Here is a 110,540-nt window from a genome sequence, read left to right on the forward strand (position 1 = left end):
CATTCAACCTGTTCTCATAAGGCATGCTCCCCAATCCAGGCAACATCCTTGTAAATCTCCTCTGCATCCTTTCTATGGCTTCCACATCCTTCCTGTAGTGAGGTGACCGGAAATGAGCGCAGTACTCCCAGTGAGGTCTGACCAGGGTCCTATATAGCTGCAACATTACCTCTTGGCTCGTAAAATCAATTCCACGATTGATGAAGGCCAATACACCGTACGCCTTCTTAACCACAGAGTCAACCTGTGCAGCTGCTTTGAGCATCCTATGGACTTGGACCCCAAGATCCCTCTGATCCTCCACACTGCCAAGAGTCTTACCATTAATACTATATCCTGCCATCATATTTGACATAGTGGTTGTCATTACTTTGTCTGTTATGGTGGCATGGTTTTGTTATTGCTCCTTTGTTGCCAAAGTCAGCATTGGGATGTGGGTAGGGACAAGGAGTGTTTTGACAAAGGGAAATTTAGAAATCAAATAAGTCTGAGGTGATAAATGTGATTCCAATGAGACCAAAGTAAAGAATAGGATAAAGGCAGTAGAGAGAAAGGGTGATCAGTTTCGTGGAGTTAAGCACAAAAAGGATGAAAAAATGTTGGTCGAACTGTCCATAGGTCTCCGAACATCATTACTGATGTAGAGCATAGTATAAACCAGGAATTTAGAGGCATATATTACAATGATTTTGTAATAATTATAGCTGACTGTAATTTACATATATATTGGACTAGTCACATTTAACGTGGAAGATGCATTTTGGAGCGCCGATGCAATAGCTTTCAAGATCTGTGAGTTGAGTAACTGGTGAGGAAATGGATCTTTTGAGGTATGTTACTCTGCAATACCAAAGAATTAGTTGATAACATGGAAGGTAAGGGGCCTTTGGGGAAGAGTGATCATAATATGATAATATTTGTATTGAAGATGATTTGGTTCCATTTGATACCTGGATCTTAAATTTAAATTGGGAATTTACATAGAAAAAGTATGACTGCAAATGAGAAATTTCTTACAATTAAATATTGTTGCATAATCTTTTTAATATCACTATAAGTTCTAAAAACTGATTATATGGTTCAGTTATGGCTAATGACTAGTTTGAGATGTTATTAACTCGAAGGAAGAGATATTGCTGAAAGTAACAATGAGCCTGATAACTGGGAAAACATTAGAGCAAGAAATTAATACTAGAACATTGTAAAGGAATGCAGAAATATAATAAAATAATATTGAAAATAATATAAATGCTTTTGCAGCCCCCCTGGCAAGCCTCAGGGTCTCTCAGCTCGCTGTCATCTAGTGAAACAGCCCTCAGCCCCGCCAAACTTGGTAATAAAGTTTGTGTGAATGCTGTGTGATGTACCCCACCCCGCCTAAATAACAGACAATACACCACATACGATTAAATGAATTACAGTTTATAGATATTACTGGAATAATATAATTAATAGAGATAAAATATAAAAGGAAAATAAAAGGCGCCACACTTATCAAAGTTCAATCTCTTTGTGCACAAACAGTTGGAGCTCAGGACCCTCCTTCTTCACCCTGCGATCCCCTCGGACCACATCGACTGGCCGCCTGGGACCAACAACGGTGGTCGACCAGACGCTCCACACGAATCCATCTCCGTCTCCTCTCCTCGCCGAACGCCCTGGACCTCGGTCTCCTGATCGGGGTCCAACCCCGTTGGCTGACTCACAGCACCTTGTCTACCCTCACTCTCTCTCTTGCGCCTTCTCCCAAAAACCCGCTCATCACAATAACTTACAGACACCCAGAAAGAATAACATCTACTCCAGTTGGTTCGTTCATCCTCCTATCAGTAACATAATCCGAACAAACCGCTAGTGGGAGGACTTTCTCAGCAGTTAACATAACAACGAATCCATTTCAATTATAACATAAAAAGAGGCCATTTTAATTAACCTACACAGTAAAATAAAAGAAGAAACCCTTTACACTTTTATATGCAAACTGTGTAAAAACTCCTGATTTTATAATTGCATTAAAAGTAAAAAAAAAAATGGGTAAATGCTAATGTGACGCTCACTTACTGTGACACATGAAGTTATAACGAGAAGCCAGGAAATTTCCTGGAAATAATGGAGATCAACAAGTCTTGAGTGATGGGATGAAAGAGATTTGTATTTTTATTTCAGAAAGCTAAAATTCCAAAGTATTCAGAGATGCAGATGGTAAATATATTTGTTGTCATCCAAAATTCCCTTGATTCTGAAATAGTTTCTTCAAATTGCAAGGATGATGGGGATCTTCGGATGTTGCCTTCAGGCAGAGAATCCTGTAGATACTGCAGATAGTGGAAGAGGATGTGTATTGGCTAGACAGCCACTCTTGCATTCCTCTGCATTTGAATTGCTCTACCATACAATGACTCAGGATAATTAATATGTTAGTTAATAAATTACATAGAAAAATGTTTTGCAGTTTTACACACACCAAGTTATCTCAGTGAACCTGAAAGATGCACTGAAGTGTAAAAATAAATGAAGTCACGAAATTGAGGAATGTGGGCAGTGTGAAGACAGATGGGTCTTATATAGTCAGTTTGTAATAACTAACACTGTGGGCTGAAGGGCCTGTTCCTGTGCTTTACTATTCCATGAGGGTCTCCCAGCTCTCTGAGATGATGAGGTAACAAATGCTACTGCACATCGATCCGTATTTTCCAGTTACTGGGGCTCTCGGCCAAGCAGCTGGACCATTAACCCAACAGGGGAGATCTTAGAGAATTGGCAGATGGTCCAGAGGTGAGAGCAGGAATCAGTACTGCTCAGGAAGTTGCCATGGTCTGAAATTGACTGATTGAAAAGTTGGTGAAAGCAGAGTCAATAATTTGGCTAAATGTGTGAAGGAACAATTCCCAGTGGTACAGGAAAAGAGCAGGAGAACTGAACTAAAGTGATTTGACAAAAAAGAGATGTTACAAACACGATGGGCAAAATGGCCTCCATCTGTACAGTATCATTATATCATTCTATGATTCCATCAGGCATTGTGAATGAAGCTAAAAGTACAATGGGTTCAGGAGACCACTTGCTCTGCCTGTAAGATGTGAAGTGACTGGGGAAGAAAAAAAGACCCAGAGAGAGAAAGGGCCATTTGGCCCATCAGTGCAATTCCACTGGAGATTGACAAATTGCTTCCCGTATCAGGTTAGTGCAGGAATCTCCCTGAGCGGTCTCTGGAAAAGCATCAAGCATCAATTAGTCCATTATCTCCATGTAGCTCCATGTTCTTTCTGAGCAGAAATTCACTCCAACTCCTGTTGTACAGTCACCATAAATCAAATCAGATCAAATCAAGTCAAATCAACTGTAATTGTCAACCATACATGGATACAGCGAATGAGACAGTGTTCCTCTGTGGCCAAGGTGCAAGAACATACATGTGCATTCAAAATGATGAGAAAGATGAAAAAAGAGCATAGTCATGTCAGAAAACTAATTTTAAAGCAAGTTCCTGAGCAACAAGTCCCACAAATTGTTGGTTACTGGCAGTCCAGTTTATAATTCCGCCAATCCACCACTGGAGGACAGCACAGAAGGGAGAGACCACCCCCAAATGAGCTGAGATTCCACACTGCAATGCAAGCTCGAGGACTGAGGCCTAGTCCTATCTACAACCGAGGCAAAATTGTTGCCTTGCCACCTGTCTCACCATCAAACAAGGGAAGCCAGCCTGTGGTAATCAATGTCCAACAGGGTTTTAAAATCGCAGAAGAAACGTCCAAGACACTCACGATTTCACTGCAAACCACCTTCACGCCAACTGCAAGGCACCAACTCTAGTGCCTCCGAGTAGCACGCAGTACCACTGTCTCCACCCAGGTCAGCTCTTCCGAATCCAATCCACTTCTCCTGCGGCCCAATGGCCCAGCTCGCATCCTGTGGCCTGATGGCCTGATTCAACATCCCCAGCTCAGCAGCCCGAACTTGCATCTCCTGGCCTGATGGACCAATTCGACACTCCTGGCCCGACAGGACAACCCACCTTCTCTGAACTGCCAGCCGGCTGCTACTACACTCCAGCCAAATACTCTGACCAATGAGTAGTTCACTGATGCGAATGACCTGCTGCACAGGTAGTTACTGGAGTAAAGAATAGTATGACAATGTAGAGAAACACATTTAATAAGGAAAATGCACCTTCAGTTGTCAAGACACGGTTGCATGTGTAGGTGCTGCCATCTTACCAGAAGAAGCCTGTCCAATCTAAGTTGAACCTGAACCTTACAAATGGATTACAAACTTTCCAGAGTCAGAGACAGAGAAACACTTTCCTCCAAAGTGGGAGATGGAGAAAAAGCAGACTAGAGCAAATATATGAGTGAGTGAGGTGATCTGTGTAAATATTCTGTTGTTTTTGAAGAATTGAATATTACATCCTAATTGTTCATGTTGATAATGTTCATTGAGTTCCAATATCACATAGCACATCATGGGATCATAAATGCTTTCTGCAGCCTCCATTTCTCAGTGTCCTGTTACAGAGCAACATTCTACAGTCTCACTTGGAGCTCACATGTTGTTTCTGTGGTTTCCTGTTCATCTTATTGAAAACAAATCTAATTATCTAATCTTGTTCTTCTGTCAGTCAATGACTGGTAGGCAAGAAACATTTACGATGGTTGCCTTACATAATTGGGTTAAATTTCAATGGTTCTGGAAGCCTCCAAGATCTAAGATCTATGCATATGTAGGGATGCAAACCACTGGAAACCTAATTCATACAGAGAGCTGGGAGAGAGAGAGAGAGAGAGAGAGAGATGGGAATTAAGGCAGTATAGCCCTACCTTCATGACAAGCCTTGACATTAGAGATGTTTTGTTTACCTGTGTAAAACGCAGTAAGGTTTCACTGCTAATGTAATGGCTTCTCTGTAATGTTCCACTGCTGAGGTAATGGTTTCTCTACAACAGCAATGTTTGGGTAATGATTAGCGATAATGGGGCATGCTAGCCAAAGAGCAGGATGTTGTTCTTTCTTGTGTGTCTGGGAGCCAGGAATTCGCGGTACTTTGGCCGGGAAGAGATGAGGAGAGAAGCTGCGAGTGGAGAGAGTTGGTAGACCTCTGGACGGAGTGAACTTGGAGCGAGGGTCCGAAGGTCAGTGACGATCGGAGGAGGTCGTTGGTGGACGAACGGCCTTATCAATGAGCTCCAACATTGCGCAATAGACTTGTTTCGTTAGAATGGGCTCTTTTTCTTTTTTGTTTTCTTTACTAACCATATAGTCAAATCAAGAATTATAAAGCTCAATCGTTTCATCACATATTGTGTACTGTTTGTTATTTTGTGGTACTGATTTGTAAAAGGGGACACATCACACAGCATCCACCCAAACAAGATTTCTTAAGTTTGGCCGGGCCGGGTGCTATCATCCCCTATATTAAGCTGCTAGCCATAGTGAGAGTTAAACCTGTATTTCAGGTTTCAAGGAAGAAGCACAATGCTGGTGTAGGTTTCAGTGATGATGTGGCAGGTAAGCTCCGCTGATTCCAGGGGCTTTATAAGTATATTACTGTGAGGAATGAATGCACAGGAATTGTGTTGGGACTGTAGGATATGGGAATTTGTGGGCATTGGACTGGTCGGGGTGTCGTAGGAACTGTCTCTTGTTTGGGACATTCTGTTCTGAGCTACTGAGATGTAAGATGAGTCAGAGACTCTCTTACAGGTCAGGAGACAGAGATTTCTCCACAGTGACACTTTATAGGAAAACAAAGCTGCAGGAAGAGGAATACAGTACGTGATGTTCTTTCAGGAACCCAGGGGATACAGAGAAGAAGGTTCTACAGACACTGGTCCAATGTATTGGCTGCAGTGCCCTTGTACCCATGATGGTCAGGATGAAGGCATGAGGGCTGATATCCGCAGAGTGGCAATGGTTTCAGTGGGATGTGAGGCAGTTCTGGAATGGGGAGAGAAATAGATAGTTTGTGGTTGTGCTTGATTTGATAACTTAACTTAAGCACAAAATCTCTTCAGAATATGAAAATGTTGCAGGTGATAACATTTACTATGTAGATGTTCCAACTGGATCCAGTGCGATACTGTATCTCCTTTTGGGAATGAGACAGTGGAGTTGACGGAAGTGAGTGTAGGAGAGCACTTTGGATTGAGTGATCATGATTTAATCAGTTTCAAGATATTATGAAGAAGAATAGGACTGGTCCTTGGATGAATTTCTAAACTGAAGGAAGGTCAATTTTAATGGATCTGGCAGGAGTGGTTTGGGATTGATTGTTTTCCACCAAAGAGATGCTTGGCAAGTGGGGTCCTTATAAAGTGAAATATTTAAGTATACCTAATCTGTATGTTCCTGTGAAAAGGAAACACAGGCTCAGAGGTTTAGGGAATCTTGGTTAGCGTGGATCAACTATCAATGACAATTTTTTTGCTATTTGCATTTTTGTGTGATTTGCAGTGGTCCTCTGCTTCTTGCAAGATATCATAAAAACTTTTTATATCTTCTTCACTAATATCAGTGTTAAAGCATATACTACTATCATCGAAATGTTCATCAGTTGCCCTTGGAGTTTCACCAGCAGTTCTCTATCCAATAATGCTCAGTATCCCTTCAGGTTTTTTGCTTCTTTCAGGTGTTATCCCCACATCTTGTTTCTTTTTATCACCATCTGAATAAATCAGTTTGTATTCAACAGAATCCAAACATCCACTCCCTTTCCATCTTGTCTCATACACTACCATGACAAGCCCTTCAATTCTGGAATCATTTTCGTGAACCTGCTTTGAACCCTCTGCCATGCCAGCACATCCTTTCTTAGATAAGGGAGCCCAAAACTGTTCCAAATACTCCAAGTGAGGCCTCAGCAGTGCTTTATAAAGACTCAACATTTACATCCTTGCTTTTATATTCATGTCCTCTTGAAATGAATGTTAACCTCACACTTGCCTTCCTCACCACCTACTCAATGTTCAATCTAAGTTTCATGGAATCCTACACATGGATGCCCAAGTTCTTTTGCACCTCTGAGTTTTGAATTTTCTCTGCATTTAGAAAGTAGTCTCCACTTTTATTTCTTCTACCATACCATACACTTCCAACACCGTATTCCATCTGCCACTTCTTTGCCCATTCTCCTAAACTGTAAAGGTCATTCTGTAGACTCTCTACTTCCTCAAAATTACCTGCCCCTCCACCTATCTTTCTACTGTCCATAAACCTAGGCACAAAGGCTCCAGTGATAGGTCTGTCATTGTTCATTACCAACTGTACATTAATGATTTAAATGATAATGTGGTAAATTGGACCAGAAAGTTTGCAGATGATACCAAGATTGGGGAAGGGGAAGGAGACTTCAGTCAAGAAGGCACGTCCATAAAACGCTCCTTTGGTGGACATCTTCTGGATAGATCATGAAACAATATATTTCACTTCTTTTGTGTCTCTTATGTTTGTGTTTCATCTTGGATGTAATTCTGGAACTGTTGGAACTGTTAACAAATTTCACAACACATGCCGGTGATAATAGACCTGATTCTGTGATTTGCTGTTGGGAGATCATTTGGGTACTTATCATTCTTCAGTCTCTGAGAGAATTCCGGGAGAAAGTGGCAGCATGCATGGACTTCATGGTGGGCAGGTTACGGGACGGGGCGCAAGCTGATGTCTGACTCCATTTCACTGAGTAAAGCTTACATTGTGCATCGATTGAAGTGAGGAGAGAGATTGAAATATTGAGGCGAATGCAGAAGGTGGTCGCCAGCAGCCTGCTGTTTGGTCGCTGGGATCACTCTGACACTGGGGAGGGAAGAGCCTGCTGCTGTGCCTGGAGAATGTTCCCCAGATTTTCTGCATTTTGGATATGGACTTGGACTATAGATACTTTTCAGTCTCATAGTTTTTTATATTCACCCGATCTTTTCCATTTTTTTTTTGTGCGGGGAGGAAATTTGGGGGTTGATGTGTCTGTTCCATTTTTGTCTTTTTTTTTGTGCAAGAGGAGGGATTTTGGGGTTGATGTGCCTCTTCTGATTTTGTTTGTTTTTTGTGTGGGGAGAGGGGGATAGGGGGTTGATGATCTCCCTGCCTTTCTTTTCTTTCTGTGTTCATGGCTACCCGAAAAAGAAGAATTTCAAAGTTGTATACTTTGATTATAAATGAATCTTTGAATCTTTGAAGATCAGTGCGCAGTGGACAGTGAGGAAGGCAATCAAAGCTTGCAACATGATCTGAACCAGTTGGGAGTTTAGTGTGAAAAATGAAAGATGGAATGTAATACAGCCAAGTGTGAGGTGTTGTTCTTTGGGAGTTACAGGAACAGGTTAAAAAGGTTATTACTTCATTCCCTGGAGCACAGGAGAACGAGTAGAAATCGCATAGAGGAATACCAAATTATAAGGAAGCATAGATTGGGTGAGTTCGTGCAGGGTTTTTCCCCTGAGGGTGGATGAGACTAAAACTCGAGTTGGAAGTTTAGGGTGAAAGGTAAAATATTTATGGGGAATCAAGGGGTAACTACATCTCTCAGAGGATGGTACATGCGTGTGTAACCCTTGGCGGTGTTAGTCCAGGGGAAGATAGTCTCTGGCCCCGCCAAAGTTGTGAAATCTCGTTTGTGTGGATTCTGCATGATGTTACCCTGTTACAAATCAGTCCCACGAAATATCAGACAGTACACCATACGCAATTAAACGATTGAGATTTATAATTCTTAGTTTGACTATAGGGTTGGTAAAGAAAACAAAAGAGAAAGGGCCCATTTTAATGAAACCGTCTAACGTGCACGTTGGAGCTCATGGTTTTCCGTCCGTCACTTCTCCACCAATTTCCTCCGAGCGTCGTCTGCTCTCAGTCTCGTTCCAAGTCCACTCAGTCCTGCTGTCTATGACCTCTCCGTTCCAGTATCTTCTCTCTCCATCTTCCGACGAACAAAAGACCTCAAACAACTTGCTCTCAGGCACACAACAAGAAAAAAAACACTCCCTTCATTGGACAGCGGAATATTCCAAAGCCCCTGTTATCTGTAGTTATAACTCAAACACTGCTGCTACAGAACAACCATTACATTAGCAATGAAACCTTTCCCAGGACGTTACATGTGGAATGAGCTGTCAGCTGAAGTGGCAGGTATGATTCAATTGCAACATTTAACAGAAGTTTGGATTTGTATATAGATGAGATTGATATGGAGGTCTGTGGTTTAGATACAGGTCGATGGGACCAGGCAGAGAACCAGAATGATACAGAGCAGATGGACTGAAATTATTTCTCCACATCGCCCCATGAATCCTGTGAACAAATACTTGTGTCCATCCCTTTGGTTTTTGATCCTCTGCAGAGCCTGGTCTCCAGAGGTCTTGGATGTCCGTGTTCCACTACTTACTATCCTACCATTCTCCATGTATACCCTTGTCTCGTTTGCTCCCTATAAATGCATTATCACACATTCTCAGGATTGAATTCCACTTCCGCTTGTTGTGCCTACCTGACCAATCCACAGATATCATCCTATAACCTAATCACTGTTCTATACTGCCTACCAGACTGTCAGCTTAGATTCAACAGCAAACATCTTCATTGTCAAAGTCAAACAAAATTTCTTCTCAGTGTATATATCAGTCTATGATACCCTGAGATTCATTTTCTTGCAGGCATTTACTATAAATAAAAACACAACAGAGTTAATGAAAAATTATACATAAACAAAGTCTGATGAACAAAGTAAGTTGCAAAAGAAGAGAAATTGTGCAAAAGTATTGAGAACATGAATTGTAGAGACACTTACACACACACACACACACACACACACACACACACTTTCAACATCTGCAGATTGTGGAATAAGTTCAGAGCTGAGATGAGACACATTATCCGTGCCAGTTCAGGCTCCTGTTTCTCTTGCTCAATGGTAGAAGTAAGGAGAGAGCCTGACCTGGATAGTGGGGGGTCCTTGATAATGGATGCAGATTTCTTGTGGCAGCATTCCTTGTAAATGAGCTCAATTTTCAGGAGGGCTTTGCCTGTAATGGACTGGGCTGTAATCACCACTTTCTGTAGGTATCTTAATTCCTGGGAATTGGTATTTACATAACTAGTCATGATGAAATCGGTCAGTATACTCTCTTCTGCACATCTATAAAGGTTTGAAGTATTAGATGACATGCTTAATCTACGCAAAGTTCTAAGGTAGAGGTGCTGTTCTGTGACACACATCCTTCCAGTACCAACAAACATAGAAACATAGAAAAACTACAGCACAATACAGGTCCTTCGGCCCACAAAGCTGTGCCGAACATGTACTTACTTTAGAAATTACCTACGGTTACCCATAGCCCTCTATTTTTCTAAGCTCCATGTACCTATCCAGGAGTCTCTTAAAAGACCCTATTGTATCCGCCTTCCCCACCATCACCAGCAGCCCATTCCACAATGAAATACTCATCCCTCCGACATACACCCTGTCCATATCCCTCCATCCTCCATATATCCATGTACCTCTAATGTATTTGCCTCTATCACCATACCAGACAATACATTTCAGGCATCCACAACTCTGAGTATAAAACTTACCCCTCATGTTTCCTTTGAACCTACCCCTCACCTTCAGTGTATGAGCTCTGGTATTAGATTTATCAATCCTGGGATAGAGATACTCTACATTCACTCTATTGGTCGGTTGGTGGCGCAATGTCATCAGTGCCAGACTCCGGAGCAAAGGCTCCCAAGTTCGAATCCAAGTCAGGCCACCCCCCCGAGCACGCTTTCCATCCTGGCCGGGTTGAGCATTGAGCTAGCCACTCGGCCTCGTGAAAAAAAAAGGGTCGAGTCAGGAATGTTCGTACCGTTACCCGGTTAATCCGAAAGGAAACCAATCCTGACACCAAGCGCCAGAAAAGAATGGCTGACTGGTGCGACAGGCTAGAAAAAAAACTCTATCTATGCATCTCATAATCTCGTAAACCTCTATTACATCTCCCCTCAGCCTCCAGTGCTCCACAGAAAACAACCAAAGTTTATCCAGCATCCCATTTTAGCTCATGCCCTCTAAACCAGGCAGCATTCGGGTAAAACTCTTTTGCATCCTCCCTAAAGCCTCAATATACTTCCTATATTGGGGTGACTAGAACTGTACGCAATACCAGATGTGGCCTAACCAGAGTTTTATGAAGTTGCAACATAACTTCCTGACGTTTGAACTCAATTACTCGATTAAGCATTCCATAAGCCATCTTAACCACCTTGTCAACAAGTGTAGCCCAGATCTCTCTGCTCAGCAACCCTGCCCTTGACAGTGTACTGTCTCATTGCTTTTGTCCCACCAAGATGCAACACCTCACATTTATCTGGGTTAAACTGCCTCTTCCATTTTTCAACCCATATCTGCAATTAGTCTATATGGCGCTGTATTTTTTGCTCGTCTTCTACACTCTCCTCAACTCCACCAGTCTTGGTATCATCTGCAGCTTCTTTCAGACCATGTTAAGGAACTGAAGCAGGAAAATTGGATGATAATTCGTGAGGGTGAGAGGTTGATCAACAGGACACAGAGGAAAGTATTTATACCCAAGGTGCAGGATACAGATAACAGGGTGACTGTCAAGAGGGGGAAAGGAGATAAGCAGGCAGTGCAGAGTACCTCTGTCTGGTCCCCTCAACAACAGGTACATCGCTTTGGATACTGCTGGGTGGATGAATAGCAGAGGATAGTCACAGTGGTTCAGTCTCTGACACTGAATCTGGTTCTGCGGCTCAGGTGCGGGGAGAAGAAGAGTGCAGTAATGATGGGAATTCGATATTTAGAGGACCGGACAAGAGATTCTGTGGACGTGAAAGAGACATCCAGATGTTGCCTCCCAGTTGCCAGCATCAGGGATGTCTTGGATCAGGTCCAGAGCATTCTTAAGGGGAGGGTTACCAGCTGGAATCGTGCTACATATTGGTAAGAATGACATAGGTAGTAAAAGGGAAGAGGTCCTGAAGAGAGAACATAGTGAGTTAGATGGAAAGCTGAAAAGCAGGACCTCTAGGGTAGCAATCTCTGGATTTCTGCCAGGGTCACGTGCCAGTGAGCTGAGAAAAGGATAATTTGACTGATGAATGTGTGGCTGAGAAACTGGTGCAGGAGGCAATGTTTCAAATTTCTGGATCATTGGAATATCTTCCGCAGAAGATATGACCTATACAAAAAGAAAAGGTTGCACCTGAACCAAAGGGTAATGATATCCTTGCAGACAGGTTTGCTAGAGCTGCTGGAGAAGGTTTAAACAGATTTGTCAGGATGATAGAAACTGGAGTGATAAGGCTGAGAAATGGGGCAGTTGGTATACAAGTTGACGCAGTGTGTAGTGAGATTGTGAGGAAGGACAGGCAGATGATTGAGTAAAATCATCAGTCAGTGGGATGAGTTAATGTGTAACAGGGGGCCAAAATCAGTAAGAGTGATTAATACAGAACTGAATGCATTAAACTTGAATAAAGTAGATGATCTTCTAGCACAGACAGAGACTGGCAGGCATGACATTGTGGCCATCACCGAGTTGTGGCTGAAAGAAGATGATAATTGGAAGGTTAACATCCAAGAAAACACATTGTATCAAAACGACAGGCACATAGGCAGAGGGGATGGGGTGGTTGTGTTGGTAAAATACAAAATCAAATCCTTAGAAAGGGGTGACAAAGGATTGGAAGATGTAGAATCCTTGTGGGTAGAGTTAAGAAACTGCAAGGGTAGAAGCACTCTGATGGGCTTTGTATACAGGCCTCCAAACAAGATATGGGATACAAATTACAATGGGAGATAGAAGAGGCATGTAAAAGGGACAACGTTATGATAGCCATGGGGGGTGGTTTCAACAAGCAGGTAAATTGGGAAAATCAGGTTGGTATTGGATCGCATTTGCAGAACAGCTTGTAATTGAGCCCACTAGGGGAAAGGCATTTCTGTTTTGGGTGTTGTGAGGAACAGGATTTGATTCAGGCTGTAATGTGTGGACCTATTTGTTTTGGAGCAAAAATGACTCCCGTTAACACTATGTATGATGTGTTGTGTATGTATGCGCATTGTTTTCTCGCCCTCCCCCTCTGCCCCGCTCTCTCCCCCACTCTCTCCTCTTCACCCCTAAAATAACATGACGATGGCTTTAATCAGCTAAGTTGACAAATGAAGTGCTAATGAAGGCTGGGATTTGTATTTTAAGAGAGTTGAACTGTATTGTAATGTGAACAACATGGATGAGGAAAAGCAAGACCCCACGCTTCTTAGCTTGATGAGTGCTAGGACCTACATTCTCTGATGCAACTTAGTATCCCATAAGAAGCCAGCAAACAAGACGTTCGACAAAATTTAAACAATTTTACGAAATCACTTAAGCCCTAAACTGCTGGTAATAACTGAGAGATTTAGATTTTACAAAAGGAACCAGTCAAAGCATGAAAGCATTTCTGAACGCATTGCAGAACTGTGCATACTTTTCCAACGGAAACACAAGGAATCTGCAGATGCTTGAATTTCAAGCAACACTCATAAAAATTGATGGTGAACGCAGCAGGCCAGGTAGCATCTATAGGAAGAGGTACAGTCGATGTTTCGGGCCGAGACCCTTCGTCAGGACTAACTGAAAGAAGAGATAGTAAGAAATTTGAAAGTGGGAGGAGGAGGGGGAGATCCAAAATGATAGGAGAAGACAGGAGGGGGAAGGGATGGAGCTAAGAGCTGGAAAGTTGATTGACAAAAAGGATATGAGAGGATCATGGGACGGACAGGAGGCCTAGGGAGAAAGAAAGGGGGAGGGGGGAAGCCCAGAGGATGGACAAGGAGTATAGTGAGAGGGACAGATGGAGAAAAAGGAGAGAGAGAAAAAAAATTAATGATAATAAAAGATAAAAAATAATGATAAAAAAAATAACAGATGGGGTATGAAGGGGAGGTGGGGCATTAATGGAAATTATAGAAGTCAATGTTCATGCCATCAAGTTGGACGCTACCCAGACGGACTACAAGGTGTTGCTCCTCCAACCTGAGTGTGGCTTCATCTTTACAGTAGAGGAGGCCGTGGATAGACATATCAGAATGGAAATGGGACGTGGAATTAAAATGTGTGGCCACTGGGAGATCCTGCTTTCTCTGGCGGACAGAGCTTAGGTGTTCAGAGAAATGGTCTCCCAGCCTGTGTTGGGTCTCGCCAATATATAGAAGGCCGAATTGGGAGCACCGGATGCAGTATATCACCCCAGCCGACTCACAGGTGAAGTGTCGCCTCACCTGGAAGAACTGTCTGGGGCCCTGAATGGTGGTGAGGGAGGAAGTGTAAGGGCATGTGTAGCACTTGTTCTGCTTACAAGGATAAGTGCCGGGAGGGCAATCGGTGGGAAGGGATGGGTAGGGCAAGTGGACAAGGGAGTCGCGTAGGGAGCGATCCCTGTGGAAAGCAGAGGGAGGGGAGGGAAAGATGTGCTTAGTGGTGGGATCTCGTTGGAGGTGGCAGAAGTTACGGAGAATATTATTTTGGATCTGGAGGCTGGTGGGGTGGTAGGTGAGGACAAGGGGAACCCTATTCTTAGTGGGGTGGCGGTAGGATGGGGTGAGAGCAGATGTGCGTGAAATGCGAGAGATGCGTTTGAGAGCTGAGTTGATGGTGGAGGAAGGGAAGCCCCTATATTGTGTCTTTAAAGATGGACTTTTGGATACATTTTGGAAGCTTGTATGTGGCATGCATGGTCAAAACATGCAACAGTGGCAACTGTCAGAAAGAGACCTAACATTGGAACAGGCATTGACCATTGCAATATCATTAGAGACTGCAGCAAAGGATGCAGCAGAACTCCAGAAAATGAGATTAGAATGTGAAATCTTCAAAATGTCCCTGAATAGTGCGGAAGGCCAAAATATTATCAATGTTGCAATACTCCAAGGATGCAAATGACTGTTGGTTTAATGAAAAATGTTGCAGATAGTGTCACAGACAAGGCCATATAGGGTGTACAAGGCAGACAAAAGGCACAACCAAGTGACAATTTTCAAACTCAAAACTAAGCAAATGCATAAAGTGACAGAATGTGAAACAGAATCAGATAACAGAGTCTGACAGAGGTGAACTGTGATGCCTGGAACTGCATTTATTACTGAAGCAGATCACAAAGTCATGTGGATCACAATAGATGTGACTGATGTAGAACTGAAAATGGAGCTGGGTACGGGATCAGCTTCCCTGTCATTTCAGAGGCTGACTAGAGAAGACTGTTTTCTAGAGAAGATCTCAGTGATGGTAAAGACCTACACAGGTGAAAAAGTGTCTCCCAAAGGAAAATTGAAAGTGAATGTGACTTTTGGAGGCAAAACACAGCAGTTGGAGCTTTAGGTGTTGAAAAGTGGATGGCCAGCACCAGAGATTGTCATAGCTGCTTAATGCTAATGAATAGATGTTTGAGAATGATATTGATAAACTCAAAGACATGGCCAGAATTGAGCAGAATGAAGCAGCAACACCAAGATTCCATAAAGCCCGTCCAGTGCCTGACGCATTCCGTCCTAGTGTGAATGCTGAACTTCAGAGCTTGGAGCCACCTGGAATTCTCTCCGAGGTGGAATGGATGGATTAGGCCATGCCCATCATCCTGATGATCAAGAAAAAGAAGGCCAGAGTCAGTCACGCATGTGGGGATTTCAAAGTGAGTACCAACCTGCTGCAGCATACTGGGAGCAATTCAGAAGTTGCAGGACAGATACATCCCAAAGATGAAGAAGTATTCTAAAAGGAGGGTGAGGCAACTGTGGAAGTCAAAGACAGCAGAAAAGAAAATGAGAGAGCATATAACAGAGCAAAAATTTCTGGTAAATTAGAGGATTGGGAAGCTTTTAAAAATCAACAGAGTGCAACTGAAAAAAAGATAAGGAGAAAAAACATAAAATACAAAGGTAAGCTAGCCAATTATTTCAAAGAGGATACCAAAAGTCTTTTTTTTCAGATATATAAAGCATAAAAGAGAGTTGTTGCTATTACTATGGAGAAGGTTCTTGGGACACTGAAAGGTCTGAAGATAGGTAAGTCACTTCGACTAAATGAATTACACACCAGGATTCTGCAAGAGGTGGATGAAGAGATTGTACAGGCTTTAATAGTGATCTTTCAAGAATCACTCGATTCTGGAACGGTTCCAGAGGACTGGAAGACTGCAAAATTCACTCTACTCTTTAAGAAAAGAGGGAGGCAGAGAAAAGAATCTACCTGGATGCATATTGGCCATGTATGGCAACAGCTCTGTATGTGTCTGCAAGAAATTGCAGAGAGTTGTGTACACAGCTCAGTAGATCACAGAAACCAGCCTCCCCTCTGACTCCGTCTATACTACTTGCAGCCTCAGTAAAGAGTGAGCATAATCAAAGACCCCACCCATCCCACACATTCTCTCTTCTCTCCTCTCCTATTTGGCAGAAGATACAGAAGTCTGAAAGCACAGACCACCAGGCTCAAGGGCAGTTTCTGTCCCACTGTTATCAGGTTCCTGAATGAACAACCTGTATTCTTGACCTCACATCTACTTTGTTGTTTACTTTAACTTTATTGTTTACCAGCACTGCACTTTCTCTGTAACTTTTATACTTTATTCTGCATTATAACTGTTTTACGTTGTTCCTCCTCAATGCAGTGTGTAATGATTTGATGGATATGAACAGCAGTACAAGACAAACTTTTCAGTGTATCTTGATAAACCAATTCCAGTTACAGAGAAAGTTCAGTGCAGACAGGCCATAAGGTGCAAGGCTACAACAACGTAGATTGTGCTGTGTCTGTATCTCTAAATAACAGAATGCAGAATAACGTGAAATGGCTCCAGAGCAGATAAACAATACAGTGCAAGATCATAACAAGGTAGATTGTCAGCTCCAAATTCCATCATATTGTACTCAGGGAAATATTTGATAATATTATAATAGTGGAGTAGAAGCTGTCCTTGATTCTGGTGGGACATGTTTCAGGCTGGGTATCTTCTGCTCAATGGAAGAAAGAAGAAGAGAGAATGTGTGGGGTGGGTGGCTTTGATTATGCTGACTGCTTTACTGAAGCAGTGAAAAGTGTAGACAGACTCCATGGTGAGGAGGTGGTTTCCTTGATGTGCTGAGCTATGTCCACAACTCACAACAGAGAGAAGTGGACATATTGTCCTTACAATTGTAAGCATCTACATCAGGCACTGTTTCAGGAAAGCAGCATTTATCGTTGAAGATCCTCACCATCTGGGCCATGCCCTCTGCTCCTGATAAAGTCAAGCAGGAGATGTAAAAGTCTGAAGTACGACACCACCAGGTTCAGGAACGGTTACTGTCCTACAGCCATCAGAGTCTGGAACCGATCTGCACTACCCGAATACGACCTCAGCAATGGGACACTATGGACCATCGCTTGAACCACCATCGACCTGTTTCTAATTGTGATTGTTTCACTAATATCTTGTTTTACACATGCAATTTCTTCACTATCTTGTATAATTGAGGTTTGGTTTATTTCTAATTTATGCATGAGTTATGAATAATAAATGTTTTGTGTGTTGTCTGAATCTACATGCCTGTGATGCTGCTGCAAGGTTTTCATTTTATCTGTAATTCACTGTACTTAAGCATATATCAATAAACTTGACGTTGAGTAAGTATGTAAACCACAGTGTCATGTAGTTTACTGACTGACTTTAAAGAGCTGAATGTCAGTTCAGTAACTAAATAGGAACTACATGGTTTAGAGGGGTTTAATGTTGAGTTATTCCCACCGTCCCTCTCACTATCATTATCAGTTTAGTCAATTCCTCACCTCTCTGATGCCATCCCTCATCAGATTGATGAGACACTTGGACAAGGCTTGTGTTCTGTCAGATTATACTGTATCTAGACAAATGTCAAAGACCAAGAGTTGTTTGCAAAATTGACAAACAGTTGGTTGAGCTGAATTTTAAACAGACAACAGAGGATTTCATGCAATTGTGCAAAGGTATTTATGGGCCCATTTCATCTTCTGCAGCCTCATCACAGTGTTGTAAAATCTCATTCCCTGCAATTATTCCAGTAAATCTCCTTTGTGTCCTCCTCAGAACCAATATTTCACTTCCACGTGCGGTGGTCTGGACCCAACACACCAAGTGCGGACAAAGGGAGAGTTAATTTTGCGAAGTCTGGGCTGCCTTCTCCTCAGTTCAGCACTGAGTGCAGAGGTGGGGAGGGAGCAACAGTGGGACAGGAAAGCTGCTGGAAACTAGACTCACACAGGAACAAACACACAGCTCAGGATGCAATTCCCTTTATTATTGGCTGAGAAACTAAACGAGTACAGTCACCACAGGCAGTGGCAACGAAGAAATCAAGGCACTGAATCAACCACTGGAAATGATGAGTGGACGGTTCTGGAGTCTTCTAAATACAGTGAAGTTCGTAGGCACAAACAAAATTTATGCGTGTTTCACAGTTCTGATCATTCCAATGTTTCGCACCTTGAAGCAGAGAAGAAATCCAACATTGACCTGCTAATCTACAAGCATAATGTGCAGATGCCGAAAATCTGAAAGTAATTCTGGAAATACTCAGGAAGTCAGGCAGCATGTGGGGAGAGAGAAACAGGAAAGTCATGCATGGAAACATTATTTCTCTCTTCACAGATGCTGCCTGATCTGATGAGCATTTCCAGCATTTTCTGTTTTTTTGTTTAATCTTAATGTTTTCTCTTTTTCAGTCAGTGTCTGTAGGCCGTGAATATTTCCTGACCTTGATCCATGAGTTTGCCTTGTAAATAAAGGAAGTCACTTGTTATGGTCCATGTGCAGTCAGAGTGTGTGTTGCTGAAACCTGACACCTCACAATATTCACTGGGCATTTGGATTGTTCCAGTCTGAAGTGGCTGGGCTCATTCTGGGCTGGAACTCTTTGTGTGAACTGGACAACAATTCTGCCCCATCAGAGATAAACTGAACCCTCACCATTTCATGGACCTCCAAATGGGAGTAGAATGAGGAATCTCTGAAAAGTAGAAGATGAACATAATACTTCTGGCTTCAAATTCACTCAGAAAAGTTTTATATTTCCTTTACATTATGAGGAGGAAACCGGAGGCCCACAAGCCAGTCCTCATCAGGGGATCAGAGGTTGAGTTCTTTATATTCTTGGTGTTATCATTTCAAAGAATGTGCCCTGCAGGCCAGCAGATAAAATGCCATTACAAAGAAGGCATGGCAGCACCTCTACTTTCTTAGAAGATTGTGAGGATTCAGCATGTTATCTAAAATTTTGACAAACTTCTATAGGTTCATGATAGAAAGCATACTGACTGGTTGTCTGGAATGGAAACATCAGTGCCCTTGAATGAAAAAGCCTACGAAAGGTAGTGGATACAGCCCAGTCTATCACACATAATGCTCTCTCCACCACTGAGCACATTTATAAGGAGTGCTGTTGCAGGAAAACAGCTTCCATTATTAATGACCCCTGATATCCAGGTCATGCTCTCTACTTGCTTCTGCCATCAGGAAGGAGATACAGGTGCCTTAGGTCCGGCACTATCTTGAACAGTTATTACACCTCAACCATCAGGCTCCTGAACCTTCATTCACCCCAACACTGATTAGTTATTCAACCAACACACATCTAAGTTGCTGGTGAACGCAGCAGGCCAGGCAGCATCTCTAGGAAGAGATACAATCGACGTTTCGGGCCGAGACCCTTCGTCAGGACTAACTGAAGGAAGAGCTAGTAAGAGATTTGAAAGTGGGAGGGGGAGATCCAAAATGATAGGAGAAGACAGGAGGGGGAGGGATGGAGCCAAGAGCTGGATAGGTGATTAGCAAAAGGGATATGAGAGGATCATGGAACAGGAGCCCCAGGGAGAAAGAAAAGGGGGAGGGGGGGAAGCACAGAGGATGGGCAAGGGGTATAGTCAGAGGGACAGAGGGAGAAAAAGGAAAGAGAGAGAGAAAGAATGTGTGTATATAAATAAATAACGGATGGGGTACGAGGGGGAGGTGGGGTATTAGCGAAAGTTAGAAAAGTCAACGTTCATGCCATCAGGTTAGAGGCTACCCAGACAGAATATAAGCTGTTGTTCCTCCAACCTGAGTGTGGCTTCATCTTTACAGTAGAGGAGGCAGTGGATAGACATATCAGAATGGGAATGGGATGTGGAATTAAAATGTGTGGCCACTGGGAGATCCTGCTTTCTCTGGCGGACAGAGCGTAGGTGTTCAGCAAAGCGGTCTCCCAGTCTGCGTCAGGTCTCGCCAATATATAGAAGGCCACATCGGGAGCACCGGACGCAGTATATGACCCCAGCCGACTCACAGGTGAAGTGTCGCCTCACCTGGAAGGACTGTCTGGGGCCCTGAATGGTAGTGAGGGAGGAAGTGTAAGGGCATGTGTAGCACTTGTTCCGCTTACACGGATAAGTGCCAGGTGGGAGATCGGTGGGGAGGGATGGGGGGAACGAATGAACAAGGGAGTCGCGTAGGGAGTGATCCCTGTGGAAAGCGGGGCGGGGAGGGAAAGATGTGCTTAGTGGTGGGATCCCGTTGGAGGTGGCGGAAGTTACGGAGAATAGTATGTTGGACCCGGAGGCTGGTGGGTTGGAGGTGAGGACCAGGGGAACCTTATTCCAAGTGGGGTGGCGGGAGGATGGAGTGAAAGCAGATGTGCGTGAAATGGGGGAGATGCGTTTGAGTGCAGGGTTGATGGTGGAGGAAGGGAAGCCCCTTTCTTTAAAAAAGGAGGACATCTCCCTTGTCCTGGAATGAAAATATTACTTATTTACCTGCCATTATTATTTGGTTCTTTGTTTCTTTTGTATTTACACAATTCATTGTCTTTTGCACATTGGTTGTCTGTCTTTGTGTGTAATTTTTCATTGATTCTATTGGCTTTATTTGTATTTACTGTGAATGCCCACAAGCAAATGAATTTCAGGGTAGTTTATTGTGACATACATATATGTACTTTGACATTAAATTTACTTTGAACTTTGTACTTTGAGTTTCTTTATCTGCAGTGACACAAACCTGACATTACATCCCTTGTACATTGCTCCACCTGCAAGCTCACAGTGAGTTGAACCTAAGGGTTTTCATTGTGAAATTTTAACTCTGTTGTTCTCTCTATAGACGCTGCCTGGCCTGCTGAGTGTTTGTGAAATTGATGGTTTTGTCTCAGATTCCCAGCATTGTCTGTTTTTTTTTCATCTTCATACACTGACTGTTCCCCTGTCCCTGCATTACACCCCAGTAATCTCCTCTAACTGCTGGGCAATGAGTCCAGTTCAGCTGAGCATGGGGCTGGTTCATTCCTTCTGTGGTGACAGGCCTCTTCAATACTGTATCTGAAATGGACTTCAAAGAAAATAACATTTATCTCACTGTTACACTTACTTTTAGAAAGAAGGTGCACACAGTCTTCATTGTCTCCATTAATATTAGGTTCATTCTGCATCCAGTTTTGGTAACTGTACAAAGTTCCATCAATCCATGTGAAAATCCCTTCCTGTGGGATATAAATCAGTGGTTACGCCTGTGGGAATGCTGAGTAACCTGTCACTTACTGGTACAGGGAGGAGCTGGACCCGAGTCAGAGTGAGACCAGAGTACGAGCAGCCAGGACAAACGGGACAGTGAATGAGACTTCAAATGACGGACTGTCAGGGTGGGGGAAATCTCATGGAAGTAACAGAATCCTTGGAACAAAAGAAACCGGATCTGAGAGTAAAAGTCAGGGCAAAGGAATAATGACAACGCAGACAATGAGTCATTGAGCACAAATACACAGACTGATCTCATAAACAGCAGAGGAACAAATGACAGAAGAAGTTAAAATAACAGCACATGAATGGACACAGACTACAAAACCAAATGGGAATTGGAGATGGGGTGTTAACAGGGAGCTGAGAGACAATACGTTCACACAAAGGGTAGTGGTATGTGGAACTAGCTGCCAGAGGAAGTAGCTGAGGAAGGTACAATGGTATCTTTTAAGAAGAACTTGAACAGCTACAGGCATGGATGGAACTTTGAGGAAATTGGGACCAGCTGGGTGGGCACCATGGTTGACATGGTCTAGTTGTGCTGAAGAGCCTGAATCCTTGCAGTATTGTTCTCTAATCCTATAACTCTGTAATCCTGGTCTGACCAGACCACCTGTACTGTGAACTGTTCCATTTCACTGTTAAAAGAACTGAGAGGCATTGGAGCAGTGAACTGATCACAAAATGCAGAGGCAAGGAAAATCCAAAAGGCTGGGGCTTTTTCTCCACAAGAGAGAAGATTGAGGGGTGAGCAGCCAAGGGTCATCCTCACTGTGAAGGATTTATTGGGTGGGTGTGAAGAGGATATTTTCTCTAGTGTGTGAAACCAGGTTTACTGGTGACGAATGTAAAATAGTCACCAATAAATCAAAGAGAGAACAGATGTAAATCTTCTTGACTTGGGTTTGGTGGGCAGGTAGAGCTCCGGACCACAAATAAAGCAGAGAGCACAGATGCATTTAAGGCTACATCCACACTACGCCGGATAATTTTGAAAATGAAGCTTCTTCTCTTCGTTTTGACCCTCTGTCCTCACTAAAACGGCATTTTCATCCCCGGAAAACGGAGATGTTCAGAAACGGTCTCCAGGGTAAATAAATCTGAAAAAGCCTAATATCCATTGCAGTGTGGACATGGTGAACGGAACTTTTTAAAACCACTGTCATTATGTGCCAGAACAGCTGGCAGCAGCGTGGCATTTCATTGTTTTCTTCTTCTTATTATTATTATTACTTGATTATCGCCAAACAAATGATACTAGGGTGTACAATCATCACAGCAATATTAGATTCTGCGCTTTGCAGAACCTAACAATTTCAGAACAGACGGCAATGAGACTGAAGCCAGAGGAGTTAGATATGTACTCACCAAACACTTTGACCCATAGCTTACTGAATAAATAAGTATACTCACTTTGCCCTGTTTTCTGCCCTTGCTTGTATGAAGATAGTTTACCTATTTATGCAAGTACTTCTCTGAAAATAGATGTGTAACAGCCTAATGTAACATTGTGTGGAAATACAAGACAACACTGATGCAGACACATTTTATACATTTAACAAGGTGCTTTATTAATGTGACAGAGTTAGTCAGTTTTTCAATGTTCGTCATCAGCCGGGTCATACGGTCCGTGAACTCCCTGTCGGTTGCCTCCATACACTCCAGTATTTGTTTCTGATAAGTTTTAAATCCTCCTGCGCGAGAGCCAACAGCAATTCCTTTTAAGTTTCTCGACTCTATAACTGGACAAATGTGCACCAAGTATACCATTTCCTCTTTGCTTGTTTTCTGTGTGTCCTGCACGTGCCCAGTAGGAGGAGATTCGCCCAAATATCCATCTAATGTGGACAGAGATATTTTGAAAAACGCTTCGTGTGGATGCCTGTTGTTTTTACTCGAAGCCAGCTTTTTCAAAGTTATCTGGCGTAATGTGGACGTAGCCTCAGAGAGGGGCAGGTAGAGAAAGGAACAGATGAAAGTGTTGATGGGTTTGGATGAAGGGTGGGGGGAGGAGGCTCCTGAGGAGCAGCAACATTACCACAGAACCCGTGGGCCAAGTGTCCTGTTTCTGTACTCCACATGCAGGGGACACCCTCATTCCACAAACACTACAGATATCAGAATACACACCGGTGTAAAATTCCCAGGTTCAGGAATTAAAACAGTTATCAAAGTTCCAGCTCTTGAGATTCTGGATTCTGTCCCCATTGTGTGAGGTCATGGAATGGGAAAGGTTTAGTCTATCTCTGATGGGACAGGCATGTTGTCCAGCCTAGAATAAGCCCAGCCACTTCAGTCTGGAACAGTGATCCCCAGTCAATATTGTGAGGTGTCAGGTTCCAGCAACACACACTCTGACTGCACATGAACCACAACAGGAAGTGACTTCCTTTATTTACAAAGCAAATTCACGGATCATTGTCAGGGAAAATTCATGGCTCACAGACACGGACTGAAAATGATGACATGTTTAGACTGAACAGAAACTGCTGGAAACACTCAGGTTTAGTTAGCCAAGTATTTTATAACTTTGATAGTTAATTTTTCATTCAATTATGATTACAAGTTTCCCGGTGATTTAATGTTAAAGGATTCCTTGCATTCTTAGGTCTTCTTTTGGGATAAGGCAATTCATGTGATTTATTTCAATTTTATATCCCTGCAATCTCTGAATTCTCAAGTTCCATATTCAGTGGATAGAGGCATTGCTCTGCACACCTGCCTTGCCCATATTGGGAACAAAAATGCATTAGCTACGGGGAAAGGATTAACCAAAACCTGAACACAGAGAGAAATAGACAGAATGAAGGGAAATCTGAGAGGTGGGTTAATCAGATAACATACCATCACAGTAGAAGAACAGGATAAATAACACAGCAGATACATCAGTGGGGAGATCAGGGTTCTCACCGGGTACCCAGCACAACAGCACTGTCTGTCTATGTATTGTATTTCCAAATGCAGAGCATATGGCACTGATTCCATCAGCCTCCTGCCTGGGAGCACATCCTAACTCTAAAATGAGTTTCCAACATATAGAACAGTGAATCTCAGAATCACTCATTGCAGTAACTGCAGAGCCACAACTACAATTAATATTAGGATGTGAGAACCAGATTGTTGCGTCTGGGGTGGCCAAGGGGTTCCTGTGAATTGTGGAGATTCACTTGAGTCGGTGTAGAGGAATGTTTCTACTTGTGGAGAAAAGCAGGGGTTTTAAACACAAGAGAGTCACTGATCAATCCAGCAGATACCTGGTGAGAGACCCTTATCTCCAGTCTGTTTAAGATGTGACTCACGGGGATTGTTTAAGGAACAACAGAGATGCTCATGATGGAGAAAGGAAAGACACACAGATCATGTCAGATAAAGGAGGGAGAGAGGAGTCTCATGTGGAGATGAACAGGGACATAAACACATGGAATTTATTTCTTGACAGGATGCAGTGACACAGGCCAGAGCAGCATTTATTGTCCTTCCCTGATCATCCTCTGACCATTTCATAGGGCAGGGAAGAGTCAACACATTGATGGGTCTCTGGAGTCGCAGTGAGGCCAGACTGGGGAAGGATGGCAGATTCCTCACCCTGAAGAACAACAGTGAACCAGATGAGATTTTACAACAGTCTGGTAGTTCCATTGTCACCATTTCTTAGAGTAATGTTTTACTCTGGATTTATTGCATTTTACTTACTTGGATCCAAATTCCCCGGCTGCTGGGATGGGATTCAAACTCATGTCCCTGGATCATTAGGATACAACCAGTAACTTGACCATTATACTGTCGCATCCCTGTTACTCTGCAGGATGTCAAGTGTAATTCTTTCTGTGGTGGCAACGTAACACGTCATCATAAACCTTACCTGTGATCTGTCATTCAGGCCAATCCATGCCCTTGGCTTGCTTTCATCCACAGCACCGACCACGTCAGAAATGAAGTTGTTATGGATGCTTGAATTCACGGATGCCAGATGTCCAGAATGTGGGAGCTGATTACAGAACTCCTTTAAACAAAAGAAATAATTTTTTTGTTGCTGAGAACCACCATTATTCATTCTCCAAGACATCCCTCTGTAAATCATCCAGCCTGATGTTGGAAATCCAACAACTATGTTCACATGAAACAAAGTTCTTGTTCTTCAATCTCTTTGTTGTCAAACCCACACTGTGTTAACTCCCGGAAATGGAGTTTCCCCTAAAATCCAAATATTTCACCCATTGATCCAATTGATAGAAAGCAGAGCCCACGGCTGCAGTGAAACACACCCTGGAACACAGGGACCCATCACAGGCAATTCAACCAGAGGCTGTGCTGTGAGTTCATGGGAATGAACCAGCAGAGACCAATATTCACCAGGACTCCCACAGAAATCACTTATTCCAGGGACTTACCTCAGCTGCCATCCATGTCTTTTTGTCACTGAAAAACCGGTAACAGGAGTTTAAAAGAGGAAAATGAAACCAGTTTTCATCACAGGGTCCTCTATAGATTTCAAGGTCCCGCTGAATCCTCTTCAGAATAAAGGAATTGTTTGTCCCTTTCAGTCAAAGAGAATTAGAATTTAAATCAAGTACAATAACCAAAGTACCAGTTACAGTCACAGATTTTGCTGTTTCACAACACCAGACCTTGATGGTCAGAGTTCGAGGGGAGGAAGGAGCACCGGCTATAGCTGTGGCCCCTCTAGTGTTTAATACAGACCTAATGCGATCTCCCCCAGTCCACCTCTTGTAAAAGGGGAGAGGGACGAGTGGAGGAACTGCAGGCTGGTCGGCCTGACACAGGGAGTGGACAAGGTTTTGGGATCGTTCGTGAGGCAGAGGCAGAAATTAACAGAAGTTTCAGGGAGATAGTCATCCCTAAAAGTCAGGAGACAGGTAACTGGGTGACTGTCAGGAGAGGGAAGGGGAATAGGCAGAAAGAGCAGAGCACCCCTGTGGCCGTTCCAATCAACAATAAGTATACCGTTTTGGATATCGTTGGTGGGGACGACCTACCAGGGGGAAGTTGCAGTCATCGCGTCTGACACCGAGACTGGACCCACAGCTCAGAAGAGAAGGAGGGAAAAGAGGAGAGCAGTAGTGATAGAGGATTCGATAGTTAGGGTGATAGACTGGAGGTTCTATGGGAGAGATCGAGAATCCTGGATGGTCTGTTGCCTCCCTGGTGCCAGGGTCCGCGATATCTCAGACTGAGTTCTCAGTATTCTCAGGAAGGAGGGAGAGCAGACAGATGTTGTGGTCCATGTAGGGACCAATGAAGTGGATAGGAAGAAGGAGGAGGTCATGCAAAGAGAGTTTAGGGAGTAAGGTGCAAAGTTGAAGGGCAGGACCTCCAGGGTTGCAATCTCAGGATTGCTACCCGTGCCACGTGCTAGTGAGGCTAGAAATAGGAAGATAATGCAGCTAAATATGTGGCTAAGGATTTGGTGCATGAGGGAGGGCTTCATGTTTCTGGACAATTGGGCCTTGTTCCAGGGAAGATGGGACTTGTTCCAATGGTACGGGTTGCAGCTGAACTGGAGGGGGACTAACATCCTTGCGGGAAGGTTTGCTAGTGCTGCTCCAGGGGGTTTAAACTAGATTTGCGGGGCAAGGGGAACCAGAGTGTTAGAGCAGATAGTGAGGTGGAGGAGGATAAAGGTCATGCGAGAACTGCAAGTATAGTGCATGGAGTAAAGCCAGATCTAACGTATAAAGATGCTTTGAGGAAAGAGAAGCAGAATAAAGTGTGTAACGGTAATAAGGTAGAAGGGCTAAAGTGCGCGTACTTCAATGCAAGAAGCATCAGGAACAAAGGTGATGAACTGAGAACTTGGATACATACATGGAATTATGATCTAGTGGCCATTACAGAGACTTGGCAGGCACCAGGGCAGGAATGGATTCTCAATATTCCTGGATTTCAGTGCTATAAAAGGGATAGAGAGGGGGAAAAGGGGAGGAGGGGTGGCATTACTGGTCAAGGGTACTATTACAGCTACAGAAAGGGTGGGAAATGTAGCAGGATCCTCTTTTGAGTCAGTATGGGTAGAGGTCAGGAACAGGAAGGGAGCAGTCACTCTATTAGGGGTATTCTATAGGCCCCCTGGTAGTAGCAGAGATACTGAGGAGCAGATCGGGAGGCAGTTTTTGAAAAGGTGCAAAAATAACAGGGTTGTTATCATGGGTGACTTTAACTTCCAGAATATTGATTGGCACCTGATTAGTTCCAGTGGTCTAGACGGGGCAGAGTTTGTTACGTGTATCCAGGACAGATTGCTGTCACAATATGTTGTCAGGCCAACTAGGGGGAATGCCATAATAGATCTAGTATTAGGTAACGAACCAGGTCAGGTCACAGATCTCTCAGTGGGTGAGCATCTGGGGGACAGTGACCACTGCTCCCTGGCCTTTAATATTATCATGGAAAAGGATAGAATCAGGAAAATTTTTAATTTGGGAAGGGCAAATTATGAGGCAATAAGGCTAGAACTTGCGAGTGTGGATGGGGATGATGTTTTTGCAGGGAAATGTACTGTGGACATGTGGTCGATGTTTAGAGATCTCTTGCAGGATGTTAGGGATAAATTTGTCCCAGTGAGGAAGATAAAGAATGGCCAGGTGAAGGAACTATGGGTGACTAGTGAGGTGGAAAATCTAGTCAGGTGGAAAAAGGCAGCATACATGAGGTTTAGGAAGCAAAGATCAGATGGGTCTATCGAGGAATATAGGGTAGCAAGAAAGGAGCTTAAGAAGGGGCTGAGAAGGACAAGAGGGGACATGAGGAGGCCTTGGCGAGTAGGGTAAAGGAAAACCCCAAGGCATTCTTCAATTATGTGAAGAACAAAATGATGACAGGTGTGAAGTAGGACTGATTAGAGACAAAGGTGGGAAGATGTGCCTGGAGGCTGTGGAAGTGAGCAAGGTCCTCAGTAAATACTTCTCTTCAGTATTCACCAATGAGAGAGAACTTGATGACAGTGAGAACAACATGAGTGAGGTTGATGTTTTGGAGCATGTTGATATTAAGGGAGAGGAGGTGTTGGAGTTGTTAAAATACATTAGGACGGATAAGTCCCCAGGGCCTGACGGAATATTATCCAGGCTGCTCCACGTGGCAAGGGAAGAGGTTGCTGAGTATCTGGCTAGGACTTCAATGTCCTCATTGTCGACGGGAATTGTACCGGAGGATTGGAGGGAGGCAAATGTTGTTCCCTTGTTCAAAAAAAGTAGTAGGGATAGTCTGGGAAATTATAGACCAGTGAGCCTTACATCTGTGGTGGGAAAGCTGTTGAAAAAGATTCATAGAGATAAAATCTATGGGCATTTAGAGAATCATGGTCTGATCAGGGACAGTGAGCATGGCTTTGTGAAGGGCAGATCGTGTCTAACAAGCCTGATAGAGTTCTTCAAGGAGGTGACCAGGTATATAGATGAAAGTAGTGCAGTGGATGTGATCTACATGGATTTTAGTAAGGCATTTGACAAGGTTCCACATGATAGGCTTATTCAGAAAATCAGAAGGCATGGGATCCAGGGAAGTTTGGCCAGGTGGATTCAGAATTGGCTCGCCTGCAGATAGCAGAGAGTCGTGGTGGAGGGAGTACATTTGGATTGGAGGAATGTGACTAGTGGTGTCCCACAAGGATCTATTCTGGGACCTCTAATTTTCGTGATTTTTATTAACGACCTGGATGTGGGAGTAGAAGGGTGGGTTGGCAAGTTTGCAGACAACACAAAGGATGGTGGTGTTGTGGATAGTGTAGAGGATTGTCGAAGATTGCAGAGAGACGTTGATAGGATGCAGAAGTGGGCTGAGAAGTGGCAGATGGAGTTCAACCTGGAGAAGTCTGAGATGATACACTTTGGAAGGACAAACACCAAAGCAGAGTACAAAGTAAATGGCAGGATACTTGGTAGTGTGGAGGAGCAGAGGGATCTGGGGGTATATGTCCATAGATCCCTGAAAGTTGCCTCACATTTAGATAGGGTAGTTAAGAAAGCTTATGGGGTGTTAGCTTTCATAAGTCGAGGGATAGAGGTTAAGAGTGGTGATGTAATGATGCAGCTCTATAAAACTCTGGTTAGGCCACACTGGAGTATTGTGTCCAGTTCTGGTTGCCTCACTATAGGAAGGATGTGGAAGCATTGGAAAGGGTACAGAGATTTACCAGGATGCTGCCTGGTTTAGAGAGTATGGATTATGATCAGAGATTAAGGGAGCTAGGGCTTTACTCTTTGGAGAGAAGGAGGATGAGAGGAGACATGATAGAGGTGCACAAGATAAAAAGAGGAATAGATAGAGTGGATAGCCAGTGCCTCTTCCCCAGGGCACCACTGCTCAATACAAGAGGACATGGCTTTAAGGTAAGGGGTTTGAATTTCAAGGGGAATATTAGAGGAAGGTTTTTTTACCCAGAGAGTGGTTGGTGCGTGGAATACACTGCCTGAGTCAGCGGTGGAGGCAGATACACTAGTGAAGTTTAAGAGACTGCTCGGCAGGTATATGGAGGAATTTAAGGTGGCGGGTTATATGGGAGGCAGGGTTTAAGGGTCAGCACAACATTGTGGGTCGAAGAGCCTGTACTGTGCTGTACTATTCTATAAGTTCTATAAGAAATGTTCTGAGTGACAGCATAACTCGACATTTAGAGCAGTTTATGTAATCAAGGTCAGTCACACAGAGATGTGAAAGGAAGGTTGTATTTGATTAACGAATGAACAGGCAGTGTCCATGTGCTGTGCTGTTTACTGCATTCCCACTGGATTTTCAGAAACGCTGTCCAAAGTCCACATGACTGTACATTCAGGATAATGAAATCCTTGGGATCCAACTGAGAGTCAGATGTTGGGTTATAAATCAAAATACTGCAGATGCAGGAAATCAGAAATAAAATCAAAAACTGCTGGAGCTCAAAAGTGATGCAGAGAGAGGGCAAAGAGGGAGATCAGTCAGATTGTGGGCTGTGCAGGAGGGAACACAGCACAAGGCACTGGCTTGGTTTTATTGAGGGAGCAACTCACTGAGGGTGTGTGTCCAGGGAAGATGTGTGGAGATCTGAGACATGCAGGGTAAAGGCAGCCTCAGGACTGGTGACAATTGTGCATTGGTCTGTGTGTGAGCGTGTCATACTCGGGAGAGGTGCTCAGAGCAGGGAGACACAGGCTGCATCTCTCACCACACTCCCTGTTTACGAAGGTGAAATTTTGTAGAAGTTACAGAGCTGAATGAGCCTTGTGTGCACAACTCCTTCCTGTGGCTCCTTACCCTCCCCCTGTTCTTTACCTTACCTCACCCTGTAATCCCTAGTTGACTGGCTTGCAGGCTGCAGTAAATTGGCCCCAGTGTGGGAAGGTGCAGGGGAGTCAGAGTGGTCAGAGAGAGGATGGACTGTGGAGAGAGTGGAGGCTTTGTGGCCAGGTTTGTGGACAATGTGAAGATTGAAGAAGGAGCAGGGAGTGTTGAGCAAGCAGGGCATCCGCAGAAAGATTTAGACAAATTCGGAGAGTGGGTGAAGAAGCGGTAGATGGAATAGAGTGTAGTCACGGTGTATACTCATGCACTTTGAGAAAAGGAATCAAGGCGTAGATCATTTTCTATTCAAAAATCAGAGGTGCAAAGGGACTTGGGAGTCCTCATGCAGTATTCCCTTGAACAATAACTTACAGCTTGAGTCTATGGTCAGGAAGTAAATTGAATGTTAACATTTATTCTGATAGGACTAGAATAAAAGCCAAGGATGTAAGTCTGGGGCTTTATAAGGTATTATTCAGATTGTACTTCGAGTATTGTGAGCAGCTTTGACTCCTTGTCTTAGAAAGGAGGCCTCTATCTCACACTCCAATTCAATAACTCTGAGACAAAGTGTCAGACAAAAGACATTCCCTGCTGCTGCCATCCACAAATTCCCAGATTCTATCATCCACCCCACAGCCGTACACTCATTCTGATCAGCGGTTTATATCTGAAAACAATAGAAGCATCAGCCGAGCCTACCTTCACCGTCACTGTTGGCCAATGTGCTCAGCAACAGAAACTGCAGCAGCAGCATCTCCACAGTGGAGTTCCGTTCCTCCGGCTCGAAGCACAAAAGGTGCAAAATCAGAGCGAAGGTTTCCAAGGGATTCTGCTGCTGTCCCTCCTCTCTCTCTCTCACTGAGCTGACCAAAGATGTGTGTCTGATATATATACATATACGTGTATAGATCCCAGATTACGGTGACACTTGCAACCTGGAAATTTGATTCCTTCAGCTTTACCAATATCTATGCAAAACATTTGCTTTGAGGTGCAACTGATACATAGAGTAAAATCAGATGAAATGCAACTCATTAATTAAAAGGATTATTATAGCATCCCCTGGAGTGGAGTGGAAATCAGGGCAACACTTTGTGAGCTCCTTGTCAGTCAGGACATCGTGTGGGGTAACTGGCCACTGAGAAATGCTTCGTAACCTATTGGCCAGCCAGTGAGGAATATATAATACTGGGATCAATGAATATTATCAGTAAGAATATTGTGATGACTGTGTTTCTGGGGTGCAGATCCCAACTCCATTTCTGCAACACCCAACTTCCAGGTCTAAGAGTTGCTGCCCTTCCTCCAGTTTCTGTGTTTGATTGGACTGGTTCAGCAGCAGGAAACATACAATGAGCTCCACATATTCACAGGGTGTGTATTGCAATGCAGCAGAATTGATGCAGGAATCTGGAACACCGGGAGCACTGTGTCTTCCCATTTCTGCACAAACATTCCTTCACCGAGGAACCTTGTGAGAAAGATCTGGAAAATGAAGCTTAACATGTGAGCAGCATATGATGGCTCTGGGCCTGTGCTCACAAGAGTTTAGAAGTAGGAGGTGGGAATCTAATTGAATCCTACTGAATATTAAAGGCCTACATAGAGTGGATGTGGTGAGGATGCCTCTAATAGTGGGAGAGTCAAGAACGAGGACACAATAGAAGGAATTCCCTTCAGAACAGAAATGAGGGAAATTTGTTTAGTTTTGGGGTGGTGAGTTTATGGAATTCATTGCTACTGATAGCTGTGCAGACCAATCATTGAGGTATATTTAAAGGGGAGGATGATACATTCTTAAGTAGACCATAGACTATAAGACATAAGAGCAGAAATAGACCATCTGCCCATTAAGTGTGATCTGCCATTCAATCCTGGCTGATTCTTTTTTCCCTCCACCTCAACCCCAGTTCCCGGGCTTCTCCCCGTAACCTTTGATGCCATGTCCAATCAAGAACCTATCAATCTCTGCCTTAAATACACCCAACGACCTGGCCTCCACAGCTGTATGTGGCAACAAATTCCATAAATTCAGCAACCTTTGACGAAAGAAATTTCTCCGCATCTCTGTTTTGAAGGGGTGCCCCTCTATCCTGAGGCTGTGCTCTCTTGTCCTAGACTCTCCCATCATAAGAAACATCCTTTCCACATCTACTCTGTCTAGGCCTTTCAACATTCGGAAGGTTACAATGAGATTCCCCTCATCCTTTTGAATTCCAGCGAGTACAGAACCAGAGCCACCAAATGTTCCTCGTATGATAACCCTTTCATTCCTGAAATCATCCTTGTGAAACTCCTCTGGACCCTCTCCAATGTCAGTACATTTTTTCTAAGATGAGGGGAACAAAACTGTTCACAATACTCAAGGAGAGGCCTCGCCAGTGCCTTATAAAGCTTCAGCCTCACATCCTTGATCTTATATACTAGACCTCTTGAAATGAATGATAACGTGACATTTGCCTTCCTCACCATCTACTCAACCTCCAAGTTAACCTTCAGGGTGCTCTGCACAAGGACTCCTAAGTCCCTCTGCATCTCAGATTCCTGGATTTTCTCCCCGTTTTGAAAATAGTCCATACATTTATTTCTACTACCAAAATGCATGACCATGCTTTTTCCAACATTGTATTTCATTTGCCACTTTCTTGCCCATTCTCCTAATCTGTCTAAGCCCTTCTGCATCCTACCTGTTTCCTCAACACTACCAGAAAAGGATCCGTTAATTCCCACTCACTGCCTCTTACCAATCAGCCAATGCTCTAACAATGTTAGTAATTTTCCTGTCGTACCATGGGCTCTTAACCTGGTACACAGCCTCATATCTGGCACCTTGTCAAAGGCCTTCTGAAAGTCCAAATATACAACATCAACAGCATCCCCTTTATCTATCCCACATGTAATCTCCCCAAAGAATTCCAATAGGTACATCAGGCGGGATTTTCTCTGAAGATAACAATGTTGACTTTGTACTACCTTGACCTTTGTCACCAAGTAGTCTATCACCTCATGCTTAACAATTGATTCTAATATCTTCCCAACCACTGAGGTCAGGCTAACTGATCTATAATTTCCTTTCTGCTGCCTTTCTCCTTTCCTAAAGAGTGGAGTGACATTTGCAATTTTCCAGTCCTCTGGCACTATGCCAGAGTCCAATGATTTTTGAAAGATCATTTCTAATGCCACCATAATCTCTAACGCTACTGCTAGGATGCAGTTCATCTGGTCCGGGTGAATTATGTACCTGTAGGTACATAATTGCTATTTGAGCACCTTTTTTTTTTCTTTTTCAATCTTTTTATTAAATTTCAGATTAATGTACATAACAATACTAATGATGCAAAGAGATCGGTGTAACATTGAAAATGGTTAACATTTACAAACATAATTCGAGTAAAATATATCATTCAAGCCTCCCAATCTCTGAGTAATTGAACATGAAAAAGAGTTTATAAAGAACCCCCTAAACTAAAAAAAACAAAACAAAGACGGGGATGTCCTATTCCCTCAGATAAGAACATAATTTGTCATTAACTCCACTCCTCCATAAATAAATAAAAAATTATTTTTAAAAATGGGGTTCTGAAAGGGACAGCTTACCTCGTATGAAAATGTTGAATAAACGGTCTCCAGGTTTCTCCAAATTTAACTGAAGAATCAACCATACCACTCCTAATTTTTTCCAGGTTTAAACATAATATAGTTTGAGAAAACCATTGAAAAGTTGTAGGAGGATCAGAATCTTTCCATTTAAGTAAGATGGATCTTTTAGCTATTAATGTAACAAATGCAATCAAACAACAAGCTGAAAAGGGTAAATGACCAACATCCATCTCTGGTAATCCAAAAAATTGCAGTAATAGGGTGAGGTTTTAAATTAATATGCAAAACTGTTGAAATAATATCAAAAATATCTTTCCAATATTTATCTAAAAGAGGGCAAGACCAAAACATATGTGTCAGAGAGGTCACGTCAGAGTTACATCTGTCACACACAGGATTTATATGTCGGTAAAAATGAGCTAATTTATCCTCAGACATATGAGCCCTATGGACTATTTTAAATTGTATCAGTGTATGTCGAGCACACATTGAGGAAGTATTAACTAGTTGAAGAATTTTCTCCCATTTCTCTGTAGGTAAAGATACCTGAAGTTCTCTTTCCCATTCATTTTTTATCTTATCAGATGTACCTAGATGTATTTTCATAATTAAATCATACAAAACTGCTATTAAGGGCTTCTGATAGGGATTTAAACCTACATTTTTTTTCTGTTATATTAGTTGGATGAAATATTGGAAAGTTAGGTAAAATAACATTCAAAAAACTTCTAATCTGCAGATATCTGAAAAAATGTGAACTCGGCAACTTATATTTATTAGATAATTGTTCAAACAACCTGAAACAATTATCCATGGATAAATCACGAAAGCATGCTATTCCCCTTGTTTTCCATAAAGAAAAGGCTTGATCAATTCTAGGAGGTTGAAAGAAAAAATTAGGTATAATAAGACTAGAAAAAATAAATTCGTTCAATCCAAAAAATTTGCAAAATTGAAACCATATTTGTATTGTATGTTTAGTTATCGGATTAATTATTTGTTTATTCAGTTTGGTTAATGCAAAGGGGAGTGAAGCTCCTAAAATAGAAGCTAATGAGAAGCCCTGCACAGACTCACCCTCCAGGTTCACCCATCGTGGACAATGAGTTTCATCCCAATCTTGCGTCCAAAACATTAAATATCGGATATTAATTACCAAATAATAAAACCTAAAATTCGGCAATGCTAAACCATCATCCTTTTTTGATTTCTGTAGGTATTTCTTACTCAATCTAGGTTTTTTATTCTGCCATATATATGAAGACATTTTAGAATCAATAATATCAAAAAAGGATTTAGAGATAAAAATTGGTACCATTTGAAATAAATACAGAAATTTAGGTAAAACAGTCATTTTAATAACATTAATTCGACCAATCAATGATAAGGACAGTGGGGACCATTTAGTAAATAATTGTTTAACATGGTCAATTAAAATTACTAAAAAATATAAAGATCTATTTAAAGTTAACTTTTTACCTTTGACACCCTAATAAGTGAAATAATTTTTGGGATGAATACTGGAAAAGCACCAGGTTTGGATAGACTTACAGTAGAATTTTATAAATCTTCTTCAAATTTACTTTCACCATGGCTATGTAAAATTTTTAAGGATGCTTTACTTGTAGGTAAGTTACCACAATCCTTTTATGAAGCATCATTTCTTTAATTCCTAAAAAAGATAAAGACCTTACTGATAGTACATCATACAGACCTATACCTCTGTTGAATGTAGATTACAAAGTTTTTCTAAAATAATAGTAAATAGATTGGAAAAGGTACTGCCACAAATTATTTCTGATAATCAGACAGGATTTATTAAAAATCTTTTTTCGTATTTCAATGTTAGGAGGTTAATGAACATTGTATATACTCCTTCATCTAAAATTCTGGAATGTGTTATTTCTCTCGACGCCGAGAAGGCGTTTGACAGAGTTGAATGGAAATATATATTTAGTGTGCTTGAGAGATTCAATTTTAGCCCAAAATTTATTTCTTGGATTGAATTGATATATCATTCACCTTTGGCTTCTGTATATACCAATAATCAGAGATCCCCCTTTTTCAGGCTTTTCAGAGGTACTAGACAGGGTTGTCCGTTAAGTCCTTTGTTACTTGATATAGCTTTGGAACCCTTGGCGATTGCCTTTCATGATTCACCCAACATATTTGGAATTACTCGTGGGAATGAGATGCATAAGGTATCATTATATGTAGATGATTTTTTACTATATATCTCTAACCCTGAGCACCTTTTCTATTGTAATAGTAACTGCACCTACTTCTCTTCCTTCACACACTACAACATCAGGTATACTACCCGTGTCTTCCACAGTGAAGACTGATGCAAAATACTCATTTAGTTCATCAGCCGTCTTCTTGTCCCCCGTTATTATTTCTCCTGCCTCATTTTCTAGCAGTCCTATATCCACTCTCATTTCTCTTTTATTTTCAACATACTTGAAAAAACTTTTACTATCCTCTTTGATATTATTTGCTAGCTTGCTTTCATATTTCATCTTTTCCCTTCTAATGACTTTTTGTTGCTCTCTGTAGGTTTTAAAAACTTCTCAATCTTCTATCTTCCCACTAATTTTTGCTTTGTTGTATGTCCTTTCTTTTGCTTTTACAATAGCTTCGACTGCCCTTGTCAGCCATGGTTGTACTATTTTACCATTTGAGTATTTCTTCACTTTTGGAATACACATGTCCTGCACCTTCCTCATTTTTCCCAGAAACTCACACCATTGCTGCTCTGCTGTCATCCCTGCCAGCAGCTCCTTCCAATTTACTTTGGCCAACTCCTCTCTCATACCACTGTAATTTCCCTTACTCCACGGAAACACTGCTACATCAGACTTTACTTTCTCCTTCTCAAATTTCAAGTTGAATTAAATCAGAATCAGAATCAGGTTTTTTATCAGCGGCATGTGATGTGAAATTTGTTAACTTAGCAGCCGCAGTTCAATGCAATACATAATCTAGCAGAGAGAGAAAAAAAATAAAATAAAACATAATAATAAATGAACAAGTAAATCAATTACGTACATTGAATAGATTTAAAAGAATGTGCAAAAACAGAAATGCTGTATATTAAAAAAGTGAGGTAGTGTCCAAAGCCTCAATGTCCATTTAGGAATCAGATGGTAGGGAGGAAGAAGCTGTTCCTGAATCGCTGAGTGTGTGCCTTCAGGCTTCTGTATCTCCTACCTGATGGTAACAGTGAGAAAAGGGCATGCCCTGGGTGCTGGAGGTCCTTATTAATGGACGCTGCCTTTCTCAGACACCACTCCCTAAAGATGTACTGGGTACTTTGTAGGCTCGTGCCCAAGATGGAACTGACTAGATTTACAACCTTTCATCCCAGACAGTGATGCAGCTTGTGATCACTGGTTCTAAGGGTTCTTTTACCTTAAGCTCCCTAATCACCTCTGGTTCATTTCATAACACCCAATCTAGTATAGCTGAACCCTTAGTAGGCTCAACGATAAACTGCTCAAAAACCTATCTCTTCAGCATTCAAGAAACTCATTCTCTTGAGATCAATTATCAATCTGATTTTCCCAATCAACCTGCATGTTAAAATCTCCCATGACTACCATGACATTGACCTTTTGACTCGCCTTTTCTATTTCCTGTTGTAACCTGTGGTCCACCTCCCAGCCACTGTTGGGAGGCCTGTATATAACTCTAATCAACATCCTTTTACCCTTGCAGTTTCTTAACTCAACCCACAAGAATTCAAAATCTTCCGATCTTATGTCACATCTTTCAACTGATTTGATGCCATTCTTTAAAAGTAGAGCATCACCACCAATCCCTCTGCCTACCTTCCTATCCCTCCAATGTAACGATTAACCTTGGACATTCAGCTCCCAACTACAACCATCTTTTAGCCATGATTCACTGATGGCCACAACACTATACCTGTCAATCTGTAATATTGCAACAAGATCATCCACCTTATTCTTATTGATTTGATACTCAATCTGTTGGCTGCAATCACCTCCATCACCTGACAGTCTGACTGCACGCTCTCTTTACTTTTTTACCATCTGCCCTACTAGTAAAGGCATTAAAGGTTATTGGGAGAAGCAGGACAAAGTATAATAAATCAGAAATGATGGAATGAAGGAACATGCTAAATGGGCTGAATGGCCTAATTCTGCTCCTATGCCTTATGGTCTTAATACTTGGTCAATGCAGAGTTTAGACTGAAACACGAGGAGGTATCAGGAGCTCTACCTGTTCTGCTGACTCAACCTCCCACACTGTACGTGTGTGCAAAGCTGCACGTAGGTGACATGGGTTTACATTTCCGGCATTGCTTTACACTTTCTGAAAAATAGTTTTGCTTCATGTGTTCCTATCATTCAGAGATTTCAGCTGTCCATGGAGTTACCATAAGACCATAAGACATAGGAGCAGGGTTAGACCATCTGACCCATCGAACCTGCTCCGCCATTCAATCATGGCTGATACTTTTTTCCCGTCTCCTCCTCAACTCCATTTCGGGACCTTCTCCCCACAACCTTTGATGCCATGTGCAATCAAGAACCTATCAACCTCTGCCTGAAATAAACCAAATGAACTGGCCTCCACAGCTGTACGTTGCAACAAATTCCACAAATTCACCATGCTTGACTATGAAATTTCTTGGCATTTTTGTTTTGAACGGGCGCCCCTTTATCCTGAGGGTATGCCCTCTTGTTCTAGACTCTCCCACCATGGGATACGTCCTGTTTACATCTACACTGTCTAGACCATTTACTGGGTCTCTTTGATCTACTCAGGGGAAATGGTCCAGTTTAGGTTGCATTCACCATTTGACTTGAGGAAGGTTTCACTTCTAAACTTTATTCTAAAGAACTGTTTGCAATTTGTTCCATGGTTACCATTGGATTGATCTGTGGAATACACTCAGAAACACTGTGAGATAATACTGGCCTTGAGATTCCTCCTTGATGCAGGTTTCACTTACAATCTTAACTGAATTAGCAGAGTGAGGGACATGCCCGGCTGTGAGGAAACCTATGGTGGTAGACTACAAATGCCGGTAGGTTTTGCATCATCCACTGCGTCTCATGGATGCAGAGTGTTGATCTGCCAGATCTGTTCTCAGTCCATCCTACAGAGCAGAATTGTACCCCATAACACAACAGGGGTTGTCCTTGGTGTGAAGACAGGACTTTGCCTCTACAAGAACTGTGTGGTGGCCACCCCTGCTAACACTGCCATGGATGCACGTATCTGCCATTCGGTCGGGTGGTGAGGACAAAGTCACACAGAGTTCTCCCTGTGTTGGAGTTGTCACCACCTGCGATGGACACCACTGGCAGCTGTTTCCTTTACGTCTCAGGTCAGTCATCGGTGGTGTTTCTGGTCTATTGTTGGTAATGAACATTGAAGCCCCCAACCAGAGTACATTCCATTCCCTGGCTTCAATTAGTGCTTCTTTTGTCTTTTACAATCTCGTCAAACTTTGAGTGAGAAGAATATTTCATCATCAGGAGCAGATTTCCTTGTCCATGTTTCACCTGGTGCCTTGATATTTCACGGAGTTGGGAGTCAATGTTGCGGATTCCCGGCACTATTTCCTCTCACCCGTAAACTAGCAGGATTGGCCCGTGTTCATGCAGATATGATCCGGGAAGTCAAACAACTGCATCAACAAAGTGTCATCAACAACACAGAGGAACGATGGGAAATAAGCTCTGAACTTATCAAATACTAATATGCATAAAGCAACAGTATACAAATAATAATCTAACTGATAAGATTGTGTCTAGGGAAGTAACAAAATGTTATCACCATTGCACATCAAAAGGTTATGTAAATCAGTGATTGCTACATTTCCAGTGTAATTGAAGGATCAGCTGCAATAATCCTTTTAACTCAGGTGCTGCTTTTCATCTGAATTTACTGTATATTTCCCATTCAAAACATTGGTCTATTAAAGATATTTACTTGAACCTGTGAAAATGAGATACAAGACCAAAAGACCATGAGACAGAGGAACAGAATTAGACTAATTGACCCATTCAGTTTGTTCCATCATTCCATCATGTCTGATTTATTATCCCCCTCAACCTCTTTCTCCTGCATTTTCCCTGTAACCTTTAGCACTCTTACTGATCAAGAACCCATCACCGCTGTTTTAAATATACCCAATATCTTGTTCATTCCCTGTTATTGGTGTATGTTGTACATTGTGAGATGGTGCTAATTCCAGTGGGAGACTTCCTCCATGAAAAAGAGAGGAAGGAGACAGGAGGGCCAACAGGCATCTGCTGAAAGATCCTAACCCCTTCCTTCTCAGAGCATTTATTGGTATGAATTTCTCTGTGCTCTGCACTTGAAGGCCATCGATGAAGAAAAATCATTGGACTCTGGCATGGTGCCAGAGGACTGGAAAATTGCAAATGTCACTCCACTCTTTAAGAAAGGAGGAAGGCAGCAGAAAGGAAATTATAGACCAGTTAGCCTGATCTCAGTGGCTGGGAAGATTTTAGTGTCAATTGTTAAGAATGAGGTGATGGAGTACTTGGTGACACAGGACAAGATAGTAGAAAGTCAGCATGGTGTACTTCAGGGAAAATCCTGCCTGGCAAACACTTACACATGAGACTACTTCGCAAATTAAGAACCCATGGTATGACAGGAAAGTTACTAACATGGTTAGAGCATTGGCTGATAGGTTGGAGGTAGCGAGTGGGAATTGAAAGATCCTTTTCTGATTGGCTGCTAATGACTTGTGTTCCAGGGGTGTTGGTGTTGGGACCACTTCTTTTTATGCTGTATATAAGTGACTAAGATGATGGAATAGATCAGTTTGTTGCCAAGTTTGCAGAAGATAGAACAATTGGTGGAGGGACAAGTAGTACTGAGGAAACAGGTAGGATGCAGAAGGATTTAGACAGATTAGGAGTATGGGCGAGAAAGTTGCAAATGACATACAATGTTGGAAAATTCATGGTCATGCACTTTGGTAATAGAAATAAATGTGTGGCCTATTTTCATAAAACACAGAGAAAATCCAGGAATCTGAGATGCAGAGGGACTTGAGAGTCTTTGTGCAGATCACACTCAAATTTAACTTGCAGGTTGAGTCAGTGGTGAGGAAGGCAAGTACCATGTTAGCATTCATTTCAAGAACTGTAGAATACAAGAGCAAGGATGTGATGCTGAGGCTTTATAAGGTGCTGGTGAGGTCTTACCTTGAGAATTGTGAACAGTTTCGGGCTCCTCATTTTAGAAAAGATGTGCTGGCATTGGAGAGGGTCCAGAGGAGGTTTGCAAGGATGATTCCAAGAATGAAAGGTTTATCATACGTGGAACATTTGATGTCTCTGGTGATGGCGCTGGAATTCAGAAGGATGAGGGGGATTTCACTGAAGCCTTTCGAATGTTGAAAGTCCGAGACAGAGTAGATGTGGAAAGGCTGTTTCCCATGCTGGGAGAATTTTGAACAAGAGGGCACAGCCTCAGGATAGAGGGGCCCCCTTTCAAAACAGAAATGCCAAGAAATTTCATTAGCTAAAGGGTGATGAATTTGTGGAATTTGTTGCCACATGCAGCTGTGGAGGCCAGGTCATTGGGTTTATTTAAGGCACAGATTGATAAGTTCTTGACTGGACATGGCATCAAAGGTTACGAGGAAAGGCAGGGGACTGGTGTTGAGGAGGAGAAAAAAAGAATCAGCCATGATTGAATGGCGGATCAGACTCGATGGGCCAGATGGCACAATTCTGCTCCTGTGTCTTATGATCCTATGGTCACGCTCATGGTCATGTCATGACAGCAGGGGTATGGTAGGAGACTCCTCCAAATCTTCATGAGCCGGTTTTAGATGATCTACCAAAATACATTCAGGTTTATCCCTCTTATCTATGATAAGAGTGTTGTCTCTCTGTTTCCAAATGCAGAAATGGCTATTGTAAGGGGCCTAAGGGAACGTTGGTGTGCTCATGCAAGACAAAAACAAATGAGGCGGAATGTAGGTCAACTGTAACCCAGGAGTGTTGTACACCATGATGGGAGTTTGGAATAGGTGCAAAGGAATTGAATTTACTGAGGAGAATGAAACAATGTTGAGAGGCTGACAAGGCAGTCGCGACATTCGGAATAAGATTACTTGGCACTAGTAATACCAGCCTGTATACCTACTCAGCCACAGAGAACTGCAGGTCCACTTTTGGAGTTGTTTTGAGCCCCAGCAGGACCCACGGAATATGATCATGCCAACACTCATCCATTAGGGAAGCAGAGCAGTTTTTCAGGAGTGGTCAGAGGAAATATCAGATGGGGTGCCAAACCAAGCAATCCAAGTGCAATGAATGCCTGAGCCATGTCTGCCGACATCGCTGATGCTAGATGGATGACCACTGACCACTTGGTGGTACAGTCCACCATGGTATTTTGGCCATTACACATTTCAGAGATTTGTGGTTAACAAACGCTGTAAAATGGCAACCCTCTGGAAGAAAATTAAAATGGCAGACAGCCAGATAGAGACCACAAATGGGGGGACAGAGCTGCTGGATGAAGACAGCGAGCTGCTGCTACACACATCCGACTAACTGTTCATACACAGCATCCCCGAATTGTCCGATGCATCAGTTATAGGTGCATTGGGGAATTGAATTGAATTGACTTGATTCCTTACATCCTTCATATACATGATGAATAAAAATGCTTACATTACACCTCTGTCTAAATATGCAATGTGCAATTTATAGTAAAGTATAATAAATAATATGTACAACAGGACAGTCAATATAACATAGAACTACAGTTGTGTCAGAATGAATTAATCAGTCTGATAGCCTGGTGGAAGAAGCTGTCCCGGAGCCTGTTGGTCCTGGCTTTTATGCTGCCATACTGTTTCCAGGATGATAGCAGCTGGAACAGATTGAGGTTGGGGTGATTTGGGTCCCCAATGATCCTTTGGGCTCTTTTTACACACAGGTCTTTGTAAACATCCTGAATAGTGTGAAGTTCACATCTACAGGTGTGCAGGGCTGTCTACACCTGAAGGGCCCTGCGATTGAGGGAAGTACAGTTCCCATACCAGGCAGTGATACAGCCTGCCAGGATGCTCTCAATTGTTCCCCTGTGGGAGACCGCGCCTGTCTGCAAATGGAGTAGCAGCAATCTTGTGCTGCTCTTGGTTTTGTTTCTCTCCCCAGAGTTTAAGCTTCAAATTTAAAATTTTTATTTGCTGATTCTTGAGGGGGAGCAATATGTCTATGTCTATGAGGAGTGGGAAGAACTTGTCTGAACCTAGTGATAAAGGTAATGGGAAAGGAAAGATGCAAAAGGAAAGATCTGATGAAATGCCACCATGGGCTGAAGATACCGTTCAGACACTGAATGCAATTAAAAATCAGAATGGGTCAATTAAAGACCAACTGGAAAAGAATAGTAATGAAATGAAGTTATTGCTAGGAAAACTTAAAGATTTGGAAACTAATATTATTACACACAAAGAGGAATTGAAGATAACTAAGCAAAAATTGTTTGAAGCTACAACCCGTTTGGAAAGATATCAAAATAAGATTATAGACCTGGAAACTAGGTCTCGCTGAAGGAATATACGAATTGTTGGGCTGCAAAAAAGAGCTGAAGATGGAGAGTTAACTGCTTATTTTGGTAAGCTTTTTTATACTTTATTTCCTATCATAGTATCACAGCTGCTTACACACAGAAAGAGCACACAGAGCATTTACTTCAAAATTTAAAGATCCAAATAAACCAAGATATGTTTTAGTTTGATTTCATCTCTTTAAAATTAAAGATCAAGTAATGCAACAGGCAAGAAAACAGAGAGTTTTTAGATTTAAGGAATCTAAGCTCCGTTTTTATTAAAGGAACACACATCAAAGTTGCTGGTGAATGCAGCAGGCCAGGCAGCATCTCTAGGAAGAGGTACAGTCGACGTTTCAGGCTGGGACCCTTCGTCAGGACTAACTGAAGGAAAAGTTAGTAAGAGATTTGAAAGTGGGAGGGGGAGGGGGAGATCCAAAATGATAGGAGAAGACAGGAGGGGGAGGGATGGAGCCAAGAGCTGGACAGGTGATTGGCAAAGGGGATATGAGAGGACCATGTTTCCGTCTTTATTATGATTATCCGAAGGAGGTAATGGAACAAAGATCAAGATTTGCTCTGGTAATGAAACAGGCATATGATAAGAAATTGTTTCCTTCTTTGCATTACCCGACAAGAATTAAAGTTTTTCCTCCGAATTCTCCTCCTCGTATATTTTTTGATCCAAAAGCTGCAGCGGACTTTGTTCAAACTATACCTGCCGCCACTACCGACGCCGCTGCCGAATGAACTACCTGAAAGGTTGTTTGGTTATCTATATATCATTCGCATTTCGGAAAGAAGATTTATGAAGGTTACTTGGATATTCCATTAAGAGACTAATAAAAGAAGATAAGGAGATTTGTTCATTATTGCATATTATTGGTTTTCTTTTGGAAAGAAGATTTATGGATCAAGTATGACTGTTTAAATGATTACTCAGAATTCGACTGAGAAAAGAAGATAAAGGGATTTGTTTCTTTAACCTAATATCTGGTTTGATGTTCTTTTTTGCTGCTTTATTATGGTGTCTTATAACTGATTTAATGTTCAGGGATTTAATATTAAACTTAAAAATGGCGCTGTTTTTTCTTTTTAAGAGATAACATTATTTTGGTTCTTTCTTGTTTAATAGATGCCAGAATGTAAACACTTTCCTTGGTTGAGACTTTATTGTTTTTCTCACAAGATCACTCAGTTTTTTTACTAACAAGGGGGAGGGAAAGAAAATCCTTTAAAAAAATTTTCTCTACAGACAGAGCAGTCCCTGGCTTTGTGTTCCATCATAGGTTGCTTGCCTTTCCTTTCGGCTTTTGGGGAGGGGGTGGTGTTGGACTTTGGAGCTTTTTCCCCATTGGGTGGTTCCGGAGCATGCATGTTTTCTATGTGGTTGTATTCTTCATTGCTGCTATTTTTGGTCATCCCATATTGGTATGTGTTCTGCTCATATATTAAGTAGAATAAAATTATAATATGGTATTTAAATGAATTAATGTAATAAGTTGGAATGTACGTGGTTGGAATCATCCTATCAAACGAAAAAAGACTTTAAAAATTTTTGATTGATTCCAACCTGATATAGTTTTTGCTCAAGAGACACATATCAGGGCGGGAGATCAAAATAGATTTTTGGATGGTGGAGAGGTTTGCAGTTTCACTCTACTTCTCAGAGTAAAACTAAAGGCGTGTCCATCTTTATTAATTCCAATTTATTCATTCAAGAGGATATTGAGTCAGATTCTGATGGTAGATTTTTAATTGTTAAAGGAGTGATCTGTAACAGAAAGGTTGTTTTGGTCAATCTGTATGGTCCTAACTTAGATGATCCTTTTTTAAAAAAGGTATTTGCTTTACTGCCTGATTTAAATGAATATATGTTGATAATGGGTGCGGATTTTAACTGTTGTTTAATTCCAATGATTGACAAGAGCTCAACCAATCAGCGACTTCTAAATCGCTCCGCTCACTTATTAACTCCTTTTTGATCGATTTTGGGTTGATCGAATTATGGAGGTACCTGCACCCCAATATCAGAGAATATTCCTTCTTTTCACATGTTTATAAAAAATATTCACGGATTGATTATATTGTAATCGATCCCCACTTCTTATCTAGTGTTAAAAATTGTGAATATGACGCTATTGCTATATCTGATCATGCACCTTTGAGTTTGCTTTTTGAATTTGATGATGTCATTCTTACCCGTCCACCATGGCGCATGTCTCAGATATTATTGCAAAACGCTGACTTTGTCAGTTTCATTGAAACCCAGATAAAAGTATTTTTTCTTTTTAATGATGTAGGTGGCATGTCCAAATTAATTGTATGGGATACATTTAAAGCATTTTTATGTAGTCAGATCATTTCTTATTCAGCTAAGCTTAAAAAACAGACTAAAGCAGAATTAGATAAGATTTCAAACAAATTAAAGACTTAGATAATACTTATGCAATTTCCCCTCATATTGATTTATTCAAACAAAGGGTGGAACTTCAATCACAATATAACCTATTATTAACTCATCCCATTGAAGGCTATTTGCTTAAGTTAAAGAGCCAATTTTATATGTTTGGAGATAAAAATAACAAACTGCTCGCATCTCAATTAAAAACAGCTAGAGTCAAAAGGCAAATTTTGAAAATTCGTAGGAAAGATGGTACCTTGGCTTGGGAATATGAAGAAATTAATTAGATTTTTCAAGATTTTTATACTGAAGTTTATAAATCTCAATGTCCAGTAGATTCTTCTGAAATGAATGCTCTCTTATGAAAGATTGCTTTTCCTAAAATTTCTGTTGAGGATCAAAAAAGGCTTGATGCCCAAATTACTGAAGCCGAAATTCATAAAGCTATTTTTTCAATGCAATCTGATAAGGCCCCTGGACTTGATGGTTATCCTATAGAATTTTATAAAAAATTTGGAAAATTGCTTTCTCCGTATATGTTGGAAATGTTTAACGATTCTTTTGTGAAAGGTGACTTACCCTCTACTTTCTATGAGGCTTCAATTTCTTTAATTCTTAAAAAGGATAAAGATCCTACTGACTGTGCCTCATATAGACCTATTTCATTATTGAATTTTGATGCTAAGACTCTGTCAAAGATAATGGCCAAACGGTTGGAGACATATTTTGGGTAAAATTATTTTTAAAGATCAAACAGGCTTTATAAAGGGTTGTTATTCTTTATCAAATGTTCGGAGACTATTTAACATTATATATTCATCCTCTTTTAAAACTCCACAATGTGTCGTCCAAGACCAAGAATTAGTAAATGTCACTTACGAAAGTTGAAAAGGGATGGAAGCCTTGCTTTGCCTAATTTAAGAAGGTATTACTGGGCTGTTAATGTGTGATACATGTCCTTTTGGTTATATTGGGTTGATAAGTACGATCGGCCAATTTGGGTAGACCTGGAATTGAAAGCTATGAAACAGTTTTACCTAACTCATTATTGGGAGTTGCTTTACCTATACATTTAGCTAAAGTTGCTAATTTCAACCTATACCCTGTGATTAAGCATTCTTTACAAATTTGGCTCCAGTTCCACAATTTTTTTAATCTTAAAAAATTTAAACTTCGCAGTTTAATTTATCGAAATTACTGTTTAAAGCCTTCTTTGAGTGATCCAATTTTTTTACTTCAGAAAAATAAAGGTATTAATTCTTTTTTCGATTTATTTAAAGAAGATAGATTGATGTCTTTTGAACAATTAGTTGATAAATATTCTCTTTCATACTCACACTTTTTATAATACCTTCAAGTTAGACATTTCTATTTAAGTAATTTTCCTTATATATTGGAGGCTGACCTGTTAGGTACTATTATAAGTATGAACCCTTCGATGAAGGGTTCTATTGAAAGAATTTATAATTATTACAATGGGATAAGCTTCCTTTATTTAAGATTAAACAAGATTGGGAAAAGGAACACAATTTGACTTTTATGATGGAGGAGTGGACACAGATTCTGAAGCTGGCTAACTCTTCTTCGATTTGTGCTGGTCATCCACTGATTCAATTTAGAATTGTACATTGTTACCATCTTATGAAGAAGAGACTGTCTAAAATATTTCCTAATGTTGATAGTTATTGTGATAGATGTAAAATTGAGACAGCTACACTGACATACATGTTTTGGTCTTGTTCTATACTGGAACAGTTCTGGAAGTCAGATTTTTCAACAATTTCTAAAGCACTTAAAATTAATTTACAACCTAACAAATTAACTGTGCTTTTTAGAATAATTCCTCAAAATATCCATGGTATCTCTGTGTCTGACCAACAAGTTATTGCATTTGTTACATCGATAGCCAGGAGGGCCATTTTGTTGAAGTGGAAGGATACATCAGCTCCCACTTTGTCACAACGGTTCTCTCAAGTGATGCTATGTCTTAGTTTGGAGAAAATTAGAAGTTGAACCTTTGAACCTTTATTTGATTTTGAGAAAAGATGGGGCTCATTTGCTCATTATTATCATTTGAGTTAATTGATAGATTTTCTCCACGATCTAATTGTAAATTTCTGGTATTTTTTTTTTCTTGCTGGTGGTTTGATATTTATCTTTAGAAACTTTTTGTATGATGCATGGCTCCGGGGTTGTACACCTAACGGGTTCCCCCCACTTTTCTGCTTAGTAGGGTTTTTTTTTATTATCACAAAAATTTTTCAATCTTTAATATAATGCTTTTTTTCCTTGAGACATTGTAAGTGTTGTTTACTTCGATGTACTCATGTTATTTTTTGAATAATAATAATAAGACCTGAAAAGAAAAGAATTGTGCCTCTGTAGAAAGTTCTTGGGATTTGGGGCCCATACCAAACTTCTTCAACCATCTGAGGTGAAAGAGGCGCTGTTGTGCCTTTTTCACCACACCACCGGGATGTACAGCATCTCCTCGGTGATATTTATGCAAAGGAACTTAAAGCTGTTCACTCTCTCAACCCCAGATCCATTAATGTCAATAGGAGGTAGCCTGTCTCCATTCCTCCTATAGTCCACAACCAGCTGCTTTGCTTTTGTGGCATTGATTGAGAGGTTGTTTTCTTGCAGCACTGTGTCAGGGTGATGACTACTTCCCTGTAGGCTACCTCATTATTATTTGACATTATGCCTATCGGTGTAGTACTGTCAGCAAATTTAATTAGCAGATTGGGGCTGTGGGTGGTGACACAGTCATAGGTATACAGAGATTAAAGGAGGGGGCTTAGGACACAGCCCTGAAGGGCACCTGTGTTGAGGATCAGAGGGTCAGAGGTGAGAGAGCCCATTCTTACCACCTACCAGTGATCTGACAAGGAAGTCCAGGATCCAGCTGCACAAGGCAGGGTGATGACTGAGGTCTCTGAGCATCTTGTCAAGTCTGGAGGGAATTATGGTGTTGAATGCTGAACTGTAGTCCAAGAACAGCATTCTCACATAAGCATCCATCTTCTCCAGATGTATAAGGATGGTGGCTATTGCTTCATCTGTCAATTGGTTGTGTTGGTAGGTGAATTGTAGGGGTTCCAGTGCGCGTAAAAAAGTTTTAGCACACCTAGGAGAGAGGCAGTGATGTTGGAAGCACCATTCCCTATAGCTTGGAAGTCTGCAATGGTGTGCAGATTTTAAATCAGGCAGTAAAGCAAATACCTTTTTAAAAAAAGAAGGATCATCTAAGTTAGGTCTATACAGATTGACCAAAACAACCTTTCTGTTACAGATCACTCCTTTATCAATTAAAAATCTACCATTAGAATCTGACTCAATATCCTCTTGAATAAATATATTGGATTTAATAAGGGTGGACTCATCTTTAGTTTTACTCTGAGAAGTAGAGTGGAACTGCAAACCTCTCCACCATCCAAAAAATTTATTTTAATCTTCCGCCCTGATATGTGTCTCCTGAGCAAAAATTATATCAGGTTGGAATCGATCAATAATTTTAAAAGCCTTTTTTCGTTTGATAGGATGATTCCAACCACATACATTCCAACTTATTACATTAATCCATTTAAATACCATATTATAATTATATTCTACTTAATACATGCGCAGAACACATACCAATACGGGATGATCAAAAATGGCGGCGATGAAGAATATAACCACATAGAAAACACGCATGCTCCGGAACCACCCAATGGGAAAAAAACTCCTAACTCTAACCCCACCCCTTCTCTGAAAGCCCAAAGGAAAGGCAAGCAACCAATGATAGAACACAAAGTCAGGGACCGCTCTGTCTGTATAGAAACATTTTTTTAAAGGATTTTCTTTCCCTCCCCCTAGTTAGTAAAAAACTGAGTGACCTTGTAAGAAAAACAATAAAGTCTCAACCAAGAAAAGTATTTACATTCCAGCAACTATTAAACAAGAAAGGACCAAAATAATGTTATCTCTTAAAAAGAAAAACCAGTGCTACGTTTAAGTTTAACATTAAATCCCTGAACATTAAATCCGTTATGAGACACTATAATAAAGTAGCAAAAAATAACATCAAACCAGATATTAAGTTTCTGTGTGCAGGCGGCTGTGATACTATGGTAGGAAATAAAGTATAAAAAAGCTTAGCAAAGTAAGCAGTTAACTCTCCATCTTCAGCTATGCCTTGCAACCCAACAATTCGTATATTCCTTTGGTGAGACCTAGTTTCCAGGTCTATAATCTTATTTTGATATCTTTCCAAATGGGTTGTAGCCTTAAACAATTTTTGCTTAGTGATCTTCAATTCCTCTTCATGTGTAATAACTTGAGTTTCCAAATCTCTAAGTTTTCCCATAAATGACTTCATTTCATTACTATTCTTTTCAAGTTGGTCTTTAATAGACCTATTCTGATCTTTAATTGCATTCAGTGTCTGAACAATATCTTCAGCCCATGGTGGCATTTCATCAGATCTTTCCTTTTGCAACTTTCCTTTCCCATTACCTTTGTCACTAGGTTCAGACAAGTTCTTCCCACTCCTCGTAGACATAGACACATTGTTCCCCCTCAAAAACCAGCAAATAAAAATTTTTTATTTGAAGTTTAAACTAGGGGGAGAGAAACAAAACTAAGAACAGCACAAGATTGCTGCTACTCCATTTGCAGAGAGGCGCAGTCTCCCCATGGTGTGCAGATTTTGCCATAAGCTGCGTGTGTTGTTGATGGAGAGTTGTGTCTGGATCTTGTCCCTGTATTGTCATTTCACTGCCTCAATGACTTTGCGTAGATCATAGCTGCATTTCTTGAGTTCCTGTTGGTCACCGCCAACATTAGCTCTCTCTCAAGTGGTACGTGCAGCACGCAAGGAACTGTCGTTCCAGCGTTTCTGATTTGGATAAACTCTGACTGATATTTGGGAGACAACACCCTCAATGCACTTCTCGATGAAGCTTTTGACCCTTTTCGTAAGCTCAGAGACATCCCCATCTGCCATGGTCCGGATCGTGGTCTCTTTAAATTTACTTTGTTTATGTTACCATCCGGACCATTGACTCCCTGTTTCCCTTTGGTTCCCTGTTTTCCCGTGTCCCTCGGCCTTGGTGATTAGAGGCAATTTACTCTCGGCTGAACTGGTAGTTTATATTCTCCAGCTTTCAGCTGTTTGGCGCGAGAACATCTGCAAAGTCACCAAAGGTACGGCATGCCAATGTCATCTGGCCGGAGCAAGCCTAGTCTCTGCCCGAAGCAAGTGCCGGTAATTCACCTTTCCTCACCGGAGCACTCCTGTCAGGTTACCTCACCAAAGCTAGCCTGCAAAGTTTCCTCACCGAGGTGGGTCCATCAGGTAACCTGCCGGAGGGAATCAAGAACCACTATCTACTGTTCCCGGGCCGAGTCGAGAGCTCGCCACTACCCGGAGGCTCCAAGTCAAGTCCTGGCTCCGGGGGCATCCACGTACCGAGACAAGTCCTGGCCTTGGCGGCATCCAAGTTCCGAGTCAAGTCCCAGTCCTGGCGGCATCCATGTACCGAGACAAATCCTGGCCCTGGCGGCATCCAAGTTCCGAGTCAAGTCCCGGCACTGGCGGCATCCAAATACTGAGTCAAGTCCTGGCCCTGGCGGCATCCACGTACCAAGTCAAGTCCCGACCCTGGCGGCATCCAAGTTCCGAGTCAAGTCCTGGCCCTGGCGGTCTGTGATTCCTGTCCTACCCCCCTATCTGAATCCCTTCTCTGCCCCTCTCACCTCTAGCCCTCATCTGCCGCCCTCGCCTGCACCTTGGTCTAGTTCTATCACTGGAGCTAGATAGGTACTGTCTGGTGTTCTTTCGTGTTGGTCTTGTCTTGCCCTCACCTCCAGGGGGTAAGTCAGGCTGTCTTGCCGTTGCCCTGCGGGGGGTCATGTCTTGCCTTGTCTTATCCTCACCTCTGTGGGGTAAGTCAGCCGTCTTGCCATTGCCCCGCTGGGGGTCTTGAGTCCCAGCCCTATGTCCTGTACCCAAGGAGGGGTCCCGGCTCTCCGTTATGTGTGTGAGTCCCAGCCCTATGTCCTGTACCCAAGGAGGGGTCCCGACTCTGTGTTCTGTGTATGTGTTCATGGTTCCATGTACCTGCTCTCTCGAGACCAGGGCTCTGTTTTTCCATGTTCCTCCTCTCCCTAGCCCATGTCATGTCCATGCCTGGTTCTGGGGTCCGAGCCCAAGGCAAGACCCAGGTACTGGGTCCTTGCCAAGTCCCTGACTCGGAGTCCATACTGCAGTCTCTTCATGTCACCGCTAGTTCTGGGATCCAATTCCGAGTCCTAGCCCAGACCCCTAGTCTCAGCCTAGTCGTAGTACTGAGTCCTTGTCCAGTTCGCTATTCCTGCTTCTGCTTTGCTCTCCTGGTATCGAACAATAAACTCAATTTAATTAACCTCACAAGATGTGTCTTGCATTTGGGTCCACCCTTGCTCCCAGTGCCCCCCATTGTGACATCATCATAAAGGACATTGCAGTTGACGTCATCAAAGCAGTCCTGTAGCATGGAGACCAAATTGGTCAGACCAACAGTGGACCTTTCTAATCTAGCCAGGCTTTTTAGGCTCAAAAAATTTCTTTGAGATCCCCATTCATCCTCCATACTCTATTAAGCACAGGTCCAGGGATATCAAATATTCCTCTTCCGTTAATCCTTTTGTTCCTGGGATTATTCTTGTGTACTTTGTCTTGACCCACTGTAGGGTCTACACACAACCTTGGATACATGACTGGATTATGGTTCACAAAGTTGCTTTCCTTACTCCACTGAAACTTTGTTAAATTTGAAAATGTAGTTTTCAGGTAGAACAATGGAAATATCTCAGACAAGATGAAATCAGAGGAGGTATCTGGAGATAACTATGAAAGAAAGAGATGTGTCTAAGTTCGTAGAGTTGGGAGGAAGATGAATTGTCTGTCTGTAGATGGAGGATTATTTGGGTTACTTGCACAGAGCTGGTACAGACTTCACAGGGTGAATAGCATCCTTTACAGCTGCAACCATTCTGTGAGTCTGTGACCAACTTGGATAGAACTGAGGAATCAGAAAGCTACAATCACCCAGACAGATTGGACTTCAGGTCCCCAAACACTCAGCAGTTTTGGGAGTTGGTCACAATCGAATTTGGATGTGGTAAGACATTAAGCAAAGTGGTTTCTCTCCCAGTGTATCAACCCCATTCCAGTACAGTCTTTCAGGTCCACTGAGATACCTCAGTATGATGGAGATGAAGGTGAATGTAAATATTTCAAAGTAAATGTTTTACAAAATGTATTTGTCCTGCAATCCTTACACAGTGCTTCATTGTAGATTTGTTTTCTGAAAAGGGTTGATTGATCGAAAGCTGAGCCAGTTTAATTAAACCAAGACTGTGAGACACAAAATGTGTTAATTTCCATCATCTGATGTGATATTGCTGATAAAACCAGAAATTGCTAATCTCAAAGTTTTGAGACGTAACTGTTTTCCTCCAACAACAATTGATGGAGGTACAAGCATTTGGTGAAGGACATAGTCACACAGAGGCCAGAGGGTGAATGATCGATGGGTTCCATCTCAAAGGTGTTCACTCGAGAGTTGGGTGTTTACTGCAGGGTGACCGTTCCACATACAGTACTGAGATGTCCCACAATATAATAATGGGAATTTGTACAGTCTGATGATTGAAGTGCTCTAAGACGCAACTTTTAAAAGATTCTCAACCATCTGTACAAGTGGAATTCTTCTTTCTAGATCCTGAAATGCTATTGTATGCTAGTGCTAGATTCTCCACTGTGAGCAAATAACATTTCATTATCCACCCCCCAGTTCCTCTCAGAATCCGAAACTCTCAATGAGGTCATTTTTATTTTTTTTATTCTAAATTCTAGTGAGTTTATTCAATGTCCCTCATTCTCTCTTCAGGGAATACTTCACTCATTCCAAACATCCATTTGATGGATCAAAGCTGCACTGACTCCAAGGCCTGGATTTCCTGCCTTAGGTATGGAGTCCAAAACAACCCCCGATCACCAGATGAAGTCTCATTGTAACATTCTGGAATATCATCAAGAGTTCCTTGAATTTGTTCTCCAAAGTTCTTACAATAACAGACAATGTATTATTTCATTCACAACACGCTGGAGGAACTCAGCAGGTCGGGCAGCATCAGTAGAAACAATCAGTCAACGCTTCGGGCCGGAACCCTTCATCAGGACTGAAGAGGGAAGGGGCAGAGGCCCTAGAAAGAAGGTGGGGGAGAGTGGGAAGGAGAAGGCTGGTAGGTTACTTCATTGTACCTGCAGGTTAACATTTTGCATCAAATTCAGAATCAGATTCAGACTTATCATCACTGAGATAAGACCATAAGATATTGGAGCAGAATTCGGGAATGTAGCCCATCAAGTCTGCTCTATTTCATCATGGCTGATCTATTTATTCCTCTCAGCCCCAATCTCTTGTCTTCCCCCTGTTAAAGGGATTTTTGGTTTTCGCACATTTAGCAGATAACTTTGGCTATCAATCTTCCAATCTGAATTGCCGATAGAGTTTAATACAGCTCTGAACAATAGGTGCACAGACCAGGCAGACCAGGAAACAAGACACTTGTCCGATCGGTTACATGTGTATGAGTCCAATCAAAGTTCCATTGTGTGGATGCAACAGCATTAACACGTGTTTTGGGTGTGATGGTGGGAAGATTGTAAATATTGATTCGTTTGACTTCTCCTAAATTTTCTTTGATCTTTAGCACATAAAATGTGTAGTTCTGGGCACTGGCAGATTTTTTGACCGAAAGCGTCTCCATCTGACACCGGCTGTACCTTGTTTTCTCGAATAAAGAAGCTACTTCATACCTACCAGTACTTTTCTCCAGTGACTTCATTCATACAACGAGACCCAGTATCGCTTCATGCCCAGACCAATCAAGAATCTATCAGCCTCTGCCTTAAATATAAAGACTGACTCCAACCTGCCTATGGCAAAAAATTCCACAAATTCACCGCTAGCTGGCTGAAGAAATTCATCCTCATATCCATCTAAAGAACACTGCTCTATTTTGAAGCTGTGTCCTCTCATCCTAGACTCTCCCACAATAGGAAACATCCTCTCCACATCTACTCTTTTAAGGCCTTTCACCATTCAATAGGTTTCAATTAGGTCATCCCTCATTCTTCTGAATTCCAATAGATACAGGCCCTGAGCCATCAAACACTCTTCATAAGACAAGCAGTTCAAACCCAGAATAATTTTCTTGAGCCTCATCTGAACCCTCTCCTGTTTCAGCACATTCCTTCTAAGATAAGGAGCACAAACCTGCTCACAGTACTCCAAGTGAGGCCTCACCAGTGTTTCATAAAGTCTCAACATTATACCCTTGCTTGTATATTCTAGTCCTCTTGAAATGAATGCTAACATCACATTTGCCTTCCTGACCACAGACCCACAGACTCAACCTAATAATTTTCCTTTAGGGAATGCTGCATAATGACGCTCAAGTCCCTCAGAGCCTCAGATTTTCGTATTTTCTCTCCATTTAGAAAATAATCAATCCTTTCATTCCTTCTACCAGCGTACGTGACCATACGCTTCCCAACACTGGACACCTTCTTACAATTCTTTACCCATTCTCCTCATCTAAGTCCTTCCATAGCCTTTATACTTCCCCGGAACTATCTGCCACTCCACATATCTTCATGTCATCTGCAAGCTTTGCAAAAAAGCCATCAATTTCATCATCCAAATCATTGATATACAGCATAAAAAGAATTGGTCCCAATACAGACCCCAGTGGAACATCACTAGTCAATGGCTGCCAAACAGAAAAGGCTCCCTTATTCCCACTCTTTGTCACCTGCCAATCAGCTACTGCTTTATCCATGCCAGGATCTTTCCTGTAATATCATGGGCTCGTAGCTTGATTATCAGCCTCATGTGTCTACCTTAACAAAGGCCTTCTGAAAATCCAAGTACACAACATCCACCGATTATCCTTTGTCTACCCTGCTTGTTATCTCTTGAAAGATTTCCAACAGATTTGTCAGGCAAAATGTTCCCTTGAGGGAACCAGGTGACCATGTCCTATTTTATCATGTGCCGCCAGGTACCCTGAAACCACATCCTCAACAATCAGCTCCAACATCTTCCCAACCACCGAGGTCAGATTAACTGGCCTATAATTTCCTTCCTTCTGCCTCTCTCCCTTCTTGTAAAGTGTAGTGATATTTTTAATTTTCCAGTATTCTGGAACCATACCAGAATCTAGTGATTCTTAAAATGATCATTAATAATGCCTCCACAATCTCTTGAGTCACCTCTTTCAGTACCCTGGGGTAAACACCATCTGGTCCAGGTGACTAATCTACACTCAGACCTTTCAGTTTCCCAAGAAATTTCTCCCTAGTCATGGTAACTTCACACACTTCATGACCCCGACACCAGCAATTTCACCACACTGCTGGTGTCTTCCACAGTGAAGACTGGTGCAAAATACTTATTCAGTTCATCAGCCATTTCATTGTCCCCCAATACTATCTCTCCGGTATCATTTTCCAGCAGTCTGACATCCACCCTTGCCTCTCTTTTACACTTTATGTATCTGAAGAAATTTTTGGTATCTTCTTTTATATTATTGGCTAGCTTACCTTTGTATTCCATCCTGACCTTCTTTATGACTTTAGTTGCCTTCTGTTGATATGTAAAAGCTCCCAATTCTCTAACTTTCCAGTAATTTTTGCTCTATTAAACACCCTCTCTTAGGCTTTTATGTTGGCTTTGACTTCTCTTGTTAGGCATGGCTGAGTCATTTTGCCATCAGAATAATTTTTTTCTCTTTGGGATTGATATATCCTGTGCCTTCTGATTTGCTTCCAGAAATTTCAGCCATTGCTGCTCTGCTGTCACTCTGTCAGTGTTCTTTTCCAATCAATTTTGGTCCACTGCTCTCTCATGCCTCTGTGATTCCCTTTACTCCACCGTAATAATGATACTTCTGACTTTAGCTTCTCCTTCTCAAATTTCTGGGTGAATTCGATCATGTTATGATCACTTACACCTAAGGGTTCTTTTACCTTAAGCTCTCTAATCAATTCTGGTTCATTGCACAACACTCAATCCAGAATAGCTGATCCACTAGTGCGCTCAACCATGAGATGCTCTTAAAAGCCATCTTCTGGGCATTCTAGAAATCCCCTCTTTTGGAATCTAGCACCGACCTGACTTTCCCAATTTACCTGCATATTGAAATCCTCCATGACTATTGTACCATTGCCCTTTTGCCATGCACTTTCTATCTCCCATGCAAATTTGTAGATCCTTCCTAATGATTGGGGAACTGTATATAACTCCCATTATAGTCTTTTCACTCTTGCCATTTTTGTTTTATCAACAACAATTCAACACTTTTGTCACTTCTTTCTAATGACTTGATTTCATTTTTTACTAACAGAGCAATGCCACCCCCTCTGCTTTCCTGCCAGTCCTTTTGATACAATATGCATCCTTGGACATTATAATCCCATCTGTAATCTTCTTCCAGCCATGATTCAGCAATGCCTACAGCACCATAGATGCCAATCTGTAACTGTGCTACAAGTTCATTTACCTGACAATGTGACCTGAAATGTGCTGATTTTCAGCAGCTGCACAGTGACATTTCTGGACAGAGGTTGTGTTTGAGCCCTCAGGACTTCAGCTGAAACTGCCCATCCTCAGAACTGCACAGCAGGTGAACACTGAGGCACCATGAGCCCACAGATCCTGTCTGTTATTTGTGGGTCCAGATAGGTGGCAGGTGATGTTTAATCCACTGAGTCTGCCAGTCTTCAAATACCAACAGTTCAGCTGTTCTTATTCTACACAATTAACTGTCAGTCTCTCTATCTGGAAACAGCCACTGTAGGAATATTCTCACCAATTTGCCCCCTTGATCACTCTGCACACGTCCCCAACCCGGTGATTTTAATGACCATCTTCTCCTTCAGTTTCATGCACCAAATCCCATTTATTGTCAGAGAATTTAGGAAGGTAATGGCCAGTAAAATGAAGCTGTGGAGAACTGTGAACAGTTCGATGTTTTTTAAGAGGAAATTGTTTATTCACACTTGGTACTTATAGAAGTAAACTTAAAAAAACTTGTATCTGAATATCATTTGTGTTATGCTGCTTAACCTGAGATTTAATATACATTGACATAAGATGGTGCTGTTGCTAGAAATTTTCTCCCTGTAATGATGGACACATTTGTTATCAATGAGAAGACAACGGTTGCTACTGAACCAGTCACCTCAAGTCCTGGATTAATGGTCCAGGGAACAAAGTCTGAACCCATCACAGCAGCTGAGAAGTAAATAGTCTGGAAAAAGGAGCTGCCATCAGCAATGACGATCATCAAACATCCCAACAGGTTCCATGATATCCTTCAGTAAACAACGTGTACAGAATTCATGCTGAACATCAACCATTGAACTCTGCTTCTTGGAGTACATTTCCTTTTTGACTTCCCCTTACAATCCTTTCCCTATTCAATATTGATGTTATGATCACTGTTATCTAGATGCTCCCCTCAATGATACCCATGTAGGGTAATGTAATTGGTGGAAGTGTACATAATTAACAACCACCATCATTGATTTGGGGTTCACATTAAGCGGCTGGTCTTACGTGATGATGTAATTCCGTGAAGTTTGGTTACTACATTTTGTGTTCAGGTTTTGGAGAACATTAACTGAATTGTTACAGTTTTTCTAAGCATAAAATGCCTGGGTTTTATTTTTGAAAACCCACATCGGTAACTATGATGCTATTGGGCAATTCCTGAGTTATTGAACATGTCGGCCAATGCAGCTGTTTTGAATTTGCTGGAGTTTTGGGAGAAAGACTCCGTCAATTTTTTATACATGCCGAGGCCCCCGCTTGGTGAGAAAACCCCGACAACACCAAATATTTCTGTGTGTTAGTACATTCAGCAACTCCATGGCTGCAAGAGTGGTGAGTCTACTTGAACACCCACCTGAGCATGATAAATACCAATCGCTGAAAACTTACCTTTCACCTTTTTGGACTATCGGAGCCTGAGCGTGTTGAACAGCTGCTCTCCTTGCCCATCCTCTGTTATGCTAAGCTGTTGGAGTGAATGGACCACACGCTTTCTCTCCTGAGAAATCACCATCCTTGCTTTATTTTAAAGAACTCTTCATGTAGCAAGTGCCTAATCAAGTTTGCATAGTCCTTGCTAATGCAACCTTGAAAGGCTCAAGGGAGGCTTGTTAAAATGGTGGACAGTCTGCACTCAGCCCTGCAGAGGTGCATAATTCCTCCTCCTTTCCTTGCCTCAATAAAACCGGTCAGCAAGGCCTCCAAACAGACAATCCCTGACTGTGTTTTTACCACGCTCGCTTTGGTATGAATACTCCGACGTGCTGACTGCCGTGAAGCTTCGGCAGTGCCACCGCATTGGGACATCAGAGATCTGTGAACATGATGGGTTTTAGCTTTCAGTTGTCTGTATTGTTCATTACAGACACCCTTTCAGGGCGACACTTCCCCTGTGACATGGGTGTTCCAGTGAGTGTGCTGCCTGTATCGCCTATTGATGAGAAGCAAATAGCGACAAACCCTCGCTGGAGGCTGCTAACGGCAGCAGGATCCAGACTTACGGGATGCGATGGGTCGGTGGGCGACATTACACATGGGACCATCCTGGCTGAAGTGGCTAGGGCTCTGCTCAGTACAGATTTCCTGTGTGCCCAAGGACTGTTAGTCAATCTTGAGCGCTGCCAGCATGTAGATGGACTTTGGTCAATATCCTCCATCAAGGACTTTGGGTCAATATCCTGTCCCCAATTAAGTTCTCCACAACAACTTTGTCAAGCGCATGCATCACCACTTGTGAGTTTACTGGACTATTGGGTCAATTCCCAAACCTCACCAAGCCCACTGCAGTCACGAAACATGGGGTCGAGTACCACATTTCCACAACTCCTCACCAGGCCAAGTCCACGTGCATAGATTGGACCCAGAAAGGCTGGTAACTGCAGCGACTGAAATTTCCAACAAGGGAAGACTTGGTATTGTACGCCGGTTGAATAGCTCCTGGGTTTCTCGCAGTCACAGGCCTGCGGTTGGCTGACACTAAGTTGTAGAAACTGGGGTTTCTCTCCTGCGCAATGCCTCAACCGGTCTCTCTTGCCCTATAGTGTTTGTAAACTGGAGGCAGACTGTTTTCAACACCTTTCATGGCCCCTTGCATCCAGTCCAGAAGGCCTCACAGAAACAAGTTGCACTGGCGTTAGTGAGGCACAGCATTAGAAAAGATGTGCGTGATTGGACCACAGCCTGTGTGGAATGCCAGCAAGCAAAAATTAACTTTCATGTTCAGACAACATTGGCACCTTTTAAAGGCCCTGAGTGACGGTTTGACCATGTCAATGTGGATCTTATTGGTCCTCTTCCCCAGAACTTGCAGAATATACAACAAAGCAAATCACATACAAAGAGCGTGTTGGGCAGACAAAAATAAATGCACTGCCCAGGGAAGAGAAAAAGTTAAAATGTCAATTTGTAGTTTCAAAAAGAGCGCTAATCTCCATAATGTTGATGAAAAAATTAGATAACTACGAGAATGGCACTGGACCATGAAGCCTTGAAACCACAACAACCAACCAGCCACATTGAGCTTGTCTGTGGAAATAACAGGACCAGCATAATTTACATATTACTATTTAATTATTTATGGTTTTATTACTATTTAATTATTTATGGTGCAACTGTAATGAAAACCAATTTCGCCCAGGATCAATAAAGTATGACTATGACTATGGGGATGTGAAAAGCTGAGGCAAGTATAACTTCATGGTAGATTAATTCACTGTTTGCATGCCACATCTCTTACACTAAAGCCAACTTAAAGAAACGTACAGGATGATGCCACAACTTTCTCCATGCTGAACACCATGAACCATTGCCCAACAAGTGTTGGTGCCATCCTCTGTGCCTCTGGTTGGAAAACACGTTGGATCAAAGAAGGACCGTGCTACTTAGAGGAACTGTTAAAGTGATGAAATCAGTTGTCGGACTACAACAGTTTTTGTAGGCTACATATCTGACAAAGTTTCTGATATGTTAATCGGGCAGTTACTCGCGAAGTGTGGCTTGGTTTTAAGCTTGAAGAGCATTCAAGGAGTTTTTGGAAAGTTGCAAGCATTTGGCTTTTGTGAGTAGAAGGAATCAGAATCTACTTTGTATACATTAAGGTTATTGACTTCAAGTGGGGAGACAAAATACTGCTTGTAAAGGTAGATAAAAAGACCAAAGCCCACCTGGATGAATGGAAGGCCAAAAAGAAAGGAGTTAATGGAGATACAAAAACAAAGAGTTTGTCAGATGATGTTGTGGATGTGGAAGCTGAAAGGAGAGATCAGATCATAAAGGGAGCAATAAAAACTATTAATAAGAGAAAACTCCAGTGAACTGAATGCACCTCCCCAAGATCAAGATAACAAACTGGAAGAAGAAAAAGGAGGGAAGGGATAGAGTGAACAAATGTGATTGAGAAAGAGAGAAGGAATGTGAGAAAGAAAAAGGAAGGGATTGAGGTAGATCCAGAGAGAGAAAAGGACAAGAAAGTTGTCCAGAACTCTCAGAACCACTTCCTGCAACTTCAGAATCAACTCCTAAAACCACCATGGAGGAGGCCCCAAAAACTGAGAGTTTTTTTCAGCTGCAATTCTCACCTGTCAAACAGAGTGATCTCCCTTGTTGGGAAGATGTTATCCCACAAGAGTAAGAAATTCTCCACAGCATTTAAATATTTAAGTTAGAATGAGACAATTTAAAATTTAGTTAGCTGTGGATATCTGTATATAATGGTTGCATTGTGTAATATACTGTGTATATTATATAGTGTACTGTATTATATATCATATAGTATATTGTGTACAATCATTGAGTTGCATTCTATTGAACTAGAATTTATAATTAAGCAGGGAGGAGTGTTGTATATTTGATATTTCAATAATATTTTGTAATCTTGTACATATCAGTTGATTAAGCTTTTTTGTTCCTTAAGAAAGTTAGTTTAGGGATATATGTAAAATATGTTAAATAGAAACGTCATCATGCTACCACCTGATACAGATACACCTCACTTAATGTAAACTCCAGCAACCCTATACTTTCAGATTCCCGTGAATTTCTCTGAATTAGTTTAATGTTTTGAAGCTACAAAACTTAACAGATGACACAATACAATACGACACAATACTATACAATACAATACAGTACAGAAGTTAGTACTGGTTATGTTCATGTTTCATGAGTGGTTATGAACTCCATACTCTCTCTCTCTCCCTTTCTCTCTCTCTTTCTCTCTCCGTCTAGTTTTACGGCAGTTGGCACCCAGCTTCATGGTGCATTATCGCCACCTTCTGCTCCGGAGTGTCCAATAGACTTACATTCTAAATCCCTTCACCCAATCACACACACACACACACACACACACACACACACACACACACACAAACCTACACTTTATCCTCCCATCTTTGGCCATCCTAGTACCCTATTCCTGCTTATCCATCATATCCTATAAAAAACTCCTGTACCCCTTAAGAAAGCTAAAAATATCTGAACCTGTGCTCTCTCACCCATGTCCAGCAACCCTTTTAATGTGAATTCCTACACTCAATTCCTTTAGTTTAATTCTCATCATCTCTCTCTGTATCCCATTCTTCCTGCAACTCAGAACTACATGTTCTACTGACTCCTCTTCCTGACATTCCTCACACAATCCTGTCTGGTGTTTCCCTATCATTTTCAATGTTTTGTTTAATGCACAATGCCCCAGCCTTAACCTAGTCCACACAGTTTCCTCTCTTCTGTATCCACTACCTACCCTAGTACCTGCAACACTCTTTTGTATTTGATATAAATGCCTTCCTTTCCCCTCCCGGTCCCATCTTTCTTGCCACATTTGGTTGATTTTTTCCCAGATTACACACTTAACCTCTGCTTTACTGATACTAATGTGCATTTCTATATTTTCTTTCTTTAACGCCCTCTTTGCCAACTCATCCACCCTCTCATTCCCCTTCACCCCTACATGTGCTGGAACCCATAGAAATTTTACCTGACCTCCCTGATTTGCAATTCTTGCGACTAACTGAAGGACTTCATAAAGTACATCTTGCCAACTGTTTGAGTGAAAAGATCTTAAACTTGCTAGAACTGAGAATGAATCTGAGCATATCAACACTTTGAATTGTCTAGCTTTCTCCAACCACCGCAATGCAACCAACACTGCCAGCATCTCCACTGTATACACCCCTAACTTATTACATGTTCTTCTGCCAATTCCAATTTCTTTTGCTGGTATAGCCACCCCAAACCCTGTCACTCCTGCTTCAGGTTCCTTCGCACCGTCCCTATAAATGTGAGTGTAATCACTATATTTTTCCATCACATGACAGTTAAATGCATTTACCAAATCTGTTTTATATCTTCCTTTCCTTTTTACCTCTAACAAATGCCAGTCTATGTCAGGCCATACAAGCTTCCATGGAGCTACAACTGGATAAACTACTGAAGGACTTATCCTTAGATCAAACACTCCACATTCCTTAGCAACATCATTCCCTACCCGACTAAAGTTAGCCCTCTGAAACCTCCCATTTTCCCAGCACTCCTGCAACACTGCTTTAGCAGGGTGAGAATCATTCTGCCCCTGCAAATTAGCCCAGTAGTTTGCCATCAGTTGCATCCTTCTTAGTTCCAAAGGCATTATTCCCATTTCTACCTGTAGGGCTGATTCTGGTGATGTTTTAAAAGCCTCACTGCACACTCTCAAAGCTTGAGCCTGAATCACATCCAGTTTCCTTATAAGAGACCTAGCCGCTGATCCATATGCTATATTTCCGTAGTCCAACACAGATCTTACTATAGCCACATACACTCTCTTCAACATTGAACAACTTGCTCCCTATTCCCTACCAGTCAAACATCTCATCACATTTATTACTTTTTTACATTTCTCCTCAACTTTCCTGATGTGGTCTGCCCATGTTAATCGTGAATCCAATATAACTCCCAGAAATTTAAATGATCCAATCCTTTCTAATTCAATCCCACACATCTTTAACTTCTGCCCAACCTCAATTCTTTTTCTGGTGAACAATAAAGTTTAGTTTTTTCTACTGAAAATCTACATCCCCAAGCATAACCCCGAACTCCGTACTCTAGTTTCGTGAAGTTTAAGCCAAAGGGGAGAGGTGCAGTTTATTGAGTTGTGCTGGTTTATCAGCAGTTAACCAGCAGGGGGTGTCTGGAGGAGGAAAATAACTGAGAACAGTACAGCTGCTCAGTATAATGCCAGATTAAATAATTGTTTCCTCCAATTCATATCCTTCCATTCCCTGTCTATTCATTTTCCTCAAATAGTTTACTCCAGCTTGTTGACTCTCCTAAATGAACCCATGTTCTTCAACGTGTGAGTGAATTCTACCCCAAAAATCTTCTCCAACAGCACTCAACAAGAATGTTCCCAGAACCTGGTGATTTATACACTTTATTGATCTCCAAGACATGTAAATAATTAGCAATAAATAAACAGGAGCATGAAATAGCAAGATAAAGTGTCCTTAAAGTGAGATCATTGGTTGTGGGAACATCTCAATTGATGAGTGTCATTATCCTCTTTTGTTCAAGAGCCTGATGATTGAGGGCTAGTGACTGTTGTTGAATGTACTGATGCATCTGTACCTTCTATCTGATGGCAGCAGCATGGCCAGGGTGATGAGGATCTTTAATAATGGATTCACCTTAGCCTCAAAATGTCCCAGAATGTCAGAACACCCCATAAACTGTGCCATGTGGGCATTCAGTGCACACATACTTTTGTCACATGAAAGAAATTAGTACAACGTAAGATTTTTGCACATACTGACTACTAAAAATTAGAGGGAACATTTCTCATAGAACTGTCTCCAGTTCTGTATTGTTCCAAGAGTAGAAGCAACAGAGAAAGAGAGACAGAGATAAATCATGAAATCTTGACTGAGACAAGAGAGTGGGAGAGAGCAAGAAAGAGAGATAGAAATAAATCATGACTGAGAGACGAGAGAGTGGGAGAGAGCAAGACTGAGAGAGAGAAAGACAGGGAAACAGGCATAAAGGGATGAAGGGATATTCAGAAAGAGAGGGAGAGAGATTAATACATGGAGAAAATGAAAAGGTGAAAAGAGTGAGTCCTGCCCTTCACTGTGTTTACCTGCCTTTCATTGTCGTGGTGCTGCCTCACCAGCAGGGGGAGCCAGGCTGCCTGCAGGTGAACGGCATCTTGCTCTTCCTCCTGCTCAGTTTAAATAAAAGGTGATTACTGAGGGAGAAAGTGGACAAGCTAAAGAGAGAGAGAGGGGGGTGGCAAGGTAGAGACTCATGGAATGGAGAAAAGAACCATATACATTTCATTTTTAAATCTTTTTATTAATTATTATTGAAAATCAACAACAAAAATATATTAAAATAATCAAGTCAACATATCAATATGTATAATATGAGTTCAACTATCAACCAAGCTAAACAGTATATCAATAATAATAATAAAAAAAACAGTTAAAGCTACTTTTTTTTGGAAAAAAGAAGGAAAAAAAAACCCCTACTAACTAAAACAAAAAAAAATCCTACTAACAAAAAAGTGAGGGAAAAAACCATTTGGAGCACAAACCCAGAGCTATACACCATACAAGCTTCCATAAAAAAAAGACATCAATCCGCCAACCAAATCCATTTACCCAAGAATCAGAAGGGAACTATCTTTAATTAACTTAAATCAAATGATAGTAGTGGGTAAAAAAGCCCCACCTTTTCTCAAAGTCAAATCGAGGATCAAAAGTTCAACTTCTGATTTTTTCCAAACTAAGACATAGCATCACCTGAGAGAACCATTGTATCCAAGTGGGAGCAGAAGCATCTTTCCATTTTGATAAAATAGCCCTTCTAGCCAGTAATGTGACAAATGTAATTACGTGTTGGTCTGATATAGAAATACCATAAATATATTGAGGAATTATACCAAACAAAACTGTCAATTTATTAGGTTGTAAATTATTTTTTAAAGCTTTAGAAATTGTAGAAAAAATAGATTTCCAAAACTGTTTCAATATAGAACACGACCAAGACATATGTGTCAATGTAGCTATCTCAGTTTTACATCTGTCACACTGACTATTAACATTAGGAAATATTTTAGACAGTCTCTCCTTTGTCAAATAATAACGATGTACAATTTTAAATTGAATTAGAGAGTGACCGGCGCAAATCGAAGAAGAGTTAACCAACTTCAAAATTCGCAACCAATCCTCTGTTATCAAGGCCATTGTTAAACTCTCTTTCCCAATCTTGCTTAATCTTAATTAAAGGATAATTATCCTGTTGTAATAGTAAATTATAATTTTTCCCAATGAAACCTTCACTAAAGTGTTGATTTTTAAAATAATGTCTAACAGGTCAGAATCTTGTATATATGGAAAATTACTTAAATATTGTTGTAAAAATGTCTGCCCTGAAGATATTGCAAAAAGTGTGAGTATGAGAGAGAATATTTAATTACTAATTTCTCAAAGGACATCAGTCGGCCTTCTTGAAACAGATCCATAAAGGAATAAATTCCTTTATTCCTCCAAAGAGAAAAGGTAGGATCGCTAAGTGAAGATTTAAATAAATAGTTTTGATAAATTAAACTATAAGGGTTAAATTTTTTAAGATTAAGAAACTTATGAAACTGGTAGCACATTCGTAATGACTGTTTAATCATATGATTTATATTTAAAATGGAAATTTTGGCCAGTTGTACAGGTAAAGAAGCTCCTAATAACGAATTTAAGTAAAATAGTTTCACAGTTTTCAATTCCAGATCAACCCATGGTGGTCGTTCATTTTTATCGGTCCAATATAACCAAGAACATGCATAACGTAAATTAACCGCCCAATAATACGTTCTTAAATTAGGCAAAGCAAGACCTCCATCCTTTTTTAATTTTTGTTAATGGCATTTTCCAATGCTTGGTCTTTTATTATTCCAAACAAAAGATAAAATAATAGAGTCAACCTGATCAAAAAACTTCTTAGATAAAAAAAAGGAATACTTTGAAATACATATAAAAATTTTGGTAAGATCATCATTTTAACTGCTTGAATTCAACCGACTAATAAAAGTGTAAGTGGATTCCATCTAGAAAATAATTGCTTCATAAAATCCACTAAGGGAACTAAATTAGCTCTATGAAGATCTCCATAATTTTTAGTGATGATAATACCTAAATATTTAGAAGAATCCGTAACTTTAAAAGGAATGTCATCATATATAGAAGCATAATCATTTAAAGAAAATAATTCACTTTTATGCGGGTTTAGTTTATATCCTGAAAACTTTCCAAATTCATTTAATAATTTCAATAAACTAGGAATCGATTCTTCAGGATTTGAAACATAAATCATCAGCATAAAGGGAAATCTTATGAATAGTCCCATTTATGGAAATTCTTTGAATATCTTTAGCTTCATGAAGTGCAATAGCCAAAGATTCCAGCACCAAATTAAATAACAAAGGATTTAACGGACATCCTTGTCTCGTACCCCGCGGAAGTCGAAAAAAGGGGGATCTGTGGGTATCAGTAATAACAGTGGCAATAGGGCTTTTATATATCATTCCAATCCACTTATTAAAATTAGTACCAAAGCTAAATTTCTCTAAAACGTTAAATAAATATTTCCATTCAACTCTATCAAATGCCTTTTCAGCTTCAAGGGAAACAACACATTGGGGAGTTTTCGAGAGGGATGAGTATATAACAGTTAACAGTCTCCAAGTGTTAGAAAAGGAATAACGGCCTTTTATAAAACCTGTTTAGTCCTGAGAAATAATTTTACCTAGTATATTCTCCAACTGATTAGCTATTATTTTTGAAAGAATTTTAGCATCCACATTTAATAATGAGATAGATCTATATGAAGCACAATCTATAGGGTCTTTATCTTTCTTAAGAATTAAAGAGATAGAAGCTTCATAAAATGTGGAAGGTAACTCTCCTAACAAAAAGAATCTTAAAGCTTTCCAACATATAAGGAGTAAGCAAATCTTCAATTTTTTTTGTAAAATCCTACAGAAAAACCATCCAGTCCAGGAGCTTCACCAGATTGCATTGAAAGAATAGCTTTCTGAATTTCTCTATCAGTAAAAAGAGTATCAAGAATTTGTTGACCTTCAACAGATATTCTAGGAAAATCAATCTTTTGTAAAAAGGCATACATTTTAGAAGAATCAGCTGGAAACTGAGATTTATAGAGTTCACTGTAATAATCTTGAAAAGCTTGATTACTATCTTCTTAATTACAAGCTAAACTACCATTTCTCTTACGGATTTTTAAAATTTGTCCTTTAGCTCTAACTACCTTTAGTTGGGAAGCTAATAGCTTATTACTTTTATCTCCAAACACATAAAATTGACTTTTTAATTTAAGCAAATTTCTTTCAATAGGGTAAGTTAATAGTAAATTATATTGTGATTGAAGTTCAACCCTTTGTTTAAATAAATCAATATTAGGAGAAACTGCATAAGTGTTATCCAAGTCTTTAATTTGTTTTGAAATCCTATCTAACTCTATTTTCATCTGTTTCTTAAGCTTAGCCAAATAGGAGATTATCTGACCTGGCAAATATGCTTTAAATGTATCCCATATAATCAATTTTGACACATCTCCCGTATCATTAAAAATAAAAAATCTTTTACCTGAATCTCTATAAATTTGACGAAGCCCGAACTTTGTAATAATTTTTCTGGAAAATGCCAAGGCAAGTTTACATTACTAACATCATTCAATTCAAAAGTTAAGCTTAAGGGTGCATAATCCGAGACAGCAATAGCATCATATTATCTAAGAGGATGCAGGGTGACTTGGATAGGTTAGGTGAGTGGGCAAATTCATGGCAGATGCAATTTAATGTGGATAAATGTGAAGTTATCCACTTTGGTGGCAAAAATAGGAAAACAGATTATTATCTGAATGGTGGCCGATTAGGAAAAGGGGAGGTGCAATGAGACCTGGGTGTCATTATACACCAGTCATTGAAAGTGGGCATGCAGGTACAGCAGGCGGTGAAAAAGGCGAATGGTATGCTGGCATTTATAGCGAGAGGATTCGAGTACAGGAGCAGGGAGGTACTACTGCAGTTGTACAAGGCCTTAGTGAGACCACACCTGGGGTATTGTGTGCAGTTTTGGTCCCCTAATCTGAGGAAAGACATCCTTGCCATAGAGGGAGTACAAAGAAGGTTCACCAGATTGATTCCTGGGATGGCAGGACTTTCATATGATGAAAGACTGGATGAACTGGGCTTGTACTCGTTGAAATTTAGAAGATTGAGGGGGGATCTGATTGAAACGTATAAGATCCTAAAGGGATTGGACAGGCTAGATGCAGGAAGATTATTCCCGATGTTGGGGAAGTCCAGAACGAGGGGTCACAGTTTGAGGATAGAGGGGAAGCCTTTTAGGACCAAGATTAGGAAAAACTACTTCACACAGAGAGTGGTGAATCTGTGGAATTCTCTGCCACAGGAAACAGTTGAGGCCAATTCATTGGCTATATTTAAGAGGGAGTTAGATATGGCCCTTGTGGCTATGGGGGTCAGGGGGTATGGAGGGAAGGCTGGGGCGGGGTTCTGAGTTGGATGATCAGCCATGATCATAATAAATGGCGGTGCAGGCTCGAAGGGCCGAATGGCCTACTCCTGCACCTATTTTCTATGTTTCTATGTTTCTATATTCACATTTCTGAACTTTGGACAAAAATTGGAAATCAGCTATAAAATAACCAATTCTCCAATATTTTTTATGGACATGTGAATAAAAAGAATAATCTCTATCATTAGGATGCAGATTTCTCCAAATTTCTACCAAACCATAATCAATTAAATAGGAATTAATAATTAATGCTGAACAACTCGGAATCTGCTAATTGGTTGAACTCTTATCAATCAAAGGATTTAAACAACAGTTGAAATTACCTCCCATCAGCAGCATATATGCATTTAAGTCTGGTAATAAACCAAATTCATTTTTAAAAAAAGGATCATCTACATTAGCTCTATGTAGATTAACCAGAACAATTGTTCCCTTAATAATTAAAAATCTACCATTGATATCTGAGATGATGTCTTCTTGGATAAATAAAATATTAGATTTAATAAAAATAGATACTCCCTTTGTTTCATTTTGACAAGTAGCATGATATTGAAGGCTCTTCCACGTTTTAAAAAATCTATTTTGATCGCTCATTCTGTTATGCGTTTCTTGAACAAAAATTATATCGGGCTGGAATCGATTAATAATTTTAAAACTCTTCTTTCACTTAATAGGGTGATTCCAGCCACGTACGTTCCAACTAATAACATTTATCTGTTTAACTACCATAGAATATTGTTATAAACACGAAAATACACGCATACCATCGCGAGCTAATCAAAGATGGCGGTGATGTGTATAACCATATAGAAAACACGCTTGCTCCGGAACACCACAATGGGAATAAAACTGGAAAAAAAATTCCCGCAATAAACCTCAAAATACAAAAATACCCCAAATTCTCCCACCATCCCAAAAGGTAGAAATCCGGCAAAAGGAGAGAAAAGGCCGGAATGCATCCCCAGAGAGAAAAGAAAAAAAGCAGAACTCCGCGTGCGGCTCAATTTAAATACTGATCTAAAAGTTTTTCTCCCAATTCCCCCCTCCCCTTTACAAAGAAAACACATGACCCTAAGATAAGAAAGCCCAGCAGAGAAGAAAAAAAAAGATGTTTATACTTAATCATTGAAAGTAAACTAGGGAATGCAAAAACGGTCTCCAGAGACGTCAAAGCAATACTATCGAACCTAAACAATATAATCTCTAACAAGAGAAAAATGGTGCAATTATTCCTTTAGCTTACTACCCAATTTTAACAAAAAAACTAAAGCTAATTATCTATTCTAAACACTCCTCACTGTATAAGAAAAAGTTTATATAAACTATAAAAACTATCACTTAATTAATGAAAGAAAAGGTAGAAGGAAGCAGATAATCAAACCAGTTAACTATTTGTCCACTGTGTTAATCCACTCCGTATACCAAACAGACTTCAAAAAAGTCATTCATTAGTCAAACCAAGAAGTTCACCTCTTCTTTAAATAGTTCATCGATTGAAGGATATCTTCAGCATATCAGAAATCTTCAAAGCCTGTTTTCTTTCAGAAAATTATTCAGCAACCCTAATTTCCTTCATACGTCAGCCGACTCCACGATAGAATTAGCATAGTCCAATGCCGCTTGGGGATCCAAAAAACACGAGAAGTAGAATATAGGAAATAATTTTAATCGAGCAGGGTAACGGAAAATGGAAAAAGTCCCTTTGCATGAGCAATTTTCATAGCTGGAACAAATTTGATCCGCTGTTCCATAACTTCCTGTGGATAGTCTTTGTAAAACGGATCCCGGAACCGTTAAATTTAAAAACTTTCTGTTTCCTTGCACATTTTGATCTTTAACTTTAAAGCGAAGAAAATTGACCAAAATTGGCCGAGCTTTACCTGAAATCTGAGAATTCGAAGTGGAAATTCTATGAGCTCTTGCAATATCGGGAGGCTGAGGTAGAATATCCGGAAACAGAGATTGAAACAAGTTGGCAAAATAGTCTAATAAATTCCCACTTTCAGAACCTTCCTTCAGTCCAACAATTCGAATGTTATTCTGACGAGACTTCGCCTCTAAATCAACAATTTTGCGTTGAGCCTGTTCCAAGCAGGCTGAAATATCCACAATGTGATGTTTCAATTCTTTAAACTCAGTATTCAAGGAAATAATATTTTCCTCAATAGTCTGCAAACTCTGTCGGAACGACGTCAACTCAGAAGTGTTATTGCCTATTTTGTTGTTGAGAGCCTTCAACGCACGTTCCAAATGCTCAGCCCAGACAGGCATATCTTCTAATTTTGCTTTCAAAGATTTTCCCTTTCCATTGCTGGATTCAAAAAGCTGCTTTCCACTTCTTAGAGGATATGACATAATGGCAACTATTTCTCTCTAAGATCCAAGAAATATAAGTTAAAAATTCAAAGTTTAAAGTGGGGAAAAGGAGGAATTAAAGACAGCCACAAAATTTATGTATTACTCCATCGAGCCGCAGGTGGAAGTCCCATATACAATAGCAATTGCTTTAGCTCCACCAACAGATTTCAAGGTAAATGTGCAAGTAGTGTGATTGAGCAGCAGCTGGGACCCACTGAGAGCAAAGTGAAGACAGAGGTGGGTTTGAACATTCCTGCACTGTCTTCACAGAAAGAGAAAGAAAATGATACTCAATCAGAAGAGGCAGCATGGGAAGTAGAACAAGGCAAATGAATTCCTGGAGTTTGACTTGGTGAGGAAGTGTAGCTTTCCAAGACCAGTGTTATTCCTGAGGTGGAGACAGAACTGAGGGCACAGGCATTGAATACTGTAGTGCAAAAATGAAGGAACATAACTTTACTCAGAGGAAGAGGCTCCAGAGTAGATTGTACACTCATTAACGTAGTCACTCTGCAGAAGATGAAAGGTTAGTTGCTTGCAGAGGTGGTACAGAAGTTAGAAGAGTACGTGAACTCACAGACATTAGAAATTTCACCCATACAACCAGAGAGTGGCAAAATCAGTGAGTGAGGACATGGCTGTGATGACAAAATTATCAAAGTTCTGCAACTGTGGAGAGTCATAGCTGGGAAGCTTACAACCAGCTGAAACAATCTGAAATCACAGCAACTCCTGCAATACAGGATCCCTTTGGCTCTGGACTGAGTTGTCACCATTGCTTTTAGTGCTCTGGTTTCTGTCCTTTGACTTGAACACATAACCTCATGTCTCAGAGACGAGAATGGAGATCAGCAAAGAAGGTTGTCACAAGTTACAGGAGGATCCTGATTAGCTCAGGAATTGGGACGACCATCATCAAATGGCTTTCAATTCATCTCAGTGCAAAGTGTTGTACCGTGGATTCTGGTTAATTGGTTCACATCAGGACCAGTACATTTTGGCTCAATTAAGCAGCTGCCCAATTAACCAAAGTTTCATGGAAGTCATTAAAAATGTATAAAAAAGAAAAAGTACTGTTTAACTGAGTAACAAGTGACATTGGCAGTGGCAAGAATTTAACACCAATCTTAGATATGCCACTGTATAACATTACACTATAGCTACTCGTCTATGCAACTTCTCCTTGTGACTCAAGCCCCGACTCCAGGCAACATCCTGGTAAATCTTTTATACACTCATTCAAGTTTAATAACATCTTTCCTGCAACAGGGTTACCAAAACTGAACACAATACACCAAGGACAGCCCCACCAATCTCTTACACTGTATAACCCAATCTGGTCCCAACATCTCAATATACCTATGAAGAAGGCAAGACAGTGACTACACTTCATTAGGAGTTTGAAGAGACTTGGTATGTCAACAAAAACACTCAAAAACTTCTATAGATGTACTGTGGAGAGCATTCTGACAGGCTGCTTCACTGTCTGGTATGGGGGGGGGGTGGGTGTTGCTACTGCTCAGGACCGACAGAAGCTGCAGAGGTTCGTCAATGTAGTCAGCTCCATCTTGGGCACGAGCGTACCAAGTCCCCAGGACATCTTCAGCAAGCGGCATCGCATAAAGGCAGTGTCCATTAGAAAAGACCCCCAGCACTCAGGGCATGCCCGTTTCTCACTGTTACCATCAGGCAGGAGGTACCGAAGCCTAAAGGCACACACTCAGTGATTGTGAAACAGCTTTTTCCTCTCTGCCATCAGACTTCTAAAGGGACATTGAATCCGTGAACATGACCACATTTTTAAAATATATATTATTTCTGCTTTTGCATGATTTTTAATCTATTCAACATATGTATACTGTAATTGATTTACTTATTGTTTTTATTGTTGTTATTTTTCCTTTTCTTCTATATTATGTATGGCATTGAACTACTGCTGCCAAGTTAACAGATTTCAGGATGCATGCCGGTGATAACAAGCCTGATTGTGATCCTGATTCTGAACTGCAACATAACTTCCCAGCTCCTGTACTTATTGCCCCGACTGATGAAAACCAACATGCCAAATGCCTTCTTTCCCACTCAATCTTCCTGTGAGACTGTTTTCGGGAAACCATGCATTTGCATTCCTCAGTGTTTCTATACTGTAACACACCACGGTGACCTAACATTTACTGTAAAAGTCCTACCCTTGTTTAATCTCTCAAAATGCAATATTTAACATTTACTTGGATTGACAGCCATTGGCCAGTTCACAGCCCAAGTGCCTCGCTGATGAAGATCTGCCTGTAATTTTCTGTAATCATTTTCAACACCATCAACTTGGGTATCCTACACAGACTTCCTAACCACCTTCCCTATACAATCACATCCAAATTGCTTATACAAATTACAAAAAAACTAAGATCCCAGCACCCACCTCCTGTGGCACATCAGTAGACGGAGGCTTCCGGTCTAAGAAACAACCCTGAACAATTACTCACTTCCTTCTACATTGAAGTCAATTATGAACCCAATCCACTTCCACCCCAATCCCACACTACCTAATTATCCTGATCAGCCTGCCATAAAGGACCAGTCAAAGGCCTTGCGAAAGTCTATCTAGACATCATCTACTACCTTACTCTCATCTACCCTCTTGTTTACCTCCTCAAACTCTCTACAGATTTCTCAAATATGGCTTTTCAGACATGATTAGTTTGAATGTTGAGATTTTGAGATAGGTACATTGATTCATATACACTCAGTTTATTCAGTTATGATCTGAAGTGTCCACTGAGTGTATGCTTGTGATCTTCTACTGCTGTAGCCCATCCGCTTCAAGCTTCAACATGTGCATCCAGAAATGCTGTCTGCACACCACAGTTGTAACACATGTTCATTTGAGTTACTGTTGCCTTTCGGTCAGTTTGAAACAGTCTGGTCATTCTCCTTTGACCTCTCTCATTAACAAGGCATTTATGTCCAAAGAACTTCTGCTTGAGGATGTTTTCCCTTTGTGTTTTGCATCATTCTCTCTAAACACTGGAGGGTGTTGAGGGTGAAAATACCAGGAGATAAGTTTCTGAAATACCCAAATCAGCCCATCTGGTGCCAACAATCATTCCATAGTCAAAGACACATAGATCACATTTTTTCCCCATTTTAATGTATAGTCTTAACAACAACTGAAACTCTTGATCATGCCTGCATGCTCTTCTCCTTGAGATGCTGCCACATGATAGGCTGATTTTACATATATATAAAATTATATATAAAACAGGGTTATTGGGGATGGGGGAAGCAGTCACAAAGAGGAGAAGCGACAATCAACAGGGCACAGACGGGGGAAAAAAGACTTATACCAAGGTCACTCAGAAATGAGTCTTTGAGGTTTTGAGGACATTGACTGTCATTGTTGCAACATGACATTTCCTTGTACTGGTTAAAACTTGTATAATAATTTTTAGACCTGTACCCACAGCCGTTGTGGTCACAGACAATCTCCTGGACTGGCTTATATTGAAGATGAAATAGTAAATGCTACACTTGGAGTGTACTATAAGGAAATAAGAGATTGTGATCTTTGATGGGAGAAATAGCAAAATAGAAGATTTTACATGGTGAGGAGCCAGTAAATGATAGCGATTGAATGGGTCATGGTGTGCTGATGCAGAAACTTAATCAGCAGGTAGAATGAGAATTTATGAAGTCATATAGCAGGTGATCAGTTATTATAAGGACTTTGGAGAACAAAAGCATGGATGTCTCGCTGATGTTCTAGTATTACACTGAGAGCTCACTTAGGGGTCAGCGATTGTTTTGATCTCCAGATCTAAGACAGAAAATAATTGTTTTGCGAACAGTGACCCATTGATTTATTAGATCGATTCTTGGAATGAGGGAAATATCCATTGAAGAGAGATGGAGAAAATTGGACTAAACTTACAGTAACTTCTCAAGAAGCGCAGGTGATCTCACTGAGTGTTCCAGGATTCTGAGAAGGACTGCGGGGTGAATAATGAGAGGCTGTTTCCCCATTCCAGAGAGTCTAAAACTAGGGTAGGGTCAATATCCTAGAATTTAAAGATCAAGAAATTTCCTTGTGCAGAGGGCTTGGAATGTTTTGAATGTTCTACCTGGAAATGATTGGAATGTACACTCTGATTATTATATCGTGCTGACATGTCAGTAAACAGAACAGTCGGTCTGTAGTAAACACCCAGCTCCTCAGTAAAACTGCCTCTGGATGTGAACCTTCTATACATTCTACTCTGATTCATTTTTTCCTCACACCTACATTGAAACATACAGAAAAATGCGTCATTTGCATTAACAAGCAAACTAAGGATGTGCTGGGAGCAGTCCACAGGTGTCGCAACATATGCAGGTGCCAATGCAGCATGACCACAATGCTCGGCAGAAAAACACAGAACACAACAAGCAAAGAAAAATCAACAGCAAGGTAACCCCCTTTCTTCCTTCCCACTTACTCAAGTCTCTGTAAAGGCCACAACATCATGGCTCCAAGTGCTGATCCACACTCTAAGCATGTCTGGAATTTGTGTTCGGAAGCTCACAGACCAGCTACCAGAACTTGAAAATGCAAAGCACTTCAGCTATTCGGATGGGGCACCCTTGTTATTCTTCAGAAGTTATCTCTGTTCAAAATCTTAAAGTAGTTAATAATAGCCATTGAAACCATAGTGGAATGCTCTTGCAAAACCTGCTTGCTTGCAAATGCTTTTGGTGCAGACTTTAGGACCTCACTATTGCAGGAATTCTCTAGAGCCACTCTTGGTGCTATTCTCATCATCTCTTACCCTTTTCAACAGTTGCAAATGACTTCCTTATCCGTCCCGATGGTTTTTTCCCATTCAGCAGTTAAATGTGGAATGGGTGTGTTCAGTGGCTACATACTCGTGGGTCACTGTCATAAACAGTAATTTGCAGAAAGCTTCCGTAGCTGGCTGAAGGAGCTCTGTCCTGAAATCATTAATTCAATTGCTCATCACCTTGCATTGCAACTCTCCCTTGTAATCAGCTCTTACTGATGTTGGGACGTTGGAGGTGTTGTTCACCAAAGAAAGCGAGAGGAAAAGTTTTGTTTTTAACAGACAATATGGATCATATGTAGAAAAAACACATTCAGGCAGGCTTGTTTTGTACAATCTTGCCTGGACAAGCCCTTGGGTAACCGCATCAGCTCCACTCCTCTCTTGGACTCATATAACTCGATTGCATAGGCATGTGGATTGCTCACAGATATACAAGTTCCCTCCGACTACAGAAAAGATCCAGGCAGCACTGCACTTAATCATGGCTTTGGGTGTCATTATCCACTCTATCAATAAACTCCTTGGCTATATCGTTAAATGGCTGCAAGAGCTGTAAAGTTTCCAACTCCACTTCTTCCCTATTCTATCAACTCGGCCCAGATCACCACAATTCTGTCAACGACCCTCTTCACCTTCTGCCAAAGGGAACTGATTTGTGTATCTATATCTGTTATACCTAAGGTATTAACTGTGGACATACCCGCAGAATATCCTGCTCCTTACAAATCTTTCAAGCCCATTTTTCTTCCCCGCCTTTTCCTTCTAAACTCACCATAAGGAACTTTTCTAAACAGTAAAAGATAATGAGCACTCTCCCCACAAAACTGGGGAGTCATAAAACAGTCAGGTTAAAAACTTCCATGTGTCTGGTACTAGAGTTACCTTTATACCGTTATCTTCTAATGGTCAGACTATTCCCACCACCCCCCCCATCCTCCCACAAGTGTCCCTCTGCCCTCACTACACTGTTTCTACATGACAAATACGATGGCAGAATCTTGCTCTTGAGTACACCCACTCCCCACAGGATCTCCTCCAAGCACCGTGCAGTGTTCACAGTACCACATACTATCACATTGCCCATGTAAAACCATGTACCATTGGTAACTCCACAGCTGGTTGCCCTTCTTTATTCCCTCAATGCTGCATTTGCTTGTGATGGAGAGAGAGCTCAAAGGGATGATGTTGTAGTCTCCATGAGCACACATATTTCTCCAGTCAAGATTACCATAATCGTTCCTGTCCATCTGGGATATAATCCTGGTTTTGATGGTAAAACCTTAACTATGACCTTACCTCCTGCTTTTAACAGATTCTCCTTCACTTGGCCACTCTTATACTCCCTGCACTGACATCATTTTAGATTATACAGATAAATGGCCAGCTGCAGTACAAACTGGGTTAATCTGGTCCTTACCGGTGCAGCACTACGGACCAGTATCACTTTCTCCAATCATTGCATAGCACATCCTGTCATTCATTAAAAACGAGTAGATCCTGCCCGACAAGTAAGGATTATTTGTAGTTTCATTAGCTCTGCTGATAAGGCCCTGGACCACCTTTCCAAGTCTCCATGAGGGCCTTCGTTAGGCTCCCTTTTTAGGTGAGATTCATTCTCTCAACCATGTCAGAACTGTGAGGTTGGTTTGGAATGTGAAACTTCTATTTCATCCCTCACAACTTGCAAGCCCTTTTGACCACTTTTCCTGTAAATTGTGTCCCTGATCCAAATCTAGGGTGGCTGGTACTCTCCACCCGGCTATTGCCGGCTCAGCCTGCACACGGGCTATCATCTTGGCTGATCAATCCCACCACAGCAATGTTTCCATTACCTTGGGATGTGATCCGTGATCACTAAACAATACCATTTACCCTCTCGTCCTGTGCAGTTCAACTTAAGTTGCACCCATTTTAACAGCTTTTCCTGAGTCACATTGAGCACATCTTTATACACTGGCAGAATATATCAATATCCCTCCCGTTCCCCAGCCACCACTGACAGTACATCCTTATTCTCATCTTATCCCACCCCATGTAGGCTAAATCATGGTAGGTTTTTAACAGTGTATGCCTGATCAACTCTGGGACTAGAAATGTTCACCTTCTCACCACATCCATCTTCCTTTTGCAAGGTTCCAATCTGTAACCAAACAACAGGAATTCTGCAGATGCTGGAAATTCAAGCAACACACATCAAAGTTGCTGGTGAACGCAGCAGGCCAGGCAGCATCTCTAGGAAGAGGTACAGTCGACATTTCAGGCTGAGACCCTTCGTCAGGACTAACTGAAGGAAGAGTGAGTAAGAGATTTCTTACTCACTAACTCTTACTAATCTCTTACTAACCCTTCCTTCAGTTAGTCCTGACGAAGGGTCTCGGCCTGAAACGTTGACTGTGCCTCTTCCTGGAGATGCTGCCTGGCCTGCTGCGTTCACCAGCAACTTTGATGTGTGTAATCTGTAACCAAACCTGCTTTCCTTCCGACAACGCACCCTCATGTATCGCCTTTCAGTGTTCCTTCGTTTCCTTCCTGACCCTCGCTACCTCTCCTGGGACTGGACCCGATCCCTCCACAATTGCTCAATCTGCCATGTAATCATGTATTACTCCAATAGCATATCTACTGTCTGTGAAAATGTTCATCCTCTGTCCCTTTTGTAATTTAAGAGCCTTTGTTAGTGCTTTTAGTTCTGCCTCTTGTGCTGATCTGTGGCCTGGGAGTCTTCCTCCTGCCATTAGTTTCCCATCCTTATTCACAACAGCCCATTTCCCTCATGGAGTGCCCTCATGCTACTTCCTAAACCCATCTCTAAACAAGGTCAATGTATCATTACTCTGCAAGGGCATTTCTCCTGCCAGTGACTCCTCAGGCCCTCACATTAGATCCATGCACTCCTGTGGGGATCCATCCATCCCATCAAACTGGCAGGGTGAACCAAACTATCCCTTATTGTCTGTACGTGTTTGTCAGCAGGTAACAATACCGCCTCACTTTTCACTCCCCTGCTGTCAGACACTGCCTGCAGATTCCCTGCGTTCAGGAGATGTGAGGTTTGTGTAAAACTACCTGATCCATCAGAGTAATAGGTTCTGATAATTCAACAGCCCAAGTTGCTCAGTCCATTGTTTGTATATATTGATGTATTCCTTCCACCTCTGGACTGCGTTTACAGAATAGTATGTTGTATGCTGAAACTTATCACTACGTTCTTGACATGCAACAACAGAACAAAACTCCCCTAATCCCAGTTATTATAAAAAAGATAAACTGGTTTGTTCATGTCAGGCAATTTCAAAGCCGGTGCTGCGCCTATGTTTGCTTTAGATGTGAAAAGATCTGATCTTCCTCCAGTACCCATTTCACCTGCATTATGCTCCTCTTCCACCCTCTCCTGAAAGCTTGCAGAGCTTTTGTGAGGTCGCATAATTTTCCACAAAATCATGACTGTGATATCTGATGGATGCCATCTCTGTGTACGAATGAAGTTTTAGAATTGTTTTTGTCCCTCCCTTGGGTATTACTTTCTCACCTTATCTAATTTTGTGTCTAATTACATTATTTCAGACTGTCCAACCTGTACCTTGAAGGGGTTTACCTTCAGTCTGTATTTCCAATGACCTGCAAAAATGGACCAATAATATTCATGTCCTCAATCTGTATTAGGACAAGTTCATTTAATTGATCAAGCATACATTTCCCCCACCCCAATGACCATTGTAGTTGTAATGATTAAGTCAAGATTTGTTATCGACATTGAGGCCTCAGTGTCCACCAACGTAGTGCACTGGCAGTTCTTAACAGGACATTGAGAAACTTTCTGGTGTCCCCACCGTTCCCACCAAGGACTGATACCAGTCATTTTGTCAGGAATTGTTTTAATTCCTTTGCGGAGATCTGAAAGACACAGACGGCTACGCTACCACTCAGAGCAGAGTGCTGATTTTCAGCTTGCTGGGTTCGCAGTCCTTGTCCAACTTCCCCTCCGGCTTTTGATCAACAGTTGTCCTGGCTGTGCCGCACAATCAGTGCACTAAACTTAGCTTTTTCCCCTGTTCGGAAAATCCAGGGTGAAATGTTTCGTGCTTCCACACCTGAAACATTCCACATCGACTTGCCTCTCCTGTCTTACGCTTGCCACACTGGCTGTTCTTTCCCCCTTTGTCTTTCCGCTCGCATCGCCTTTTTAAGGATTTGATGAAAAGTGTGGCCAATAGTTAGCTCCCGTTTTATTATCCAGGCCAAACCCATGCACAGACATCCCACCCTGCAAAAACTCATTTCAGGGAGGTAACATCATCAATTTGTGGGAGACTTCCGGGAGAGGTGGGATGTCTGCAATAGAGTAGCTCCTTAGCAGCTGGCTGGCTAGTTTAAATAACGTTAGCTATGCTAATGAAAAAATGACACCTGTTAAACTCACCTCAACACGTCTTTTACAGTCTTAACCCACCACGGGCAATAGAAAAGTCACTGTTGCAAACAGTGCAGCGAGCAACACTGTCATTATTTTGACCCCTATTAGGCAGGGGTACATTTTAGTGTAGTCTGGGGTGACATACGTTTTATATTTTTTTGGAACACTCTGCCATGGCGCGCTCTCACTAGCACGCTCTCTCTCTCTCGTGGTCGCTCGCGCACTCTCAAGCACTCTCGTTTGCTTGCTCGCTCTCTCGCTCACACACTCGCTTGCCTTCGCTCTCACTCGCGCGCGCGCACTTTCGTGGTTGCTCTCGCGCTCTCTCTTGCTTTTCTCTCGCTCGCTCTCAAAAAAATTGATTTCCGTGATATTGTATATAATTTGCGGGCATCAGGGAGCCACTATTAATATGCGGGAGACTCCCAGAAGTTCCGGGAGAGGTGGGATGTCTGCATGCATCTTTCAGAAGCTGTAAGATAACGACATCATCCTGCTTAGGCCCATTTAGGTCACTATGTTGTTCATAGGCCTGATATTTTCGCAATCTCTCTGTCTAACTGTGCTTTCTCATTCCCCAGTTCGACAATTCTGGAGTGACAGACTTGCAGAGTGGTTACAGCAGAAACAAGCCCATTCAGCTCTATATATCCACTCCTCCATCCACCCCCGCAGTCCTGCACAGACCTTCCTTTCTCCTGACTCCCGCAAACCAGTTAGCTCGATGCGATTACAGCTCGGGGAACTCTGGAGTTCAGAGTACAATTCCAGTGCTTCCCCTGAAGAGTTTCTACATTCTCCCCATGAACCACATGAGTTTCCTCCCACAGTCCAAAGATGTGACAGTTTGTGGGTTAATTGGTCATTGTGAATTGACCTGTGATTTGGATAGTGATAAAGAGGTGAGTTGCTGGGCGGTGTGTCTCGTTGGATCGATACAGCTCGTCCCACACTGTATCACTAAATAAATGAATGAATAAATAAATAAATAAACAAACAAATAAATAAATGGAAACCGGTCCCATTGCATTCCAACACAAATGTCTCTCGATCACTCTTTCGGTCTCACCCTATCAGTACATTTTCTTTGTTTCACCCATTACTTGCTCTTCTTCTCTGTAAACAAATTCATCATTTCTGTCACGCCAGAGAGAAACAAAATCAGTTTGCCCAGTATCTTCTGATAGCTCACACCATAAAACCATAAGATATAAGAGCAGAATTAAGCCATTTGGCCCATCAAGTCTGCTCCGACATTTCATCATATCTGATCTATTTTTCCTCTCAGCCCTAATCTCCTGCCAGCCCCGCATATCCCTCATGCCCTCACCAATCAAGATCTATCAACATCTACCTTAAATATACATGAAGACTGGTAGCCACAGCTGCCTGTGGCCACAAACTCCGCCGATTCTCCACTCTCTAGCTAAAGAAATTCCTCTGCATCTCCATTCCAAAAGGACGCCCTCTATTTTGGGGCTGCTCCTCTGGTCTTATATACTGCCACTACTGGAAACATCCTCTCCACATCCACTTCATCAAGGTCTTTCATCATTCAATAGGTTTCAATTAAGTCACCGTTCATTCTTCTAAATTCCCGTGAATACATGCCCAGAGTCTTCAAAGAGCCATTTAATCCCAGAATCATTTTCGTGAACCTCCATTGAACCCTCTCCAATTTCAGCACATCCTTTCCAAGATAAAGGGCCCAAAACTACTCACAGTACTCCAAGTGAGGTCTCACTAGCACTTTACAAAGTCTCAAAATTCCATCCTTGCATCTATATTCTAGTTCTTTATCGAATTCTGTACAAGGACTCCCAAATCCCATTGTGCCTCAGATTTTTAAATTTTACCTCCATTTAGAAAATAGTCAACCCTTTCATTTGTTCTCCCAAAGTGCATGACTGTACAGTTCCATCTGCCATTCCTTTGCCCATTCTCCAAGTCTAAAAACATCTTTAGCCTCTCTACTCCCTCAAAACTACCTGCCCTTCCATCTATCTTCATATCATCTGCAAACTTTGCAACAAAGCCATTAATTTCATCATCCAAATCATTGACATATAATGTAAAAAGAATCGGTCCCAACACAGACCCCAGTGGAACACCGCCAGTCACTGACAGACAGTCAGGGAAGGCTCCCTTTATTCCCAGTCTTTGTCTCCTGTCAATGAACCACTCCCTTATCCATTCTAGAATCTTCCCTGTAATACCATGGGCTCGTAGCTTGTTAAACACCCTCATGTGTGGAACCTTGTCAAAGACCTTCTGAAAATGCAAGTACACAACATCAACTAATTGGCCTTTGTCTATCCTGCTTGTTATATCTTTAAAGAATTCCAACATATTTGCCAGGAAAGATTTTTCCTGAGGAAACCATGCTGACAATGGCCTATTTTATCATGTGCTTCTAAGCACCCCAAAATGACATCCTTAACAGCCTCAACTCCAACATCTTCACAACCACTGATGTCAAACTAACTGGCCTATAATTTTCTTCCTTCTGCCACTCTCCCTTCTTGAAGAGTGGAGTGATATTTGCAATTTTCTGGTCTTCTAGAACCATTTCAGAATCTAGTGATTCCTGAAGGATCATTACTAACGCCTTCACAATCTCTTCAGCCACCTCTTTCAGAAACCTGGGTTGTACACTATTCGGTCCAGGTGACTTACCTACTTTCAGGCCTTACAGTTTCCCAAGAATCCTCTCTCTATTAATGGTAACTTCACACACTTCATGAACCCTGACATGGGGAGCTTTCACTATATTGCTAATGTCTTCCACAGCTTTTTCAAATTTCAAGGTGAATTCAATCATATTGTGGTCACTTGCCCCAAGGGTTCCTTTTCCTTAAACTCTCCAATTAATTCCAGTTCGTACCCTTGAATCCAGGTAGCATCCTTATTGTGCAGTTTTTCCTAAACGTCCAAATCTTTCCAAGGATGGGTCAACCAGAATTTCCCACAAATAGAGAGAGAGAGATAGAGAGAGATTCTAGAGATAGCCTTTGACTATCATTTTTGTGAAATGTTATTTCTTTGAAACTAATCCAATAAATCTTTTGTATTATTGCCCAATAGTCCTGTACCCACAGTCATTGTTGAGGTCAGGGACAATCTCCTGCATTAGCTTATATTGAAGATGAATTGGTAAATGCTACACTTGGAGTGTACATTAGAACATTATTGAATTGACTTATTTGTTTACATCCTTCATATACATGAGGAGTAAAAATCTTTACATTACGTCTCTGTCTAAATGTGCAATATGCAATTTATAATAAATTGTACATACAACAGGACAGTCAATATAACATAGAAATACAGTTGTGCCAGCATGAATTAATCAGTCTGATGGCCTGGTGGAAGAAGCTGTCCTGGAGCCTGTCGGTCCTGGCTTTTATGCTGCGGTACCGTTTCCTGGATGGTAGCAGCTGGAACAGTTTGCAGTTGGTGTGACTCGGGTCCGCAATAATTCTTTGGGACATTTTTACATGCCTGTCTTTGTAAATGTCCTGAATAGTGCCGAGTTCACAACTGCAGATGCACTGGGTTGTCCGCACCACTCTCTGCAGAGTCCTACGATTGAGGGAAGTACAGTCCCCATACCAGGCAGTGATGCAGCCGGTCAGGATGCTCTCAATTGTGTCCCTGTAGAAAGTTTTTAGGATTTGGGGGCCCACACCAAACTTCTTCAACCATCTGATGTGAAAGAGGTGCTGTTGTGTCTTTCACCACGTTACTAAGTTTTGTAGACAAGAACAGGCAATTCAGCAGAACAAAGCATACCGAATTCCTTTTCACATAGTTTGATGAAATAACTATCGAGTTTAGGTTTGAAAGTCTCTAAGGTACAATTGGGAAAGCTGGTTGTTTGATGGCAGAAATAGCATAACAGTAGATTTTACACGGTGAGGAATCAGTAAGTGATGGTGAGTGGATGGGTCCTGGAGCGCTGGTTCAAATGAGAGAGAAATTTAATCTGCATGTGGAATAAGAAAGTATGAAGTCAAATAGCAGGTGGTCAATTATTATTGGACTTTAGAGAACAGAAACAAGGAAGTCTCACTGATATTCTACAATGTTACATTGAGACCTCATTTCCAGTTTGTTAAGAGGACTCAGATGTTACCAAAAATAACATAATGATATCTTAGTTTTGAATAAACTGCACTTTCAAACAAAAAGGTTGTACAGGAAATTCCAGTTTTATCAACAGGATGTTTTATAACACAGCTCAGTGAAAGCAGAACCACAGGCCTGGTCAAGGAAGAATGTGAGTTGAACAATAACAGGCTCTACATAACAACATACCTCAACAATCTGACATCTGGTTTGGTTTTACCAAACTTGTTCAGGTACTCTCCAATCAATAATTCACCAACTTTCCTTTAACCCTTTCCACACCCTACTATTCTAAACCATTCACATTTTAGTTCTGATAAACTTGGTCATTTCAGTGGGACACCTCTTGCTGATGGGAAAATTATATCTCTGCTTTAGTATTCTCTCCGTCCCTGTGTGCACCTTTCATCATTCACCAACTCTGTTCACCCTCTTTCATTCCTCCCCATCACCCCCATGCCTCAGTCACTTTCTCTGCCCTTCACCCCACTTTCTATCCAGTGTGAAACTTGTTCTACACAGTAACTGTGCATATTTGTCTGTACTTTGCCATGTCTCCTCTGCAAAGGCTGTGCAACTTGCAATATTTCCAGCATTTTAATTTCAGATATACAACATTTGTGCATTTTTCCTACTAAATAAGGAATTTGTGTTCTGTTGAATAAACTCTCCAAGAAATTGCTAATATCTTCTTATCCCCATGATGAATGAATCAGTCCTTAGTGCTGACAAACCATTGGTGATGCCTTCGGGACAAATATGAGACAGGTTCCATTCTCCTGCGAACCTACATCATCCATGCCTCCAATCAAGAACCTATCGTTGATCCATTTCCAATTTTCCTTTCCTCTCCAAAGTCTGCAACATGGATTGGTCAATAAATCAGATCTCCAGTGAAGTAGGACATGTTCAGTCCAGTTAAGTACCAGACAATCCCTCTCAATCATCAGTAAGTTGATAGAAGGAGCTGCTACAGAGCAGTCCAGTGTCTGTCCCCTTCTAATAATCTACACACACACACTCAGTGTCGGTTTTATGAGGATCCCTCAGCTCAACCATACCACAGACTTGGTCCAAACGCAGATCAAACAGCTGGACTCCAGAGGTGAGTCGCAGTGACGCTCCTTCGAAACAAGGTAGCATTTGACAGAGTGCATCATCGAGGAGACCTGGAAATCTGGAAACAGGGTTATCAAGGAGATTCAATGGATGGACGGATTTTTCACTCAAAGTCAAGTGGCTGTGGTAGAGTGTCCTGTCCCAGGACATCTCTGTATGAGTTGCTTAGGCCAGTGTCCCAGACACAACTATCATCAGCTAGTTTTATCAACAACTTCCAACAGCTCTCTGCCAGGCATTATTATTAGGCATCCGTTAGTCTCATGAGACCATGGATTTGCGCCTTGGAAGATTTCCAGGGTGTAGGCCTGGTCAAGGTTCTGTGGAAGAACAGTAGTTGCCCATGCTGCAAGTCTCCCCTCTCCACGCCATCGATGTTGTCTAAGGGAAGGGCATTAGGACCCATACAGCTTGGCACCAGTATTGTCGCAGAGCAATGTGTGGTTAAGTGCCTTGCTCAAGGACACACACACTGCCTCAGCCAAGGCTCGAACTAGCGACCTTCAAATCACTAGACGGACACCTTGACCACTTGGCCACGTGCCAACACAGGAGCAGTAATTAGAGGGTAGAGATCCTAGATAATTGACAAGTGGATCAGAGGTAAGAGGAGGAATGTGTTTTGATCAGGAAGTTGCCATGATCTGAAATTCACTGATAGAAAGTGATTGGGGAAGAAGAGGAAATCCAGGGAAAGAAAGATCTATTTGGCCCATCAGTCCCATTCCACTGGAGATCCATGGATTCTTTTCCACAAGATGTTAGTTCTGGGTTCTCCATGAACTGTCTTTGGAAAAGTGTCAAGTATCAATCAGTCCACTATCTCCACTACTTTCCTGCTCCTTCTGAGCAGACTTCATTCCAGCTCCTTATTAGACAGAGACCATGACTTTAAATTGAAGCTGATCCTTACAAATGGATTGCAAACTTTCCAGAATCAGTGATGGAGAAAGATTTTCCCACAATGGGCAATGGTGGGGAAACTGCACAGATCAAATATATGAATGAACGAGGTGATCTGTCTACCTAATCACCGGCTTTTGAAGCTTCACCTGAAAATTACCTATTAATTGTTCTCATTGATAATATTTATTGAAATTTGATCATAAAAAAAGGATGATAAATGCTTTCTGCAGCCTCTATTTCTCAGTGTTCGGTTACAGAGCAAATTCTACAGCTCACAAGACATTCCTGTGGTTTCCCAATCATTTCATTCAAAGCTATTAATCAGTGAATATTTGTCAGAAATTTTTATGTAGGTGGCTCCAGCCAATAGGGCTTGATTTCAATGGTTCTTGAAACCACCTAGATCTAAGATCTACATATATATAGAGGTGCATCAGGATTGGAAATCTAATTCTCACAGACATCTGGGAGAAAGAGAGAGGTGGGAATGGCAGCAGGATATCCCCACCTTCACTGGGAAACTTGACACTAATGACGAATTATTTTCTTGTGTTTCAGGTTTGACGGAAGAAACATGATGCTGGTGTGGGTTTTGGTGGTGACCGCACTGCTCGTCAGTGATGTGGCAGGTAAAGCCCATTGATTCCAGAAGCTTTATAAATATATTGCTGTGAGAATGAATGTACAGCACTGTGTTTAGATACAGGAATTTGTGGGCATTGTCTCTTGTAGGAATTGTCTCTCGTCCTTTTATACTCATCTCTGCGTTATTGAGATGGAAGATGAGTCAGGGACTGGATCCTATTCTGGCTGACTGCCGGTTACCAGTGGAGTTCCACAGGGGTTGGTGTTGGGACCGCTGCTTTTTACGATGTATGTCTTTGATTTGGACTATGGGATTAATGGATTTGTGGCTAAATTTGCCAATAACACAAAGATAGGTGGAGGAGCGGGTATTGTTGAGGGAACAGAAAGACCTAGGTAGTTTAGGGGAATGGGCAAAGAAGTGGCAAATGAAATACAATGTTGGAAAGTGTAATGTCATGCACTTTGGTGGAAGAAATAAATGGGCAGACTATTATTTAGATTGGGAGAGAATTAAAAATGCAGAGATGCGAAGAGACTTGGGAGTCCTTGTGTAGGATACCCTAAAGGTTAACCTCCAGGTTGAGTCGATGGTGAAGAAGGCAAATGCAATGTTGGCATTCATTTCTAGAGGATATACTGACATTGGAGAGGGTTCAGTGAAGATTCACGAGAATGATTCCAGGAATGAAAGGGTTACCGTATGAGGTATGTCTGGTAGCTCTTGGGCTGTATTCCCTGGAGTTCAGGAGAATGAGGGAGGACCTCATGGAAACATTCTGAATGTTAAAAGGCCTGAACAGATTAGATATGACAAAGTTTTTTCCCATGGTGGGGGAGTCCAGGACAAGAGGGCACATTTTCAGGATTCGAGGATGTCCATTCCAGTTAGAACAGAGATGCAGAAAATTTACTTTAGTCAGAGGGTGGTAAATCTGTGGAATTTGTTGCCACAAGCAGCTGTGGAGGCCAAGTCATTTAAGGCAAAGATATATAGGGTCTTGATTAGCTAGGGCATCAAAGGGTCTGGGGAGAAGGCAGTGGGGTGGGGATGATGGGAAGAATTTGATCAGCCCAAGATTGAGTAGCTGAGCAGACTCAATGGGCCAAATGGCCTATTTAAGCTCCTATATATTATGGTTTTATAACCCACGTCACACCATCGTGTCCATAGCACTGCTGGTCTCAGTTCCTTAATAATACATCTCAATGTTGAAGTTCTGTTTAGTGTCCAATCAGGAAGACAGTTCCAGACACCCATCACCTTCTTAGTTAAATAAAACTGCGGTTGTATAAAGTTGTTTCTTGAGTATCTAACATTTACTTTTCTTCTTGAAGCAGCCATGATGTCTTTTCTCAAGGATTTTGTGAAAAATATTTGTTTTCACATCTAATATTCTATCCTGATAGAAACTTTGATTAATGACCCCATAACATTAATTGTTCATCAGATACAATTATGTGTTAACAAACCGTGCTATGCTTGAATAACCTGCCAAACTCTAAATTCTATTTCTTTCCATCCATTAGAACCATTTCCAACAATTTCCCCACCACTGATTTCTTACTGTGACCTGTAGTTGCCAGGTTTAGTCCCTGTCCCCATTGTAACGAAGAACAAGGGTGTCCTGACAGAAACCCCTCAGCTCTCTGGCACCATGCTGTGGGCAAAGACCATTGGACAACTTCTACAGTTCCCTCAACTTTCTGGTGTTGTGTCTATCTGGGAATGGTGCTTCAATTGCTTCACTTGGTTTAACTGTTAATTCCATTTTAAATGAAAGGGATGGACAATTCCACGGAAGTGGAGGAGACTCTGCGGACCTTTGGAACATTGAAAAAAGGACGTTGTGAGAATGGCTGGTATGAATATCAGCCGACAAAGTCCTGTTACCGGTGTTTTACAACTTCAAAAAAATGGAGAGATGCTGAGGTAAGTCCCTGAAACCAGTGACGAATCTTGGAGATCTATGATTTTTGGTCTCTACTCATTCATTCTCATGAACTCAGAGTACGTCCTCTAGTTGTACTGTCTACGGTGAGTCCCAGTGTTCCAGGGTGTACTTCACTATGTTCACAGGCTCCAGTTTCTACCAGTCGGATATTAACACCTCCTCCCTGAGAGAAAGACCATGTGATTTCACCGTCTCTATGCCTATAATCATACAGCGATGCTAGGAGGCTTATGAACCCTGTAGATTTTCTCTATTTCGACATAAATAATAACTAAAATGTCATCAGAGCCTCACATACATCCTAAAAGTAGATAAGGAGAACCTCATTAAATAAATACCACAAACAATAAACTATGTCTGGCATGGTTCCATAACACTCCAGGGCCTAAACATTCTCTATGTAATTCCTTCTTTGCTTTGATCTCTGACACAGACAATGCCTTATGTTTATCGGATTTGACAGCCAATTGCAAACGCTCAGTCCAGAGACAAAGCTGATTAAGATCCTGTTGTAAATTTCCCAAGCCTTCTCCACTGTCTGCAACATCCCCTATTTTAGTATCACTTGCAAACTAACTAATCATCCCTTGTACGTTCACATCAATATCATTTATATAAAGTAGAAAGCAACAAAGGGGAAACTCCACATCCCAGACTTAACACAGACCTGGTATTGACACCAAAGGATCTGAAGATGATGAACACTGCAGCTTATGAACAAAGTTGCAGACTTTCCAACATCAGGTTGGATAAGTTACTGAGGGCCATGTGGGAGGACGGAAAATGCTGATTCTCACCAACCCATAAATTACATATTTTGTTTTGAAGATTTTCTGCAACACACAGAGACATTTTGGAAACTTGGCATCTGTGACCTCATGTGACCACAACGAGTTCATTTCCAAGGTGGTGCGTGCGGTGACCCGTAGCATACGACCAGTTTGGATTGGGCTGAAGGACTATTGCAAGGTAAATTAACTATGCGTGTTGCATTGACAGCAAAGTTAGAATTTTACTTGACATCCTGCAGAGTAACAGGGGTCAGTTACTGGGATGTATCCTAATGACCCAGGGACACAAGTTTGAATCCCATCAGTAATGGTAACAGTGAAACCACCAGACTGTTGTAAAAACTCATCCTGTTCACTGTAGTTCTTCAGGATGAGGAATTTGCCATCCTTCCCCAGTCGGGCCTCACTGCGACTCCAGAGATCCCTCAATGTGTTGACTCTTACCTGCCCTCAAAAATGGTCAGAGAATGACCAGGGAAGGACAATAAATTCTGCTGTGGCCAGTGTCAATGAGTCTTTTCTCAATTTTTTCACCATCTTTCTTTGAGAGATCAAAATTTGTGATTATGCTCAGTGACAATCTCATCCCTCATTATCCAAGTTGTCTTTATTCCTCTACCCTGACCTTCACTCTCATATCCAGTTTCTTTCGTCCAAGGATTCTGTAACTTCTGTAAGATTTCCTGCACACTGACAGTCCATCATTTAAAATCTCATTCACTGTCCTGTTTGTCCTGGCTGCTCGTATTCTGGTCTCACTCCAGATCACATCCAGCTCCTCCCTGTAGCATTAAATGACACGTTACTCAGCATTCCCACAGAAATAATCACTGATTTATACCCCACAGAACGGGAATTTCTTGTGGAGTGATGAATCTACCATCAGATACCTGAACTGGGGTGAGGGAAGCCCAGTGAGTCCCAACTATCGTTATTACTGTGCGTACACCAACTATAGGAGTAAGTATATTTTACTTCCTTTGATTTTACACATGGCATTGAACAGGACATTTTCACAATATGCTGGTCTTTACTCAAAGGGACCGAACCAAACTTATGAGCCCAGTTTAAAAACGCGAACACAAGGAAATCTGCAGATGCTGGAAATTCAAGCAACACACATAAAAAATGCTGGTGAACACAACAGGCCAGGCAGCATCAATAGGAAGAGGTACAGTCGACGTTTCGGGCCGAGACCCTTCCTCAGGACTTACAGTCGACACTTTGGGAACGTCAGAAACGTTGACTGTACCTCTTCCTATAGATGCTGCCTGGCCTGCTGCGTTCACCTGCATTTTTTATGTGTGTTTCATGAGTCCAGTGCTCGGCAGAACTGGACTTACTGCCCAGCAGTTAGAGGAGGATTAGTGGGATGTAATGCAGGGAACAGGGTATGAAGATGACAAAAACAGTCATTGCTGGAAACCTGAGATAAAAGGTTAGCAATTTCATAAACACTCAGCAGGTCAGTCAGCATCAATGGAGAGAGCAACAGAGTTAATAGTTCACACTGAAAAGCCTTAGTCAGGATCAGCGGAGCATAACCTTGCAGAAGGAGGATCACACAAGGGTTTCAACATTACATTCTGAGGAACCCACAGTGTGACACTGCAGTTAAAGAAGCTTATAGAAATGAAACAAAAGTTCTGACTGGAAAATGTATGAAAGCAGAAACATATTGTTTAGGTTGAACAAGTTAGGTCTTTATTCTTTGGAGCGTAGAAGGTTGACGGGGGACGATAGAGGTGTTTAAAATTATGAGGGGGATAGATAGAGTTGACGTGGATAGGCTTTTTCCATTGAGAGTGGGGGAGATTCAAACAAGAGGACGTGAGTTGAGAATTAAAGGGCAAAAGTTTAGGGGTAACATGAGGGGGAACTTCTTTACTCAGAGAGTGGTAGCTGTGTGGAATGAGCTTCCAGCAGAAGTAGTTGAGGCAGGTTTGATGTTGTTGTTTAAAGTTAAATTGGATAGCTATATGGACAGGAAAGGAATGGAGGGTTATGGGCCGAGTACAGGTCAGTGGGCCTAGGTGAGAGTAAGAGTTTGGCATGGACTAGAAGGGCCAAGATGGCCTGTTTCCGTGCTGTAATTGTTTTATGGTTATATGGTTATCTTCTGCATGACTCCGTCTGGTATTGTGAACCATCCAGTCCACTGCAGACTTAACAAAACCTGTCACAGAAGTTCCATCTCTAGAGACTCCAGACTCCACTCCTGTTGTGTGAGGTCCATGAAACAGTGAAGGTTTCAATTTATCTCTGATGGGACAGTAATGCTGTCCAGTACACACAATGAGTTCCAGCCCAGAGTGAGGTCAATCACATCAGTCTGGAAGAGTTCAAATACCCCGTGAATGTTGCGAGGTGTCGGGGTTCAGCAACACACCCTCTGACTGCACACGGACCACAACAGGAAGTGACTCCCTTTATTTACAAGGCAAACTCATGGATCAAGATAGGGAAAATTCATGGCTCACACACACTGACTCAAAATGATGAAACATACAGACTAAACAGAAAATAGAAAATGCATAAAACACTCAGCAGATGAGGCAGCATTTGTGAAGAGTGAAATAGAGATAATGTTTCCATTAATGACCTTCCTATTTCTCTCTCAACAAATGCTGCCTAACCTACTGACTTTTCCAGCATATCTAGCATTACCTTCAGATCCGGATGGCAGTTATATTCAGGCCTCAAAATGGTAGCTGGCATGTGGACTACAGATTGCAACAGAAAATAGAAAAGATGTGTCAAAAGGGCAATTCCATGATAGTCATGGGAGATTTTACCATGCAAGTAGATTGGTAAAATCAGGTTGGTAATGGATCTCAAGGGAGTGAATTTGTTGAATGCCTCCAAGATGGCTTTTTAGAGCAGTTTGTCATTGAGCCTACTAGGAGATCAGTGATACTGGATTGGGTGTTATATAATGAACTGGAAGTGATTAGGGAGCTTAAGGTAAAAGAAACCTGAGGAGACAGTGATCACAATATGACTGAGTTCAACCTGAAATTTGATTGGGAGAAAGTAACGTCTGACATAGCAGTATTTCAGTGGAGTAAAAGAAATTATAGTGGTATAGAGAGGAGGTGGCCAGGGTGAATTGGAAAGAGATCTGGTGATGACAGCAGAGCAGTAATAGCTTGAATTTCTGGAAAAATGAGGAAGTTACAGGATAGATGTATTCCAAAAACAAAGACATATTCAAATGGCAAAATAATACAACTGTGGCTGACAAGGGAAGTCAAGGCTAATGTAAAAACAAAAGAGAGGCCAAAAAAAAAAGCAAAAATTAGCAGGTAGATAGAGGATTGGGAAGCTTTTAAAGATTCTCAGAAACCAAATGAAGAATCATTAGGAGTGAAAAGATGAAATATGAAAGCAAGTAAGCAAACAATATCACGGTGGACAGAGAAAACTTCTTCAAGTATATAAAAATTTAAAAAAAGATGAGAGGTGTGAAAGGGTGTGAGGGAAGAGAAGTGAGTGTAGTTACTATTACAAGGGAGAAGTGCTCAAAAGCTGAAAGATCTAAAACACATAAGTCACCCCGATCAGATGAACTACACCCTAGGGTTCCGAAAGAAGTAGCTTTAGAGATTATGGAGGTATTAGTAATGATTTTTCAAGAATCATTGTAATCTGGCATGGTTCCCTAGGACTGGAAAATTGCAATTATCACTCCACTCTTTAAGAAAGGGGGGAGGCAACAGAAAGGAAATTATAGACCATTTAGCCTGACATCAGTGGCTGGGAAGATATTGGAGTCAATTGTTAAGGATGAGGTTATGGAGTAATTGGTGACACAGGACAAGATAACACAAAGTCAGCATAGTTTCCTTAAAGAAAAATTTTGTCTGATGACCCTGTTGGAATTCTTTGAGGAGATTAGAAGTAGGATAAATAGAGGGGATGCAGTGGATATTGTATATTTGGACTTTCAAAATGTGTTTTAAAAAGTGCCACGTGAGACTGCTTCCCAAGTTAAGAGCCCGTGGTATTGACCAGCATGGCCAGAGCATTGGCTGATTGGTATGCAGTAGCAAGTAGGAATAAAAGGATCCTTTTCTGGATAGCTGCCAGTGACTAGAGGTTTCTATAGGGGTCGGTGTTGGGAGTGCTCCTTTTTATTCCGTATATCAAAGATTTAGAAGATGGAATAGATCAGTTTATTGCCAAGTTTGCAGATGATACGAAGACTGGTAAAGGGACAGAGAGTGTTGAGGAAACAGGTAGGATGCAGGAGGACTTAGACAGATTAGGAGAATGGGCAAGAAAGTGACAAATGAAATACAATGTTGGAAAATGCATGGGTTCGCACTTTGGCAGAAGAAGTAAATGTGTGGACTATTTTCTAAACAGGGAGAAAATCCAAAAGTCTAAGATGTAAAGGTACTCAGGATTCCTTGTGCAGGATAACTTGCAGGTTGAAATGATGTTAAGGCAGGAAAATACAATGTTAGCATTCATTTCAAGAGGTCTAGAATATAAGAGTAGGGATGTAATACTGTACTGAGGCTTTGTAAGGCACTGGTGAGGCACCACCTTGAGTATTGTGAATAGTTTTGGGTTCTTTATCTATGAAAAGATGTGTTGGCATTGGAGAGGGTTCAGAGGAGATTCACAAGGAATTAAAGGGTTATCATATGTTCTATGGCTCTAGGCCTGTACTCGCTGGAATTCAGAAGGATGAGGAAGGATATCATTGAAACATTTCGAATGTTGAAAGGCCTAGACAGAGTAGATGTGGAAAGGATGTTTCCTATATTGGGGGGGCCTAGGACAAGAGAGCATAGCTTCAGGATAGAGGGGCATACATTTAAAACAGATGCAGAGAAATTTCTTTAGCCAAAGGGTGGTGTATTTGTGGAACTTATTACCACAGGCAGCTTAAATATCCCCAGGTTGTTGGAAGTATTTAAGGTGGATATTGATAGGTTCTTAATTGATCACAGGTCAATGTTTACGGGGACATGGCCAGGGATTGGGTCTGAGGAGGGAAAGAAAAGGATCATTCATGAATGAATGGTGGAACAGACTTAAGGGGACAAATGGCCTAATTCTGCTCCTGTGTCTCATGGTCTTCTAGTCTTATTTACAATGTGTTTGTGTTCTGCAATTTTGCAAATGTTGGATTCATTTTCTTTGTTTCTAGGCCGTGGTGTTTGGAGAAATGTCAACTGCAACACCAGTGCATACTATGTCTGTGCCTACGTATATCACTGAATCTGGAAGACTCCTGATTCATCCACTCATCCTTTCCAGCTGTAGCTGCTCTCATTGAATGTGCTGACTGCGCTCTGTTAATTTCTCAATAAATAATAAAGGGAATTGCATCCTGAGCTGTGTGTTTGTTGTTGTGTGAGTCCAGTTTCCAGCAGCCTTCCTGTCCCGCTGTTGCTTCCTCCCCACCTCTGAACTCAGGAGAAGGTGACACAGACTCTGCAAAATTAACTCTTTCTCTTTGGCCACACCTGGTGTGTCAGGTCCTGTTCACCACACATAGAGATGAGACAAAGGCTGTTGAGAGGACACAGAGGGATTTAGTGGGTTGATTACACATTTCACAACACCGAATGGGCTGATGAAAGATAAACTGGGCCCGGAAATGTCTTTGCACAACTGCAACCAAGCATTGTCTGTCTCTTTGAAAACTGGCTGAACTTGTGAAGAATTTTGCGTGTGCTAATATCATTTGGAGTATTCCAGTCCTGATCTTTCAACAGGATTTTCCTTTACCCAGTCAATTCATTTCCTGTTTAAAACTTTCCCAAGTAACACCATCACATTACAGCAGGAAAACCTCATCTGCTGTGAGATGTTCAACTCACCGGCCTGAAGGACAACAGTCCTTCTTTACTGACTGAATCAGCAGCATTTGTTGAAATTGTTCTATTTAATTGGAAAGTTGAATGTTGTCTCCCTCTCTTGCAAAGTTGCTAAAATTTCTGAATGTTTTTTGATTGCATGCCCAACTATTTCAGGAGCAGTTACCTTGACCGATTCCTCTTGCTCCAGTCTGGGGGTTCCTGTTGCACCAAAACTCAAAGTTACATTGAATCCTCCCTGTAGTTTCAATGGCCTCCTTGTGATGGGGGAAGCATTGACAGAGCTATCAACAGAACTCCCCTCACTGAAGCCCGTAACCCTGAACTAAACAACAGTGTCTGGTTCAACAATCTATCAGGGTTATGCCACATGGTACATGCAATTCACAAAGACACCTTTACACTCCTAAACAGTAATATGTGCATTACTCAGGAGCACACTGGAATTATACAATGCAGATCAACACCTCAGACCTGACATAGAGCTCATTGGCTACTGTATCCCTGTGATCATTATTGTTTTGGGAGTCTGGTATCAGATATGCAGATGAGAATGGTCTACTGTCATTGGCTGCTGTCTGTAATTCAAGTCTCCATGTTCAAGGCAACTAAAAGAAAATAAAAAACTAGTATAAACGTGTCGATCTCTGATTGAAATCAGTCAATACGGGAACCTTCAGGAGTCAGTGATGAACCTCAAGAACTTATCATCGACATTACTGACTTGGATGAAGGAATGGAGTTACAGAGAGTCACAGAGTGATAGAGCAATACAGCATGGATACAGGCCCTTCGGCCCAAGAAACTCATGCTGACCAGTTGCTCACCATCTGATGCCAATTACGTGTGTTCAGCCCATACCCCTTAAAGTCCCAATCCCGCCACATATCAATCTAAATGTCACAATTGTACCTGCCTCACACACTTCCTCTGGCAGCTCATTCCATTTACTTGTAGCCTCAATGTGAAAAAAAATTGCCACCATACTCTTCCAGTGATGCTCGTTTAAATGAGTGATGCACATCTACTCTGAGGTCCCTCTATTCTATTTCACAACCTAGTTCCTTGGCAATCAGAAAAGGTTCCCTTTATTTCCACTCTTTGCCTCCTGCCAATCAGCCAGGCTTTAACATGCTAGTAGTTTTCCTGTAATACCACGGGCTCTTATGTTGTTAAGCAGCTTCTTGTGCAGCACCTTGTCAAAGGCCTACTGAAAATCCAAATGCACTACATTCACCAATTCAATATAGGTACATTTAATGTCAGAGAAATGTATACAATATACATCCTGAAATTCTTTTTCTTCGCAAACATCCACGAGTGCCCAAAGAATGAATGACAGCTAAATGTTAGAACCCCAAAGCCCCCCCAACCTCCCCATGCATAAACAGCAGCAAAGCAACGATTCCCCCCTCCCCCATCAGCAAAAAAAAAGTATTGACACCCCTCCCCAAGCACTCAAGCGTGTGCAAAGCATCAATAAAGACACAGACTTGTAGTACCCCAAAGACTACTCATTCACCCGGTAGTTCAACAAACCACAGGCTCCCACTCTCCCTAATAGGGGAATAAGAGATATCCCCATTTCACAGGCAGAGAGGAGACACAAAATCAACCCACTGATTTAAGGTGTTAAAAGTCTGTTACGTTGCTTTTTTCCGAGCTCTGTGCCACATCAGTCGGCAGCGGTGGTGGTACCAGCCTTGAACCTGCGCTCGTCCAGAGCCATGAAAATACAGCACGCTGAGGGCACATGAGTCTTCTAAGCCGCATCCTTGGCATATTGAAAAGCGGCCGGTTGTGAGGCCCTGAGAGCGGGTCCCATTCCCACAAAGAACCGGTCAGAGTGTAACTCCAGGCCAGGTTCTTCTCCTTTGCCTATCCGGCCTAGTCACTTTCTCAAAGAATTCCAACAGATTTGTCCTGCAAGATATTTCCTGATGGAAACCATGCTGACTCTGGCCTACTCTATCATGTGCCTCCAAGTACCCGACACCAGATCCTGAGCAATAAACTCCAATATATCCCGAACCATTGAGGTCAGGCTAACAGGCCTCAAACTGCTTTTCTTCTGCCTCCCTCCCTTCTTGAAGAGTGAGTGATATTCACGATTTTCCAGTCCTTTGGAACCCTTCCAGAATCTAGTGATTCTTGAAAGATCATTACTGCTGATGTCACAATCCTGCCTGCTACCACTTTTAGGAGCCTGGGGTGTAATCCATCTGATCTATGTGAATTATCTACCATCAAACCTCTCCTTTTTCCAAGCACCTTCTCCCTAGTAATAGCTTCTACGGTTACTGAACTTTCGACACTCTGCTCCTGTCTTCCACAGTGAAGACTGATGCAAAATACTTATTCAGTTCATCTGCAATTTCCCTGTCCTCCATTATTTGCTTTCCAATTTCATTTTCCTGTGGTACAATATCTACTCTTTCCTCTCTTTATATATCTGAAAAAACACATTTGGCATCCTCTGTGATATTGTTGCCCAGCTTACCTTCATATTTCATCTCCCCCCAACCCCATGGATATCTGGATGCCTTCTGTTGGTTTTTAAAAGTTTCCCAATCTCTAACTTCTCACTAATTTTTGCTCTGTTATACTCCCTCTCTTCTGCTTTCATGTTGGCTTTGACTTCCCTTGTCAGCCTAAGCTTATCTACCTGAGTGTGAATTTGGTACAGCTTTTACATTCTCTGATGATGAGATTACCAGTAAAACTACTGTTGTAACAGAATGGTGGTTCCTGAAAGTCTCAAGTATTAGATGAGGTCCTGCTTACAGAATAAAATGACTATCCACAGACCTATCAGTACCTCCAATTTTTTATTACAACAATGGGTGCTCACTGTAACGTATTTAATAAAGTTCCTGAAAGTTCGATGTCATCACTTCTGCTTTCCCTGTTTCTAGTTCTAGGCTTTTTCTGTGGTTCCCTGTTCGCACATTAGCACCATCCACATCCCTATTTACTTGTTATTAGCCCTCACTGTTCTTTCTCTTACAACACAGATGTTGAAGTTGGTCCAGTAGGCAAGACAGACAATGATAGGACAGGAAGTGAGGAACGTCTCATCAGCTAAACTGCATTTATCTCTATGCAATAAATCTGATATTTTATTTTCACAACTGAAAACGAGTTGAGGGAGGAGCAGGGCCGACACATAATGTTCCAGCTCTCGATACTGTCAGGACGTTGGAGGTAAGAGAGGAGCTATGGATAAGATAGGACTCGCCCATAATAACAGGACGGTCAGAAGTTGAGAACATCGTGTCATGGAGTCACGGAGCACTACGGCACAGACACAGACCCTTTGGCCAACATTGTCTGAGCTGACCTGTTCATCTGCCTCGTCCCACCTACCTGCACCCGGATCAGAGCCTCCATAACCCTCTCATCATGACCCTTTCCAAGCTTCTCGTACATTTTACATTCCACTGCTTCTGCAAGCAGCTTGTTGCGTACTCACTGGCCGATAATTTCCTGGCTCATTGTTCAATTCAATTCAATTCAAGTTTAGTTGTCATTCAACCAGACGTGAATATTCATGAATGCACCCAAACGAGACAGTGTTAAGGCTGATTTATACTTGTGCGTCAACTCGACGCCATAACCTACGCCCGTTGTGAGCATTTATACTTGTGCATTGGTGTGTCTGTGTCACTCTGCAATTCACCGCCAAACTGTTAGTTGGCGGTGGGGTTTCTATGCCACTGCGTTGAGTTTCTTCGTGTTGAAACAAAGTGGAGACAGAAACTGAGTGCATCGTGTTGGAGTTGCAGCTTATAAGTGTCAAACAAGAGTTACTTTTATTGAATTTACAGCAATGCAGAAATGAGAGAAGACGTCAGAGGAGATGGTGTGTACGACCATTGAACGGATTGAGACAGAAGGAGGGTGAACTTGCTGTGCTTGTCCACTCACTGAGAGACGTTGATGAGGAAATGCATTTTAAATATTTTCGGATGTCAGTAGGTAGATTTGACGATTTGGTTCATCGTCTCCAACCATTTATTTCACATCAGTGTACGTACAGTACGCCTAGAGACATTACTCAGAGACTGGCAATCACCCTTCGAGTTCTACCTTCAAGTGCAAGTCAACAGGCTGTAGCAGCTAGTTACAAACTGGGGTCAAGCACAGTGTCCTCCATAATTTTGGAGGTCTGTATAGCTTTATGGAAAGCATTGTAGCCAGAGTTCCTTCCCTGCCCTTCAGTCGCCCAATGGGAAGCTATTGCAGCTGATTTTTGGCGACTATGGATCTTTCTGAACGGTGTCAGCAGCATAGACAGAAAACACGTTAACATCAAGGCACTGCCGCACACTGGGAGCGACTACTACAACTACAAAGGTGCACACTCCATTGTCCTCTTGGCTGTCTGCGACGCCAGATATCGGTTTACCATGGTGGATGTAGGGGGACACGGCCGGGAAAGTGACGGGGGCATCTTCAGGGAGAGCAGGTTTGGTTCTATGCTGCTTGAACACAAACTGAACCTGCCCCCACCAGCTAATCTTCCAGGAACAGGAGTCAAAATCCCGCGTGTAATCATTGGTGATGCTGCATTCCCCCTACACAACAATCTCATGCGACCCTTTCCAGGTATGTCAGATACATTAAATTCCATGCGTTGAGTTTCTTCGTGTTGAAACAAAATGGAGACAGAAACTGAGTGCATCGTGTTGGAGTTGGAGCTTATAAGTGTCAAACGAGAGTTACTTTTATTGAAATTACAGCAACGCAGAAAAGAGAGAAGACGTTGGAGGAGATGGTGTGTATGACCATTGAACGGATTGAGACAGAAGATCAGTTTCATTTCATTTTAAGTAATACTGCTTACTTTGTGTGATCTATATTCCCCTAAATGTTTGTAGTGATCACAGCTACATTGGCACATAATAATTTGCTATTTATTAATACTGAGTTTTATCTTTTATGTTTTGCTACATAGGGATGAATATGACCATGGAAAAGCAGATGTCTAACTACCGTCACTTCAGAGCCAGGCGGGTGATCGAGAATACATTTGGCATTTTGGTGGCAAGGTGGAGAATCCTCGGTCGCCCACTAGAATTTCTGCCTGACAAAGCAGTGAGCATTGTCAAAGCTTGTATCACTCTCCACAACCTCCTGGCCTACACTGATGAAGCCCACACTCCTGTGAGCAGCTACATCCCTGCTCATTTTGCAGACTCAGACGCTGCAGGGTCACCTCAGCCAGGCGAGTGGCGAAGAGTGGTGGCAGGGGACACGAGTCTTTTGGAACCTCCAGGTCCTCATTACCTTTCAATGCGCCGCTCCACCAGAGCTGCCCTTGGTGTACGGAATGACCTGATGCCTTCTCTCAATCACCACATGGATTTTTGCCATGGCAGAACAAAATAGTGTGTCGTGGCCAACTTAATCAGCAAATTGTAAGAACATAAAATAAATGAACCTATAAATAGCATGTAGCTGTTCGAATAAAAAAATAAAGACCTGTTATAAAGTCAAGTTGTTATTTATTCGTGCACATCATTATACAAGGTGCAAAGTGTTACATGAAAAAAAGACAACATAATAGATTATGCAATTGTTTATTGTTTCCGCTGCTGCCTCTTAAATACCATTTTGTGGACATCGAACGTTGTCTGTGCCCCGTGCTCCTCCGACAGCCTCCGCAGCATGTCAGCAAGTGCTTGCACAAACCTGGAGACCTCGTCATTTTTGTTCAGCAGTCTTTGTTCCAGTCCCACCCTACGTTCATCCAACTGGGCGAACTGCTGCTGAACCCAGTCATCATGTCCTTTCCTCTTCTTCCTCTGTGCTATCCTTGGACTGGGGATCAGAGGAGCTGGCGCAGGGGGCAGAGGAGATGGCGTGGGGGGGTCAGAGGAGCTGGCGCAGGGGATCAGAGGAGATGGCGCGGGGGTCAGAGGAGATGGTGCAGGGGCGGAGGGGATGGCATGGGGGGTCAGAGGAGCTGGCGCGGGGGGTCAGAGGAGATGGCGGGGGGGTCAGAGGAGCTGGCGCGGGGAATCAGAGGAGATGGCGCGGGGACAGAGGAGCTGGTGCGGGGGGCGCAGGAGCTACCTCACTACTTGATGACGATTCTGCGCTTGAAGATGGAATGTCTGGTGGTTGGTTTTCCTCAGCAGCTGAGGAGGTGGACAACCCTGAGGCTGAATCATTTCCACCCTGTGATTATGAAAGAAATTGCAAATAGGTTAAGTTAGTCTTTGTTATTATACATACAGGTAATATATGCATTCAGTGTCTGTACATGGATTGGCAGAGCTATGAAAACGAGAAAATGGCATATGCCCACATTGGCAGAATACTGGTTGCTGTGTTTGCTTTATAAGCAAGCCAGATACAATTAAAGCCTGTTACATATTACATTTTTCTTTCACGGAAGAATTATCTTTGCGCAAATCAACATGCCGTGTTTACAACTAGACAGTACAGCTCGCTTGCTAGCCAGCCTAAACACAACAACAGAGAGGTTTATGACACAAAGAACATGTTATATTTACCTTGTTGTTGTGAAAAGTTGACTCTGTTTCCCAGTGCTTAATATGTGGTTCCAGCCAAGAAATAAAACGCTGTTTTTATTTTCCGCCTGGGTCCCCACTCCTCTTGGAGAGTTTTTTTCCAGACGCGCACGTACTTGTCCCTCAAGTTTTTCCATCTCTTTGTGCATTCCATGGTGTCCAGACCCATGTTTTTGGAAATTTCAATCCACAAATTTGGTGCCATTTGGCAGTCTTTATAGTAAGGTAACGAGAAGTCGTACAAATATACACATTTTCAGACTTTCTCCATTAACCTCTCCTCGCTTTGGTCCATTTTCCAAACTTACGTTCTTCTTCTCTCTTCTCTCTTAATTCTGAAATGGCGGAGAAGAATACGCAACTGGAAATATGTAGGAGGAAATGCGATGCTACCAGGCGGACCAATCACGGTTGTTGCGGTCTGTGTTGCTACAACGCATAGTTACATTTTGGGAGAGGGGCGCATCAGGCTACGGCGTAGGGACCAGCGTGGGCTCTGCGTAGGGTTCGCGGCGACGCCGTACCTACGGCGTCGAGTTGTCGCACAAGTACAAATCAGCCTTTACTTTGGGATCAAGATGCAAAACAGAGCACCAACAGTCAAGTGCAAGACAGCAAGAGGAAATGGTGTCACAAACACAGATTAAAGGAGAACCAAAACTCAAACATTCAATTTTCACAGCTATGACTTTCATCAAGCAGTAAAATATAAGGTAGGTTACTCTTGATGGGATGACTCTACTTGTGTGTTTGCATGCTTCAGCCAGGAATGAACTTTTAGAACCCAAAATTTACGCTATTAACTTGAATGCTGATTTGTTGAATCAAAAGACCTTTACTGATAAGCTTGCTTGAAGTGTTCAATTGTGATGCAGACCTGAGTCATTGGAAATCTGGATACTTGTAACTTGTAAAGTCGGAACAAACACCTGAGAAATTCCAAAGGTAGACTAGAGAAGTTTGGAACATACAGTCAGAGTGAAGAGTCAGGATACTTGGAATGTAGACCTGGGATATGCAGTAAGAATAGAAGGCACCCTCGCTTCCAGCTGACCGATGTCCAAGCTGCTGTTAAACCTCCGTAAGGTCCATTGCTTGGCAGGGTCCTGTCATAAGGAGGCGTTGGGAGTGGAACCAAATGCAAGACACAGACACTGAAGCACTAGAAACAGGATAAGGTTTATCAAGAAAGCAGGGGGAGTCAGGAAGAAATGATGCTGGACATGGACACAGGCCCTGGACGAGACAAGGATACCGGACCTGAGCTAGGACTAAGATTAGGAAAGTGGGACCAGGACAAGTATTTGGAACTAGGAGTTGGGCTAGGACTCCAAGCCAGAGACTGGACAGGGACCCGGAACCTGGGTTTTGACTCAGGCTCGGACTCCGGATCTGGGCGAGGACAAGACGAGGTTCTTGGACTTGGCTTGGACTGGACGAGGGAACCTCCAGCACCGAGCTGGGTGAGGTACTCCTGGGCAGGACGTGGATCTTGAACTAGATTTGGCTTGGCTCTTGGACTTGGCTGGATTAGGCTCTAGGGCAGCGGTCCCCAACCACCGGGCCGCAAAGCATGTGCTACCAGGCCACGAGGAAATGATATGATTTGGCGATATGAGTCAGCGGCACCTTTCCTCATTCCCTGTCACGCCCACTGTTGAGCTTGAACGCACGCGAGGTCATCCATGTCAGCGTGGGAAGGAGATCAACTCCCCAAGCTTGCAAATGACGGCGGGCTGAAAAGTATGTTTGACATAACATCTCTGCCAGCATTCCGGATCAAAGTCAAGGCTAAATATCCTGAGATAGCCACTAAAGCACTAAAAAACTTATTTCTATTTCCAACATTTTTCTGCGAAGCGGAGTTTTCTGCAATGAATGCAACGAAAACTAAATTGCGGAATAGACTGGACATAAGGAACCCCCTTCGAGTATCGCTGTCTCCCGTCACCCCTCGATAGGACCGTCTTGTTGCAGGAAAACAAGCCCAGGGCTCCCACTGATTCAGCAATATTGGTGTGTTGCAATGATTTTATATGTTCATACGAGGAAAATATGTGCTGTGTGTTTAATATCCAAACGATACTTAAAATGTTATGATGCTATTGACATACTTATATAACTATATAACAATTACAGCACAGAAACAGGCCATCTCGGCCCTTCTAGTCCGTGCCGAATGTTATTTTTTAAGTTAACTTTTATGAGTACCAAATGTAATTAAATGACTTCCACTTAAATAATATTGAAGTGTTCAATTTCTCCACAGCTTCATTTTACCTGACATTACCTTCCTAAATTCTCTGGCAATAAATGGGATTTGGTGCATGAAACTGAAGGAGAAGATGGTCATTAAAATCACCAGGTTGGGGACGTGTGCAGAGTGATCAAGGGGGCAAATTGGTGAGAATATTCCTACAGTGGCTGTTTCCAGATAGAGAGACTAACAGTTAATTATGTAGAATAGGAACAGCTGAACTGTTGGTATTTGAAGACTGGCAGACTCAGTGGATTAAACATCATCCACTATCTATCTGGACCCACAAATAACAGACAGGATCTGTGGGCTCATGGTGCCTCAGTGTTCACCTGCTGTGCAGTTCTGAGGATGGGCAGTTTCAGCTGAAGTCCTGAGGGCTCAAACACAACCTCTGTCCAGAAATGTCACTGTGCAGCTGCTGAAAATCAGCACATTTCAGGTCACATCGTCAGGTAAATGAACTTGCAGCAGAGTTACAGACTGGCATGTATGATTGCAGGCATTGTTGAATCATGGCTGAAAGAAGACTATATCAGGGATTATAATATCCAAGGATGCACATTGTATCAAAAGGACCAGCAGGAAAGCAGAGGAAGTGGAATTGCTCTGTTGGTAAAAAATGAAATCAAATCTTTAAAAAGAGGTGTCAAAAGTGTTGAATTGTTGTGGATAAAATGAAAGAATTGGTAAGGGTGAAAAGGCCATGATGAGAGTTAGATACGGACCCCCAAACATTAGTAAGAATGTGGTCTACAAATTTAAATGGGAGATAGAAAATGCGTGCCAAAAGGACAATGTTCCATTAGTCATGGAGGATTTCAATATGCAGGTAGATTGGGAAAATTAGGTTGGTGCTGGATTCCAAGAGGGGAATTTTCTAGAATGCCCACGAGATGGTTTTTAAGAGGATTAGACTAGGGGATCAGCTGATCTAGATTGGGTGTTGTGCAATGAACCAGAATTGATTACAAAGCTTAAGGTAAAAGAACCCTTAGGTTTAAATGATCATAACATGATCGAATTCACCCTGAAATTTGAGAAGGAGAAGCTAAAGTCAGAAGTATCATTATTACAGTGAAGTATAGGGAATTACAGAGGCATGTAAGAGCAGTGGGCCAGAATTGATTTGGAAAAGAACACTGACAGGGTGATGGCAGAGCAGCAATGGCTGGAATTTCTGGAAGCAAATCAGAAGACACAGGATATATAAATCCCAAAGAGAAAAATGTATTCTAAAGGCAAAATGACACAACCATGGCTAACAAGAGAAGTCAAAGCCAACATAAAAGTCAAAGAGAGGACATATAGTAGAGCACAAATTGGTGAAAATTCAGAGGATTGAGAGCTTCTATATATCAACAGAAGGCAACTAATGTCATTAAGAAGGTCAAGATTGAATGCGAAGGTAAGCTAGCCAATAATATTATAGAAGCCACCATTGGCAGGAGACAAAGTGTGGGAATAAAGGGAGCCTTTTCTATTTGATAGCCATTGAATAGTGATGTTCAACAGGGGTCTGTGTTGGGACCAATTCTTTTTGTGCTATATGTCAATGATTTCGATGATGGAATTGATGGTTTGTTGCAAAGTTTGCGGAAGACATGAAGATATGTGGAGGGGCGGATAGTTCTGAGGAATTATAAAGGCTATGGAAGGACTTAGACAGATTAAGAGAACAGACAAAGAGTTATCAGATGGAGTACACAGTTGGGAAGTGTAAGGTCATGTACGCTAGTAGAAGAAATGAAAGGGTTGACTATTTTCTAAATGGAGAGAAAATACAAAAATCTGAAGCTCCAAGGGACTTGAAAGTTCTTGTGCAGCATTCATTAAAGGAAAATTTGTAGGTTGACTCTGTGGTGAGGTAGGCAAATGTGAAGTTAGCATTCATTTCAAGATGACTAGAATATACAAGCATGGGTGTAATGTTAAGACTTTATAAAGCACCAGTGAGGCCTCACTGGAATATTGTGAGCTGGTTTGGGCTCCTTATCTTAGAAAGGATGTGCTGAAACTGGTGAGGGTTCAAATGATGTTCATGAAAATTATTCTAAATTTGTACAGCTTGTCGAATGAAGAGTGTTTCATTCCTCTGGGCCTGTATTCACTGGAATTCAGAAGAATGAGGGATGATCTAATTGAAACCTATCGAATGGTGAAAGGCCTTGATAGAGTGGATGTGGAGAGGATGTTTCCTGTGGTGGGAGAGTCTAAGACCAGAGGACACAGCCTCAAAGTGGAAGGACGTCCTTTTAGGACGGAGATGAGGACCAATTTCTTCAGCCAGGGAGTGATGAATTTGTGGAATTCGTTGCCACAGGTAGCTGTGGAGACTAAGTCTTTATCTATTTTTAAGGCAGAAGTTGATAGATTCTTGATTGGTCTGGGCATGAAGGGATACTGGGTGTCTTGTTGCGTGAATGACGTCACTGGAGAAAAGTACTGGTAGGTACGATTCATGCACATGCAGACGATAGGCCAATGCCCGATTCCTGGTCTGCCTAGTCTGTGAACCTATTGTTCAGAGATGTATTAAACTCTATCCACAATTCAGATCTGAAGACTGATGACAGAAGTTATCTGCTAAATGTGCTAAAACCAAAACTCACTCTAACAGGGGGAAGACAGGAGATGGGGGCTGAGAGGGAAAAATAGATCAGCTGTGATGAAATGGCGGAGCTGACTCGATGGGCTAAATAGATTAATTTTGTTCCGATATCTGATGGTCTTATGGTCTTATCTCGGTGATCATAAGTCTGATTCTGATTCTGATTCTGAATTTGATGCACAATGTTAATCTGCAGCTACAATGAAATAATACATTGTCTGTTATTGTAAGAACTTTGGAGAACAAATTTAAGGAAGTCTTGCTGATATTCCAGAATGTTATAATGAGACTTCATCTCGTGATCAGGAGTTGTTTTGGACTCCATTCCAAAGGCAGAAAATACCTGCCTTGGATCAGTGCAGCTTTAATCCATCAAATGGATGTTTGGAATGAGTGAAATGTCCATTGAAGAGATAATGAGGGACATTGAATAAACTGACTAGAATTTAGGATAAAAAACTGAAAATGATCCCATTGAGAGTGTCAGGTTCTGCGAGGAACTGAGGGGTGGATAATGAAATGCTAGTTCCTCAGCCTGGAGAACCTAGAACTAGGGTACAACTAACACTTTTGGATTTAGGGAAGAGAAATTCCTTTGTACAGATGGTTGAGAATCTTTTAAAAGTTGTGTCTTAGAGGCCGACAATGATCAGACGGTACAAATTCCCATTATTATATTATGGGATGTCTCAGTAAGCGGATTGGTCAGTCTGCAGTAAACACCCAACTCTCAAGTGAACACCTTTTAGATGTAACCTATCTATCATCAACCCCTTGGCCTCTGAGTGACTCCGTACTTCACCAAATGCTTGTACCTTCATCAATTGTTATTGGAGGTAAACAGTTATGTTTCAAAACTTTGAGATTAGCAATTTCCAGTTTTATCAACAATATCACATCAGAAGGTAGAAGTTAACATGTTTTGTGCCTTACAGAGAAAAAACAACATATCTGCTCTCAGAAGGAAGTGAGTAATACAGATAAATATCATGTAAATCACCCATCCTTCAACAAAATGAGATCAGTCTCGGTTTTATTAAACTGACATAGCTTTTGATCAATCAAACCTTTGTGAGATTTTCATAAAAATTCTACAATGAAACACTGTGTAAGAATTGCAGGACAAGTATATTTTGTAAAACAATTACTTTTAAATATTTAAATTCACCTTCATCTCCACCGTACTGAGGTATCTCAGTGGACCTGAAAGACTGTACTGGAACGGGGTTGATACACTGGGACAGAAACCACTTTGCTCAATGTCTTACCACATCCAAATTCAATTGTGACCAACTCCCAAAACTGCTGAGTGTTTGGGGACCTGAAGTCCAATCTGTCTGGGTGATTGTGGCTTTCTGATTCTTCTGTTCTACCCATGTTGGTCACAGATTCACAGAATGGTTGCAGCTGTAAAGGATGCTATTCAGCCTGTGAAGTCTGTACTGTGATGGGGTCCTGAATTACCCCGATGAACTGTGCTTGATTACCCCTATGAACTGTGCTTTTGAAAAGAGAGAGTTATTTAACACCGATATCCTGTTTTGAAAAGAGAGAGAGAAAGAAAGAGAGAGAGAGAGAGAGATGAAGACTAACTTTTGGACTGTCACTTTAAGGCACTGGAAGTAACTTTTGGATTTCTGCTGAGTTGGGGAGCACCGAGCAGCTTGTAAGTCGTTATGGTAACCGAGGGCGGTGTTATTTGACGGACAATTAATGTTATGATTTTTCGGCAACGTGTTTATACTTCTCAAGGACATTTGCCTGATTGTACATTTCTTACACAGAGAAGGGAAGAAGGAGTTATTTGGATGACAGCTGGTACTCAGTACGGTGAGATAAACAGGAGGTCAGATGATACAGACCTCAGGCACATGTTTTGGACACTGAATGAGCTTTGCTGTGCCCACAGAAAAAGTGTTTTTTTTTTTTTGGAGGATCGATCAGTTGCTCTTGCAGTGAGAAAAGGGATTGACTGGTGGGGAGTTGTCCATATGTCGACCCTTGCCTGGGTTGATAGCTCCACCACAGAAAACCGGTCCCCTTTGTCGTGGTCACAACCGGTGAATTTAAAGGATTTCGGAGCACAACGAGAAGATC

The 110,540-nt window shown here is 41.7% G+C and overlaps 2 protein-coding genes and 1 pseudogene across 4 annotated transcripts; 1 reads left to right on the forward strand and 2 right to left on the reverse strand.

Annotated features, from left to right (window-relative positions):
• Positions 1–18,262: 18,262 nt before the first annotated feature.
• On the reverse strand, positions 18,263–72,576 carry LOC140186623 (lectin-like). 2 transcript variants are annotated; one of them, XM_072240979.1, is made up of 6 exons: positions 69,176–72,576; positions 65,660–65,736; positions 25,922–26,067; positions 25,393–25,533; positions 21,382–21,493; positions 18,263–18,468 (listed from the first exon to the last, which is right to left on the reverse strand). In XM_072240979.1, the coding sequence occupies exons 2-6, from the start codon at positions 65,664–65,666 to the stop codon at positions 18,392–18,394; spliced, it is 483 nt and encodes a 160-aa protein (XP_072097080.1). In that variant the 5' UTR covers positions 65,667–65,736; positions 69,176–72,576; the 3' UTR covers positions 18,263–18,391. The 2 variants fall into 2 exon arrangements, with proteins under 2 accessions (XP_072097080.1, XP_072097081.1); XM_072240980.1 differs by lacking the exons at positions 65,660–65,736; positions 69,176–72,576 and adding an exon at positions 31,509–31,563.
• LOC140186622 (snaclec coagulation factor IX/factor X-binding protein subunit B3-like) lies at positions 61,536–96,472 on the forward strand. Of its 2 annotated transcripts, none has more exons than XM_072240977.1 (6): positions 61,536–61,605; positions 88,430–88,500; positions 90,241–90,389; positions 91,240–91,380; positions 92,051–92,162; positions 96,364–96,472. In XM_072240977.1, exons 2-6 carry the CDS (start codon positions 88,446–88,448, stop codon positions 96,432–96,434), a joined length of 528 nt encoding a protein of 175 aa, XP_072097078.1. In that variant the 5' UTR covers positions 61,536–61,605; positions 88,430–88,445; the 3' UTR covers positions 96,435–96,472. The 2 variants fall into 2 exon arrangements, with proteins under 2 accessions (XP_072097078.1, XP_072097079.1); XM_072240978.1 differs by lacking the exon at positions 61,536–61,605 and adding an exon at positions 86,007–86,079.
• A 6,146-nt stretch (positions 96,473–102,618) lies between these two features.
• LOC140186830 (uncharacterized) lies at positions 102,619–103,870 on the reverse strand (annotated as a pseudogene).
• Positions 103,871–110,540: the final 6,670 nt, after the last annotated feature.

This window comes from Mobula birostris, chromosome 23 (assembly GCF_030028105.1).
Source record: "Mobula birostris isolate sMobBir1 chromosome 23, sMobBir1.hap1, whole genome shotgun sequence".
Taxonomy (NCBI): Eukaryota; Metazoa; Chordata; class Chondrichthyes; order Myliobatiformes; family Myliobatidae; genus Mobula; species Mobula birostris.

Bases quoted from the DNA above. Each gene is read 5' to 3' on its own strand.
- LOC140186623 (XM_072240980.1), bottom strand. From the start codon at position 31,563: ATGCTGCTGCTGCAGTTTCTGTTGCTGAGCACATTGGCCAACAGTGAC. The intron at 26,068-31,508 runs GTAGGCTCGGCT...TTTGACTGAAAG, and splicing joins GGCCAACAGTGACGGTGAAG to GGACAAACAATTCCTTTATT. The intron at 18,469-21,381 runs GTAAGTGTAACA...CTCTGCTTCAAG, and splicing joins TGTGCACCTTCTTTCTAAAA to GTGCGAAACATTGGAATGAT.
- LOC140186622 (XM_072240977.1), top strand. From the start codon at position 88,446: ATGATGCTGGTGTGGGTTTTGGTGGTGACCGCACTGCTCGTCAGTGAT. The intron at 90,390-91,239 runs GTAAGTCCCTGA...TTTGTTTTGAAG, and splicing joins AAAAATGGAGAGATGCTGAG to ATTTTCTGCAACACACAGAG. The intron at 91,381-92,050 runs GTAAATTAACTA...TATACCCCACAG, and splicing joins GGCTGAAGGACTATTGCAAG to AACGGGAATTTCTTGTGGAG.